General features: G+C 52.8%; 3 protein-coding genes across 15 annotated transcripts; all 3 read left to right on the plus strand.

Annotated features, from left to right (window-relative positions):
* The first annotated feature begins 13,118 nt into the window (after window positions 1-13,118).
* EDA (ectodysplasin A) lies at window positions 13,119-89,200 on the plus strand. Of its 5 annotated transcripts, none has more exons than XM_062006703.1 (8): window positions 13,119-13,433; window positions 57,374-57,479; window positions 74,541-74,570; window positions 78,107-78,286; window positions 79,851-79,885; window positions 80,296-80,347; window positions 83,593-83,723; window positions 85,554-89,200. In XM_062006703.1, exons 1-8 carry the CDS (start codon window positions 13,155-13,157, stop codon window positions 85,803-85,805), a joined length of 1,065 nt encoding a protein of 354 aa, XP_061862687.1. In that variant the 5' UTR covers window positions 13,119-13,154; the 3' UTR covers window positions 85,806-89,200. The 5 variants fall into 5 exon arrangements, with proteins under 5 accessions (XP_061862687.1, XP_061862688.1, XP_061862691.1 ...); XM_062006704.1 differs by having other exon boundaries at window positions 83,593-83,717; XM_062006707.1 differs by having other exon boundaries at window positions 83,593-83,681.
* Window positions 89,201-90,353: 1,153 nt separating this feature from the next.
* On the plus strand, window positions 90,354-94,294 carry LOC104555393 (transforming growth factor beta activator LRRC32). The gene is given in 6 exon segments (XM_062006996.1): window positions 90,354-90,590; window positions 90,935-90,983; window positions 90,986-91,032; window positions 91,034-91,122; window positions 91,124-91,253; window positions 92,203-94,294. Coding segments are annotated over 6 exon segments (2,508 nt in total). The 3' UTR covers window positions 94,159-94,294.
* Window positions 94,295-94,490: 196 nt separating this feature from the next.
* Window positions 94,491-109,205, plus strand: LOC104557296 (protein Wnt-11b-like). Of its 9 annotated transcripts, XR_009819645.1 has the most exons (11): window positions 96,872-96,910; window positions 98,953-99,045; window positions 101,124-101,370; window positions 103,235-103,426; window positions 104,899-105,203; window positions 105,330-105,565; window positions 106,321-106,598; window positions 107,122-107,414; window positions 108,073-108,231; window positions 108,428-108,860; window positions 109,028-109,205. XR_009819645.1 is itself a non-coding variant. In XM_062006620.1 (10 exons), exons 5-10 carry the CDS (start codon window positions 105,025-105,027, stop codon window positions 108,558-108,560), a joined length of 1,278 nt encoding a protein of 425 aa, XP_061862604.1. In that variant the 5' UTR covers window positions 94,491-94,575; window positions 98,956-99,045; window positions 101,124-101,370; window positions 103,235-103,426; window positions 104,899-105,024; the 3' UTR covers window positions 108,561-109,205. The 9 variants fall into 9 exon arrangements, 8 of the variants coding, with proteins under 8 accessions (XP_061862604.1, XP_061862603.1, XP_061862602.1 ...); XM_062006620.1 differs by lacking the exon at window positions 96,872-96,910 and adding an exon at window positions 94,491-94,575 and having other exon boundaries at window positions 98,956-99,045; window positions 108,428-109,205; XM_062006619.1 differs by having other exon boundaries at window positions 96,848-96,910; window positions 98,956-99,045; window positions 108,428-109,205.
* Window positions 109,206-110,963: the final 1,758 nt, after the last annotated feature.

Here is a 110,963-nt window from a genome sequence, read left to right on the forward strand (position 1 = left end):
ATAGGGGCAAAGACTGTCACCAAGAGATTCATCAGAGAATAATGACTAAACCAGGGTATCCAAATTTTGCCCGGCTGAAGCCCACACCCACATGTAATCTGGAATTAATTCATCTGGACAACAGATCTCGGCATGCAACAGACCGAGGACACTCCGCTCCAAATTGAATGCTGCATGCCAGGCTGCAAAAGGCCATGTCATAAAACTCTGGAGTTACACTTTGGCCATCCCTACCCCCGGCTGGAAAGTCACAGTTTGGAAAGAAGATGAGGAAAAGAGAGCAGGAAAAGGGAGTGAAGTTGGCTGGAGACTTCTGTGGAAGGCAGATGGGAGCAGCGGCGATGGGAGGGGGCTGGAGGGGGCTGAGGCATCAGCTCAGCGGAGGCACTGAGGCAGAGGGGAAGAAGCAGAGGGTGCAGGGGGGACATAGAGAGCACAGCCAGGGAGGGGGGTCTGGTGTGTCACTGCACAAGGGGCTCAGGGGGAACTGTGAGCTGGATGTACCAGGGCTCAGGCTGTTCCGTGACCTCGTGAGGATCGCATTCCCCTTGGCTCAAACCAAACTATCTCAACAAGAGACAGGTTTCCTCTGTGGCTTAGGGAAAGGATATATGCACATACTCTGTTTGCAGCCCTTTGCATCCCAGAGCTGCCCACCCCAAGCCGTGTGCCTTTGTGCTCCCACACACGGCTGTTCCCCGGCCGCAGGCGATGGCAGATGGGTTGGTGCCCCGTTTTCATTCCCATGCTGTTTTGCTCGGGGTACCCACTAGCTGGGGAGGAGATGGCATCACATCTCCTTTCAGAGGGAGCCATTCTGCTGGCACAACCTCCTGGTTGTCCTTTTGCCCACCAGACCCAGAGGCAGGAGGTTGGTGGCACTGGGACGGGCGGTTGGGAGGCTCACGGTGCTGCTCCCTGTTTGGGAAATGAGACAACATCATCCAGCCCATTTTTAAAATGAGACTGTGCTGCTCACTTGTCTCTTAAATTGCAGGAAGTCACCTACAGCCTGTCACAAGGTCTGCAGCAGCAGTAACTGAATTCCCACCAAATTGCTGAGGTGCCCTTCAGAGCTGTGAGGGGAACAAGGGGACGGTGATGCTCAGCAGGGCTGGGGGGATCCTTTCTTCTCAAATCCATTTGTCCCTGCTTTGTTCCAGCCTGTTGTCTGATTTTCAGAGGGAACCATGCTCTGGTGCTGCCCAAGCATAAAAATAAGGCAAAGTCAAGATGTTTTCCAGGACGAGGTGCTGAGGGCCATGGGCTAGTGGTGGGCTTGGCAGTGTGAGGGGAGAGCTGGGGCTCTGTGGTCTTAAAGATCTTTTGTAGCTCTAATGATTCTATGATTCATGAGCATGAGCTTCTACTGTAGAGGCATGATGGGCAGCTAACAGAACCAGGGGGAGTCTTCCTGTTTGCATAGGAGGGTCAGCCCCACAGACCATCAGAGCAGCCTACACCAGGGTCTGTCTCCAGAGCAGCTCCCAGGTGTCTCAGGTTAGCACATTCTCTGCTGAAGGCAATCAGATCCCATTAACCATCTCCCAGTGTCTCCAGGCCCTCCCACTCACTTTTAAGGTACTTTCAGCAGTGGTTCCTCAGGGGAGTGTCCTGAATTGCCCCAATCTGAGCAGCTCTAGGCCTCAGCTGCCCTCTAGAAACTACATATAAGAGTCCTGCAAAGGGCTGGAGCTCTGGAGTGGTCTCAGGACACAGGCAGCACCAGGAAATGTGGTTTGGATCTGTTTTACCTGGGGAGCACTGCAGGCAGGACATGTCTCAGCAAGCCGTGTGCTGTCCTTCGTTCCCTTCCCACTAACCTGCTGTGGTGTGTGGCACAGGGTAGGTGGTAGCTGTTTGCTGTGAAACCTTTCCAAAGGGATCTGCTGCTGGAGGTCAAAGGGTTGACTCCTTGGCCTGGGAGGGACGATGTGGGTGAAGGGTGGCAGATGTAGCCTGAGCTGCCTGCTGAGCCTGGAGGAGATGCCACCATGGTGTGGCTCGGATGGCCTTGGGGTGGGAGGGGAGATGTTTAGAGAGGCCTTAGGAGAGCAGGATGAGCTCCTGAAATATCCCCACATCAACATGTGATGAATGGGGCTTCTGAGACTGGTATCTCCTCATGTAACAGCTCTAGAGTGATGTTTCACTGCTGATTTATGTAGCTGCATTCCTGGCCCCAGCTGCTCCCCTGGTACTGCCCCACTGCGGCAGCGGCTGCTGGAGTGCCCTGTTGCATGCTCCAGAAGCTCTTTGTTCTTGGCAGCTCCTTTTGATGCCCCAGTGTCTTGTCATCTGAGAGACCACATCCCTCACCCACGCTCTCCTCCAGGCTTCTCGGGGTTTAACAGACCCTGAGCATCTCTCCCCTCAGCCGCTGCCTTTCCAGGAGGAGAGGTACCATGCGTGTGCCCCATCTCCCTGCCCCCAGGATGCATCTCCTGGGGCTTGGCCACTGTATAAAAAGACCTCAAGATTTATGGTTCAGGAGAAGGGAGCAGGAATGCCCGTGCCTGCCCAGCCTGGGGAGTGGTGATGCTGCTCCCAAGCTCTCAATGAGCATCACTCAAAGCCCAGGGAAGGCTCTCGGTGGCTAGGGGGTGCCCAAACTAGTGCAGCAGCCAAATATCCACCCAGGAACGTGCTGGTTCCCAGGGATTTCATTAGCAGGGACTTGATGTGAGTTAAGTGGACATAAACTTTCATGCCTATAGGCCTGTGGACATCAAAGCTGGAAGGCAGTGTGGAGTAAGAGAGAAATGTCTCAGCTGTAAATTTGCCTTGTGACTCCATAAAAACTGAAACGAGCAGCGTGAAAAAAACATCTGTGCTGGAAAGAGCATGAAGGTGCTGCACCCCTGAGAAAACAACACAAAGCACTGCAGGCCCAACTCAAACCCCACGCTGCAAATGCTTTGAGGAGCAAGATGGGACTCTGCAGACACTGAAATCACGGGTGGGGTCTGGATTTCCATCAGCCTTTCTGGGTGTGATCTCGGAGCTCCCTGTGTTTTCATGTTTACTGGTGTAGTTTAACAGATGACCTGCAAGATTCTGCATTCTGGGTGATCAAGAAAAGGGTCCCTTTCAAGCAACATGCACCTAGAAAACATGCAAACTGTACAGTTGTATTTCTGGACCATTTCAGAGCTCCTGAAGCTTCTCCCTGTTCCCTGGGCAGAGGAGGACTCGGGATGTGTGAAAATCAGGCAACTTGTTACCATGGAGCTCAAAAGGCTGAGAGCCTCGTTCTTTGAACATGGGAGGCAGAGTCCTGATGAGTGAGCCTGTGTCTGATTGTCCTTTCTACTCTAAGAGCACAGTTGCAGGCTGTGATTTCTACCTACCAGGACGTTTCTGGGCCTTTCTAGGTCTGTGTGTTCTGCCTGGATCAGAGTGTCTGGGCTTGCTGAGAAGTTCTTCCCTCAGTGTCGTGCTCAAACAGGTATTTTAGTAGGCTCCTGGGGAGTTAGTGTGATGCCACCTTGGGAAACAGACCAAAGTCTTGTAGTGGAGAGTTGAAGAAATTATTAATGATGATCATTTCCCCCACTTTCTGCCTGGAGCACTCCTTTGTTCTCCTCTTTTTGTCTCAAATCTGCGTTAAGTAAGAGCTCACAATTGACTCTTCATTAGCAGCCCTCTTGCCATGGCAGAGCAGCAGCTGCCTGGATGGGCTGCAGAAAGTGGGTTCATGTGGGTTGACACGTTGGATGCCTTGAGCCAGATGGGTTTTACTGTGTGAATTTCTCTCTTGCTCTATTTTTCCCGGTCTCTCCTTTGCCCACCTTAGGTCACGGCCTTGACGTTGCACAACGGTCCATGTTGTTCTGCTGGGTCTGTTGTGGAAGATCAAGGGCATACTGATGTGTTTCCTCCACTGAAACCATCTGTGTCTCTGTTAACTCAGCTTTAATTGAATTGAAGTAAAGCCTCTCGAAGGGGAGGGGCTGGCAAAGGCTGGTTTTTCTGCCCTCACGTGAAAGCAGCAGAAGTTCCTTTCCTTCATCTATAACTGCAGAGATGTGTGTTTCAAGGAGAGGGTCAGAAACAGAAGGTTTTGCTGGTGCCACGTGAGTCTTGGATGATGCAGGAGCTTACCCAAAACCTCTGTTAATTTAACACCATCAGGTGAAACTGGAGGTGCCAATATTCTGAAAACAAAACAAAACCCTGACCCAAACCAATTTACAGGCCTGGGAGTGAAGGGATCCTGGGGACTTCTCTTTGAGTGGTGGCAGAGGAGAGTAGGGGAGGTGAGGCTGTGTAGGCTGAGTCTGGGAAGGATTGGACACAATCCTCCTGTGGCTCTAGAGAGCAAACAGATGTGGAAGATGGGATGTGCTTAGTCATGAGTTGTTGTCAATCCAAGTGTATTACCCCAAAACAAGGCCATTCTGTCAATTCCCCTGCTCTTCTTGGGCCCCAAGGACTCTTCCCCCTTGCAGCCCCATTCCAGCCATGTCCTCTCAGATCAGTGTCCTGCTCCTGTCCCCCTCCACAGCCATCTCATCCCTGTTATGAAATCAGTTGTACACTGAGAGAACTCTCTCCTGGTGAGAGCAACTGAGAGTCTTCATCTGGTGAAGGTGAGAGTTCACAGCAGGAGATTCTGGAGGTGAATTTGGTGGTGTGTTAGGGAAGCACCTGCCTCATGGAATGTCCAGGGAACCTTGTGTGTTCATCTAGTGCCATACACGTGGATCCATCCCTTGCACTGCCCTTGGGCAGCGTGCAGGATCTGGTTTTTCTTTGGAGACAAGTGCAAGCAAAGGTTAGAGACCTGATAAACCCAAGGGATGTCAAATTAGATTGAGCTTCCATGTCTTGATCTGGAAACACCAAGACAAGTGCCCTGAACCAAGTAACAGGATTGCTGATAGGCAATGCCACACCAGAGAGAGGTCAGCTTTGTATTAGCTGTGGCACATCACTTACACCCTGCTTCCTTCCCTACCAGTCCTGTTAGTGACTTTCAGTACAAAACGAGTCCCATGGTTGTGAATAGGACTGTAGCCTCTGTTTCTCTTGTCATCTTTGCCAAGGCTTGCTCTAGTAAGCGCTCACACCTTTCCTCCAGTCTCTCAGCTTCTTCCCACCACCCTCCTCTCCATCTCTCAGCCTTCTTGCCTGTGACTTGAACTTTGCTGCAAAACTAATTGGGGTTGCCCCACACCTCTACTCAGGGACCATTCTGTCATTTCTACTGCAGCGTTTGTCCCTTGCAGCAATCAGGCAGCGCTCTGTCTTCCCCAGAGCTGCTTCTCCCATCACTCAGTGCCAAGCCCAGCTTTGCACCCAGCCCACAGCAAAGCCGCAGGTAAGCCTGGCACCAGCTGGGAGCAAAGCCTCGCTGTCAGAGGATCCCCTGACATGTTTGTGTTCACAAGCTTGTCAACATTTGGCATTTTTTCCTCTCTTGGAGAAAACTGCTACTGTTTCTAGCCCCGTTTTGAATCCTCTGAGCCTAGTTGTGAACAAGCTAGCATCGGTGCTAAAACGCCAGCTGCTGTGGAGACCCGTGCGGGGTGAGTCTGTCACGACGCTGGCGTTGGGGATGGCAGTGTCAGGCAAGCAAAGAGACAACCTCTCCGAGTGAAAAGCTTAGTTCATGTAAAAGCCTCTCTAATTTGTACCAAAGAGACTCTAGCACACCCTTGGGACTGGTAAAAATAATAATAGCTGAAGTGGTAGAAGCCTGTGAATTTGAAACAGAAGGTTAAGAGATTTCGAAGCATCACAGTCAGCGTTGAGTATCAGTGGATGTAATTTAGATAGACAAAGGAGATAGCAGAGATTTCAACACAGAACTGCCAAGTCTTACCTCTTCAGATCTCTCTGAAATAAAGCAGATGTCTTCATCCCAGTGATGCAGAGAAACCGGCCTTCACATCCAAAGGCACGTTACATCAAATCACAAATGAATTCCTCCTCTCAAAGATTACATGGCTTGCTCTTTTCCAATCAGGGTTTGCTTTTCACCCTGAGATGAAACACACATGTTTCTACTGGCTGGTTTAGCCTGGAAACACAGCATTCCCCAAAGATGGCAATCCAGAGCTCGTGCAGCCACGACTGCTGGACCTGTAATAAAAGATGAAGGTGAAGGGGGCTCATTAGAGCTGTATCTGTTTGCTGCTTGACATATGCCTTTGTAATAACCAGTTTAGCTTTTACTCTTCCATGACAAAGGGCTACTGCCCTTCTCCAGATCCTCTAGCCCGTGCTTGAGTGACGTGCTTTGTCGAGCCTTGATCTGGCATGTGCTCTGCAGAGGAAATTGCTGGTTTAAGGCTGTGGTGCTGTAGGATATTACATCTGAGCCCTGGGATCTCACCCCTTGCTTAAATCCACCACTGCTGGCACCCAGCTAAGAGCAAACACCCGGGGCTGCCTTCCCTGGTTATTGCTGTCATGTAACATTAACAGTCTTGAGGCTGCAAATCACTGACATCCCCAGTCACCTGGAAACTAAGCCCCTTATGTGGAGGTCCCGTAGCTGGCTCAGGGCCTTGGGTGTGTGCTTTCCAGTAACTGAACAATGAGCACAGAAAGCCATTTCCATCTGTCCTCCTTATGACTGCTCCTGCTTTGAGTGAAATCCCTCAGATTTACCCTTGTTAAAGCCAGGGCTTCAGTTCCTTACCCTGGACTCACTTGACCTACCTGAGATGCTTAAAAGTTCAAGTTTAGCCCAGAACTAGGTGGAAAGACTCTGGCTTCCAATAGCTACTGACCTCCTCTCCTTCTGGCACCTCTGTGCCTTCAGGAATGCTGGAGCAAGGGGTTGAGGGACTTTGGCTCCACCATCTCCCACCCTGCAGCTTTATTTTCTGGACAGAGGGAGGCTGTGTGCTGGCTGAGGGAGGCTGAGCTGGGACCCTCCAGCAAGGTTGTTAGGCCAGGACAGAGCAGCACAGCCAGGCTGAGAACAGCCTTGCACAGGCTGGGTGATGAGAGACGTGAGCACAGGGTAATGCATGAGCTCATCTGCTTCACAGAGGGTCATACCATTTAGCATTAACTCCACTAATACAGCACCAGATGTGATCTTACCCCTGCAGAGCAGGATGGAACCCCAGTTCCATGGCCATAATGTCTTGCCAGGCAGAGGGAAACCTGATGGGAGATGTCCTGGAAACCCCTTGGGTCTGTGGCGTGGGTGTGGGTTTCAGCCTCTTTGGGCATCTGGTTCTCTTGCTTTAGAGATCTAAATTCTGTGGTAATTTAATCAGGATTGCTTCTCCAAAGAGGTAATTTGTGCTGTGTGTTAACAGAGACAAATATAAAGTGACCAAAATCATTTGCAGATGGAGCAGGGCCACAGCCCCAGCTCCGGTATGGGTGAAGCATGCTGTGAGCCCCAGCTGCTGCTCTGATGGGATGCTGCCTTGGGAAAGGGGCTGCTTGGGGGAGGCTCCCACTCAGACGGAGGGAGAGAGCATGGCTCTGGCTTCTTTTCCTCTGAGGAGCAATGAATTCAGAGCTGTGCTACCTGTGGAACCAGGAGAGGAGAGGAGAGGAGAGGAGAGGAGAGGAGAGGAGAGGAGAGGAGAGGAGAGGAGAGGAGAGGAGAGGAGAGGAGAGGAGAGGAGAGGAGAGGAGAGGAGAGGAGAGGAGAGGAGAGGAGAGGAGAGGAGAGGAGAGGAGAGGAGAGGGGCACCTTGCTTGTGGTCCTCTCATGCAGCCAAGCATTACCTGGTGGGTGCAGCTCCCTCCTCCCTGTTCCCACAGGGCTGCCAGTGAGCAGCGTCACCAATCCAAGGGCCAAGGCAGGCTCTGGCTTTTCTGAAAGGGTGTTTTTTCTCAGCTCACACGTGTTCCCTGGGGCAGGGATCATAGATCCCCTTTGGCTGGCAGCAGCACGTCCCACTGGGGGCCGGTGAGTGGGAGCCCTCCTGCGCTGGCTGTGGGGAGCTGAGGGTCGAGGGGATGCAGCAGCAGGGTCTGGGATGTTGTATAATGTGGTGTGGAATATCATTGTTCCAGCCAGGATGAGTAAGAGCACAGCTGACGCTGGTCACTGACTGCACTTCCATGTGTCTGAGGGAGGGGGAGGCTGAGAGACGGCTGCACAGTTGAAAATAAAGACAATAAGCTTATAAAAGTTTAAGAACTGAATAGATTCCTGACATTTGTTTTTCATTATCACCAAATAACATATAAATAAACATACAACAGAACCAAGGGCAACATCCTAGTTACCCTTTCTAGAAGAAGCTGCATTTAGGTTTAACTTAGCCTTCCTTGGCCAAACCTCCTGCTCATGTGCTCTGCAGTGGGATGAAGCAGCAAAGCTGCTGAAGCAATTAGGCCTCTGTCCTCCCTTAAACAACAAAGCAAAGGCTTGTCCATTCAGCAAAGCTGTGTGTGCAGGTGCTGCTAGTCCTCAGCACTCAGTAGCAGAGGTGGAGAGCTCATGGAAATAAGCACAGCCAGAGCCAGGAGACCCATTTTTTTAGTCTCTCTGCAAAAAGGACACAAGCATCTGAGCTCTTTGAGTTGTTATTACTGCTTATTGCTGTTTATTGGTGCATCTCGAAGGAGAAATGTCTGTCAGTACCTAGTGGTTGGTGTTGCTTTTCCTCTTTTCATGTTTGATGATGTGAAATGGCCCCTTGGGTGATGCTGTGCACACTGAGCTCTGCAAATACTGCCTAGTGCTTAGGGAGGAAAAAGCAGTAATCCAGGCTTCAAATGCATAGGCTGACTGGGGGTCAGGGAGTGTTTCCTAGCCACCCTCTGTCCTGCAGGTCTTGTGGAAGCCTGCCACAGTGACTGACAGCCAAAGGGGGAGCAGGATGATCCTGGAGCAGGAGAGTTTGGGCAGAAGGATGAGAACCTCAGCAGGTGTCATTCTGAATGACAAGCAGAAGAATTCATAGAGTAAGGTGGGAGGGACAGATGAATGATCAGAGACAGCCAATGATGGCTTGAGAGGGAAACCCACAGAAGAGCCATAGGCAGAGCCAGGACAGAGGCTTCCCATGGCTGCAATTGCTTCATGCATGGTGCTCCTGTAAGATGAAGGTTTTGTTCAGTGGATAACCCCATGGAAGCAGTTGGGCACCAATAACTGCCTTTGCTGCCCAGACAGGGCTCTGAGGTACTGAAGAGGCAGTTTTGAGTGAACCAGTTACTGAAAAGGCAGTTTTGAGTGAAGCAGACTGTATGACCCATCTCAGCTCCCGCTGAGGAGAGGTAATGGTAAGGGCAGTGATGTACAGAGGCTTCACAAAAGTCAGGCTCTGTTGTCCTAAAGGCTTAGAAGCTACCTGAGGAGCTGTCAGTAAGCTGTGACTTCAGGTTGCAGCAGACTTCATTGTGCTCACATCTATCGTTGCTAACATCAGTGAGAGAGCAAAAGAGATGGCTTTGCTCAAAGGAGAGTCAAGAATTCCACAGCTTTCAGGTCACACCTTAAAATCCACTCTAATGCTGCTGCAAACACTACAGCCACTGCCAGAATGGGAATGGGAAATGGGCTGTAATCTCACAGGGTCCTTCTAAGAGATTGCCAGACCTGTTAAATATGCAGAGCAAGTGGCACTTGGACCTGCCATAAAGCGCCTTGTGTTATGCTGAGAGACTCCTCCCTGTGACAAAAGGAAGAGAGATCTTCTAACCTGTCAGGGCTGCATGACAGGCCATGCCCCTCATCCCTGCCTGGACAGCCAGTCTCTGCTGCACTCTGATGCTGGAGGAAAACACCAAGTTCAGGAACTGAGAGGCAAAAAATCCCCTGCCATTGGAGCCACTGGGTCGGTGTGCTGCTCTCCCCTTCAGCCCCTGCCCACCCCTAGCAGCTCTGTTGCACTACATGTGCCTGAGGGAACAATGCCTTTATGTTTTGAATGTCTGTGGTGGTCTTTTCCTAGATTTCTTTCCATTGTTCAAAGGCGGGGGGGGGGGAGAAAAAGCAGGGGCAGCTGGACCAAATAAAGCCTGGCAGATAGAAAGAGGCAAAACTTGGGTGAGGGGAACCTCTTCTTTGTGAAAGAAGTGATGCTGTGTTCTGAGTAAAACGAGCTGTTCTTTGTTTTGCTCTCGTGGCCCCCACCTTTGGTCAGCACATCCGTGCCCTGGGCTGTGGCTGCAGGCTCTGGCAGGGGGAGGCTGTGCTGTCCTCTGGCTCCAGCCTCTCAGAACCCTTTGGAGTGATGAGGCCAGGCTGCAGAACACAAAACTCAGAGGCTCTTCATTGATGTGACGGAGTTTATCAGGGATGGCATAGCAAAAGGGGATGGAAGTTGGAAAGAAAGGGTGTTGGTTGTGCTGGGCAGAGAAAGGAGCTGTGGGTCAGAAAGGAAACACCTGAAGGAGGGAAGGGGAGGGCTCCCACCACACACCATCTCCAACACCTGCAGCTGGTACCAGAGGAATTAGACCAATTGCTGCAGACCCAGTGCAGTGCCACATGGTCAAGGCGTGAGGCCCTCTCTGGTCTGGTTAATTACCTGATAGTTATATCATCAGGGGGGATTCTACTGAGACAAGAGGAAACAGCCTCAAGTTGTGCCCCAGGGGAGGTTGACATTGGAGCTGAGGCAGAGCTTTTTCCCTGAGAGGGGTGTCAGCCCCTGTGCCAGGCTGCCCAGGGAGCTGGGGGAGTGCTCAGCCCTGGAGGGATCCCAAAGCCCTGGGGCTGAGGTGCTGAGGGCCGTGGGGTAGTGCTGGGCTGGGCAGGGTGAGGGGAGGGCTGGGACTGCAGCAGCTTCAAGGGCTTTGCCAACCAAACTGATTCAGTGATAATTCCTAGGGCTGTGTTCAGGAGTCCTTGCAGCCTGTGGCATGTGGCATCACACAGACTGTTGCTCTCTATTTCATTATCAAGTAAAGCCACTGACTGGTAACTGTTCCAGCAGAGACATTTGCAGAGCTCCTGTTGATACTTTGCTTCCTTGGCTGGGAACTATTGCTGAGCTGCTCCCTGTGGTGTGAGTGCTCATGGATGGACTCTCCCTACCCCAGCCAGAGTTTCCTGTGAGCTCAGGGCCAGTGGGCCCTACAGCGCCCGAGCCGAGGGCACTGACCAGCAGCAGGAGTGTCCAAGCAGGGGGAAATGAAGGGAAAGCAGTTGTCTCTTTCAGCTGTATGTGTTCCTCCTTGCTCAGAACAACCTGGTTTTCCTCTCCCTGTTTGCTGACACATGTGTTGATGTGCCCCATCTCCGGGGCCACTCGCACTCTGTGCTCGAGCTGCCCCGTTGCCCAGAGCTTTGCTCCCTCCAGCTCCCTCCCCCTGTGCTCCCACTGTTCCTTTGCACGCCGTGTTTGGGACTGCTCTGATTTATACTTTCTGTGTGTGTTCCTTATTGTGTTGGAGATGACCAAGCTGATCTCATGCTATTCTTTCTACCTCGCTTCTGCAATGGGATGGTCTGCAGATGTGCCAGTGCTCTAACTGTCTTCCCCCAGCCCTTGTTTTCTGAGGGATACAGCCTAAGCAAACTCATGGTTTCTTCAAGCCTGCTTTCTTGAAGTTCACAGTCTTCCCTCTCAGCCCATGCTTTTTCCCGGTTAGCTTTTGTCCAAGCTGCTTTACACCTTCCACTTGCTTCAAGCAGTCAGAAACAACCTTTAAAAAGCTGGAGAAGTCAATAGTTGCCTCTAAACATTAAAAAACCTTCAGGGCACCGAGTGCTTGGCCACACTCACCTTCCAAGCAGTGCCTACAGAACTAAAGACTGCCTGCTGAGCCCTGAGCTTTGGATCATTTTGCCAGCTGCTCTCAAAAATCCTCCTCTGATTTCTCACCGCAGAGAATCCCCCACCCATGCAGCTGCCTGGCAATGAAACTCATTTTGAGAGCCTATTTGCCTGGCGTGACCATGCTCTCAGGTGTTCACTGTCCCAAGGGGTTTGCAGCAAACCGCCCATCCTACCAGACGAGCTCTCAGTTCCCACCTTGTCTCACCTGCTTCCAACACTGATGATCTACAGCCTCTGCTGAGCAACTGCCTGGCCTATTACTTTCAGCTTCAGCCTGTAACTCTGGTCTATTTGCTTAAAGAACAAAGATGATACTGGAAGACCTAGGGCCAGGCCAGAGGTATGGCCAACCAACTGAGCCCTTGCCACAGGTTGGCCGAGGAGGCCTGCAAGCAGGAGATGCAGCATATGGTGTGCCAGAGCCAGGGGCTATCCCTGAGGGCTTCATACTCCTCATGGAACTCACTGGATCATTTTGGTTGTTAAAGACCTTGAAGCTGCTGCAGTCCCAGCCCTCCCCTCACCCTGCCACAGCCACTACTAACCCACAGCACCTCAGCTCCACGGCTTTGGGATCCCTCCAGGGATCTCCCTCACATCCCTGGGCAGCCTGGGACAGGAGGCATCTGCCCTTGCACATGCATCTCATTCCCTGCAAGCTCTCAGCACCTGCAGGCACGAAACCTCATCTTCACACAGCAGTGTGTTACAAAATAAAGGCTATCCAGAGGAGCAGCGGTTGACATGTCGCTCCTCTGCTGCATTTGTGGATGTCCATCCCTCCTCTGCCACATCTGACGGATCTCGAGCACAAGTCTGATGAGGAGTGGCTCCGGGAATGGGGGTGTGCAGCCTGGAGGAGGCTGAGGGGAGACAGGAGCATTCCGCAACTCCCTGACAGGAGGCTGCAGTGAGGTGAGGATCGGTCTGAGCTCCCCAGAAATGGACGACAGGACAAGAAGAAACAGCTTCAAGTTGCCCCAGGGGAGGTTGAGGTTGGAGCTGAGGCAGAACTGTTTCCCGGAGAGGGGTGTCAGCCCCTGTGCCAGGCTGCCCAGGGAGCTGGGGGAGTGCCCAGCCCCTGGAGGGATCCCAAAGCCGTGGGGCTGAGGGCCGTGGGGTAGCGGTGTCTGTGGCAGGGTGAGCGGAGGGCTGGGGCTGCAGCAGCTCCAAAGGCTTTCCCAGCCGAAACGCTTCTCCGACCTGCGGACACGCTCCCTCCCCGCTCGCCGCAGCCGGCGCCGCGCCGCCCATGCCGGGGCCCGCCCGCAGCCGGGGCGGTGCTCCGCGGGCCCTGCGCCCGCCCCGGCCCGCCCGCGGCCCCGCCCGCTGCTGCTCGCTGGGGCGGCCCCGGCCGCGCAGCCCCGCGGCGGCACGGCGCGCCCCGGCCGAGCATGGAGCAGTAGCGGCTCGGCGCCTCGCCGCTCCGTACCGCCGGCCATGGGTGCGGAGCGCAGGGGGGAGGCGGCGGCGAGCCGCGGGGGCTGCGCCTGCGGCGGCGGGGGCAGCTGGCGGCTCTTCCTCGGCTTCTTCGCGCTGTCGCTGGCGCTGCACGTCCTGACGCTGGGCTGCTACCTGGAGCTGCGCTCCGAGCTCCGCCGCGACCGCGGCCCGCAGCCCGCTGCCCCGCCGCGCCGCGACGGGACGGCGGCAGCTCCCGGTTCCCCGGCCGCGGGTCGGCCGCAGCGGCCCAACGAGGGCGCGGAGCGGCGGCAGCAGGTGGGTGCCGGCCGGGAGGGGGGGGACGGGTGGTCGTGGCCGGGCGGGACCGCACTTGTCGTGGAGCCCCGGCCGCCCCCCACATCCTCCGTCCGCTGCCCGGGGGGACGGCGGCGGCTCCGTCCGTCGGGATGCGGTTTCGGGCGGTCCCGCTGCCGCGGGCGCTTTTAAGGAAACCCCCCCGCTGCTGTTTGTTTAGGGGAAAAAAAAGTGAGGGGAAAAAGAAATAAGAGCCCTAAAGCACTGGCGCGAGTTAAATTTGGAGCGAACTGGGCTTCCCTGCCCCGGCTGGCGAGGGCAGAGGGGCGGCCGATGCTGCGGGGGGCTCTGAGGGGCTGCGAGAGCCGCCCGCGCTCCACCTGCAGCCGCCTTCCTGCGGTGACTGTCCCGCCGTGTCGGCCCCGCTCGCCACGGCCGGCCCGGAGCCGTCCCGAACGCAGGGTCTGTGCCCGCGGCGGGGGCGGCTGGAGGCGGCCGTCTGCGGGGGGCTTCTTCCCGAGCCGCGCTGGGCGGCCCTGCACGGCTCAGCTTCCCACCCGCTCCTCCTGCCCACCTTGTAGGGTGGAAATCCTCTTCCCTAACACGCCCTGCTCCCCTCTCCTCGTGAGGTGGTTTTGGGTTCTCCCCGCCGTCGGGATGCATCAGCCTTTCCCAGCGATGGCCGTGCATCCATCCACCCCCCCCAGCAGCCTGAGCTGTGCGGGACAGGTTGGCTTCTGCCCCCCAGTTTTCCTCAGCGGCGTGCGCAGCCCCTGGGAGCGGTGGGGCTGGGGGGGCTCGCCTGTCTCCAGAGCCTCCGGGAGTGCAGGAGTGGAGCTGGGGCCTCTGCTCGCAAACTTAGCTCATTTTTTCCAGGCACGAAACCTCGCTGCGAGCAGGATAAGCTGGAGGAAAGAGTTTCCTCCCCTTCGAGCCTCGCGAGCGCATGGTTTGCTCCCCCAAGGTGCCGGCTGGCTCTGCCGGGAGGGGTCCTGGTTGGGGGTCCTGGGGATTAGGGGGAAGAAGGGACACAAAGCTCTGAGAGTCAGTGCCTTAGTGATTGTCTGTCGATGCGGGATGGGGCGGCAGGGAGGGGGGAAGGCAGGACAAAAATAGCTTTGATAAAGCTGCGAGTTTGGAAACTGTTCGTCCTGCTTGGCGGCCGCTGGGCTGCACCGGCCGGGCTGCTGCCGGGGAGGCTGCACTCCTGCCTTCCCGTGGCTGCGCGGATCCTGCAGCTTCCCGCAGCAAAACCTGAGCGAGCCCCGTGCTGTCTGCGCACTGCTTCGTGTTTGGGGCTTTTTTATCCCCTTCGGAACTCCAGCGGTGTCAACACAAAGTGAGTGGGAGCAGCTCGATGTCAGGGAGGAATTCTTAGGTCCTCTTGTAATAGCATGTGGCTGAAGTTCCTTTCGTGTTATCGTGCTGGATCTGTTTAGTCTTTAAGAGCTCTTCTTTCCAGCGAGTGTATAATGAAATACCAGGGTAAATAGCTGAGGCGTTCATAAATTACAGCCTCAGATACTCTGAGTCTGGATGTGTATGAGGATCCCAGCATGGCTCACTCTGGCTGACATACTCCAGAGAAGGTAATGCTAATTATTTATTTCTTTTGTGTTACATCTGGCCTGTAGAGCCCGAGATGAAAAACTCTTGTTGGACATCTTGAAGCAGTTGGTTGCGAGAGAGAAAGTTTCCCTGTAGTAAGGACACGAGAGGCTGAGCGTCACGGGCAGCGTGCAGCCTGGCTGCTGGCACCCAGAACGCTCTGTTTGGAAGCCGGTGCTGTGACAACGTGTAATTAATGGTATTTGTAGTGGTGCTGCTCTCCTGTTCCTCACTGACTTCCCTGCCTCGCCATTCGCTGAGCCTCTGAGCAGCTAAAAACAGCTGCATCGTAGGCCACTGTGAGTGTATCCCCTCTGTGACTGAAGCAACATTTACAGGCAGCCTCGTTTAAGAAGTGGATGCCAGCCCCCCCCAAAGTGAGGTCCTGTGCGTGTGCATCAGGAAGGCAGGAATTACCAAATAGTTCTTTCAAGAGATGTGCTCAATGGTATCTCTGTCCCATGGAGCAGCTGAGTCGGGGTGCCCGGGGGGGACCCAGCACTGTGCCGACAGCCCCCAGACAGCCTGTCCGCTGCGTTTAGCTCTGCAGAGTGTTTGCAGTGAAGAGGCCGAGTGTGTCTCGCTGTTGTACAGGCTGGTTTGAGAGCAAAACAAAAAAATATACTCCCTTCCTTGACCTTGTTTTGTTTGTTTTTTCTTTCTCTGTGTTTTTCCTCTTTCCTGACCTGAGGCGAGGGGGGAGGGGGGGGGAAGGCTGAGGGACGATGGTCAGCATCGAGATTTTGGCAGAAACCTCGCCTGGCCACGTGCCAGAGATGACCTCATGACAGGAGTGAGATTTGGCAGCTCGATAACACCCCGCTTCCCCATCTTACAGGGTATTCAAATATGTAACTCATTTAAGACACAAGGGCAATTTTTCACGGCAAAGGTTGAGGCATTGTAGTTCACATCTTTGTCCCAGAAGCCGCCGGGTGTTGCATCACCGGGTTGGCTTCGAGATGAAAAGTGCGTTGATGCTGATTTAGTTCATTGGCTCTTTGGTTGCTGTCCCTCTGAGATGTGATGGGGGACTGGAGGGGTGCTGGTACCTTCGTCCTCGACCAGTGGTGTCACATCTGAGTAATCCCATGGGATGGATGTGCCGGGAGTGTTTCTGTCCCTCTGTTCATTAGCATTCCTCAGGCACTCGTGAGGATCGGGTAGCAGGGTCCTTCTTACCCCTCCTAAAAACATTATGCCTAAACTAGGTCATGTTTTGTTGCCCCAAAAGCGTCCCTGTCAAACCTGAGCCTCGCAGAGCACCGTTCCTGGGCTTTTCTCTGAGCGAGTCGCTGTCACGCGGCCTTTCTGCAACAACTTGTTTTCCACAAAGGCCAGGCGCAGCGTGTGCCCTCGCGAGCATCCCGAGACAGCACAGAAGCTGCCAAAGTCTGCCTCTTGGAATGAGATCAAGTATCCATCAGACCTGTCAGATCAAACTGATGGTGGAGGCGCTTGCAGAGGGGGTTGGAGGGGGTGGGGGCTCTGTCTGCTTGTCGTGGCCGGGGGTGGCTGCCGAGTCATCCACAAAAATGTGCTGAGTGGGAATTGGGTTACAGCCTTCACCTTCCTCAACCCCACAGGGTTCCGTGCTCAGGTGTCTACCTCACACCTTTTTAACAAGGGACATGGCTGGCTTTGTTGGCGTTCTTACAAGGTCATTGCTTTCCTGCCAGCATGTTCAGTTTGGTTCAGCATGTTCATAACCCCTCCTAACTGCTCATTTACTCCTTTTTCTTCCCTTTCCCATCCCACTCCCTCCATCTCCTGAAGCAGCAGTTGAAGCCCTCCTGCTCCAACCCTACATGACCCTGGTAATTTGTATCTGCCTTCCACCAGCCTGCTTGCTCCTTTAATTATAGGAGTAGAGCTTTAGCAGCAGAATAGTGTTTTGCTTGTAGTCATGGATAAAGAAATACAGTGAGAGTGTGCAACTTGGTCTCTGCACACTGCTTTCTGTTGTGTTTGGTACCAATGAGTAGCTGGCTTTACTTGAGGGGGAGGCAGGAAAAGATTTAGAGGGTAATATACAGGTTTTTCTCTGTGTTCTGGTCAGGATGCTGTGGAAGGGTTAATCTTAGTGAATCCTTTGATTCAGGTGAATCAAATTGTTGGTTTCAGCTGCAGAAGGGTTGTGACATGTTGGCCTCTGTGTCTGGCCCTGGGAAGGGGCCGCTGGATGCAGAGGTCACAGGGACATCACAGTCTGTTTCATACTTGGTCTGTTGTCCACCTGCCCAGTGAAGGGTCACAAACCAAACTAGGGAATTGTGGCCAGGCACTTGCTGCCAGTTGTTCTCAGAATAACTGGATGGTTGGTCAGGACATCGGGGCAAGAGTTATCTAGTGTGAAAGCAGAAGAGTGCTGGTGCTCAGCCACGAGGGAACCTTGGTCTCTGTTTGCCTTGCTAATGTGAAGTGACAATTGTTTTGCCCTTTCTTCTCAGTTCCCGCTCCACAGCAAAAGACAGGATTCAGGTGTGATTTGCATGAGATGCTGTCAAAGGGTCTAAAAGGCAGGAAAGCTGCTGCAGAGGTTTCACGCTCCCCAAGCATAGCTCCAGCTCATCCGTGCGCGTTCATCCTGGGGCTGGTTCCTGCGTCCCGAGCCGGGAGGCTGTGCCGGCGTGTGATGGATCAGGGACGAGCTGAGACCCGACAGCCTGCTGAAAGCTTGGAGCAGAGTGTCTTGGAATTTCTCCTACAGCATTAACCTCCTCTGAAAGCAGCTTCCCTGTGGGGCACTAACCCTCCAGGTACCTGTTTGGAGTGTCTGCTTTGGGGTTTTGTGACTTCTGACCTCAGGTTATGGAAACCCCTGGCTCCAAGCAGACGTGGAGCAGGAGGAAGATGGTGTTTAGGGGGGCTGCGCTTCAGGGGGAGTTTTCTCTCAAATTGCATTTCTGGTGGTCTTGGTTGTAGCTGAAGGAGGCTCTTCCAGAGCAATAAAGGGAGACTGCAGTGTGCTATCTGGCTAATAACATGTTGGGGCTCTGATAACCATGATGCATGTCTCTCAGTGACATTCCTGAGGCTGCATGAGCTCTGTGGTCTGTGTACTGGCAAGAGGGGGCTGCAGCAGGCTTACCTGATATCCAGTAGAGAACATGTTTCTGCTACTATGCCTATGAATATTGTGTGCAAAACCTGGCATGAGTCCCTCAGCTCCTCCTGTTAAAAGGAAGATGGTCCAGAGCATCAGGAGAAGGTTGATGACTGCCGGGTGTGCTGCATTCCCTGGGAGATTCAGCATGGTGTGTGCTGTGCCCTGAGGGTTTGAGGTGCAGCCTGTGTTGGCTGTAGGTTTAACTCCCAGCACGTGGAGGAACCATCTCCTTTGGCTGTGTGGGGCTGCCCTCCCAGAGCTGAGCTGGCTCGTGTGTTTCCTTTAGTTTGATCTCCTGCTCATTCCAGGAAGGATAAGTACTGCGGCTGTGTGTGAGGGCTCAGGACTTCTTTATCAGTGTTTATCGAATTCCTTGATAGGGAAGGTGGTTGTGTTTGACCAACATGTGACCAAATTCACAGGGTTTTCCCACAGTTCTCAGGTGAGTCAACTGGCCAGTGCTCAAACCTGTGTTTTTAAGAATGCTCAGTGGCATCCCAAAGTTATCTTAACCTGAGAGTACACGGTGCTTTGTCAAAGTGATATTTTTCTAACCTTTTAACATTATTTTTCTTACCACACAATACTATAAATCTTCTCTGCTCTTCCATACACATGTAGCATCTTGTAATGCTAATTAAACTGCACACTATCCTAATTTTGCTCTCATACTAATCCAATATATTTTTCTTGACTGGAAGCCAAACCCTGAATGCTTCAGAGCATGTGAAGCTCTCATTCCAGGCTCATTATATGTTAATAACTTTATGTTTTAGTATCTTTCAACACTTTAAGAGGGTGTTATTTTTAGAGGTGTCTGGCTGCGAAAGGTAACCCATACCTGAGAGGCTGAGGGGCTTCTTGGGAATGTGAAGCACTAAGTAAGCTCTGTGCAAGGACTAAGTGGCGAGTGTGTCTCTGAAGACGTGTGATCTGTCAGAATTCATTGTGCAGAAGTGCAAAATTACAGTGAGATTTGGATGCAATTTGAAAATAGTTAAGTGCCTTTATGGGCCGGCTGCAGTTGTAAGTGCTCTCTCGTTAAACTCTGGGGGAAAGGCGCTGGTTTTGTGTGCTAATGGTGCTGATGCCAGTTGGGCCTGAGTGCTACTATAACAGAAATAATTACTCACAGATGGGTGGATATTAAAATGAGCTCTTTCCATAAGCCCAAATAAAATGCTGCTGTAAGTGCAAAGTACTAAATATTCAGGACTGTATTGATGAAATGCCAGGGCTCTAATGCATTCCAAATGGGAAGTGCCAGCATCCTTCTGCTAAAGCTGCACCTCGGCTGCAGATCGTCACACTGCTTCCTCCAGAATGGCTCTTGCAGCAGAGAAAGCAGAACAGCAACTTGCAATGATACATCATCCTGCAACCCATTTAACCCTGCTCTCTGACCCCTTTCTGTGCCTGGGGAGGGGAAGCACTGTGCCAAGCTGAACCCCTGCCTCCAGCACTGCTGCCTGGGTCAGATTCTTTTGGGGGACTTGAAGGGCTTTGAGAGAAGCGTGGCATGGCAGCAGCGGGCATTGCATTGCTGGCTTTGCTGCAGCGGGCACTGCAGGGTGTGATGCTGTGGCAGGCGTTGTGTGGCATGGCTTTGCAGCAATGGGCATTGCATGGTGTGATACTGTGGCAGGCGTTGCATGGCATGGGGTTGCGCTGTGTGGCTTTGCTGCAGCAGGAATTGCACAGTGTGTTACTGTGGCAGGCATTGCGTTGTATGGCTTTGCTGCAGTGGGCATTGCATGATGTAATGCTGTGACAGGCATTATCTTGCATGCCTTTACAGCAGTGGGCATTGCATGGCATGATGCTGTGGCATGAGGTTGCATGGAATGGCTTTGCAGCAGTGGGCATTGCATGGAGTGATGCTGCGGCAGGCGTTGCATGGCATGGCTTTGTGGCGGGCATTGCGTGGCTTTGCAGCAACAGATGATGCACAGCACTGTGTGGCTTTGCAGCGTCGTGGTGTGGCTTTGCCATGGTGGGCATTGCTTGGCATTGTGTGGCAAGGTGGTGTGTTGCAGGGAATTGCCCTCACTGTGTGTTGTGTGATGAGGTGATGCAGTGGTCAGCTGCAAGTGCTGGAGAGTGGAGGAGAGGCTGCAGGAAGGTTATCCCTCCTTGCCCCTCCTGTGGAGCTGCCTCTGGCTTGGCCCAGCCTGGGACTGAATTTAGGCCAGCACAGAGCTGCCAGGCAGTTACTGAAATAATGGCCAATGTGGCTTTGTGAGCTCAGGCCCTCCTGTCTCTGTGGCTTTTACCTCCTTTACAATAGAAACAATGCACCGGTAGCAGTCCATGGGTGACAAAGCCGGGTTAAATACCCAGTCCCCTTCGCCCAATCCCGCTGTGTGCAGCCTTTTTCTGGCTGCCTTTAATCCCTCTTTGCAATTCATTTTACTTCTGTGTTTTAAATCTCTCTTGAGGCACATAACAAGGTGGAAGGGGGAAGTTAGTGAGAAAGTTTAAGCCAGTACTTTGTGGTAAAAATTCACCTCGGAGAGTGTAACAGCTCAGTAATTGTAAGTGAAATATGGGCAGAGGAGTTGGGGAGCTGCTGTGTCAGTTTGTGGTCTGCACTGGCCAAGGCTGAGCCACATCCCTGGTAGCTCAGGCCCAATGCTCGGACCACTCTTGATGCTTTTGGCCCTGCTCTGGGATGTCCTGTGGCTTCTCTGGTTGCCCCACGATAGTTGAGCTGGGTGCTGCTGCTCCCTGGGTATAAACCTCATGACACTTAATCAACTTTTCTGTTGTCTTGTCCCTTCTCCACTTCTGATTTGAAAGGAGCACAGGGTCTGGGGAGCAGGAGGGGGTCTGGTGCTCCCCTACCAAGAGACCCACTGTCCCCCAGAACAAGACTTGCATAGCTCAAAGAAATACAATCCCTTCGCTTTGGGGTTTTCAGCTGTTTTACTCAATATTCTCCATCTCTGTTACAGTCAGCATTTCTCTACAGCTCTACACAGGTGGGGCTTTTTTTCCTGTGTGGAAAAAACCCCAATTAGTAAGCACTTTTTAACAGGAGAAAAGAGGAGACCAATGCTCTTGATGGTAGGTGAAAAAACAGGTGGGGAAACAGGTATTTAGGTTGTGTTGGCTGCAGACACTCATCTGCTCCAGCTCCCTCTGGGGCAGTGCTGCTGGGGAAGGGACTGCTCAGGGAAGATAAAAGAGCATCACACATCCAGTTACACAGCAAATCCCCAGAGAGCTTTAGTGGCAAGAACACATAAATGTACCTTGTCCAGTGGGAAAAAAACACCTTTGGCTTCTTGCTTTTATTTTCTCATCCATGAAGGGGCAGCAGCTCTTCTGGGTTTCCCAGGGAAGTGTGGGGCCAGGGCTAATGGCCTAAACAGGCTTCAGGTGATCCTTCCAACCTCCTGCACATGCTGGGCTCAGTGAAATGAACCCAGGAGAAATAACTTGGGCACAATTATTTCCTCCAACCCAGCAAAGAAGCTGCTGAGCTGCTGCTAACCTTAACCAGCGTGGGTTTGTGTTTTCCCATGGGGTAGGAAAATAGGACAAATTGTTTAAGGAGCTGATAGGTGGGACTGTCACTGACCTGCTGTGGCACTGACAGGATTCACCAGCTCAGGTTCCAACGTGGCAGTGTTATCTGTTTCACTGCTGCCATTCTCCCTGGCGCTGTGTCTGACCCACGGTCTCCAGCAGTTAGGAGAGGTGGCATTTCTGCCTGGAGAGCTTGAATTGTCAGCTTTCCCATCAAGCATACCCTGTGGGGGGGGAAAGCAGATCCAAAGAGGGATTGCTGGACCTGCAGCTGATGAGGTGAAAGCACTTGGTTTTTAACTGCAGCTGTTACTATCTTTTTAGTGATAATGAAGTAAATTAGTGGGTTGGCTGCGTTTGAGCTATGGATGGGCTTGTTGGTGCTTGCTGAGTTTCTGGTGTTAACTCTTGTAGGGGATCCTGTCTGAGGGACCCAGTGGGGTGAGGGGAAGCCCAGCCCACCATCTCCTGCCAGGAGCTGAGATACCTCTGTGTGCACTTGGAGTAAATTAAGAGGGACTTTGTCTTTTTCAGGTCAAAAGCAGACCTGTTCTGTGTGCTGGTAAATGTAACCTTTACAGGTATTGTCATTTTAAAGGATCGTTGCATCTTTCAGCAACACCTGTATTGCTGACTCCTAAGTTTTCTTCTATTTATTATGTCACTGAAGAGAATTGTTTTGATTTGGAATATAGCTCGTGCAGGGATTCCTGGACTGTGCAGAGCTTGGTGGCATTGGCAGAACAAGTCTATGAGGAGAGTGTGGCTGTTTTCCTGGCGATGCTGTGCTTTAATCCCAGCTCCTCCGGCCACATGCGGTGCTGCTGGTCCCTGTCACTGCCTGCAGAGCCATGCACAGCCCTGCCCAAAGCCCCCTTTGTTTTGCAGGCCCTGGAACTTAGTTTTGAAAGCCCAAACATGTGAGTAAAGTGTGTGTGAAAGGTTTGAAAGCCACAGCTGGGTTTTGCTTTCACTGATGTGGTGATAGCATTCAAACTTACTCCTCAGTAGCAGTGATGCTGAGGTCTTGTTCAAAGTAGAAGGGAATGTGTGCAGGAAAAGTCTTTTGGCTGAAGCCTTTAGCTCAGCACTAATCCTGCTCTGCTGCACTTGGCCTCTGTAGCTGTTGAGACACCGAGTCGATGAGAAATACCAAGCCTTTAGCTCGTGGGTGGATTTTCCTTAGGAGAGGGAGACTCTCTGTGCTCAGTACTGATAGAATCAGTTGGAAAATGATTGGTTGGAAAAGCCCTGGAGCTCCTGGAGTCCCAGCCCTCCCCTCACCCTGCCCAGCCCACCACTACCCCACGGCCCTCAGCTCCATGGCTTTGGGATCCCTCCAGGGCTGGGCACTCCCCCAGCTCCCTGGGCAGCCTGGCACAGGGGCTGGCACCCCTCTCAGGGAAACAGTTCTGCCTCAGCTCCAGCCTCAACCTCCCCTGGGGCAACTTGAGGCTGTTTCTTCTTGTTCTGTCGTTCATTATGGGAGAGAAGAGACCGATCCTCACCTCACTGCAGCCTCCTGTCAGGGAGTGCTCCTGTCTCCTCTCAGGCTCCTCTTCTCCAGGCTCAACACCCCCATTCCCTCAGCCCCTCCCCAGCACCCTTGTGCTCCAGCTCTGTGCCCGGCTCTGGCCACGCTGCAGCTCCTCAGTGTCCCTGTGGCAGCGACTGAAGGGCCCAGCACTGAACACAGTATTTAAGGTGCTGCCTTGGTGTGCACAGGCTGATGTTCATGTTGAGCTCAGCACCATCAGTGGATGTGGGAGAGGAAAGGCCTGTACCACCACGCCAGGAGCCAGGCTGGGCTTCATGGCTGCACCCTGCTCCCTTGGCATCCCCCCGAGCTGCAAATGTCCCAGCCAGTGTCAAAGTCACGTAGCGGGGAGCAGCAGCCGGTGCAGGGCTCTGAAGAGAAAAGCAGCACGGCCCTAATAAAAGTAGGATCTGACTTCAAACAAACGTGGGCTGCGCAGTTGTTAGCGCTGAGATGCGCGGCTGTGGCGCTTGGACAATTTACAGGCGCTGCACCGAGCGCTTTAGTCGGTTCCATATGTGCCGTCCCCGCTGTGGAACGGTCGGATGAGCTCTCGGAAGTTGAGGTCTTCAAGTGTTAAATCCAAAGCGTGGCTCCTGCAGGCTCAGCTCTGCTGATCCAGGCGTCTGGCGCACACTTCCAACAACAGCCTGGATTTGCCAAAGAAAATTACGCTGGATACAGCAAATAGCTGTCAGCTCTTTCCTCCCTTGTCTGCCAGGCCGCTGCTTTCCAGAAGAACCAGGCTGTTTGGCTATGATATGGATGTTGGGGCTTCTCAGTGCCTTAGTGATGCCTCCCCTCACCCAGCAAAGCCCTGGCCAGCAGCCCCCCACGCACGGGCTGATGCGTCCCTCTGCAAACCCATTGTGGAGGTGAGGGCTGAGGCTTATGTCAAGCTGAGAATAACTTGAGTTGTTCTGCTCTGGTACCCAAATATTGGACCAAAGTATTCAAGATGAGGTTTTGGATGAAATATTAACTGTCTCCTTCCCATTTAATGAAGAGTTGTGAGCTTCTGAGCCCAATTGCATTTGGGTGGTTGCAGCTGGGCTCAGAAGACCACCTCCAGAGACCTCCTGGGCTGATGTCTCTTCAACCTCCTGGAGCATGAGCCTCTCTGCTGTTGGTTCCTCCTGACTCAGAACCATTTATCCTTCCCATGTCTGAAGATGTTAGAAAAACCATTTTGTAAGTGGCAATTTGACAGTCGATGGGGATGGCTGGGGAAGTTAAACTTTGTGTCAGGTCACAGGGAAAATCCCACGTGGCTTCAAGCTACTTGTTTGGATCAGGTCCTCAAGCAGTTAAATATTCCTGCTGCTGGTGTACAAAAGCAGTGCCAGGTATCTTCCAGGGGATACAAGTTTGCTGTCTGAAATCTGGCAAAGAGCAAAATTTTTTATGTCAGGAACAGAAATCACAGCCCAAGGCTACGGCAGACAGGGAAGGGCTGACAGGGAAGGTCTCGCTGACATGTTTCCCCAGTGATTTTGTTATCATTAAGTATGCTTGCTCAGAAAGCCCAGACCCCCAGAACAATAGCAACAAAAGCCTGCTGCAGGTTTTGTCAGCAGATGCAGCTTCAGGATGAATTATTTTTGCTCTTTGTTAGTCTGCTTGGCATTTAGCAGTTAATTAGAGTGAAGCCAAGTTTAGTCAGGTAGCTCATACACCAAAGCTTTAAAAGCACTAGAATTGGGAGGGTTTGAATTCTGCTTTTTAACCCGAGCCCGTGAGGCCGTTTGAGGCAGGTGAAACAGCGGCTTAGAAACAACTGAAAGTAAATGTTTGCTTTGGACAGTAAAAGATTGAGTTTGGAAGGGGCAGGAGGGCAGAAGGGAACAGCTCATGCAGCCCATCCTGCTCACCAGGTGGTACTGAAATGGCACCCAAGAAGCCAGCTTTCCAGCCAGAAAGCCGGCTTTGCCCTGTGCTGGGGCTGGAATTGGTCTGAAACGTCGCTGGGAGGAGGTGGGCTGCCATGCCACACGTTGCTCTGCCACCCTGTCTGCCCTGGGCCCTTTGCTTGTTTGGAGAGTGAAGCAAAACTTTGTAAGAAATAGGAGCGCTCTGCCATGAAAAATCAATGCTCACAGCTTCAGCTGTAACTCGGCTTTGGTTCTGATCCAGCTGCTCCCCTCTGTTTCAGTATCATTTTGTATGATACAGAAAGGCACTGAAGTTGGTCCAAACAACATCGAGGATGCTCTGTTGACACTGGCACATACAATACAGAGTCATAAAAAGCTGTCTGGAAGCGTGGACTTAGAGGGTTATTGTACAAAGAAGGGCATAAGAAACATGACACTGGAATTGTGATTCCTGGCAGAAATGCTTTGCAATGGGGAAATTTCAGTGTAGTTAAGAGTTGCTTACATGCCTTTCTTCTAGCTGAAGGGCAAATGACACTGTTAGCATTAAATGCTAGTAGCTGACATCTTCACATGAAATATGCCTTACATCTCCAAGCTGGAGCCCTTACTGTCCCAGTAATTCTTCCTCCCTGGTCTTTCTTTTCGGTCCTGTTCCAAAGTGGACCCGAATTCAGTGTTCATGCTAGTAAGGAAGAACACAAAGTAATTGTGCCTGGGGGGAAAGGTCTGACAAAGAACAAGGGAATCCCTGGGGTGAGCTGGACAGGCCCGTGGTTCAGTTTGTGGGTTGGCCCGTGGGCTCTCGTGTGGGTACGTGTCAGGCTGATGGGTGCCTGCAGTGTAACATCAGTAACAAAACCCAGGGCGCTTGCTTCGGGGTTGTCTTTCTTCCTGGCTTCTAGTTTCCTTTAAGGGCCAGTATTCTGGGTTTGAATATCTTGGACTTTTGTGGGGAAGTTTTATGGTGGTTACCAGTGGTTTAAAGAGTGGAGAGACTGTGTTGTAAGCAATGCCCTCTCGGTTCTGCATCCCAGGCAGCTACTGTTGCTGTAGCTCTTGGATTGGTTGGTATAGCTGGGCTTTCACACCTTAAGACAAGTGATGTAGGAAGAAAGCTGTAGCCATGTAGATTGACTGGAGGCCACTGAAGATGTGTTTTACAGCTTGAGTTGCAGAAAGGATGAACACTCTTGCACAGTGCTCAGTTTTAGCTTTGCATGCAATAGATTGTGCTGCTTATTTCAGAGACAGTGAGTTGGTGGTTGGTTTTGGCTGAGTTTGGGCTCTTCATCTCCAACTGTCCTTCAACACAATCTGCCAGAGTGGTTGTCTCTGGGGAAAGGAAAAGTGTTCAGTCGGGTAGGAAGTGCTATTTGCCACTTCTGCAGGTGGTCAACAGAGTTGGGCTTTGTTGGTAAGGAAGCTTCAGAGCTACGTTGGACTTCACTGTGTCATCCAGCATCTTGCTGAAGAAAGTCAAGAAGCAAGGGTGGTGAGGGGACAGATGTGAGGTGTTCACCCTCTATGGTGGCCAGAGGGACAATTCTGAGAGGGCTACAGTAGCCCATGCTGCAAACTATGGTTTTAAGACCCCGTTGACTGGTGGCTCTTGCTTCTTTGAGTGACTCTCTGAGCAAAATAAGCATTTAGAAGAAAGGAAGATGAATTGGCTTCTTAATCTTAAAATCTTTTGGATATTGCCCACTTTTTCAAGCCTTACTTGCTTTTGTGCATACTCTTGTGTCTGTCCCCAGCGTGGTAGTCCAGGCCAGCCTGGATCTGCTTTGCAGCAAGGAACTCGTAGTTTGTAAGTTCTCGAGCTTTGGCATGCTTCAAAACTGCTTTTGTTCAGTTGGAGGCAATGGAGCATGTAATCTGGTGGATGTTTTTTTCCAGGCAGCTCTATACATTTTCAGTTGATGATATCAGTGAAGTATGTTGACAGCTCTGTGTACCATTTGGCGTTCGGGACTCGTGTCTGGGCCGTGCGGGCTGTGTCGCGCTGTTGATTCCCTGCACAAAATAGCTTTCAGGCCTGTAAAGCTGTCACTCAGTCCATAATGGCTACACCAAGTGTCTCCTGCTTTAGTTGTTGGATAAAAGCGAGTGCATGTGCAAATTGTCTGTCTGTGGCAGGATTTCCCTTTTGCTCTTCTCCTCCTGTTGCCTGCTTTCTCCGAGGCCCCGATGGAATGACTTTTGGTGGGAGTCTGCGTTTACAACAGTCAGCTTTTGGTTCACCTTCTGACTACATCCAGGAAAATCAGACTTTATCTATCAGTATGGCAAGGCTTTGTAGAAGTTTTTTCCTTTCTTTGACAGAAAATCCAAACCAATTCTGCAGAGGACCAAAGGACCTGTTCTTGAGGTGCAGCCTCAGGAGACGTGCTGGGTCTCACTGTGTCCATGTGCAGCTGAGGCTTGTCACCTTGTCTGTGTTGGTAAATAACTGCAAGGGGAATGAAACCTTTCCTTTGCAAATGTATTGAGGTGGGAGCTTGAGCAAATCAACTGTTCTGAAAAGTAGTCTGTTGGATCTTTTGGAGCAACAGCTGAGTCCTGTTTCTTCAAGGGTAAATTTGTGGGTGCCCTGGCATCCTTGGCATCACCCTAATGTTGGTGAGCATCTTCTCCTGATGACTTCCCAAAGGACACTTCCCATTGGCACCACTGTAAGGCATCATGACCAGGGTGGTATGTGCTCAGTATGGGCCTCATCCCGAGTGCTTGCTTGCAGGTGACCCGTTCCCCTCCAGCTTGACAGCCCATCATTGCTGGCATCATTACCTGCTTGAGGACCCACCAGCAGACCTGCAGGCAAAGTGGTAACCAAGAGGCATGGAGGGAAAAGCATAAGGCAAACGGGGAGAAGCACGACTGGTTTTGGGGTGCTTGGTGGTGTGGCTCAGGCTGGGGTTGGGGCGATGCACTGGAGGGACTGGCAGGATGGAGCTGAGACCAGCGAGTGTGGGGAGAACTGCAAAGAGAACAGGCCAGTTATGAAACAGTTCAGCTTTTGGTAAATGTGCCTCTTTCCACTCACAGCTTGGAGGTCTCTGGGATGTCGAGGAATGAGCGTTTCTAAGTTTGTGCCGTCTTTTGTTAGTTTGTGCATCTTGTTACCCAGATGGCTCAGCCTTTCCCAGAGGTATCTGAGGCTCTGCTTCTAGTGGTACCTGATGGCAAGGAATTCCCCAGGTTCAGCTTTTAAAATCAATACAATCCCAAGATGATTAACGATTATCAGGACGGGGTTTTGGTCTTGTGTGAAATGTTGGGTTTTCCTGTCACTCCCTGCTTTCATTTCAGGCTTTTTCAGAGTTGGTAACGACCTGGACCTGCCACAGAGGTTTGAGAGTGCCCATTGTCCTGTCTGGGAGGAGTTACTCTAACGGTGACTTTCTAGCTGATAAGATGACCATACATCTACTGTTATGACTGTTAATCCATAAAGGTCCTCAGTGAGGTGGACATGTAAAAGAGCTACTTGTCATTATGTTGATGAAGTGTTACAGCACCAAGCTTTTCATTCAAGTCATAACTGTGGACCTTGGAATAAAAGGAGTGGAGGGTGTTTACGGCTCCGTGTTCATCACCTCCGAGTGTTTCCCAGGGTTCCACATCCCCATGTCTGACCTCTGCCAGTGTGGTAAAGCAAGGAAAAATGCTGGGATCCAAGGAATCTAATGATTATGTATAGAATTACTTGCTTTTTTTTTTTTTTAAATAGCCATTTGTAACCCGTGGCTGGGGTCAGCCCAGGCGACGGGAGCAGGATGCTGAGGGTAAGGCAGCGAGGTAGGATTTACAGTAGGAGAATGCCCTCCAAAGAGCGTGTGTTTGTGCCCACAGCCATTAAGCTTAATCATCTTGCTGTCTGTATCGACTTACAAATGAAAGCTTGCAGTAATTTGGAGCAGCATTTGAATTGTGAGTGGTAGTGATGATGCTGAGCTTGTCTTTTAATGCCGAGTTTAGAGTCTTTGAGGTCTGGATTAAAACAAACTTCAATGAAACCACAAAAAAGGCATTGGAAGCATAACTGAACAGGTGGAACAAATTTGTTAAATCTGTTATTGGGAAAACAGCAACTTGCTTTTAAGAAATAAATCAATCTGCAGCTCAGTGTTTCATAATGAGGAGTGGGATAGGAAAATCTAAAAATATCTACAAATGGGAGCTAATGCTCTGAAGGAACAGATCCAAACTAGAATATAATCTTGCCCATTGTGGTGACAATAAGTATTTTAAAGTTCATTGAGATCCTTGCTGTGATGCAGATGGGACTTTAAGAGCCAGCATATTTCACTTGGCTGAGTCCAGTTTTTATTTGCATAATAGCTTATTATATGTATTGCCAGTAGCTCACAGAGCCTCTGGTCAGGATTGGGAAACCACGATGAGTTCATGCTCCTCTGCCTGGTGAGACAATATACTCAGTGAAGAGCTGGGAGGGAAGCGTCTCTAGCAAGTGGTTATGTGCTTGAAATGGCAGGAAAAAGACAGAGCTTTTAACCCTTCCTTTGGGATGGAAGGAGCTTTGTGTATCTCAACTTCTCTCACCGAGCGCTGTTTGAAGGGTCTTCATCCTTTAGGCATGTTTGCCCCCCCGTCCACCAACCTCTGGTGTGAGCTCTGGCAGCTTATTTTAGTGGAGTAAAGTTGCTTCTCAGGGTGGAAAATGTGTCTCTCAGCACCTGGACGGTCAGGAGACAGGTCTCACCCTTGCACTCTGCTGTTTTCCTCAATTCCCCCTTCCCTGTCTGGGCAGCACAGCCACCTCTGCTTCCGTCCTGCTTGGAAAGCCATTCCATAGCCTCATCCCTCTCAACGGGATCTCGCTGGTGTTACTCCAGAGCTTTCCTTGCTCGGCTGAGCCCCAGAGCTGTGTCACACGCGGCCAGGCGAGCCTTGGGCATCGCTGTCGGTTCCGTGATCTGTCGTGTCATTCGGAGCTCTTTGATATCTGCTGAGGGCTGCTCTGCGCAGGGGGGTTCTGGCGAGCGCCGTTTCGGAGGAGCTGCTCCGCAGTAACTGAATCCACATGGACAGCTGTTGCTCAGAGGGGAGTAGGTGAGTGCATCCATAAAGCTTCGTTTTTCTGCCGCAGGGAGCACGACACAGCCAGTGTAGCTGGTGCAGTCACCCTTCTGTGGAGCCCTCTGTGCTGGGAGCTTTGCTGAGGACACTTCGAATCGAGAGGAAAAATAACCCCAAACCCAGTCCAACTTGCAAATTCTGCTTGGTGAGGAGAACCAGGCAGTTCTGGAGTTCTAAATGAGCCAGACTGTTTTGACAGCGGGTATTGCTGTGATGATGTCTCAGGGGCAGAGACCCTCACACATACTGTGCACTGCCCAGGGGATGGGGCAGCATCCCAAGCAGCAGTGTGGCTCTCCCAGCACAACTTCTTGGTTTGGGTGTCGGAGAAGGTTTAGCCGAAGCTAGTTGTGGTACAACCAGGGCAGGTAGCAATGGCAGTGAAGGATCTGGGTGGCAAATGCTGGTGTCATCTTCTGCAGCAGGTGGAGATGTCTTTGGAGTGGTGGGGCCTGGGCCACCACTGCCTTCATGCTCACTGTACTCAACGATAGTGTTTGGCTGAGTGCACTGGATGAGGTTGCCCAGGGAGATGGTAGATATCCCATCCCTGGAAGCATGCAAGGTCTGGCTGAATGAGGCTCTAAAGTACTTGATACATTTCCGCTGATCTAGATGTCCCTGACATGGCAGAGGGGTTGGACTAGGGGACCTTTAAAGGTCTTTTCCAGCCCAAACCCCTCCGTGATTCCATGAAACTGGCCAAGGCTGCTGTTACCTCAGCAACACTTAAAGTACTTAAAAGGGTGGGTGTCACAAGGATGAGCTGACACTTTTTTCTGTAGTACCCAGTGACAGGACAAGGGGTAATGGATATAAGCTTGGAACACAAAAAGTTCTGTTTAAACACTGAGAAGAGTAAGAGTGAGGGAGCCCTGGCTGCCCAGGCTGCCCAGGGAGGGTGTGTAGGCTCCTTCTCAGGAGATTCCCAAACCTGCCTGGACACGTTCCTGTGCCCACTGAGCAAGGGGAACCTGCTTTAGCAGGGGGTTGGAAGGGTCCAACCCACCATTCTGTGAATCTACGATTTTGCTTTGGAAGAGGAGCCAAGGGCTGTGCCTGAGTCCAGGAGCACAGGGGATGCTCCTGCACGACTGGGATTCCCTGAGTGCATCTCAACATGGCTCCCTCCCTCAAACTTCATCCCAAACCTAAAGGACTATTTTTTTTCTCAGCTAGCTGGACTTTGGAGAGCTCATCAGCCTGATTATGAATGTGCTGAGCTCTGGAAGGATCTGTGGTTTTCAGAGACTCCTCCTGCTGCTTCAATGCCGAGCGGGGCTGTGCTGTCGGGGCTCGTGTGGCAATGGTGCTGCCTCCTCCCAGTGCGATGCGACTGGAAGCCTCCTGTTCCCGGGGCTTGCCAGCGCTTTCATGTGCTGCTCAGGCCATGAGCGAGCAGCTCGGCTCCAGCCACGAGGAGCCGTACAATGGTGATGGGCTGCGGCGGGGGGAGGCTGGGGACCCGCTGGCCAGGAGCCACTGTGGCTTTAGAGCCGGGGGGAGCGGCCGAAGGGCAGGGAGCTGGCACCCGTGGATGCTGGCGGAGCTGTGGGGGCTTTCAGGAGGGACTGTGGAGTCTCTCTCCGGCCACGCCAGCGGGGATTTTTTTCTCAAGGCCAAGGGGCTGGTGGAGGCTTTGTGTTCCCGCTTTGAAGCTCGGGTCTGAAAGTGTTGTAATGAGATTTTATGATGTATTCTGGCAAGGTCTTGTTATTTTGTGTGTGGATTTATTGTATAATGAATTGAGGGATTTTGAAATGTTTTGTGCAACCATTTTTTGGAAGGGACATTGTATTTTGTTTATGGGATGTGTGAGTTTTTATGAAACTTTATTTAGCTTTTAGCAAGAATAATCTTTATTCAACAAATAGTGCAAATAAATCTTTAATTGAACAAATATGTGCCAACTTTCAAACACAGCAACAAACAATGACATGAAACAAGGAGACTTTGGAACAATATACAACTTTAGACATAGTATGAGGGGAAAAAAAAAACCCCAAACCAACCCCAAAGCCCCTCACAGAGCAGAGCTTGGGCCGTAGAGCAGGGCAGCAGCTCGGCGCACGGATGGGTGCAACCCGCCAAGCTGGAGGGAGCAGAGGAAGGAGCGTGGTGCCCGTTGGCTTTCTGGGGGTGCCCAGCGTGTCGGGGGCCAGCGGATGCCCCTTGTGCCGGGGTCGGAGGGGGCCGGCCCTGCCCGACGTGACTGGGCCACGCCGGCGCCCGTAGCTGTGGGGCGATGTGGAAACACGGTCTCCAGCAAAGCCAGCTGTCTCCTGCCACTCCAGGAAACGTTTCATATACGTCCCTGTCCTTTCTCAGCTGCCTTCCTGGGGCAGCCCGTGCTCCTCTCTTGTGGGGGCATCCCCAGGGAGGGCTGTCAGGCCGCACCGCAGGACCGAGGCTGCTGGGGTGAGGCTTTGCATCTCCCAGCCCACCGGTCTTTTGGGGCTCCTTGCAGGCAGCCGAGTGCCTTCAGTCTCTGCGTTGCTGCATCTCAAGTTCACAAGTCCTTGGTAGCTGTAAACTTGTGCAGGCCGTTGCTTGACCTGGGAACTGAGGTCAGCATCCCATTACTCTGCTCCGTTTCATCCTTTGTCTCCTCTGCTGTCTGTCTGCCCCTGCTGCATGACCTGATCTAGGTGGGACCTGCTTGAGCTGAGGGCGTTGGACTAGATGACCTCTACAGGTCCTTTCCAACCTCTACCATTCTATGATTCTGTTCTATGATTCATTAAAGTTCATCTTTCACTGCTGTCTGAGCTTGCTGCACGGAGCAGAGCCCCGGGAAGGGCTAAGGAGCAGACAGTGGTGTGGGGGAAAGGGGCAGGCACATGCCCAGGTTCAACTGCTACAGCCTGGGTTGGAAGTAGAGCTTTCCATCCCCAGCATCATGAGAGGTGGTGAGAGCCTTTCCTGGGATGAGATGTTCATAGGTGGATCACAGACAATGACAAAAGGGTCTCTACCACACATGTGGGATTCCTTTCCTGTAACTGTGGCTCAAGGCCTTGTTCTTACGTGGTCTTACCGTCCTCTCTGGGCCCCTTTTCCTCTGTCTTGTGTCCCTACTTCTGAGATCTCTATTGCTTGTCTGCTTCCATCCATCTTTGAAACTACCATGACCTGAGTTTGGGACTGTTGACTTTTTTAATAAGTAAAAGGATGCCTAGATGTTGGAATGCTGCTGTCAGGGTCCTCTTTCAGCCCTGGGACGTGGCAGGGCCATCCCAGTCCTTGGACAAGTTTCCCAGAGCTCTGCTCCACTCAGCGTTTTGATGAGCTCTGCAGCTGCAGACCCATCGACTGCAAAACGGCGAGCTGCTCCAGCAGCCTTGGCTGGGGAGGGGAAGGGGTGCAGCCCTTTGTGCCTTTCTGAGCTCCAGGGTTCCCAAGCCTGAGCTGGGATAACCCAGTGCTGCTGGACCAGGGCTTGCATGTGGAAGTTTGTACCAGCTTGACTGGAAGTGAGAGCTAGTCTTGTATCCAGCCTGAAAGGGTGTTAAATCAGTGTAGGAAGACAACAGGCACTAGTTTATGATACCTATCAAAAGGCAGGCTCGTGGTATTTTGTGTGTGGTTTTCTGGAGTTTTCTTACACCACATCCTCCAGCTCTGCTGAATTTTACTTCTCCATGAACTCTCCTTTCACTTGTTTAAATATCTTTATCGGGAGTAAATATTTGCAGCTGCCTCTGACTTTCCCAGAGTTCTGCATCAGTTCTGGAGAAAGATTACAGTACAAAATTTCTCATCTGCAAGATAGACACTAGTTCAAATCTGCTACCTGCTAAGGGACTCTTGCTCCTCTTTTTGCCTTCAGGGCTGTCTCAGCATTTGTTTCACTTCACTGTATTTGAACGCTAGCCCTTGGGGAAGAAAGGCAGAGTCACTTTGCTGTTTTCTGTATTAATCTAATTCTACTGGGTTTCCTTCCTTGTTCCAACACCTTAGCTGGATTTTGCTTTTGTCTTTACATGCCAAAAATTATGGAAGGAGCTTGCTAATGATGATGCTCACATCCCTGTATGACTGCTGCTTTCTCTGGGGTTTGTGGCGTTCTTATATTGAATACAAAATAACTCAACTGTTTATGGCAGGAAGAGACCAAGCTGCTTTTAAGTGGCTTCCCTACACTTTCTAACCTCAGAAATACCAGGATTTTGAAGCCTGATATTGCTTATTTCTGTGGACAGTCTCTTGTAACAAATCCATTGTTATGGGGAGGAGCATTTTCAGCCCATCGTTGGCCTTTTCAGCCCCTAGAAATGTTAACAAAAGAGCTGTTCTTCTAATAGTGAGCAGTGGAGTTGGGTGTTAATGAAAACAAATTAATTCTGAATGGAGAATTCTGTCTTGTCTGTGTTGTGCCATTCTCTTTTTATAGTGTAAACCCACCAGATCTCTCTCTAGCTGCCCATACTTTTCCAAGAAGAATAACTGAGGCTTTCCTTTTCATGAGCTAGAGGCATTTCTGCCTCCCTGCACACCCTTGGCTGGAACTGGCCCAACCTTCTTCAGACCTTTTGTGTGGCCCCAAAGGACACAACACTGAGCACCTCACTTATAAACACGGCTTTTTCTTTGGTTTTGGCCTCATTCCCTTTTTCTCCCCCAGTCTCAGCTCCTTTCTCTTTCTTGCCCATTGTGGTTATTTTATGTACCTGGAGAATGTAGTCAAGGCTCTTCTATGTTTGTAGCTGAAAAGGACTTTGCTTTTTGTTTCAAGTCCTATTTTAGATGTAGATGGACTTCATCCTTGCAAGAGCTCTGTGGAGCGGGAGGAGAGTGTTTGGGTTGGGAACGGTGTCACCCTGGTTGATAAAGGGAAGGTCATCAAGTCCAACCACTAACCTCACCCTGCCAGGCCCATCACTAAACTAACCCATATCCCTCAGCACCTCATCTGTGATTCCTCTGAATATCTCCAGGGATGGTGTCTCCATCACCTCCCTGGACAGCACATTCCAATGTTTAACCTCCCTCTCAGTGAAAAAGTTCTTCCTAATGTCCAAATCCAAACCTCCCCAGGTGCAACTTGAGCCCTTTTCCTCCTGTCCTCTCTTTCATTACTGGAGAGCAGAGATGTTGGTGCAGAGGAGCCTCCTTGGCTAAAGGTTGAGATGTGTGGCTGAGCTGGTGGTTTCAAAGCAGAACTGGAGGCAGCCCAGTGTGCTGAGACACCGTGCCACCGCCTCCAGCCAGAGCTGTGCTGCTTCCCTAAAGCTCTCCTTAGCTGTTCTTACATTTAAAACAGATATAAAAGGCCAACAGTGGAGAAAAACACCTGCTTGCATGTTTTGTTTTGAAAGCCATATTAACTTATGAGATCAATGAGTTGATGTCATTTGTGCCATGCAGAAGGAATCAAGGAAAGCCATTGATGTGCCAGATGTGTGGCTGTAAAGTCTGCCTTCGTGGCTGCGTGAGCCGGGGTGTTTTGCCTGGGGTTTCTTGTCTTGAGTCAAGAAAGTAGGTAGGGAAATGGTGGCTGAAAAGACTCTGAGCAGTGGTCCCTTCTCTGTGGTAAATCCTCCTTTTAGCCAACATCTGAGCTGCAGCAGGAAGACAGAGATCAGGCAGCAGCGTTTGCTGGCGAAGCATCAGCAGTTCAGCAAAAGGTTCTCCCTTACTGTTGATTTCAGGATTGTTCTGTAAACACCTTTTTCCTTAGGCAGGCTATGGCTTGAATCCAAATAACAGCCAGTGATGGTGTTAGGGACAGACTTGATTCACAGTACTTTAACTACTTACCCTTCTCACTAAATGGGAAGTTGTAACTCCCCTTAGGAACAAACTACGAGCAGTGAGCTGTTTGTCGGTGCTGAGCCTGTGCTCCGAGCACACAGCCTTCATCCCTCCATCCCACAGAAAGTGAGATGGTGATCTTGGTGTCCAGCCTGCTGGGAGGCATCAGTAAGGAGCAGATCCACATCTTCCTCTCCTGAATGAGCCACTCCAAGCACCATGCAGAGGAGGGGGACATTCCCCTGGCTGAGGCTGTGTCACCTCTGGTCTCGCCAGTGAGGACCATGGGGCCGATTGCATCTGGTGTTGGGAGTGGTGTCCTCCTGAAAGGCAGGAGAGAAGGAACACCAGAATCTCAGTGCTGGTGCTTGGTCAGCTCTAGCCAGTTTGAAGATAGGTGAAGATTAAGGATGATGAGGTCCAGAGAACAGGACCAGTGTCCTGCTGACCGGCAAGGTATTTGTGTTCATATTACTGTCTTGTTTCTCACCTGTGAGAGCAGACATTGTCTTCCTGTTGCTCACTGTGCTGTATTTAAGCACATGCCTTGTCAGCTCTCCCCATGTCTCCATCTCAGTGCAGCTCCTCTGCAGGTTGAGGGCTCCTATCTGCATCTAGACACATGATGGCCCTGGGTAGGAGGACGTTCATGTGGGTGTCTGTGTGTCACAGTGCAGTGCTGCCAGCTGGTCTTCCCTGGGATAGACCAGGATCCCATGCAAGCCTTGACTGGCAGCAGCACTGCTGTATTTCATGTCAGCAAATCATAGCAGCCATCACCTGCTCCTTGTTGGAAGTGGTAAGTCTTCTCTGGCTTCATATCAACAGTATATCAGGCATGTAAGTGTGTTGGCAGGCAACCTTCATCTCTCTCAGGCTTTTTGGATCATGAGGGGAGGATCAACCAGATGTCCTCAAAATCCTGCATATCCTGTAGCTATCCTGCAGACAGCCTGGAGTCCAGCAAGGAAAACTGCTGCTTGGCTCCATGTCTGGATCTGCCAAATCTCTCCCAGCTCTTGTACAGACAGAATGGCTTCAGGTCCTGCTCCTGCCCTGTGCCTGGGTGCCTCAGGGCAGCATGGCTCAGAGGATGTTGAATATTCAAATAAATAAATTATTTATTTACACCAAGTTTTGCATTTAAATGGTCGTGGCTGAGAAGAAACAGTGAGTGGTGCTTCTTGGTACCTGTCTAAGGAGCTTAGTTGGGGCCCTGAGTCCCAACATTGAGAGGATTGGTTTCTGTGCCTTTGGTTTCAGACCATCCATTTGCTCCAGGATCTTCCTTTGGAAAGAACACATCGTTCTGCAATCGGCCTGTGGCTGCCACAGAGATTCTCATCCTGGTTTTAGGACGGAGATTTTGATCTTAACCTGTGAGTCAGAGCACGCACTTCAGCAGCATCTCAATGAGCTTATGGTTTGAAGCTATTTAGTATCAGTTTTAACAGGCCTTTTATGACACTGGGAGACTAATTTGCATTGCTTGTTGTAATTTACACCGTAAAATGTTTGAACAAAAGTACAGATAGAAATTAAATTTACGAGCCTTGAATTCAATGGCATTAAAATGAACCTTTGATTTGTTTTTCTCCTTTGGCAGGAAAATGATTAGCTCAAATTAAATTTATGGAAAGCTCTCAAATTGGAACAAATAATTTAATGAAAAAAAGGCATCCCAAACTGCCAGAGCAGCTCGAGGAAGAGCCCAGCTTTCACAGCTTTCACGTGCACAAAGGCCACCAAAGGGAAACTGAACTGTTTTGGATGCAAGAGGTGCCTGCCCTCAAAACCGAAAAGCAGGATTTGTGCAGGCAGGACAGTGACAGAGCTGTCAGTTGTGGTTTTACACACTCTTACCATCTCTTTTGGAGGTATAATGGGAGGGGGTGTATGGAGTGGGACAGTGCTGTTCTTCCCTGTTAAGGTCTGCCTGCAGTGGCAAGTGCAGCATCACGTTTCAGAGCAGGATCTTGCCAGCCACAGTCACTGGGTGCCAGCCCTGTGTCATGCCTTTCCTCTGAGCCTCAGGGTCCTGCATCTTCCTCCTGCCCTGCCTAAGGGTCAGGTATGGCCAGGCTGTTCTATCAGGACACAAAACAGGGTTTGCCAAATCAATTTTCAGCTGCAACTGATCCCTGGGCAAAGGGGATGGGTGCTGTGTCCCCTCTGCTCCCAGGGTGCTGGGGAAGGTGGTGTGGGGACCCCTGTGAACACATCTGCCATCAGGGAATCTCTTCTTGCTGCAGATGCACTCTGGAAAAGTCTTTTTTGCATTACAAGGGACTTGGATGCATTCACCCTCAAATGAAGTCATCAAACCCAGGCCCTTTCTGCTGTCACTTATGGAGCAAGCTTTGACCAAACAAAAATTACATTGCAAGAAAAGCAGCCTCTTGGTAAGGTTTGGATTCTCTTCTATTGTTTTGCATTTTGTTGTTTTATGGTTGTGATTTGCATAGTTGGAACTAATTTGTAGTGTCTGGGACCAAGGCTGAGTTGTCCGTGTGTTGGTTTGGAGCTGCTGCAGAGATTAATGGGTGAGTTACATGTTCCCTGGGGGCAGGGCTGATGTGACTGATGGCTCATGGACCTCTCAGGGACTGCTCTGGTCTGTCTGGCAGAAAGTTATGATAGTCAGAAGAACTAAAAACGGTATGATGTGGTGTGCCTTTGTCTCTCCTGGGGCTTTCTGCCATGCCAGGAGCCTGGTTTGGAGCCCCAGGGAAATGCTCTGCAGACCTGAAGGGTTTTGTTCCAAACCTCTTCACTGGGATGTTGCTGTAGAGGATGTTCAGCAACAGGTTGGGGTTTGGAGAAGCTACAAGTAGCTAAAAATGAAGTCTTGTCTCAAAGGTTTGTGGGATGAAAATTGAGGCATTGATGAGGTGGGCTGCAAGTTGCAGGTGTCTGCCTGCTCCTGGGCAGGCTGGTAGCCTTAAAATGACATCTCCTCCTGAAATCCCTCCTGCATTGGCTTGAAAACCACCAGCAAGGACCTGCCTGTGGAGAGGGCATGAAAATCTGAGAGGAACTGAACTAAAAGCAACTACAACTAAAAGCAACTTGTAAAGCAGCAAGCGTGCAGGGATCCCTCGAGGAGCAGGGATGGAAACTCTCGTGTCTTGGGCACAAACTAGATTTGTGTTTCCCTTGTTTTAAAGTTTCTGCTGCTCTTGCAGCAATTAGTTTTCCATGTTGGTCTGTTCTCTCTTCTTAAGTATTTTTGTTTCCAGACCAGCTCGTGTTGCTGCTCCATCCAGTGATGCTCACTCTTTGCAAAATAAACCTTTAGAAGTTCAAGTGCTGCTGCATTATCTGTGTTAATCTGGAGAGATTGTCAGCTGATACAAAATCTCTTTCAAACCCTGCCAGAGTATTTGGTAACCTTTCTTCTTAGTGGGTTTTTTTTTCCAGGCTCTTTGCTTATGTAGCCATTGTGTTTATGTGCTGTTCTTTCTCCAGATTATATTGTAAAGTCTCTTAGGCAACATATGACTTCAAGCTGGTGAAATGCATTTCGAGCCCATGTGCATATTTTCATTACAAGTGTTTGAAAGGATCCTTGACATTGCATCACTCCCTCTCTGAGAAGCCAGCGATAAGCCTGTGAACCTGCCGACGGGCTGGTGGTTAGTTGGAACTGTTTAAATGCAACACGTAGCTCCTTCTCACCCCCAAAATTGTGCTGGGGCCTGCAAGTTGAGGCTGTGACAGCAAGGGCACTGCAGCAGAGGAATGGACTCCTGGGCCCTACTGCAGATGCCAGTTTAACAGAGCTGTCCTGTGCTTACATTTGCATGAGCTGATTTGTTCTCTCTCCTAATACTAATTATTTTCATTTGTCTTTCTATGGTACTTAAAATATCTCCCAGCGTGTCCTTTTCATCTCTTCGTACCCCAGCCACTGCCCTTGAGAGAGGCATTGTCCCTCTACAAGAAGAAAGACAAAGATGACCCCGAGCTATATAAAAGCTCATGCTTTGTGTGTTGTTTAAGCTAGCAAGGATTTCTGTGATGGCTTTGTGGGGACAAGGCCAGCGCTTCAGAGAGCGGCTGACGGAGCTGCTGAGGCTCTGCTGTGCAGAAAATGAGAATGAATTTTGCACAAGTTGACTTGAGATAAGCTGGAAAGTAGGAGCATCTTGCTAACTGCAGCAGTGTCTGCTAACAGAGCACTTCTCTGTTGTAAGAGGGATTTGTCACACCCCAACTACCGCTTGTGAAGCAAGAACAAATCTTTCTCCCCTCTCCTTTTGTTTGGTTTTGCTCTGTAGTGTGATGGGCCACGGAGGGGTTTGCAGTTCTGAGGCTCTTCATTGGTTGTATGAAATTAGTGCAGACACAGTGTTCAGTGCATAGTTTGGTAATTGTGTTGTGGTGGTTTTTTTAAGAGTTGAAATCCGAGCAGTGTGGCAAGGGGACGAGTTGGCTGCACGCACCAGAGGCACGGCACCGGACCCGGCAATTGGTTTGTTTCTGATAGGTTTTATCAGAGCACGTTCTCTGTGTATTTACTGCCAGGCACTCAGGCTTTCTCCAGCATCATTATTTAGAAATGACAAGTTAGGAACAGCACTGTTAGAGTTTGGGGGAGCATTTGGGGTTTTGTTTTTAGGCTCAGGCAATGCAGACTGAGTTTTTGCCCAAGGCCTGTGCTGGGAGGCGTCTCTGCAGGGGCTGCAGGTGAGGTGACGTGACCAGGGAGCTCTTCTCCACAGCACTCATGTAGGACAGTGATCTTATGCTCCTGGCTTCCGGTGCTTTTGACTCAGGGTTTTGCTGGTGCACTTTTCTCTGGGTTAGAGGCCTCCTGGCCTGGTTGACACAAAAGGTATTGAGTACCCTGATTGTGTGGATGGAGAGACTCCAGTAGCATGTAATAATGAGTCTAAGAATGTGTTTGCCCATAAATAACTGCTCTTAAAAGATACATTCTGACACTGGCATCAGGAAGGGATGCTGGAACATGGATGGGCCTTTAACTGCAGCATGGCTGAGGCCCCATGAGGTACTCTGGACTCTGGAAGCTGACTTGGGGATGCTAGACTAGAAAAAGAGTGAAAGATTTGTGGCTCCCACCACTGCCTGCTCACACATTGCCCTGCCCAAAGCTTCTCAGCACTCTGCATGCAGTAAGGAGTGGGGACTGAGTGCTTTTTCACTTGAAGTTAAGCACTTTTGAGAGGGTCTGAATGAAAACTCCTGCATCTCCCAGCTCACCAGGCAGCACAAGAACAACAACCGTTTGTTGTGGTGCTTTAAACATGGTGCTCACTTCCCTTGGGTATTCTGCGTGTGTAAGGGCATTATCTTGATAAATACCCAGTACAAATAGTGCTCCTGGCTAGAGGGATGGTAGCAGCTAATCCACAGAAACATGCGCAGCCCAGCCTTTTGTTGCTTTCCATTCTGCACAGTTGTGCAGAGCAGGATGTGTCAACACTCGGGTGTCTGACGAGGAGCCGCTTACGGGGCGTGGGTGAGATGATAAAGCCGGACCGAGGGGTAGGTGTTGGGACATGCTGCTGGATATCGTGTCTGCACAGAAACAGCTGTTTTATAAATCCCTCCTTCTGGTGTTAATGGAAAACTGACAGCATCCCGGCAGAAGGCAACTTTGGGAGGTGTGGGGTTGTTTGCACGTTCAGTTGAAGTGTAGTTGCTTTTTTACCAGTTAGATGGCTTTTTGAGGGCTTTACACGTTGTGCTTCTGGGTTGCCGTGCATACTTCATCCCTTTCAGATCCTCTTTCTCCTTTTCTCTTTCTCCCTCAACTCTAAAAGTTGGAAGAGGCCTTGGGTTTCTTCTCCTTTTGAATACTGACCTTGCTGCATCGAGCTGTCTGACTCTCTGCTCTCCCTGCCGGGTGATATATGTGAGCATCTGGTAACGAGGGGGTGGCCATCAGTAGTTTTTCTGAGTTTCCATAACTCAGATCCTGTATGTACTTCAGGATCTCTTCCCAGCATTGATGTACTGGTGAAGGGTTCCCACTTTGGACCCAGCCCTGCTTGCAGAGCCGCAGTGTGTAGGGCTGTAGGGAGAGCCCCTGGCCAAAGCAGAATGGTACCTGTGCCCTTTTGGGGTTCTAGCATATTCTGGTGTTGCCAAGTGTGTCTGAATTAGTGTGATATATGCATCTGTTATCTGAGTTCACCCCTGATCCAAAGCAATATGTTCTCCTTCTGCCTCCCTGGCCATGCTGTGGGTGTTTTGGTGGGCTGCTGCATGTCGTCAGTGTTGGTTGTGACATTAGTATCAGCATGAGGATGTTTTTAGTGTTCCCTTTTCTCTGTGCTGGAGGGGTTGCTCTGAGAAGGGAAGTGGTGAGTGAAGACTCAAACCTCCATTTTTGCAGTTTCAAATGCCTGTGGCAGCTCTGGTCTCCCTGGGGAGCTGCACTGCAGAGACCTTCTCAGTGCTGGAGGCTTTCCCAGGGTCTTCCTGTGCTCACATCTTAAAAACGTGACCTCACCTGCTCTTTGGCAGGAATTAATGCAGAAGGCAGCATCTCCTTTTTCCCCTCCTCCTCTTCCTTGGCTGCCCCAAGGAAGCTGGCTTTCCCTCTTTGCGTTGCAGTCCTGCAGCCAGAGCTTTGCTGAGCAAACCTGCCTGATGCCTGTGTCCGGGCAGCCCACGGATATCAGCCAGTGTCAAGGAGCCTGTTCACCCTTCCCAGCACCTTGGGGCAGAGGCAGCTGCAGCTCTGTTTTTTCTCTTCTTGGCATCACAGCATCGTATTCTTCTCTTGGTGGTAGGGCTGCCATAGCTTCTCCACAGAGCTTCTCCACTGCCAGCCTGGAGACCAGAGCCGTGGTCAGCCTGGCTTTGGCACAGAGTGTTGGCAGACCAGCTTTGTATTTTTCCAGTTGCCTTCTTTTCCAGTTGCTCTGAGCATCGAAACATTTCCTTGCATGGTAAAGTCCCCCTGTCCACTCCTCGCTGGGTTTGTTCATTCACAGGGCACTTGTAGGTCACTCCTTCTGAAAGATGGGATTCAAATCAAACGTGGGCTGAGCTGGGCAATCAGTTGCTGATCCACAGAGTGTCAACAGAGTGATGAGCTGGGGTCATGGTAAGGAGCAGGGTTGTGCTTGAAAAGATGATCCCCAGACTAGCTAAATATTTACTTTGCCTGGTGCTGCTTCTGCATGTTTGGCAGATGGATTTCATGGATCCTGGGGAGAAAGCTGGCAACAAGGAACCAGGCAGTGCCCTGAGCCTCATCAATTATAGAGCAGTTTTCATGTATTGAACTAAGGAGTTCAGCTGGTGAGCTGTGGGTGAGGGTGGTGCTGGAGGAGCTGCAGTGATCCTCTCGAGGAGCAGGAATCCTGTGGGCTGCTGCCACCAAAATACCATCATCCACACGATGGTGTCATTCCAGAATAATCTGTTTATAAGGCTGTTTTATTGGTGGTTTCTATTCTTTGCTACTCTCTGCTTGTGGGAAGGTTCTTTTTTTTTTTAAGTAAGGACAATCAGATCCAGCACAAGAAGCTGCTTCTCCACACTGGCTGGGTTCACTCTGCTTTGCATTTCAGCCTTGTGCTTCTCTGGCTGGCCAATAAACCCCCAGCATGACCAGCTGAAAAGAAGGCCAGAACAGAGTCTGAATGTAACCCAGACCAAGCATCCCCAGCTCCTTTTGGTTGCATCAGATCTCTGTACCAATAAAAACACTCAAAATGTTTCTCACCTTGGGATCTTACCAAAATATTAAATCCTTGTCTCAGGATTTCCAGTGTCCTTCTCTCCGTGTGAAATCCTGTTTTCTTCTCGTCACAACATTACTGATTTCTTCTCCTGTGGATTTTATTTGTGGACTTCTTCAGGCTAAGCAGGCATTGCTCATAAATTGACAGTTGACTGTGCAGGGTGGTTTCTGGCTGTGGTGGATTCATCCCCGTGGGGTGTGAGGACATACCCCGTGTGTTGTCCTCCATCTGCTTTATCTGCTGTTGGGCTTATGACTGCCCTTTGTAGTTCCTGGCAGCATCTTGTTTCCCACTGGCACAGGAGGAGAAAGTCCCTTGGTGCTGAGGTGAGGGAGCCCTGGCCCAGGCTGCCCGGGGAGGGTGTGGAGGCTCCTTCTCAGGAGGTTTCCAAACCCACCTGGACACATTCCTGTACCCCCTGAGCGAGGGGAACCTGCTTTAGCAGGGGCTGGAGCAGCTCTGCAGGGCCCTTCCAACCCCCACCATGCTGGGAATCTGTGCAAATATAAGTATCATGACAGTATCATGACATCCCATGAGCTGCAGTGGGGTGGTTCCAGCTGGTCGCGGATGCCGGTGCTCCTCAGGAGTGGGTTTGTAGTCAGATCCTGCCCTTGTGTTGGACTTTGCAGATGACATGGGTGACTGCATCCTTGAGCAGTTCTCAGCAGATTCAGTGTGTACTATGGGAAAAGTAAAGGCTTCGTTATACTTAATTTGTCTCAAGACCTGAACAGTGGAATAATTAGTTTGGATATGGAATCGATGTGATGTCCCTGTTTGTTTGTCTGTCTGAGATGGTTTAGAAAGCCAGTTTCAGCTGTAGAAAAAAATTAACACCATAAACAAAACCAAACCAAACTGTCTGAAAAACCCAGTGAGGGTGAGATATTTGATACTTTTTCCTGGCAAAAGTTAAACAGTTTCCATCCTTCTTCAGTTTCAAGCCTTCAGAAGCTTTATGGGTCCTTCTTCAGCACATGTTGCTGCCTGTCCTGGGCTGCATTGGGCTGCACAGAGTTTGGAGTTTTGCTCAGGTTTTGTCTCCCTGTCCTGGGCAGGACATGACCTGGGGTGACATTTGGAGAAGTTGCAAAATTCTGTCTGTAAACAGTATTTCTTTGTTTTCAATCTCATACTGAGCTCCAAGCCACGTAGCTGCTCTTCACACCCAGCAATGTAGGGAAGTGCTCCCTGGCTGCAGGAGTGGGTTGTTTTTCTAATTTGCTGATGCTACAGCAGTGTGTCCTGGGAACAGCAAGTGTGCAGAGCGTGGGGGTGAGACCCCAGGACCTGTGTCACACCAAGGTGCACGTTGGAAATCGGTGGCTGTTGCCCACCCTCCAGTGCTGGGCTTGTTGCCTGTTTCCCAGTGCCATATCCAGTACCCAGCAGTTTGCTGGGTGAAAAGACCATACGATAAACCACATATGGGATAGAGATAAAATGAATGATGGTAAAAAAACACAGTGGCAAGATTAGATTTTTCTGGGGAAGAGTCAGTGGGGTCCAGTTCAGTGGAGCAGGTCAGGACTACCCTTTTGTACTTACATGTTGGATGCTGAACTCCAGGTGACTGGGAGTAAGCTGAGGTAAGTGGTATTTCCGAAAGATTTGAGAGCTGGCTTGCAAATCTCACAAGCCAGCTTGGTTGTCATTTTAGGCACTGATATGGAGAGGCTGCCCAGGGAGGGTGTGGAGGCTTCCTCTCTGGAGGTTTTCAAAACCTGCTTGGACGTGTTCCTGTGTGACCTGACCTAGGTGGGACCTGCCTTGGCAGGACGTTGGGCTGGATGAGCTCTAAAGGTCCCTTCCAACCCCCGTCATGCTGGGAAAGCCTTCAGAAAGCCACCTCATCTCTCAGTGCCTCAGTCTGCAGTGTCCATAGGATGGAGGAAGCAGCTACTGCAGTAGCACAAGCAGCATCCACCAGTTTAAAATCACACTGAAATCCCCTAACTCATCTTGACAAAACTCACAAGGCTACGCAAAAGCGGTTTGTTTCTGCTTCAGAAGGCAAGAACCTGTAAGCGAGGCGCGAGCGAGAGCTTCCCCAGCGCTGCTCTCACACGAGAGCTGACAAAGGGCCGGCTGCAGCAGCTGTGCAGCAGCTGGGCTGGCTCGCTGCGTGCACACATCTGGCTGGGCCGAGAGCGCACGGCCCCGCGCAGCGTGAGCCGCTCTGCCGACGGCTGCTGTGTGCAGGCAGCTCGCTGTCGCTGCTCTCGCCGGCTTGAAAGACGTGCTCTCTGGTTTCTCACATCAAAGTCTGGAGCAGAAGGGCTTGGCTTTGCACAAAACCAACACCTCTGCTTTCTTGTTGGGTGCTGCTGTGTCTCTTGCCTGCAGCCGGAGGGGGAATTGCAGAGTAATTCCTTTGCTCAGCTTCAAAACACACCCGGGAGTGCTGTGCCAGCTGCACCAGCTCCTCGATGGACGCTGCTCAGCCCGGGGGGTGCCTTGGTGCAGTTCCAGTTCATATGAGTGAGTGAACGGAGAAGATGTTTCTGATTATGAATCTGTCTTGTCCTTGCAGCAGCAAGTGGAGCTGGGTTATTTGGCAGCTCCAAAGCTCAGCCTAGGCTATGGCTGGGGGTGTGCACGTCGCTGGTGTTAGGAACCAACTGTGTGAGATAGCTTCTTACAGAGCACTCAGATTCCTGAATTCCTCCCAGCTCTTTTCCTGTAGTTTCCACTAATACAACGCATCCTGATGTTTCTCGTTCAGACCAGCCAGGCACTGTTAGCTCCTTGTCTGCTTCGTACTGTGTGTGGGTTGTGAAGTCCCTGAGACCCAGCAATATTGACTCTGTCCCTGCGGCACCTTGGCAGGGAGCACCAACGGTGCATCAGAGCCATCAGCTACTCAAGGGAGGATGCTCAGCAGCAAAAGGAACAAAACACTGTTTCCAGTCATATGGATGGTCACATACCTCTCCTGTTGGACCCTGAGATTTCCTGGCGTGCTGCCGGGGGGGAATGGTGAGATGGCAAGCCAGGAGGGGATGGGACAGCAGCGTCATTTCAGGCTTTGGCAAGGACATCTGCAGATAGCTTGCCCTCCCGGGTGCTATGTGCCTCGCAGTGCCTCGCTACCCCTTTGCTTTCCAGATCTGGGGCTCGAGGGGCCGGTGCCATGTGCCGGTGCCGTGTGCCAGCTTGGCTTGCCCGCTGCAGGGTTTGGCAGCGGCCGCGGGGAAGGCGGAACACCGGCACCACGGCACCGCGCCCCGGCTCTGCCTTGCGGTGACTTGTTTGCATCGCCGTGCCCTGAAACAGCACGAGCCTTTCCAGAGCATTTAATCCTGTTTGCGTGAGATCACGGTCCCTCCTGACATTAATTGCAGTGGATCTGATTAATTAAGCAACAAAGCAGAATTGATTCGAACGGATTAATTTTACAGACTGAAACTGGCAGCCGCCGTGTCCCGCCACAGCATCGTGTCTTGCTGCAGGCACAGGCATCAGCATCCAGCCTTCACCATCCAAGTAGGTGTCTTGATAAAAGCACTTCGAGCCCAAGGTTGGGGACGGAGTGATGAGTCCAGGCACACCGCGGTGCTGCTGCCCAGCCCTGCGTGAGGGGAGCTCTGCTTGCAGCCCAGGAGTGGGCAAGTCATTGGTTGCTGTGTTTCTGGCTCAAGTATGGAAACTGCTTTAAGTAACCATTTGGCGGCTTCTCGGTTGCCGTGGTGGGCTTTTTCTCCACCCATTAGATGCGTTGTGTGGTGGATGTTACATCTACAGTGTGCTTGTGTTTTGTCATGGCGATGCTGTGTGATTTGCACCACTTGTTTCCCCCCCTCCCCGTTTCCTCCCCTTCCGTTTTTCTCCTTCCAATAAAATGTCATAAAAATTAATCATAGCTGAAGGCCAAATTTAACATCCAGATTTAGAAAATAGGATTTTAAACCCCTTGTGCTGAAAGGAAGAATGCACCCTGACAGGAAGCCTTTGTTTGTTACGGAGCAGGGAGAAGTGTTTTGCCAACTTTATCTGTCTGATAGTTTATAGCAAAAAGATCTCAGGTCTGTGAAGGGTTTTTTTTGAGGATTTCCAGAAATAAAAGAGCAGGAGTGGATGTCTGACGGGGCAAAATGAAGCCCATCAGTTCCAACGGCTGATAAATGTTGTTCTGTGACTTTCTACTGTAGGGGATCGTCTCAGTGAATGAATCCAAACCCATTCTTTGCTGCAACTAGTCCCACCTCAAGCAATGGGTTTATGTAAAGCTTTGACAGATAAATGGACAAATAACCAGAGAGATGGAAAATGTCATAAATTGAGGTGCTGTGGCCATGTTCTCAGTGGAAGGCTCCAGAGCAGGGCCCGTTTGTGTGTCTCGCTGGTCGGTCACTTCCCGCAAGAGATGGCTCTGTCACCTGGCGTCTGCGTGCTTTGGAGGTGAGGTTCAAAGCAGACTGTTCATTCAGGAAGCTGTTGTTCTCAGCTGTCTCAGATGTTGCAGCTTCAATGCTCCTGAATCAGAAGAAACATCTGAGAGTGGTGCAAGCTGGAGGCGTTGGGAAGGAGAGAAGCACGCTGAGGGGAGAGCAGCCCAACGGCAGCTCCTGGGAATGGGCCCTCTGTCTAGTTATGGTTCGTATTACACTGGTTGTGGAAGCCAGATGAGATCAGTGTTTCTGTCATGGCTAACAGAACATGCCAGGTATTCATGAAAACGTTTTCAAGCACCGTGCAAGGAAACTTTCTCCTAAGGAGGAGCCTTGGGGGTGGCTGAAGGCGAATCTGGGCAAGCTGGAGAGAACCCAGCTCTTTATTTCAGAAGGCAGCAGAGGTGCTCTGAGTAAAGCTCCAGAGCCCTGAAGCTCTTTGCTGGAGCAATGCCTGATTCTGGGATCTTTTTTAGAGGTATTATGGCTTCGAGGAGGATTATGCTATTGACTTCATGCTGTCCTGGATGTACTGGAGAAGATCCAGGTCATGAGAAAGCATGAGCAAAAGCACAGATGGAGAGACAGGCAAAAGGAGGCAATGTGGCTACTGCTGAGTCGCTTCAGCTTAGAGGGTTTCCCCCCAAAGCAAGTGTGCACAGTGCCTTGCAGGAGTGCACAGGTACCTTGACAATATAAATGCTAAAATAAGAAGTGCTGTTGATATGCAGGAGAAGGAACTGTGACCTCCATATGGAAGGGGACGTAGCCCATCTGGCTGAGAATGGGACTGGAAAAGACTGTGGAGGCTAATTAAAACGTGAAAAACCGAGAATTCCCGCTAATAGCCAGCAGATCTCTGTCTGGTGCCGGTTCACAGCTAAATTTGATTTCCTTGGGAGACAAAAGGAACTGATTTAAGTTCCTTACCTTGCACTGACTTTGATACTTTTCAGTGTTTTAACCAGCATGTTCCCGGCAGAGCGCTGGGTTGCTGCAGGTCTGCTGTGCCTGGGCAGGAAACCTGCAGCTTGAATCTCTTACTCTTACTACCATTAAAAAATTTACTGCAGGTGTCTTCATATCCAGGGTTAAACTCTGCTCTAACCTTGTTCTACCTCACATCTGGGTTGTGCTTTTAGCTTTCCCTTGCAGTGCCAACAGGTGGAATGAATTGGGAAGCTCAGCCGTGGCTCTGGGCCGTGTGTGAGCTGCTGAGGTCAGCAGCATCTCCAGCCTCTGTGTGGGAGGCACCAGCTCACCTCCAGGCTTGGGGTTTAAAGACAGGCTTGTTTGGGGGAAATGGTGTGGCATTCGGTGGGTTGAGGTCGATCTGGCTCTTCTAGTGATGAAGTTGAAATGAGATTTTGAAGTATTTAATCAGTGTTCTGGTTTCCCTTCGTGCAGACAGGGTGTTTGTCCACAGCTTGGGGGCTGTGACTGGGGCAGTTTGTAGCATGCAAAAAGATGAGCACTGCCATAGATTTGGGACTACTGCTTAAAGCTCTGTAACGTGGGAAAAGTTTCTGGGGAGGGTTGGGCTCTGAAGGAAGCTGTGAGCTGCATTACACCCTCCAACAGCAGTTAATTCACTGTGTCTGTCGCTGTCTAATGCGGCTTCAGCTGATAACTGGCAATCACACTGAATGTTCTGTGCTGCAAAATACAGCAGCTTTCCTGGGTAGAGAAGTTAAAATACCCATAAAAACTTAGGAAAATATGTTCCCTCCTCTTTTATTGTTCTCTAATGATTTTCTGTTACCGCAGTGCCTCGAAAACCCAGGAGCGTGACTCACTGGCCTCTGCAAACAGGGATTGCGCAGTTCTCTTTGCAAAGGCTTTTCAACCCAAGGACAGAAATGCTTGGCACATCAAAAGCATCTCAAGCCCACTTCTTAACAGTGGTGTGGCGCGTTAAGGGCTGGAGATTTACTGGTCATAGCTCTGTAAAGCCACTGGTCCATGACATTATCTGGTCCAACTCCATCTATGAGATCAAGGTCATTTCTGGTTTCTAATGGTCAAACACTTGCTTGGCTCCTTGGTCATCACTCCTTGGGATGAGTGGCTGGAAAGATGTGTGGTGGAAAAGGATCTGGAGCTGTTGGTTGACAACAGCTGAACATGAGCCAACAACATGCCCAGGTGGGCAAGGCCAAAGGCATCCTGGCTTGTACCAGCACTGGTGTGGCAGCAGGAGCAGAGCAGGGATTGTCCCCTGTGCTGGACCCTGGGGAAGCTGCAGCTCCAGGGCTGTGTTCAGTGCTGGGCCCCTCACTCACTGCCACAGGGACACTGAGGGGCTGCAGCATGGCCAGAGCCGGGCACAGAGCTGGGGAAGGGGCTGGAGCACAAGGGTGCTGGGGAGGGGCTGAGGGAATGGGGGTGTTGAGCCTGGAGAAGAGGAGCCTGAGAGGAGACAGGAGCACTCTCTGACACTCACTGACAGGAGGCTGCAGTGAAGAAGAGTTCAGTGTCTTCTCCCAAATAACAAGTGGCAGGACAAGAGGAAGTAGGCTCAAGTTGTAGATTGGATCTGAGGCAGAACTGTTTCCCTGAGAGGGGTGTCAGCCCCTGTGCCAGGCTGCCCAGGGAGCTGGGGGAGTGCCCAGTGCTGGAGGGATCCCAAAGCCATGGAGCTGAGGGCCGTGGGGTAGTGGTGGGCTGGGCAGGGTGAGGGGAGGGCTGGGACTGCAGCAGCTTCAAGATTTTTTTCCAACAGAAGCAATTCTGTGATTCATGATGCAGCTTCTTGTGGAGGTGGAGGTAGCTCTGCAGCTACAGCTCCTGCATGGAGGCATCACTCAGTCCCTCCTTCCACCCAAACTTCCCACCTGGTCCTGGATAACTCCTTAGCATCACTCCTGCTTTTATTCTCTATGTTACGAAATTGCTTTGCTCGTGGCTTTGGGTTGAAGAAAGCTTTTCAAACTCACTGTTGGGTCTAAAAGCCTCAGTGAGAATCCCTGCATGCAGATCCCAGGGAGGGGGAGTTGTGGTGGGTTTCGTTTTCAGCTCAAAGCTGATGGTTTGTGCCCCTGAGACTTTGGGCTTCAGGGTGAATAGCTGGCGAGAGCGGGCATGTGGCTGGCATGGCAGGGGAGGAAGGACGAAGGCGAGCGATGAGAGAGATGAAGCAATAGGGATGGGAAGAGTTATTGGCAGCCTTGAAGGGAAGGACTGTACTTGAGCTTTCATGCAGAAAAAAGTGGCAGTGGAGGGGTTTGCAGAGGACAGTGTGTAACCTCCTCCAGACCCCTGGGGAGGATGCACACAGCTGAGCTGGGCTCAGCTCAGCTCAAACAACCAGGTCTGGGGAGTGTGATGAGTTACGAGAATTCCAGCTTGGAGAAAGGATGAAACCTCTGCTCTCTCCATCGCTGTCTGGCTCTGTCCTGGCTCGTGGTGCAGAGGTTCTGCATTCAGGGCTATGGCTTGTCCTGCAGACAAGACACCATGTAGAGATGTTTGCCATGTTGAAGTGGGAACTGTTTACTGTTTCACTGCTTACATTTTTATGAGGAAAAAGCAACAATGACAAAAACAAGACTTAAAATATGTTGAATGGGGTGGTGGTTGTGGGGTTGTTTTTTTTCAGTAAAGCAAAGCTGCTCCCCAAGCTTCTTTCTAGTCTCTTTGAAAATAAATAGTCTACTTATTTTGCACCACGTGTTACCAGAGGCAACTTTCTGATGGAGGACAATGGGGCTGATATTCAAGTAGCTGCTACTCTGAACCACAGCCTCCAATGGCCGAACTTCAGAGTGCCAGAAAAACAACAGTGTTGCTTGCAAAGAATGCCTCTGCAGAGCTCAGCCTTGTTATTAGTCCTCTCACACTAATGATCTCAAAATTGCAAGTGATGAGGGACTTCAGCTTTAACAATACCATGAAACAATAACGCTAGAGGATGATTTCGTGTCTTTTTCCTTCTTGTGCTTTAAGACATTGTGCTGTAGGAGAGTGTGGGTTTTATTGATTAGATCTAAAGCTGGCTGGTCCAGCTTTGCTGTGATTAATTGGAAGCCAACTTTGCAGTACAACATGCAGAGAATTCTTTGGGGGGGTTGTTAGTGATAAATATGCTCTCAAAGAATTTGCTAGAATGTGTTTTTCACCAAGAAGGGTTTGTGTACCTGAACACTCGTGTGCTTTTCCCAGCTCTGCTGTTAATTGGGGAGGATACACCAGCTCTTCCTACCAACTTGGCTTTGCTGAAGGAAAAAAACATGCCTCTTGTGTGTAATTGCATAGGTCAGGTTAAATTTTTTCACTTCCCTCATTTTCAAGCTGTTTGATCATTGGAAATACATTCCTTTGGTGTCCAGCAGATGGTCATCCCTGTAAAGTGTTAGAGGGGTGTGTGTTAAGGCCTTTGCAGAGAGGTGCAATTAAATATGCAAACCTTAACTGGTATTTCAGCATCCCAGCATTGTTTTTCTTACTGCATGGGGACTGTACATCCAGCCATCACTCTGTGGTGCATTTGGGTTTCACAGCCTGAAGAAAGCTGCTTGCTTTATGGTACCTTAATATAAACAATTCATATATATATACACACACCTCTCTATTCTTCTCTATAGTGTGGGATGACCCTCCTTACGGTCCTTCTGAGTGACTGCAAGCTGTGTTATTTTGGGGTTCCTCACTGTGCAGCTTTGTTCCCTGTTTCCAGAGCAGGTTCTGCATGTGGCTGCAGAGAAACTCAGCACTTTTGTGTGTGTGCCTTTGTTTTTCTTTATGTTGCTGAGAGAAACCGAGGTAGAACGGATCTGTGCTGGTGGGACAGGCCTGTACTATTGTCTCATAGGTTATTTTGAGGTATGGTTTCTCCTGGGATTTTCCCTCTCTTGGCTTTCTGACCTTTTTGCATCCTATAGTGATTTTCATTATTGAAAATATGGAGTCCTAATGGGATTACATGATGTTTCTAAAATTAAGGTAATTTGAAGGCTTTGGGTTGGGGGAGGACGGAAATAGTGATTGTTCCAGCCTTTCTGTGACTGAGGTGTATTTACACAGAGCAATTACATTGTCTTTTTGGGGAGTGGGTATGTGCTTGCTGGGCTTTTCAAAGACACTCTTGCTCTACAAGCTCAGAGGCTGATGAGAGAATTGATGCTCCATGACTTGGAGGATGAGGAGTTTCAGTGAAGTGATAGACCAGGAGGCCAGTTCCTTGTGACTCTCCCCAGAAGGGATCGATGTTGCACGTGGGATGCTCCAGCAAAGCCCTGCCCTGCTCCAGCTACCTCTGGGGTGCACTTAATAATCTTCTGGGCTGAGGCCACCCACACTCGTGGTCCTGTTTGCCAGCTCCAGCAGCTCCTCTCCCAGACCCAGCCAAGATCCAGGTCTTGCACCTCCAAACCACAAGCTGTGCTTAGGGGGGACAAGCGTGGGGCCCCCGAGCTTCGCGAGCAAGTGCCTGTTCAAGCTCCATATTTTCCTAAAAGGATGCAACTGATACTTGTGCAAATTGTTTGTGAGTGTCTTTAAACTGCTGAGGAGTGTCCAGCTGTGAGAATGGCCATGGTGGGTCGGTCAAGGTGCCTGCCCCAGCCCACTGCTTTGCTCCCCACACAGGGAGGGAGCCTGCAGAGCCATCCTTGCTGCTCAGACATGGGAAGTGTTGCTTGCAGTGACCTCCGTGTCCTAACACTGTGCTAGTGTCCAGCCAGCAGCATTTACTGAAGGTTATTTCTCCTTTTGCATCTGTCTGTGTGGCTGCATCATATTTTGCAAGATGGGTGGCAAACATCTGCTCGCTCTGCAAATCCTCCCCCGTGCTGCGGCCACACCAAATAACTGGGAGTAGATGAGTTTAAAGCACAACAACATGCACCCTTAGGTCCAGACCTAAAGCTGCAGAGTTCAAGAGCTACGAGTGAATAGATTCATCATTATCTCAGGGAGGGGTCAATGGAAAAAGCAGCACTTGCTCTTCTGACTCAGGTCAGCCCCTGACCTCCCACAGCTGCAGCCCCTGAACAACAGACCCCTTGAGTCAGCGGGGAGAACCTTCACTGTCATCAGCACGGGGAGCTCGCAGCTGAGTGGGATGTTTCTTGTGTAGCTTCATCCCAGCAGGCAGTTTGTCTGTCCTTTGCCCTGCCCCTGAGCTCCAGCGAGGGGAACCTCTTTGTGTGCTGGTCACCATGGGTTCAGTGGCATTACTTGCGTAACTAAAAGCACCATGGAAGTGGCTTCTAGGACAAAACTCCTCTTATCTTTATGCTCACACCAGCTGTGTCCATTACCAGGTTAAGCATGGAGGACTGGTGTGTTCCTTCCTCAGGACAGCTTGCTTTCACAGGGGCTGGTCTCAAAGTAGTGTGTGCTCGTAGCTGGTGAGGTCACAATTGCCGTCACAAGCTTACTGAATTGTTTTTTTCTAAGTAAAAGGCATGTGTCAGTCATCCACCCTCACTATCATTTCTCTTCCTGGCTTGGTCTTATTAAAAAAGACAAAGTGTAATGGGTAGGTCACCTTTAGACAATATTTAGTATTTTTCTGGTTGATGAGTGATAAGTGTGATAGCAGAATAAAAACTGTGTGAGAGCAGAGCTGGCACTGTTCAGGCTGGACAAGTGAAGGCTCTGGAGAGACCTTCTGGCAGCCTTTCAATATATAAAATGGCTTACAAGTAAAGATGGAGAGACAGACACGTTTTACCAAGGCCAGTGATGACAAGACGAGGGGCCAGAGGTTTAAACTGGAAGAGGGTAGGGTAAGGAAGAGGCACATAAGGATTTATGTGTGGTGGGATGCTGAAACAGTTTGCCCAGTGAAGTTGTGGCTGCCCCATCCCTGGAAGCAGCAAGGTGAGGGTTGGGACCACATTGAGGGCTCTTGCTGCAGCCATGGTGTGAGGAGGAGGAGGAGGAAGATCTGTCTGGGTGCAGTGGCTGAGTGATGTCCTTTGACAGCTTTAGTATGAGGGTGTGTTTTATTTGCTCATTTTTTAATCTGAGGTTTCATGTGGCTGTTAATGCTGACCAAAGCATGCTCAGAGCCCTGTTAGGCAAGTGTTGTGAACAGGAGGGTTATTTTCATTAGCTCTCCAGGAAAATGAAGATATTGTCTCAATCTCTTGTGTTTCCCCTTCTGAGACTAAACAGAGATGGTTTTATTCAGGTTTTGAGGAGTTTTCTGGTCTCTTAAGAAAAGTTGGTGGTTTCACTGTGAAAACAACAAAATGTGTGGCTCAAAATGAGAAATCAGAATGTTTCTTCCTTTCCTGATTCTTATGATGTGAAACTCCTCCAAATTATTCCAGGCCCACTGGTGCTTCTGTTCAAAGAGAGGTGGGAGGGTGGCACACCAGGATCCAGGTTCCAGCATCCTGGCAGGAAAAGAAATGGGTGTATGTATCCCTGTCTCTGTGTGGGTGCCCAGATGTGGAGGAGGAGGTGGCGTGGGTTGAGCTGAATGTTGTGGTGCAGCTCCTCGCTGTTGCATTACAATTGTCTTTGCAGCAGCAGGGGAAGGAAACCTGTTGGCTTTGTTTAGGGTCGTGTTATAAAACCTTCCCAAGGTGAAAAAAGTTGGGTTTTGCCTTCACTCTGGATCCAAGAAGTTGCACATCTCCATGGGTGGGTTCCCCTCTGCTGCCTTCTCAGTGCTCTTCTTTCATCGTGCTTTTGTGAGGCTCAAACAAGAGAGCCAAGGATTAACCACATTCAACAGCAGTGCTGCTGACTTCCTTGGAGTTTTAAGCTGTATTGTGATGCAATTTGTTCCTTCAGAGGGTTCTGCAACATTTCAACTCGATTTAAATAAATGGTTTTAAAAAACCCTTTGCTTTATGCTCATCCTTTACCTAAGGTGCTGGGTTAGAAGTGTGGCTGTGCTTGTGGGGAGGCTGCAGGGAGCTGGTCCCAGAGCATCCCGCAGCGTTTTGGGCTCCTTTCGGACACAACATCTTTGTAATGGCAGAATATCAGGAGCAGACAGAGTGAAATAGCAACAGCTGGGGAATTTGGGAAACCCCTTGGGTTTCTTTATTTGTCAAACCCCTTGGTTTCCCAAATCCCATTTGTAAGTCTGCACTGGGGCTCCTGGGACCAGAGCAAGAGGCACGTGTGAAATGCAGAGGCTGCTCGGTGAGGAGTGGGAATGGGGATGCTCTTGGGCTGGAGGAAGAGAGTGTGTGTGTGGGAAATAACTCGGGAATTAGGTGTCTGTACACTCTCACCTAATGGCTGAGAGTGGGGAGGTGAGAGCCCCAGGGCACATCAAGGGCAGGGAGACCTTTAATGATCATTGCTTTCAACAGGGGTTTTTATGGCCTGTAGCTTACGAGCCATTCTATCCAGGGAAGGGGTTTATTCTTCTCTGCTGTTTCAGAGATGCTTTTGCTGCCACAGGTTTTGTTCTCAGCACCATTGATGCTGCTTTCTTGAAGCCCCTTTGTTGCTATGTTAGGCTGTGTTTGGCCTCTGTGTGTATTTATGGCTTAAATGACAGTGACTGGGTTTCTTCACACACAGAACACCCCATCCTGGGCAGGGCAGCCAGTTAAACACACAACAAGGTGTTGAGCCCCTGATGGATCTTTTGTGAAATTCCTTGTTTTGGGAAGTGGAAATAGCTGGGGAAAAGGCTGCTGGTGCTGAGTCAGGGTACCCTGGGGTAGCCGGGAGGATGGGTGAAGTTTCTAAGCTGGGTTTCTGGGTATGGATGTTGATTTAACAACTGTCAAGGAGTTTTTAAGGCAGCAGCTATTTGTTCATGAATGAGGTTGCTGCATAAAATTTTTGCCTCCTGGCAAGAATCATGTTAGAGAGATGTACTTGCTCTAGGTTTAAAGTGTTAATTTATGTGGTACACAGAATTGGATTTAAAGGTCCCTGAAGACCTTTGAGTCTCAGTAGCTAATGAGGTTTGCTTGCAGAATAGAGCTTGAGAGAGGAAAAACTTACTGGCAGTGAGTAATGCTGGTGAAAGAGCTCCAGGATTGAGCAAGTTCTGCAGAGAATAATTAGACATGATCACAGCAGTATTTGGGGTGTTGGATTATTTCCAGCTATAGATCTCCCTGATGCCTCTTCCACCCCTGTCCCTGCCGCACCCCCATGCCCCAGGGGGATGTTCTTCCCTGCTGAAACCCTTCAAGTTGAGTTTTCCCAAGTTCCAAACTGCTCCTGAGGAGGGTGCAGCTCCTTGTGATGAGCTGAGCAGCCGTCCCACACCTAACCTTGGCTCTGCTCGGCTCAGCAGAGCTGTCCCTGACGGAAAGGTTTTGATGTTCAGGCTCTGGTCTCTCCACTCGGCTAAGCCGTCCTTGCCAAAGATGCTTAAACTTGTCCTCCTCCTCCTTCCAGCTGGCCTTGCTGAACTTCTTTCACCCCGAGGAAAAGCTGCACGTTGGAGAGGAAGGCAGACGCGTCCGCCGCAATAAAAGGAGCAAAGGCAGCGAAGGGCCAGACGGTGAGTCCCAGCTGCTTCCTCATGGAACGCTTCTCTCTGCTCACACTGACGTGTCTTTTTCAGCTTGTGGCACAGAATCCTGCAGGTGACAGTTAAAAAAATGGCACCTGTGGCTTCTAGTACCTCTATCTGGTCTTTGGTGCCTTGCAGATGAAGGTTTTCAGCAGTTCTGGTTTCTGCAACTCCAGACCTGGTGGTGTTGTGCAAATTAATGCTGCATAGTACTTGGCTTTTCAAATACTGAGGCTCTGTGCTGAATGAAGGCTATAATTTGTACTTATATACCAATATTTGCTCTTCGGTACACCTCTCTGCTTCAAATCCTCAAGTGGCTGTTTGTAACCTAAGAATCAGCTTGAGCATCTGCATGCCAGGATGGTAACTGGGTTCTAATGGGGTTTCACAGGGCAGCAGATGGTCTCAGGTGAGTTCAAAGCCCGTGTGAAGGGAAGTCAGTTGTACAGAGCTTGTATTAAGAGGGTGTAGAGTTACCAAAAAAGTCACTGTTATATATCTGTGATTTGATAAATGTAAACTGAGTATGTGTGATGCAAACCCCATGGCTGTTGGGCTTCCTCGGTGGCCCTGGCCTGGTGTGGCCATGCTGGCCATCCTCGTGGCTGCAGGGCTTTGCTGTCACCATTCCTTGGCAAGACCCTTGTCCTGCTCTACCACGCTCAGAAGCCAAACCCCTTCCCTTGGATTTGGTCTCTTTGTTCCAGACCTTCTGGTTGGCTTTGGACTTGGTGTCTGAGAGTGTGCTGGCCCTATGGGGCCAGTCCCCGTGATGCAGCTGTACATATGCTTTGTGGGAGTGCTGAATGTTACAACATGCTGCCATCTGATAGGGGGCTTTCCTAAAGTGTTTTCGTCTGGGAGATAGAGCCCATTCCAAGTGGCTGCAAAGGCTCTGAGCAGGCACAGGACACAACAGTGGGAGCAGCAAGGCTTGTTGAGATTATAAATACTATAAGAATTAAAACTAGCTTCAGTCCCTTCCCCCAGCCTGAGTCGTGCCTGGTTTCAGTATGAGGAGCATTATTTCAAATGCTGTGTTTTCATGATGGTCCAACGACAGAGACATGAAGGCTCCTGTGCTGGGCTCCTGGAAGAGATCCCACGCTTTCCTACTGCAGAGAGCACAGCTTCACTTTTATACATCCTGGATGCCAGGGAAAGAAATAATGGAGTAGGGGGCTGGGCATGGCTTGATGAAGCTTGATGATGCTTGATGTTTAACTGTGTGTTAAACCTCTTTAGTTTTCCTCTCCAGCTCCATGAGTTTCCCATCTCCCCAGAAGCCTTCGCAGTTTCACAGTGGAAGAACGTTTCCCTGTGGCTCTGGTCCAAGAGTGAGCTTTGTGAAACAACCCGGATTCCTCCTCCCTGAAACGCTGACAAGCATGATGCATTCGGTACAGACTCCCTGAGTGATTCCAGCCCAACGAGGTCCGGCATCCTCGGAGCTGCTGTCGCTCATATGGCTCAGGCAGCATCCGAGTCCTTTCACACCGACTCCTTTGCAAGCCTTGAGTGTGGGTAGCCAGCTTGCACTGCATGCGAGCCATGTAAGCGAGAGCTGCAGGCAGATGTTTGGAGCAATTCTCTCCATTAGGCTGCCTGGGAGCTGCCTTTTTACTGCCAGATGTGCAGTGAATCGAAGCGCTGCACGGTGAGAAATAGATGCTGAACGTCTACGTGGGCTAAGAAGGGCTGTTCTCATCATCCTTGCGCCTGGCTTGAAAACCTGTGCTGCTTTTATCACTTACAGTCCTTTCCCACGTTTCCCTGGGTGCAGCAGAGCTGAGTGACTCCAGAAACCCAGCACATTCCCACCCATTAGACCCGTCTTCTCGTTTGACCCCGTGGCGTGATGGAGATGGGGAAAATTGCCAGAGCCACAGGTCGTTTTGCTGGTGTTGTCAGCAAGGGGGAGGGTGTTGGCCAAGCAGTTCCTTTGTGTTTGGCCATCTCAGTTTTACTAGGTAGAGCAGCATTTAACAAGTGCTAAGCTGTCGGGGCAGGGATTGACCTTGTAACAACCATAAAATCAATAAATAAACAGAGTAGCTTTCTTGTGTAACTTGGGCTGTTTGTCTTAGACCTACATGAAGGAATCTCTCTGTTTAGCCAAGGGCAATGAGTCATTAAAAACCCCCAAATAAAACCGTAGCACGGGGCTGATAACGCCGTTGTCATCCTGGGTTTTGCTGAGGGAAAGTTGATCAAATCTTTGATCTCCAAAGAGCCTCCAGAAGATAAAAGTGGATGAACTATAAATTCCCAGAAGGAAGATGTGCTTTCCACTGGAGGCCTCGCTAATATTTGTCTGGAATTAATTTGATGAACTTTCAAGTCCTTTCACACATGGGAATGAGAGACCAAAGCGATCCGAGCGTGGAAGCCGTGGCTGGAGGGAGGCTGCTCCGTCCCCTTCCACGGCTGCTCGTCTTGGTACTAACAACAGGATGGCTTTTGATGATTGATAAGTGCCAAAGATAACACAGGTCCTCTCCTAAAAGTTTTGTCTTTTAGGAGAATGTGCTTTCAAGTCTTTGGCTGTGAAAAAGCAGGGTTTGAGACAGGTCAGAGCTGGTGCTGTGGGGCGTGGGGAGGATGACAGCCATGGCCCACGTCCAGAGCAGGGAGCCACAGGGATGAGACCTGGGAGGCCACGAGTAGAAGAGCTGGTTTTGTGCCTCTTTGCTGCTGGCTGAAAACCTCCTCAGAAACTGCGTGTGATACTGCAGAGCTGTCACTTCCAAACACGGCTCCAGTATTGCAAGGACTCCAGCTTCAGTCCTCCCACCCGCTTGTCATGTTTTATGGTTGGGTTTGCTTCATTTTGGTTGGTGTCCCTCCACACACAGTGCCCTGGAACCAATTAAAGCAGCCGAGGTCGTGTCCCGGGCCGAGGTGCCTCCCTCACTGCCCGGCGCCCTTACTCTGGCACGGGTCACCCTGCCACAGGCAGGCAGGGTTAACGGGGGGCCGACGCCTGTCCCAGGCCTGAGGAGCACAGCTCATCTTTCAAGCCAGCTTCCACACCAACACCAGCATTTGCACAGCTTTAGAAATCGCTGCTGTGTTTCCCTGTCTCCCAGAGACCAGGATTATTCCTGTCACAGCTCCGTTTTACGCTGTTCGCTCTGCTCCGTGTCACCGACTCCACCTGCCACTTGATTTGCTTTGCTTCACTCAAACATGACCCTCTCCAATGCCTCTCTTCTTTTGCTCTTTTTTTCCCCCCTCCTTCCTTTTTTGTCTTGGTGTGTTTATGCTGCTGTGGAACCGCTGTTGCTCCCAGATTAACAAATCATTCCGGAGCTGGTAATTAGCAACAGTTGTGCTAAAAGGAACCATCAAGAATGTTAAATTAGTCCACTTTTAAATAAACTGTGTATGAAATGTTAGATCTCTATTCCCAGAGCACCAGTAAAAATGCTGCTGGCTCTTTGCTAACAAAGCCAAAATATGGGAGTAGCATGGTTGTAACTACAGAGACAATTCCATGCTCTTGAGGTTATAAATAATGACAGAGCACTTACAAAGCAGATGTCAATAGAACTCTCTAAAAAACATTGTTTTAGAAAAAAACCCCAAAAAACTGGTTTCTTTTTCTCCTACTTTCATCTCTGTTCCCAGTTAGATCCCTGCCGTGCTGCTTTCCTGGTTTGTTTGGTTTTTGCTCTTTGGTTTGGGGTTGGGGTGGGTTTTTTTACCCCCTTCCTAGGTTTTTTCATACTGAGCTTGGTGAGAAACACGATTGTTACCCATTCTTTGATTTGGAGCATGGCAGCTGGGAAGAAGCTGAGCAGATGGCTGTCCTTAAGCTGACAACAGTTTGGTTCCTACTACTTTGGCAATCCTTACTGCCGAGGAAAGTCCTTGAAGGGAACTCAGGGCTTTCAGTGCTGCAAATGGCTTCTGTTGAAATGAAAACTGAGTGCCGGGCGAGAAGCGGCTCCTCGCAGTCCCTGCTTCTACCTGCAGCTTTGGAAGCGATGCACCAGCTACCTGTGTCTGGCATTTCACCCTGTTAGTTGTTCTCTTGGAGGTCTTAGGATGATGTGTTGCTGGTTTAGCAGGTGGCTGATGCCAGAGGCTGGCCGGGGGCGCCTGGCTGCTGCTGTGCCCCCGGCAGCCCCGTGTCCCACAGGTCTCTGCCATCCCCTTCCCCTGACCTGGCAGCTCTGATGACGCAATAGGCTTTTTCTTTCTTTTCTGTCTGGGGTTTTTTTCAGCTCTCCAGACCACAATAGCGACTTTTCCTGCCGACTTCCTCTCCCTCGCAAAGGGCAGGTTCGTCCCTCTGCCTCCAGAACAATCGGTGCCTTTGTGTCGGCCCCGTGCAATCCCCCAGAGCCCAGCCGTTCCCAGAAACGCAGATGCAGGACGGGCCATAGAGCCTTATTGTGCTCGGAAACCATGGTGATGAGCACGCAGTAAATACTGAGCATTTCCTGGACGCTGGAGCGCAGGAGATGGTCCCAAAAGAAAGGCTCACCGCAAAGCAGCCGCGCTCGCTGGGCTCCCCCTGAGCTGCTCTCTGATTTCCCCCAGAGCGGGAGATGGGGGGAATGAAGATGATGTTTGAGTCTTCGTGGGCAATCTCATTCCCCTTCCTGTGACGTTCCTGTTGGTGCTTGTTGTTACTGTCGTAGGATTAACACTGCAGCTCATTCACAGTCTTTGCCTGCGTGTTATACCTGTGCTCGGGATAGCAAGGCAGGTGTCTGTGTAAGGTCCTCTACCTCTGGCGCTTTTCAGACGTGAGGATCAGTGATAACTACATAGGGTAACTGATTGCAGACCACAGACTTGTGTCTGTGCTCATTCCTGACTAACGTTTCCACTGAGATGAGTCCAGAGAAGCTTTACAACTGGCTAAAAATCAGAATGGTGCCTAGGCCCTGGTTTCACACAGTCACCGAATCTCAAGGGTTGGAAAGGACCTCAAAAGCTCATCCAGTGCAACCCCCCTGCCAGAGTAAGATCACCTAGAGTAGGGCACACAGGAACTCGTCTAGGATTAATGCCCTGTCATTTCTGGAAGCAAGTGAAAGCAAAGGTGAAGATGATGGGGGGATCTCCTTGCTCCAGCTACAGCTTACAATGGGATACATATTTAGACAGCTGAAGCCTTTTCAGCACATCCTCAGTTCAATCTGCACTGGATTCATTTCTTTGATTCTGAAGTCACACTGGGGTCACATTCCCTGCAGTGGCCATTAGCAACCTGTGCAGAGGCCTGTTCTGAGAAACTCTAAGCAGTGGTTTGTCATCCAGCAGCACCATGTGGTAGGTACCCAAGCGAGACACACTTTGAGGGAAGCTCCACATAGCCCAAGAGGTTTGGGAAGGCAGAGGTGTAGCTTGAGCCATTCTGCTGTTCTCAGCTTGAAGGTTTTGGTGTCACCTTCTCCACCTAGAAAGTGGGTGATGGTGAAAGCCTGAGTGGCAATATTCATTCCCACAGTATGTGTTGGAGGTAGTGTTTTCTAGAGGATGTGCTGCATCAGCCAGCAAGGAGGAACCAGGGTCTGAAAACTGGTGGGAGTCCAGAATTCTTTGTTGAACTCTGGTCTGTTGCTGTTGGATGTTAACTATTAGAAGCAAATAACTTGCTAGGAGAGGTAGAAGCCTATTTGTGTGGTGATTGTGATGAGGAATTGTTCCAGGTCACAGGGTTCACCGTGTAATGGTCTCCATGTCCTGATCCATATGCAGCCTCCATTTGCCTCCTGTCTTCCTCACCAGCTCTTCCAGCTGTGATCTGGATTGTTCCAAAAGAAACCCTGCTTTGCTATTCTTAATATTTATAAAGCTGTGATTAGGTGCTGTTGATTTGTTCCATCCATAGAGCTGTTTTGGCGTGTGTTTGTCCTCCCCTGGCACCTCCCATCTGGTTGGGATAAGGTGGTGGGATGACCACCAGAAGGTTTTGAGACGACAAGGATGTTCAGAAGGAACTGAGAAGGAATTCTCTGGTCAGGATCCCACCTCGCTGCTGTTTCCAGATTCTTAATTCCACTGCTGGGTGGATTTCGGGGCTGTCCTGATGGATTCTCGGTGTGTAGCCCGTGGTGTGTGCTTCAGCAGGCTTTGCTGAAACTCGAAGTGAGCTTCTGAGCTTCTCTTGCAGCTGCATGTGAGGCAGGGCCCGACGCTGTTGGAAGCGAGAGGCGATTCCGTATGAATTCCGCTTCTGAAATCTGGGGCTGCTCACAGCGCCTGGGGTCAGATACTGAAGTTCAGGAATCTCAGATAGTTTCTTCTGTTACGAAACATGGCCAGGACTAATGAGAGGGAGAACAGATGTTCCACTGGGGCAGGAATGCGATTGCATCTGAGCTGTGTGTGCATCTGAACTGTGGATGCCATGCACCAAGCGCTGTAAGTGCTGAACTCGAGGAGTAGCTGCTGATTTCTTTCCCACAGTATGAGAGGCTCTATTGTCTGTCTTCCTGAAGTATTTGCAGCTGAGCTTTGATTTCTGTGAATAAACTGGCTCTCTGGCCGCATCCACGGAGTATTCTGCAGGCAGATACAAGTTTGCTGAGCACATGCTCCAAGCCCATCTGGTCACAGATCGGCTTTAGCACAAAAGCTGAGAGGCTGGTGCTGAGCTGGAGCACGTGTGCCTTTGGAATGGCTGGCTGTGGCAGCCCAGGCTCGGGGTCCTGCTGCAGTCACCACGGGGTATCTGCCTTCTGCAGATCCTGGGCTGAATAAGCTTATTTTGATGTCTGTGGGAGCCAGGGCAGGACTAAGTAGCCAAACCCAGAGCTGCTGCACTGGTGATGGGAGCTGTGAGGTTGTCTTCAGCTGTGGCCTGTGTGGTCACTCATTAAAAACCCACTTGGCTGCAGCAGAGCAGAGACAATAGCTGTAAGAACAGCACCATTGCACAAAGCTGAAGAACACCACCACCACCACCAAGAAACTCTTTGGGCAAAGAGCTGGGAATGGGCCACGGCAGTTGCATGTGTTCAGTAGGGCTGTGCTGGCCATGATGTGTAGCAACATTGTTGGATTCAGAGGTGATGCCATTAATAGGAACAGGGTTTGGTAAAGTCCTTTAACCTGTTGGGAGTGCTGTGAATGGATGAGCTGAGGAGGTGGCTGAGCCAGGCAGCACTTCACCTTGTCATGGGTGCTGCAGGGATTCGACTCGGGCTTCCCAAAGAGTGATGGGGTCTCCCTTGGGTTTCCTTCAGACCCTTTTTCAGATTCAAGCAAATGGAAATGCCTGTGTGTGAACGCAGACACATTTTTGGATGCAGATCCTGTGCTATTCCATGTAATTAAACCGTCAGCTTAAACTGTCAGTTCAACGCCACAGAGGGGTTTGATCCAATTAGGCAGAATTACGTCCACGGAGGGAGAAAAACACGTAAAGTTCTGCAGGAATGAGAGAGTTGAAGAGATTTCCTGCCACCTGCCCTCGATTCCTTGTGGATAGCTGCAGTGGGGAAGAGTGTGCTTAAAACATCCAGCAAAGCGTTTCAGAGAGCCTTTCGTACGCTCGGTTAAAACCTTGCTGCAGCACCACTTGGGAATCATTTCTGCAGGAATTCATGACATATGTTAGTTGTTTATCTTAGTGGGATATGACTTAAAATGTCAGAATGTTTTGTGTTAAGCAACAACCGAATAAAACAAACAAAATAAAAACCCAGCTGTAATAGTACGCTTTAAATTGCTGGGTTCAAATATGTGGTATTGATAAAGTAAGCAATAGGGTGCAGTGGTGTATAGAAAATGAGCCTCGTGAGTCTAGCCAGCAAGCCAAAAAAAAAGCCTTGAGATACTTGAATTAGAAATAGTAATGTTGTTTGTCATCTCTGCTGTAAAGATCCAGCATTTGGAATCCAACCTAAATGCCTGAAGGAAAACAAAAGGCACATCATATTCTTCTTCCATAGCCAGTGAGAGTGTGGAAAATGAAATATGATGGCCACAGGTTCTGGTGTGAACCCCAGGAACTTGGCTGGGACTGATTATGTGGGAGTGGAGTTAAGAAGGGTGGAGATTTATGTACGACTGGGTTTCTGTGTTTTGCAGAAGGCAGTGGGATATTATTTTGCCAGCAACAGTGGCTCTGCAGTTAATTGGGAGCAGCGTTTTGTCTTCCTTCATGAGCACGTTTGCGCTGTGGTGTGCTTGCACCTACTCAGTGGAGGGTGAATCTCTGTTTAAAGAGCCTTCATGATGTCAGCAGGCTGTCCTGGTACCTTGCCACCTATCTCAAAGTGGATCTCAGTGGGACTGAGGAGATGAACCAACCTGGTTGTTCGTTATGTCGGTGGAGTGATGGAAATGCCCGTTGCAGTAAGGATCCCTCTGCCTTACTCAAGAAAGTAGTGAGTAGGGGTTTTCAGCAGAGCTCTGGCTGTTGGAGAATCAGAGCTGAGGTCATGGAGGAACGTAGGGTGGAGGGACTCCAGGAGGTGAGTTCAGACAGCAGCCAATGACCTGTAAGTTGCACCATCCTTGTTAGGATGGAAAAGGCTGGTAAATGCATGAGGCCCATGACATTCATCCAGTTCCTTCCCCCTCTCCAGCTGGGGCAGGGGAGGGCTGCCAAACAAGCTTCCTTTACCTGGGCCAGTGAAACAGGTTGTTGACTGATGGTCTCTTAGATCTGTCTCTCTGGCCCGTGCTTTGTTTCTGATCATCCTGAGCTGCAGTAACCAAAGCCTTTTTGCCCCTTTAACATGGTTGAAGGTCAGTGTAAAGCACGTTGCAATCTACTGTTGCTGTTGGCCAGTACCTCTGCACTGTTGCCTTTAACTATCCTCCTGGTCCTTATCAGCTTCACCAAGTTATTCCCTGATGTGAAGAGTCCAGGTTTTCCCATGTCAATCCAGGCAGAAATCTCTCTGAATATCAGCAGGATGAAGAAAAAAAACCCTTTGGCAGCAACAAAAAAAAAACCCTGTTAAATGATGAGATCTGACATCGTCTGAAGCTGTCTGAGGAAGAGAGATTGTGGCTCTCTGGCATCTAGTGTCACTCCAGGGACTCAAAAGATGGGGCAGGGATGAGCTGTGACTTCTCTCCTTTTGTTTTCAGACCAATAAGCTTGAACTGGGGTCTGGTGTATGGGATCAGAGGAATAGGGAGGGAGCAGGCTACTGATCCATGGAGCTCCTGGAGCAGCATCAGATCATCTGGATGACACATGGATGTGGGCTTGTCCTTTGACAGATTGCTTGGAGGAGAAGAGCAATGAGGCAGCAGAAAGCCACTCTTATTCACCACAAGAGAAATGATTCTCAGCCTTTGGTGTCGATGCAGAAGCTCCTCTCAGACTCTCTGTCCAGGCAGCACAGTGTCTCAGAAGTGTCAGGGGAGAACTCAGTGTGGGATCTGGCCCCTGGAGACGTGTGGAAAGTCTGTAGAAGAGATGAAGAATAGTCACAAAAAGTGAACCTAGCCAAGGGAGTGCCTCAAAAGAGTACAAGATGAGCTGCAAACTCTTCTTGATCTCCCAGGCTGGAGGAGACTGGCTGTGAGCTTTAGGCAGTTCAGTTCAGCACAGGGGTGGGGTATCAGAAGTGTCAGCCACGAACTGGGACTTAGCAGCCTATAACTCCAGAATACGACAGGACTCTTGAGATTCAGGACTTGTGTTTGTACTGTGCACAGAGTTGGAGTGCAGTCAGGGGAGAGCAGCAGGCTGGGATGTCCTCCAGGTGTGAGTCTTGGTGTTACCTGGAAGGAAGGAGCCCTTAGGTGAAGGACAAGGAGGGGAGGCTGGGTTGTGGGATGGAGCATCTCAGTTTAAGGTGTAACCAGAAGAAAGATAGTAAAGGGTGACTGTGTTCACTTGAAGAGTTTGAAACAAATGGTACAAAAGCAGAGAGAGAGAAGCCACAATAGTGATTGAGTAAAAACTGAATGGCCCTGGGCTCAGCCTTACAAACTCATGCATAAAGCCCCACTGTTTCATCCTTCCCTTACTCTGTGCAACAAGCATCTTGTTCTGATAAGTGATATATTCACTGTATTCTGACTTACTGAAATTGGTACTGGCCACCTACCAGGGGACATCACATCCCAAGCTTGGATTCAGCCATCCAGCCTGTAATTGTGGGCAGCATCTTTCCTCCACACACAGCAGACGTCCCTTCCTCATCCCGTCCCCAGAACAACCCCTCTGGCAAAGCACACCAGAAGGTTTGAGTAGTGCATGATCTGTTTTACTTCTGGGATATTTTCATAGATCTGTAATTTACTCTATCTTCTAAATATTCTGGAGGAGTAACACCAAAGCTCCTCCTCAAGATCTGTTGCCTTTTTCTCTGGAGGTGGTGAAGAAGCACTTTCTTTCTCAGGGAAGGGGAAAAACTTCATCTTGATTCAGTATTTGTATCGCTGACTGATATTTCATTAGAGTCCAAGAAGCTTTCATCTGGATAGACCAAATTTCCTGAAAATGTTGAAAACATATTGGTTCCAAACCTTCCCCAAAACCACATGTTCTAGATTAAGCATGTGTTTGGGAGCTAACATCCTTCTTTCCCCAGCTCCACCATAGTCTGGCATTAATAACGCTGCACTTAAAAATGTTTGAGAAGCCTCACATATCTCATACCCATGTGAGTGAGGGAAATGTTGTTACACCAGTTCTGTAAATGAAACAACTCAGTTTTGGAGGTTTGGCTGGAGATTTTTGATCTTATTCATTGGGACAACCTGCATCTAAGAAGGCAGGAGAGATTTCAAGTGACAAAGAATCAAGTAAGGTGTGAGCTTTCCTTTTCACCCCCCTTCACCTTCAGTGTTGGTCAAATAGAGACAGAGGGATTGGCAGCAGGCTTAGTGGGTTGGACTTCTTCAATACTTGGTCACCATAGTGGTGTTAATGTCAGTGAAAGGTGGCAGGGCTGGTTAATTCCCAGGCAGAGATCAGCAACATTTTAATGTCTGCTTTGCCCCTCTTTTTCTAGGAAGCCCCAGGTGGCAGAGAAATTCCTTCCTGGAGAGAGGGAAACTTCTGCAGTTGTTGGTCAGAGCTTTCTCTGAGAGAAGGAAGCAGCCTGAGTTGTTGGGTTCGGTGGCTGGCAGGCAGGACTTGAGTCCCAGGCCCTGTTTGTCATGCTCAGCTCCTGTTTCTTCTCCATTAATAACTGTTTCCCAGCTTCTGTCCAGGAACTCAGTTTGAATCCTGTTAGCATTCCATTCTCCAGAAGTTACTGGTGGGTTTGGGCAGTACTCAGAGCTTTATCTAAGACTTAGCAAGTGATCTCTTTGTTAAACCAGATGGTCAGCAGGGTTTGGAAAAATACCTTACACAAGTTTGCGTAGCTGTTGAGAACAGGGCTCATTCAGCCTAATGTTCTTCTCCCAGCTACAGCCAGAAGCTCCCACTTCAAAGAAAAAGCTGCCTTTTTGTTTCCAGTGCTCAAAGACAGTGTAGTTTTGAAAATGTGCATATTAGATAAGTCACATAGAGCTCCCCACTTCTGTTTTCATCTTCAGAGTCAGAGGTTCATCTTGAAAGCAACTGTCTTCCTGATTCCAGATCACCTTGTGAGCGTTTGAGGAAGGAGCGCGAAGTGATGTGGCGTTGCTGGAAGATGCTGACATCTCATTAGTCATCCAGATTTTTGTCTCTGATTCTGTTTGCAACCTGGGATGAGGATAACTTCTCAGTACCTCCATCTTCTCATCTCTCAGGCAGAGAGGTGATGGTAGCATGGAGGTGGCTCAGTGGTATTAATTGGTCTTATGTAATCCCCAAACCAGAGTTGTGCTTAGGTAAGAGACTGGTGATACACCATAGTGACTTGGTGCTAGGAAAATAGAAAAGGGATGCCTTAATAATCATAGAGGCAGGCAGTGACTGCTGAAACTGGGTTGGCACAGCCTCTAGAAGACACAGTGGTTGCTCCAGTGTCCGTTTCCCAAACGGGTGGAACACCTTGGAGACAGCAGCAGCTGTCCTTGCTCTGAGTTCACTGTGGATGCTGCTTGAATACAGTAGTTGGCACTCATTGACTTTGTTCTCCTCCTGGCAGCTGAGAGCAGCCTTCCTAGGTACTCATCCTTTGTTTGACTGATTTCTATCATGTCCAGCCTTTTATAGGTGTTATATAAAACAGGCATAGTTACAAGGACGTGCTCCCATCAGTACACAACCAGTTTGAACTGTTCTGCAGGAATTTAAGCTATTTCTTGTTAATACAGACACAGCTAATAAGTGAACACAGGTTTGGTTTTTAATTTACCCTTTATATCAGCATATGTCCTGAAGAAGTTTTTGCTGTTTGTGCATTTGTAGTAAATCACAGCAGTGTGTAGCGTGCAGAAAGAAAAAGCGAGGGGGGGGGAGTGAACTCTATTAATCTTTATAAGAGAAAACATGTCATATGTAATATCCTTGCCTTGCATCACCATCTGGTTGTTTTTTCTGAAGCCCTTGGAAACGATCCAGCAGATGCTGGGGCTGCAGGAGCTGAGGGCTAGAACCTGCTCCCTGAAGCATGGTTGGATGTCTTCTGCTGCTTGCTGGGCCACAGCTGCAGTTTGACACAACAAAAACGCATGGATGGGAAATATTTTCTCCAGTTAAGACGAGAAGCTTGCATCTGAAGTGGCTCAGGGCTGAAACCCATGGCCTTAGTGCTTCTGCTAGAAGAGGAGACTTGGCACTGCTTGGAGCCTTCCCCTTGCAGGTGCCCAGCCAGATGGCTCTGTGCTTCCAGGGTGGCTCTTGGGTATCATATAGAGCAGTCTTTTCCTGCTTGTACCTTTCCCTCAAAGTTTACTACTCTTTCTGGTTTTCTATTCCTCTCTTTCCTGTTACCATTCCCTTTAGTTTTCCCAACAGACACGGAAAATAAGCTTTTGGAGGTGTCAGGGTCTCAGGTGCTGTTTGAAGCGAGAGCCTTCAAAAGCCTCGTGTGCAGCATCGCTGCTCTGACACCTCTGCTGGGGAAATCCCATCCTGTGATGAGGAACTCAGCTGGCAGATGAGGGAACTGGCCTGAGTTATTGCAGCAGGAGTCAGTAGGCTTTTCCTGCAGGAAATCCAGTGAAAGAGATTACAGGTATTAGATCAGGTAGCCAGCTTCAGCACTTCACGTCAGGCTGGCAGCCTGCTTCACAGCTGAGGAGCTGTGACTTTAGCAGTAACCTCACCACTTTCCAAAGGGATTGGTGAACTTTTGAGAGGCTTTAATCAGTGACCCCGTGGCACTGGAGACCCCCTCCAAACTTGTGCTGCTCGTGGAGCTCAGAAGAAGTCTTCTCATTCCCAGCTTTAAACGGTCTTGGGGAGCAATTTGCACATGTGAGGAAGTGCTGGAGCTGTCCTTCAAGCCCTAACAGGTCTTCTCCCTCCACACCCTTCCCAATGGTGCTGTCATCCCTTTCCTAGTCTTGATGTCTTCCTGTTAATGATGGGCTTGGTGGTGTTAGGTTAGTAGCTGGATCATCACCTTAAGGTCTTTTCCAACTGCAATGAATCTATGATGGCCAACCAGCTGTGCTTGGCCACTTCGTAACCTTCCATGGAGCCCTTCAGTAAAATTGTTCTCATTACAATTCACCTTTCTGTAAGTAGGTGATTAGGAGTGACTGCATTACTCCAGGATTTTCACCCCCACCTACTGAGTGGCATCAGCATTGCCCCACATCTGCTGGAGGCATTTCCCCTGATCCGTTTTAGGGCTGTATTTCTGCCTTTCCTGGCTGTGTGACAGCAGCTCAGCACGTGCAGATGTTGTCCTCTGCAGCTCCACCTGAGATCCACCATCCAGCAGAACAGTTTATTACTCCCCATGTATATATAATTTACAAGACTCTGCATTTTGTATGACTGAATCTCATTCCATGCTTATTATCCTTCAAAGCCATTCAGCCTGTCCTCTCTGATAGCCCAGCCCCCTTCTGTATTAACAATTCTTGTCAACTTTCCTTCCTCTGCCAAGCAAAGCTGAGCTGAAGGGTTGGATAGAGCTGGGGTTAGAGCAAAAGCATACATTTCATTTAAGTTGAAAGAGGAGAAATGGAGAAGGGGATGCACTTCCCTTAGGTGTGGGGTCTGGTTTGACCTCAAACAAGCAGGCAGCGTGGGGAAAGGAGGTGGGGGATAGGTGGGATTAGTAGGAAGAAATACAAAATACGAGCACATAGAGAGAAAAATAGCTGTTGGGAGTAGCTCTTGTGTTTCATACCAGCAGTCAAGACCACGAGCTTGATCTCTAGTACCTTCATTCCAGATGCTTAAAGGAATTCAGGAGAAACAGGTGATGCCAGAGAAAGAGCAGAAAAGCAGACTCAGGTTAATTTTATAAAGGAGGGGAAGGAGGTGCTGGGGAACAGCTGAGCTCTCAGCTCCCACCTGGACTGAAAGAAACCCTCAAATGCACTGGGCAAAGCCCTCGAATGCAGAGCCAAGAGCAGTAGCAGGCAGCAGGGATCGGTGCAGAGTTCTTCAAGTCAAAGTTCTTCAAGTGTCGTGGGCTCGGGAGCAGCAGCAGGTTCCCTGCCACTTGGGTGTTTAGAACATAATCTGCATCTTGGAGGGAAACAAAGAAAAGTGTCTTCTCATAGACCTTCCTTGGAATCAGGCCATCCAGTGGCCTCCATGGAACTGCACTGGATAAACGTGGGTAGCCTAGGAGGCTTTGGGATTGGGAAGCTCTCCCCAGGAGGACTGGGGTGGGGAGGTGGGATTATCAATGTAGTAGCTCTAGGAAAGGCTCTTGCCTGACTTGTAGGTATTTAACCTGCTCCATCCATTAACCAGTGGGTCATATACATTCAACCAGTGTGGCATTTAAGCAGCTTCGTGGCTTAAATACAGTGATGTGGCCTCAGAGAAGCGTGGCAGGAGGTTTCTCTTTCTCTTCTGCGCAGAAGTGTTGGGATGACATGTAACAGAGTTCTCAAGGCTTGTGCCTCAGCACGTTTCATACTGAAGGGAACACAGATCTGACATTTCAGTGGCACTCTGCTTCCCAAACTCAGACTTTGCTGCAGTTTGAAACTAATTTGAGAAGGAACACGATGAGTTTACAGTTCCAGGCAAAAATGAGGGAAATTCTGTCTTCTGGTGTATCGGATGAGCCTTATGGCTCCCTGCTACAATGAGATTACCCACCCCCTCCTATTGGGAGATGAACAGATGCAAACCCCAGAGACTCAGAAGCTCCCAGGGCTAATAATATTGTGTGTTTTTTTTTTCATGTCAGAAGTATTTGTGTGTTTGTCGAAAGCTTCACTTGCGCAGCCGAAACATCTCTGTCTGCCGTGCCTGGAACAGATGCGTGTGTTGTAATATAGACTGTGAACATTGACATCCCATGTGGTTCTCATTCCTCCCATTCATCTTTGAAGCTAATTGGTTCCATCCATTTCAAATGTGTTTGGCTCGCTGCAGCTATTTGTACTTTCACTCTGGTTGTGGCGCTGACGGTGTGATATATATAACATGAAATAAACTCTCGTGACTCCGAGGTCTGCAGAGACACATCCACAGCATCTCACTCCCTGCGTTGGGGTTGATTGGTTTTTCAAATGATGTCCCCCACACAACTTTTTTTCTCTCTCTGTCTTCAGTGAAAACTGTTCTGAACAAGCTGGTGCCTGAGCTGAGGGCTGGGGGAGATCAACAGGGATCGCGGCTCAGGCCATGTCGTGAGAGCTCAGGAGAGGCACAAAGAGGAGGCTGTCAGTGCTTAACGAACATCAGAGGGTCTGCAGTCCCTTCAGCTGGTGGTGGACCTGCTGGTTGGCTTTGCTGGTGCTGCCTAGCAAGACAGTGGCATTGTTAGAAGCCAATGTGTTGTGCTGTTGATGTGTTTCAATACTGTGAATGTAGGGATGCATTATAAATAACTGATGGCATCACTTCCCTGTGACCCAGCAGCAAAATGGAAGCCAATCAATATTGCTATTGAGAAGGCCCCAGCAAGGTTACTGGCTATTTCTCAGGGCCTTCTCTCATCTTTCCTCTAACATAGCCACAGGAACATGGCACCTCTGTCCCAGCTGGTGATTTGTGCCTCTGCAGGCAGGAAGCAACCTCATTAGCTCCCGTTCATCGTGAGCGTTAAAGGTGATTTCAGTCTTTGTGCTTAAACCCAGACTTTAGAGGAGTTTCACTGGTGAGCAGGGAGGGATTTTTTGAGGGCTGTTGCAGTTCACTCCCATCCACGGTGGATTTGTGAGGAAGCAAAGGAACATATTTCACCCTTCAGCTTCTGCTCAAGTGCCGCAGCATCTCAGCTTCACTGGAGATACCTTACTCTTGTCATGGGGGGCTTTTACACCTGCACTGTAAATATTCATATTCATTCTTTGCTTTTTGGGTCTTTTTTTTTGCATTTTATTGTTAAACAATGATGCTGGCAAGAATTGAGGTTACTTCTCTCAGCTGAGAGCTGAGTCATACCAGACTTTGTTCTAACCCGTCCTCATCAGGAAGTGTGTCAGCTTTAAGCTTGGAACTCAGGGACTCCAGACTACCAGAGAAAATTCATGTGTGGCTGCACAGAGCACAAATGCATCCCATGTCCACCTGAAAAATACTCTGCTGATTAGAGACAGGGATCTGTGTGGGTTTAAACGATTTCTGCTGAGTGTCAGGATTTCTGCTGCCTCAAGGCTGACGTGCCCTGCTGTGGCAGTGGCTTGGATGGATATGTGTGGCGAGTCCCTGGGCAGTGCTCATCAGCTGGAACTCACCTGGTGTCTGTGAGTAAAGCTCTGGCTTGGCTTGAAGAGCATCTGTCACCTGAGCTTTGCTGTTGGCCACAAGCAGATGGTTTAACTCACCTTTGCAGTAAGGGGGAGAGGTGCCCATCAGAACTCGCTCACTGGAGTTACACCAGCCATGGGCTGCTGGTGGGAGAGAGGAGAAAGGGGATCAAATTGTGGACCTTCACAGCAGTTGTTTGTGAAAAACAGAAGTCCCCTCACCTTTGCCTTACCAGTTTTATTAGCAGTCTTGTTCCAGCTCTGGCTCAGTGGATGCTGATAGCAGTGGGGATGAAATAATCTCTGAATTTCACTTATTCTCTCTTTTTTTCTCTCTCTTTGTAGGTCCAAGTTCAGTTAAAAACAAGAAAAAGGGTAAGTGTGAGTTTTAATTGCATCCTCCTCCCTGTGCCTGTGGTACCCAGCTGTGGAGTCTTTTGAGTCAACATGAAGGAGAAACCAAGGAGAGGTTCCCTGTCTGAGAAGGGCAGGGATTAACCTGGTGCATGGTCCCACACCACCAGCCACGAGCTGCTCACGAGCACCTGCATCATTGCAGCTGCACTTGTTAAACAAAGCCTTCTTTAAAAGCTGGGGGAAGTTAATTACATTGTACAGGAGTCATTCTGGACATGCTGTAGTGAAATAGTTGAGTGGAGTTGGGTCAGGTACCAGCTATGGGGAGCTGTTTGCCAGGCTGTCTCTGCTGAAACAGCTTTAGCTCTCATCCCTCTGCTGCCATGTGTCTTGCTGAAGGTTGAGGTCTCCTTCAGACCCACCAAAGTCATGGCACATATGCTTTGCATCTCAGTTCTGGCTATGTGTAACCTCCCAAGTGGTACTTTGTGCCTCCATTCTGTGTTGGTCGGCACATGGCTGTTTGACTCACGTTCCGCCAGCGATTTGCAGAGGGTGGCTGGGTGTGAGAAGGCTTGTCCATGAGTTGTGTCACTGGGCAGGCAGCCCTGTGTTTCCCTGGAGTGTCTGCTGCCATTTTTGGTTGTGTAGGACTCCTGGGGAGCACTTGTGGTCATACACTTATTACCAGGGACTTGAGGGGGTCAGGGGGGCTGAATTCCCTGCTTTCAGGGAAGTGCAGTCAGGTGACCTGTCTTTACTCCTTGTAAACATCAAAATGCTTCTGTGGAGGTTTGAAGAACTGCAGTGCATGCCCACAACAAGTTGCAGGTTAGGAGAGATGCAGAAGCTGTGTGCAACTCGGAGTCATGCAGCCTGGAGAGGCCCAGGAGCTGCCCATGGCCAGGGGCTCAGCATGCAGCACATGCTCATGGCCAAGCCCTCCCAGAAGTGCACAGGCAGGTGCAGTGCCAGCTCTCTGCTTCCCACCCACTGCACCTCATCTATATCTAGTTAACAGCAAAGTGAGGAGCTTGCTGTATCCCTCAGAGACTTCCCTGTGTGTGCCAGCACACAGCCAGAGCTCAGCCTGGAGCAGCAGGAGCAGTGTCTGTGCTGCCCCAGCAGCTCGGATGCAAACTCAACGTTTACTGAGAGGTTGAGACGGGGCAGAGTTAGAAACTTAGTTTATGTTTATCCTCAAAAGCAGCATAAACTGTGATTTTGTGAAAGTTGTCCTCACAAAACTCTGAAACCCTAATGCCATGCTAAACCTGCTGAGCTAATAACAAGCAATGACTGTGGCACTGACAGCAGTCCTGGAGTAGCAGGGGGATCTCACTGAGCTGTGTTACATACAGCTGTAGCACTACAACAGTTCCATTTTATGGTACTGTCACATTTATTGATTTTTTTTAAGAATTAGAGCTTATTGTTTGGCAAATGGTGACTGGGGAAAACTGTGTCTGTGCCTGGGCTGATTTGGAGCCTGCCCTCCAGCACATGGGTAGAGATGGAGACCTGGCACCCTGGGCCTTGGGTGCTGGAGACCCTCCCTGGGGAGCTGCATGTGCAAGGGCTGGAGTCTCCCCTCTTAGAAGATAAACCCTGAGCTTTATATTTACTGAAAATCTCTTTTTTTGCCTTGTGACTTTAAGAAGAGAGGTTCCATTAGTGCAGAAAAGCAGTTGGAATTACTTGAAGGAGCAGGAATGCACATGAGAGCAGTGTCCCTGTGCAGCATCCGAGTGGTGTGTAATTGGTTTGCTGCTGAACCAGCAGCTCATTGAGTAGCAGACCAGATTTCTGAGTCAGATGAGTTAAAGCAGCTGTGATGTGTATCCCTCTGGGGAAGGAAAGCAGGGGGTGACAGCAGCAGGATTCCTGCCTCACTGCAGATCATCCTTCATGCGGATGGCCTGGAGCAGAGGGGGTGTGAGCAGGAGTTCAGTGCTTTAGGGGAAGTGGGTAAGGGTGTTGGTTCGAGGTGGTAACTTCCAAAGCATGTTGTTATCCTGAGGAGGAGGAGGGTGACTGGTCTGGAGCAAGGCTGGCTTGGATCTGAAAAGGTTTGAAGGCACAGCCACTAACATGGACAGAAATATTGCTGTGACTTGTCCCCAGAAGCCTTTGCCTTGTTTTGGTAGGTTGTCAATATGACTTGAACCACCTCTGCTTGCCTTGGGCTGCACCTTCATGAAAAGCACCCTGAGGTGCTGAGGTGAAAGGTCTGGTCCTGTGCAAGAGCACACAGAAGCTAAACCACACAGTTGTCCCATGCTGGTGTCCTTGTGCCCTTGTTCATGGCTGGTGGCCTTGCTAGAGATTTCCACTTCTCTGCTAACTAGAGTAGATGGAGTTTTGTTCCATGGCAAAGGTGATGTCTAGTAGAGAAGCAAGTGAGTAAATGTACTCATTCCAATAGCCATTATTTCATATTCTAACTGCTGCTGTCATCTAAAACTGTGTAATTCTGTCCTATAGTGGGCTTTGTCTCTGCAGTTGAAGCACTTTGGGAAGCTAATGGAGCTCTTTGTCACAAAAGCTTCATCTTGTCAAATTACATCAGAAGGATAGGTTTTCTCTTGGGGATCTGGAACGTCAGGGGAGCACATTCCCTGCAGGTCAGGCTTCCCCTGCAGCCCTCACTCCAGCCCACTCTGTGTGTGCCTGGCAAGAGTCTTTCCCGACTGATGGCTGTGCTGTTTCTCTTCCTGGGGCCATGTGACGAGATGTGTTTGAGGATGGTGGCAATTCTTCTGTGCTTTCATCCTCCTGATGCTGTTAGTCCTGCCCTTACTCCTCCAGCCAAAGCCACAAATACACATTTCATCCCTGGTGCACTGGAGCACCCGGGTCCTTGGCACACGTGGAGCAGGGTCGCAGGGCAGGAGCGTGGCGAGATGGGGATGCTCCTGAGCCCTGCAGTGGGTGAGAGGAGCTGAAGTCGGCTCTGATCTGCCCTCTGGAGGCACCTCTCTCCCTCTGACAGGAGCCCAGGCCCCAGGGATGGCACGCCAATGCAGGCATGCTCGGATGGCAAGGGTTTTCCCTCAAAAATAAAAGGGAAAGCTGGGAAAGGGCAGAGTGGTTTATCTCGACTTCTGATGCTCCAGCTCTCAGGGTGCTGCCTTGCAGGTGCAGCTGGTCAGAGGGAGCATCCCCCCCTTGCCTGGCCCTTGGGCACGCTGCCTTCCCGGGCTGTGGGACCTCCCAGCCCCGTGCTGAGGGCAGGGTGGCCCAGGGAGGGCTGTGCCAGAGCTCTGGGAGCGCCTCCATCCCTTGGGAGGCCTCAGGGGGTGCACATGCCTCATTTAGATGAAATCACCAATGCTGGAGGGAGCCTGGAAGGCAGTGACCTGCTTCTGCCCTGTCCTGGGGTGCGGAGCCACGGGCCCCCCAGCCTGCCTGGATGCTCCTCCTTGTCCCTGCCCTTCAGCCAGCAGCGAGCCACCCCAGTCCTCTGCCTGCCCTGCTCCCAGGGCTCTCCTGCAGGTGAAAGTCCATCCCACGCTGTGTGCAGAGCAGCTAACGCCTGACTCTCTGTTTTTCAGGTAAGAAGGCTGGTCCTCCCGGGCCCAACGGTCCGCAGGGCCCACCAGGTCCTCCCGGGCCGCAGGGCCCCCCCGGCATCCCCGGCATCCCCGGCATCCCTGGCACAACCGTCATGGGCCCCCCCGGCCCCCCCGGCCCGCCCGGCCCCCAGGGACCCCCGGGACTGCAGGGCCCCTCAGGTAACTGGTTTGTCCCCATCTCTGCACCCCTGGGGTCACACAGGAGGTGCCAGGGCAGCAGCGTGGCTGTGCTGCACGAGGAAGAGGCTCCAGGTTTCCCTCTGAGGACAGCACACGGTGTGAATGTGACAGAGCAGCGTCTTGGTGTAGGGTTTGGCGCTTGCTGGGCTCATCTCTGCACCCACAGGGCCAGGAGAGGAGCAGCAGCAGCTCTGCAGCCCCAGCAGCAGCTCTGCAGCCCCAGCAGCAGTGGTGAGCTGGTGCCTGGTGGAAGAGGATGGAGAATCATCACAGAATCGTTTTGGTTGGCAAAGCCCTTGAAGCTGCTGCAGTCCCAGCCCTGCCCTCACCCTGCCCAGCCCACCACTGACCCCTCAGCACCTCAGCTGCACAGCTTTGGGATCCCTCCAGGGCTGGGCAGCCTGGCACAGGGGCTGACACCCCTCTCAGGGAAACAGTTCTGCCTCAGCTCCAATCTCAGCCTCCCCTGGGGCAACTTGAGGCTGTTTCCTCTTGTCCTCACACTCATTGCTTGAGAGAAGAGACCTGCAGAGCCTAAATGAGGTTTCAGAGCATCCCACTGAAGTCTGCTGGTGACGGATTTCTCTGTGTGCAAATGAGCTCTTCCCAGCAGTGTCTCAGGGTTTGGGGTGATTTCTCCTGAGCTGACACAAAGCTGAGCTGTGCATCAGGACTGGACAGGCTGAGGCTCAGCAGAGCTGCTGAGCCAGCCCAGGAGCCTCCTGAACCCAGGCAGCATCCATCCCAAGCCAGCCAGATCAAAAGATGGTTTTCTCCTGCAGTTCTCGGGTTTAATTTTCCTTTGTTTCTTTGTATCTGCAACATATTGTTTCTCGACAGAGTCATGAGCTGATTATTTTGTTAAAACCCCTGAATGTAATAGCTCTTTAAAATGCAGATTAGCAGCAAATCACACCCCTGTTGTTTGTTCTATCTGTGTGAAGTATTAAAAGCATGCATCTTCAGAGCCATCAGGACTGTTACCCTATAGCTCTCATGGCTCTCAGAGGAAAACGTGGCTGAATCCTCAGTTTATATCTCCAGAACTGCCAAAGCAGAGGCCAGGAGCAGCATGAGGTCCTTGGCACTCCAGAGTACTGCCCACAAGCATCTCCTCTGTAATAGAGATTTGGCTCTTGCAGAAAAGAGATTTCAGCGTGTAGCTTGGATGCAGTGAATGACCTGAGTTACTGCAGAGTGGAACTTGTCATCTCTGCAGCCCAGAGGCTTTATTGCCACTTACAGATCAGGAAGAGGGGTTGTGCAATTTGTCCTTCTGTTGGGAACTGGTTGAGTGACGTTGGGGAATGTTGGTGATGGTGGTTGGAAATGGGGGAAGGAAATAGGAAGAAGCAGGATGGATGTTTTTCATCTTTCTGTACTCTTTAACACTAAGCTGCACCCTGTGCTGCAGGTACTGTCCTCCTGTTACAAATGGGGGGTTAATGGTTAGTAGGGGGTAAGAGAAGTTTTATCTCTGGGAGTGTTTTTACTGCAGCTCTTTCCAGCTTCCTCTCCAACCGTGTGAAATTGCATTTTGCAGGTGCCACAGACAAGAGCGGCTCCAGAGACACCCAGGTGAGTTGATCTTCCCTCAAGGGAGAAACCCTGCCTTGGCTGGGCTGCTGGGGACACTGTGGGCTGTGTTCACTAATCTTGAGTTTGATGGTGTAGCTCTGAAAATAAAACCCTCCCCTTCCTGCCTGTGCAAAGTCAGAGCTACACAGAGCTGCTCGACCTGAGCTCACCCTTTTCATTGCTCAAAAGAGAGCCATGTTAGCCTGGCTCGGGCTTCTGGCTTCTTCTCCAGTCCTTAAGCATGTTGTTGCCAGCTGCTCTGATCTTTTTGTCCTTTATGCAAAGCATTCACAGTCTCAGGGAACTGTTGTGCCTCTGGGCTGGTCAGCAGGGCTGTGGAGGGGTGTGGAGTGACTGGAAAATGCCCCAGGGTCTCCCATTAATTTTGCATCCCTGTCATCTCATTTCAGCCAGCTGTGGTCCACCTTCAAGGCCAAGGCTCAGCAATCCAAGTGAAGAATGGTAAGGATCTCATGCTATTGACAGTTACTGAAAAGAGCCCATCCTGCACCCCTAGCTTTGTATCTGGGTCCCAGTCCCTGACTATCCCTGGTATGGGCTTACCTCAGACAGTCTGGTTCCCCTGCCCAGACCCCCTTAGAGGAGTCTCCTGTTGAGTCTCCATCCCTGTGTGCCCAGTGCTCCTGTTTATCTCCCAGATATCCTCTCTCCTGTGCATCCCAGTAATTCTGTCCCACTGACTCTTCCTTCTCCTTGACCTCCAGACACATGTTGTGCCTCCTCCAACCTGCTGCTGTATCACCAGTGTTCCTCAGCTCTCTTTTCCACTCTCTTTTAAGCCCTCAGCTTATCCTCAGCCCCGTTAGGCCGTGTCTTCCTCCAGTTTTCCCAGGAATTTATGGCAGGGGCAGGCCCAGCTGTGGTGTGAGGGCACAGAGGGACACAGCCACTGCCTCCTCCTGCATTACACTGTGCTCAAGCACGTGTGCAGCCTCTGCTGTCCCTGCTCCACCTCAACCCCACCAGCAGCCTTTAAGCTCAAGTCCTGCTGAGCCATTTCACATCCCCAGGCAGCTCTTTGCTCTCCTCCTTCCTCCCCAGATCCTCATCCAATTTCTGCTCAAGTTCCTGCTCTTGCCAGCAGCTGGGTCTCATTCATTAGCCTCTGCCTTCCTGCTCACAGGGTCTGGCTGTGCCAGACAGGAGCTGGCTCTGTCCCCTGCCCAGATCCCCACATGCAGCTCCCCAAGGGTTTAGTGCAGCAGGCACAGGGCTGCAGCACTCTTCTCTGCCAGCTTCTACCCCGTGCCTGGCATGAGGAGAGCAGCCCACTGCTTCTGTAGAAGGATAATCTCTCCCCCTCAGCAGAGGTGAGCCGTGGGAGCTGAGATGCCTCACGGTCAGGGCAGTGCAGTGACAGCAGGGTGGGGGAAGGCTCCCCAAAACAAAAAGGAAACGGGACGTTCACAACAACAACACGAGGGAAAAGATGCTGTTTTGCTTATGTTCTGACAGTAATTCTCCCTTTGTTAATGGAAGGCCTGGCTGTCTGCAGGGCCCACACTGCTCCCTAAGAGCGGGCCATGCCCTGTGAGGGAGGGACTGTGCTCCCCTGCTGCTCAGGAACAGTCTGAGGCCTTGCACAGGTAATGCTGTGCAGCTGAGCCTGGCTGGTGCAGCAGGGACAGGGAGCTGAGCAGCACACGAGGGCTGGGAGGAGAGGAGTTGTATTTAAGGCAAGGCACCCAGAAAATGGCCCTGTCCCAGCCTCAAGGCGAAGCACATCCTCTGGACCTGCTGCTTGGCAGCCCACTCATGGTATTCATAGGATCACAGAATGGTGGGGTTGGAAGGGACCTTTAGAGCTCATCCAGTCCAAACCCCTGCCAAAGCAGGTCCCACCTAGATCAGGTCACACAGGAACGTGTCCAGGTGGGTCTTGAAGACCCCCAAGGAAGGAGCCTCCACACCCTCCCTGGGCAGCCTGTGCCAGGGCTCCCTCACCTCTCAGTAAAAGAGTTTTTCCTTTTGTTTCAATGGAACTATTTGTGTTCCAGCTTCATCCCATCACCCCTTGTCCTGTTGCTAGATACCATCAAAAAAAGTGCTGCCCCAACCTCCTGACACCCAGTGAGTTGTTTGTAATTATTAATAAGATGCCCCCTCAGTCTCCTCCAGACTAAACAGCCCCAGTTCCTGCAGCCTTTCCTCGTATGAAAGATGCTCCAGTCCCCTGATCATCTTGGCAGCCCTGCTCTGGCCTCTCTCCAGCAGTTCTCTGGCCCTCTTGAGCTGAGGAGCCCAGAACTGGACACAGAGCTCCAGATGAGGCCTCAGCAGGGCAGAGCAGAGGGGCAGCAGAACCTCCCTATTCCATTGGCTCCAATGCCAGGGGACTGGGTGGGGGATCTATAAATCCCTGACTGTGTTGAGGGCCCCAGTGAGGGCTTGATGTGGTGTGACGTGTTGCAGTTCCACACTTGGCTGTTATTTGGCTCTTAGAAACCTGGGAAATGTAATGACAAAGTGTTTGTTAAAGTGATGCTGGTGACAAAGTCAAGAACGTTGAAGTTAAGGAATACCAGAATTAAAACTGATGGTGTGACCCAGAGTTGGTGTAGCTCCGTGCCCAGGTGTGTCCTGACAGATGGGGCAGCACCCTCAGCTGCACAGGACTTTATCCATAAGTGCTGTTGTCTCTTTTGCTGATGGGCTCCACCAGTTGGTTTTCTTCTAGGGATGATCCCAAGGCTGAAAGTGAGGGTGAAGGCTGCATTGTGCCACTTGTGCTGAGAACACTTTCCAGCCCAGGAGCACTGAGAGGGGAGCAGACAGACTGGCCACATAGTCCTGTAGCCCTAAGGACAGGAGTCCTGACCCTCCCTGTTGGGGTGGTCTTCAGCACACCCTTGAAGCCCCTCTTTGTTTAGTGTGGAAGCTGGGGGGAGAGGAATAAATGAGACAAAGCAGAGGAGGAGATTCAATGGTCTCGAGGCTGGGTGATGTCAGTTGAGGGTGTTTCTTGGAGAATTGGTCCTGCCTCTGCTGCAGAGCTTCTCCCATGACAGCAGGGAAGTTGCCAGGAGCAGAGCTTTTACAAGGGCCATGAACAGATGCTCTTCAGGAGGCGCCTGCAGAAGTGCTGTTACCACAGCTGGGATCTGTGGCTGAACGTACAGAAATGGTGTGAAAACAGTGTGAAATAATGAGCCTTGGCCTCTCAGGTGAATTGAGAAGACTTAGCAAATACCTCACAGGGCTGACACTGGTTGGCATGTGCCAGACTGTCTTTTTCCTGGCGTGGGGATGGTGCTGGGAACGTGTTTTCCCAGAAGCACAGAATGGTAGGTGTTGGAAGGGACCTCTAAAGGTCATCCAGCCCAACCCCCCTGCTAAAGCAGGTCTGCCTAGATCACATCACACAGGAAAAGCCTGTAAAACATCACTTTATTAAGCTCAGCTTAGTGTCAGGAGGAGGCAAACGAGTCTGTAGGCCACAGGCCAAAGAGTGGGGATGCACGAGACGGGTGTCCAGCGGTGGGTGATGGTGTCCTTTGAGCTGTGGAGAGGAGTCAGTGCAAACTGACCCAGCGTAGCCTTTAATTCTGGGCTTCTCTTACCGAGTTGCTTGACTTGTGAGGCCCAGCCCGAGGCGTTGTGTGCGCGTGTTGTCGTGTCGCTGTCTGTGTGCTCCCGCGCCCTCCATTCTGACGGGTACTGAGTGACTGCCGTTCTCTCATACTGAGATCTTTCAGGTGGAGTCCTCAATGACTGGTCTCGCATCACTATGAACCCCAAGGTGTTTAAGCTGCATGCCCGCAGTGGGGAGCTGGAGGTACTGGTGGACGGCACATACTTCATCTATAGTCAGGTAGAAGTGAGTACGGTCCTAGGCCTAAGTCCTATTCTTGTGTTCCGGTGGAAGCCGTGCATGAACCACGAGAGGGCTCCAGACAACTGCCAAATGCCGCCAACTTGTCTGTGTTTTAACCGCTTCGTGCTCTAGGAGGTGTGTGTGGAAGGAGAAAGACCTTTAGAGCTTCCAAGGTCACACGCTGCCGCCGTGACACCAGCTGCGAGACGTTAGTTACCGAAACGGCCAGCCCCGCGTGCCGCTTAGTGCCCTCCTCTTAATCCCACCTGTGGTCTGGGTGCTCACTGGGCTCCTTGCAGAGCAAGGGTGCCAGGCTCTGGGCTTTAAAAGAGGTGTAAGAGCAAAGCCCAGACAAGCCCTGAGCATGGGACTCTCAGCCCAGGTGGTTTGGCCAAATTCCAGCCCCAGGTAGCTCCACGTCGCCTCCACCTTTGTGGTGTAGCTTCAGACCCACAGCATGCACCAGCAGCAGGAGGGCTCAGCTGCTGCTTTAGTTGGTACCCACAAAGGATGCAGAGACAGACCTGCTGCTGTAGAACTGAAAGTAGCCAGTTGCTGCATTGGGATTTGTTCTGCAGCTGACTGAGACACCGTTTCCTTTCCCCATTCAGTTAGAGTGCAGGAGGTGGGCCATCATTTACCTCACCTGGCACATCTCTGAACAGATTTGCTGAGCTGTGTGGGGTGTGAGATACACAGCTCTCCCAGAGCATGCAGGGTGTGCAGGCACCATGGGCTGAACAACAGGCCAGGTTCTGGGACAGATTTTAGCAAGACAAGAGGGGTTTTGTGTCACAACCAGAATTAAGCAACTTGCACCTTGCCCCAGGCTTCTGACATTACCAACCTGCCTCCTGCTCATGACCTGACTGCACCGAGTCGGATGAAGGGGGCTGTGGATGTCACCTTAGGAGCTCTTCCAGGGAACTGGACAGGGAAAATAACTCCCCGTGGGCCAAATCATAACTGTTTCCCAAGTGCTTAATGCTAATTGCTGGCCACAGCGTTGTGCTCCTGAAGCCTTTGTCCTTTGCCAGGCCATCAAGGAAGAAGGAGACAGAGTCCTGTGTAGCTTCTGGGGTCGCAGGGTATAGACTAAGAGCAATTAGCAGATGCCTCTGAAAGGGCTGGTCTCCTATCAGGAGGAAGCAGCTGACTGCTTTTCAGGCAGGTCAGTTCTTCAGAAGGAGTGAGTGGGAGGTGATTAAGCAACGAGTAGTGGAGTCATGGGGAGTTAGCCACCAGACCTGAGAGTTACATCAGTATGAACACTGTAAGGCCATTTGTTTCCAAGATGAGGAGGTTGGGAAAGTGTCTTCCCTGTAATAGCCCTTTGAAAGCACCTCAAATCCAATTACAAAGAAGGCAACTCCCAGTACATCTTAGGGCAGTTTTGATGTCAACACTAAAGGAAGCTCATGGGACCAGAAAGCAGGACTGGCCAGGTAAGTGAAAGAGGACTTCAGTTACAACCTTTCTGTCTGTTTGTTGGATGAAAAGCTGTCTGTAGCAGATAGGGTCACCTGCACATTTTGGTAACGGGGCCTGTGCAGGTTTGTCACTTCTGCTGTAAGGAGCAGGGTCCAAAGCGAGGCTTTGTAGCTCAGCACTTGCATGCTTGCCCTGGGACCAAGGGGCTGCAGAGTTTCCTCATGTTTGGTTGCCTTGGGGTTCTTTCTGCCTCGACCAAGTCAACCTCCCGTGAGCGTAGGTGTCCCAGGGCCGAGGGAGGGATGGTCAGCAGAGGGAACGTATCTGTAGGCCCCGACAGGAACGTGGACTTGCTCCGTGGGCACTCTCTCTAACACCTTTCTTCCTCCTGCTTCACATCAGGTGTACTACATCAACTTCACAGACTTCGCCAGCTACGAGGTGGTGGTGGATGAAAAGCCCTTTCTGCAATGCACTCGGAGTATTGAGACTGGCAAGACCAACTTCAATACCTGCTACACAGCCGGGGTCTGCCTCCTCAAGGCCAGGCAGAAGATCGCCGTGAAGATGGTCCACGCTGACATCTCCATCAACATGAGCAAGCACACGACTTTCTTCGGGGCCATCCGCCTAGGAGATGCACCAGCATCCTAGATGAACTTGGCACGTGCCAGGATGCTGGCAGGACTGCACAGTGCTGCTGTTCATTAGCCTATCAGTATTTCAGGGGGTTCTGTAGTCCGGCCATAGAGGAAACTGATGCAGAGCTATTTATTCCTATATGTGAATGCAGGAAGCACAACCGTCCTCTGGGACTCGCGTGGAGACTTGGGGCAAAACACAGAAAGCTGGCTGAGGAAGCGTTGGTGAGGGCAGAAGGGCTGTTGTGTCTGCCTTGTCTCAGCATTTCAAGTGTTGCTGCACTGATACTCCGCTCTGTGATCTCCACACGAGGCTCCTCGAGAGTGGGGTCGGCTCTCTGCTTCTACGTTGCACTAGCAAGAGCGTCCCAGGCGGCAGCGGGAGGACACGTCCACCTCGTCCCAGCCGGGCTCTCCTGCTGCTGCACGCCGATGGGAGCGAGGAAGGGGCACGGGCAGGGGCTCTGGTTTGCTGCCTTCCCAGTGGGAACCGGAGCGGCCGCGGGGTGCGGAGGGGAGCGCGCGAGACGGGGTCAGCCCTGTGTTACCTTTGTCCTCAGGAGCGCGAGCGAGGAAGGCAAAGGGCCCCTCCTGAGAGCTTGGAAGCCACAGCAGCCAGTGCCAGAGGAAGGTGAAGGCTGAGCAGAGCAGGTTTGGCAGGTAGGAAACTGCCTCCACACCCCAGAGATCCCCGAGGCCCACAGACAGCGCCGGCTCCAGCGCCTCTGCTCCCTCCAGCTCCCGCCGTTCCCCAGAGGTGAATCCCTTCCCCCCGGGGCTGCCCTCGGGTGCTGCTGCTCTTGCAGCAAGCTGGGCCTTCTGGGGCTTGGCTTGGCTCGGGTTTTTGACTACCATGCTGCAGCCCAACACACGTCCTGCGGGCTGGCTGGGCGCATAGGGCAGCCACGGGTCCTCGTGAGAGCACTCTGAGGAAGTTTGTCATGTTTAAGAATAAAATATTCAAACAGGAGGGGGTTTATTTTTCTGTTTTAATAGCAACTGTCCTGCTTTCAGTCGTGGGCTCTGTCCTTCCTGCCCCTTGCCTTTTGGCACCCTACTACCTAAAGCGCTCACAGAAGCGGTGATGGAGTCTGTAGCAAGAAACAAAACCCCCACAACCCAACTTGCATTTCGGAGTCTGCTCCAGCATGAAGTCACCACTTTTTCTTCTCTCCAGGCCCTGCTGAGTCTAGTCATAACTCGATTTCTGGTGACTAACAGAAGAGCTGGGACACTATTGTTTCTTTTGGCTTCTTGAGCAACCCTGTTACCTCCCCTCAGCTGGGGAGACCTAAAGCTATAAGATGTGAGCAGAGGAAGAGGCTGGAGCGCTAATTGCTCCTTTGTGTCACGCCTTGGCTTGGGCTGGGCTGGGCTGGGCTGGGGGGGGTTCAGCTGGAGTTTCTCTCCAGAGTGTGGGGTTTGTCTTGTTTCAAGAGGGTTCCTGCAGTTTGAGCCCATGTAGGAAACGGGCCGAGAGCCGACCCGACGCCTCAGTGCCGGCCGCCAGCTCCCAGGAGAGGTGGCCTGGCACTGGTCACTCACAGGCTCGTGGCTCAGCACCACACTGGATGTGAGCACAGAAGGGTCCCCCCTGGCTGGAGCATTCTTGGCTTTGCCCCATCCGCAGCGAGTGATCTCACTTGCCAAGTATTGCAGGGACTGGGAGATGGCTCTTTCTCGGGGGCAGCCAGCCTTGGCTCCAGCCTGGCTATTCACAGGAGGCGTGCAGTTTGTAGAACAACTGCATGAACAATTGCCTGCTATTTCTTTGTCAATGTGTTCCCCTCCTCTTCCAGCCTTCACATGTTGGGCTCGTGGGAGCCTTCGGGGCACTTAGCTGGGCCTTGTGGCTTGTTTCCTTTAACATGGATTAAGAAGGACGTGTTCCTGTGACAAGAATGAATCAGGACAACTGTACAGTGAGAACATTAAACAAACAATTAGCAGGATTGCTTTCATATACAGCCTGAACAGCAAGACTTAGGGGCAAGGATAAATAACACAGTGCATGGAGTCTGCCCCACGGGCAGCATCTGCCCTTTGCTCCCAGCTGTGGCTGTGGCAGGAGGTGGCAGAGGGACAGTCCCTACTCTGGAAAAGGCCCCTCTCTGCCCAGCTGCCTCTGGCACGTACCTGGGCTGCAGGAGGAGAGCAGAAGGAAGCAGTTCCTAGTGGGAAAGGTGTTAAGGGGCTCTTTGGGATGCTCCGCGATGCACTGACACGTGAGGTCAATGTAGCTGAGGTGGAGACCTGGAGTCAGAGAGCAGAGAAGCCCTGACTGCTGGCAGCATTGGTGCCAGAGCCCTGTTCATCCCTGGGGTGAGAGGCTGGGTCACCAGTCCTGTAGCAGCCATGGAGAGTTTTATACTTGAAACCCTTTGGCCTCAAGTCCTCGTTGGTGAGGAGTTGCAGTGCAGGTTACCCAGGCTGTGGTGCAGCTGCTGCTGTGTGATGCTTCTGCAGATGTTGTCCCGCCGTCTTTGGTGCTTCTTGCCCTTAACTGGAGCCAAAAAGGCCTGGGAGCAGCTCAGGGGAGCACGGGGAGGAAGGTGCCTATGGGAGGCTTTGACAGACTCCAGCAGGAACAGGGCCTTGCCCCAGCCTTTCCCTCTGGTGCCTTTAAATTTGGCCGTATCTCAGTTCCTAGTGGGGTTGAGGGGAAGTGCTTCATTCACAGGCACAGTCTGTGTATCCCAGATGGAGGAATGAGAGCAGCCACCGCTGTTCCCCATGTGCCAGCCTTCCTCTGCAGTGCAACTTGGTGGCTCTGCCCTTCCCTTCATGCCCTGGCCCCGCTGCCCCCCTTCCTGCTGGGCAAGGCAGGAGGCAGCTCAGGGGCCTGTAACACTTCATCTGAAACCCTTCTCCCTCCCACACTCCTCTCTCTGGGGATGATTTCCAGGGAAGCCAGCTCAGCTGCTGTGTCCAGGGCTCCTTCTGAAGGAAGGATTCCCTTCGGGAAAGGCTTTAGGTCGTGGCTCCCTACTCAAACCTGCCTGGCCCCTGCCTCCCCCAGTGCCTTTCCCACTCAGGTGAGCTGTGGGTGTTGCCTCGTCAGTGCATCCTCTGCTCTTCCCAGTCAGAGGTGGAGTGTGAGGAGCCCTTCCCACTCTCCATGTGCCGGTAGGGAAGGGGCAGGGGCCCCCCATACAGCCCGACCCCCACTCCACCACTGCTGTTCCTCACTCCCAGGCTGGCAGGAAGCCTCTCAGACTCCCCAACACGAGCATGACAGGAGTTGTGGGAAGAGACACGACTGCCCCCCGTTACCTCTTAGAGCTGCACAGTGATGTACTGATGCTGGTTTGTGCTTCGACTGCTTTATTCAAGACCCTATCTGTATATAAAATATACATAATGTATATAAATTAGGATGTAAGTTTATGTAAATTGTCAATATTTTCTTAGCAAATAAAGCTTTTTCCTCATCTCAGTGTTCTGGGTGGGACATCCTTCCCCAGCCAAAGCAGGAGCTGCTGTGCAAAGTGCTGTGGCTGTGCCTGTGTGGTGGGACACAGCTGAAAGGTGAAGCTCCTGTCCTTGGGGGATGTGCAGGGGCTGCCAGGGGGAGAGGCACCAGACCCCTCACCCCCCTGAGGGCTGCTCAGCATTTGCCTTCTGACTCCCCACTGCTGACAGCAGTCAGGGGCGTGTGCAGGGAGCAGAGTTGCTGTCACTGCTTAACTAGGAAAGAGGTGGAGATGTGATGTGCTTAGATCCTGCCTCCTCACTGCCCATGGAATCACTGAAGCAGTTTGGTTGGAGAAGCCCTTGAAGCTGCTGCAATCCCAGCCCTGCCTTCACCCTGCCCAGCCCAGCACTACCCCATGGCCCTCAGCACCTCAGCTCCACAGCTTTGGGGTCCCTCCAGGGCTGGGCACTCCCCCAGCTCCCTGGGCAGCTCCCAGCGTCTGGCATCCCAGGGTATGGCTGTGGTGTGGGGCAAGTGGCTCTGTCCCTTCTTTGGCCAAGGCTCTATCCAACTGCTGCTTCCTCCCATCCTTTGGAGACCTCTCACCTGTTGGGGCACAGGGGCAGCTCTAACAGAGGGCTGTGGAGGCAGAAGTGCCAAAGGAGCGTGGCACGCTCAGTGCTGTCTGTGCTGTGTGGTTTGCTGTGCCAGGGAGGAGCCCGTGTGTGTGTGCAGAGCCGGGCACCCCTGCCGAGGGAGTTCACAGCCTCGGGATGCAAATGCCATGGGATTCTCTGCAGAAGTCCCTGATCCAAATCGGGGACTTCTCAGCTGATTTCATCGGGCCGTGCCCGCGGTGCAGACCCGTGCCCGGCGGCTGGGGATGCGGGGTCGGGCTTCCCCCGCCGGGGCCGGAGCTGCGGCACGACGCGGTCCCTGCAGCCCCCCTGCCTCCCTCCCTCCGTCCCTTCCACCTTCCCTCCGCACCTTCCGCTTTCGGGCGCGGCTGATGGCAGCCTGGGGGAGGCTGGAGGCCGAGGTTCACGCAGAGGTCGGTGTTTCCCTGGCCGGAGCCTGCAGCATCTCACAGACGTGGGGCTGGCGCGGGGCTGAGCCGCGTCCCGGCGGTGACACGGAGCGACTCAGATGGGCGAGGGGCACGGCGGGCAGAGGCTCGGCCCATCCGTCTCCCAGATGTGCGCACCCCCGGACCGCACCTGGAGCTGCCGGGGGGGAAAGTCCCCGTCTGCTCCCGCCCGGCGGCACGGCGTGACCCCCCCGGCCTCCGCCAGGCTGCAGGAGCAGGGGTTTGCCGGCTCCGCACATCCCGCTGGGAGCCGGGCGGGAAGCCCCGGGAAGCCGTTGTTTGCCCAGGCCGGGCAGGTGCCGTGGGAGAGCCCCCCGGGCCGGGCTGTGCCGGGGCAGGGAGGGGAATTTGCTGTGTGTCTGTGCGGTCACCTCACCTGCGGCGCCGGAGGTGCCGGGAGCCCCGCGGCGACCGCCGGAGCCACAGCCGGGAGCCCGGGCCCTGGCTCGGGATGGCCCAGCAGCCCCCGCCGGTGCCACGGGCAGCAGCTGCCCCGGGAGCTGGCGCGGGGCGGTGGAGGCTGGGGCACGGGCAGGTCCGTTCAGGGATACCCGTCCAAACCCTTCTCAGCGTTCCCAAGTGCCGCCTCCGCCTCGTGGCGTTAATTTGGGTACGGGTGACCACCTGAGTGCCGGCGCAGCTCTGTCTCCTCCCCGTCCTGCCCATTCTCTTTCCCTTCCACGTGGCTTTCTACAGTTTTTCCCCCTCTGCAATCTTATGCCTTTCTTTTCCCACTTCCCGTAGTTACAAACACCCACATGCGTTATCTCCTTCCCCCATCCCATCCTGAAGCCTATTTATACAGAGCCGGCTGGCTGCAGGGCGCGGGGCAGCCGCGGCACAACATGCTCCTGTTCAAACCCGCGCTGGCTGAAAGGGGCTGCCTGCTGCTCTGGCTGCTGCCCTTCGTCCTCAGAGCCCAGGCCAGCGGGGAGGGGAGGCCCCGGCCGTGCCAGCAGGTAAGGCTGCTGCCCAAGGCGGGCTGGCAGCGTCCCTCTGCACAGCACAGCTGCAGCTCCTCCCTACGCCTCACCTCCCTCCGGCCTCCTTCTCCCCAGCCTTCCCGGTTTAGATCTCCTCCCTGCCGTCCTGTTCCCAGGCAAGTCTCCTGCTAGCCTGGGCCACAGCACCCAGCTGCCCTGCAGGATCTCACAGGGGTTCAGCTGCCCTGTGTCCCTGCCCTGCAGGATCTCACAGGGGTTCAGCTGCCCTGTGTCCCTGCCCTGCAGGATCTCACAGGGGTTCAGCTGCCCTGTGTCCCTGCCCTGCAGGATCTCACAGGGGTTCAGCTGCCCCGCGTCCCTGCCCTGCAGGATCTCACAGGGGTTCAGCTGCCCCGTGTCCCTGCCCTGCAGGATCTCACAGGGGTTCAGCTGCCCCGCGTCCCTGCCCTGCAGGATCTCACAGGGGTTCAGCTGCCCCGTGTGCCTGCCCTGCAGGATCTCACAGGGGTTCAGCTGCCCCGTGTCCCTGCCCTGCAGGATGTCACAGGGGTTCAGCTGCCCCGCGTCCCTGCCCTGCAGGATGTCGCAGGGGTTCAGCTGCCCCATGTCCCTGCCCTGCAGGATGTCACAGGGGTTCAGCTGCCCCGCGTCCCTGCCCTGCAGGATGTCGCAGGGGTTCAGCTGCCCTGTGTCCCTGCCCTGCAGGATCTCACAGGGGTTCAGGTGGCACTACAGATGTTCCTGGGGCAGTCAGGAGCCTGGATGTGGAGCAGATGGTTTCTGTCCCCTCCATCACAGACTCCCAGCTCCACACTGGAGGAGGAAACCAGCTTGGAGGGAGAGAGGGAAGGTGGAGCCCAGCAGGACAGTGCTCTTCCTCTGCTCAGACAGGACAGGGATGCTCTGGCTGGAGCTGTGGGTGACAGACCCTCTCCTGCTGACAGCTTCTCCCCTCTCTCTGTAGAGCCCCACAAAGGTGTCTTGTGAAGGTGTTGGCCTGCGTGAGTTCCCGCAGGAGCTTGGCAGAGGAGTTAAGTACCTCCAACTCTCCAACAACTTCATCCAAAACCTGTCTGGCAGCGCAATGCCAGGCTTTGGGCAGCTTGAGTCCCTGGACCTGTGTTTTAACCAGCTGGAAGCCATGTCAGCCACCACCCTGGCTCAGCTGCCCCAGCTGCGCTCCCTCCTCCTGGGCTCCAACCTCCTGCACCGCAATTACCTCGCCAACGGGAGAGCCCTTCGCCTGCTGAGGAGTGTGGAGGTCCTGGACCTGTCAGCAAATAACCTGGAGAGCCACATGGCTGGCTGGTACATCAGCAACCTCACGAGGCTGAGGACGCTGGATCTGTCAGGGAACAGGATGACCAGCCTGCTGGCAGGGCTGTTCCGCAGCACGCCGTGGCTGCGCCGGCTCGACCTCAGCGACAACTACATCATGGAAATCGAGGAGGGAGTTTTCGAGGCTCTGGAAGAGCTGGAGGTGCTGAACTTGGCTTTGAACTCCCTCCACTGTGTCTCTGGCTTCAGCCTCACGCAGCTGCGAGTTCTCAACCTCAGCCACAACGCGCTGGAGCTCTTTGCCTCGCAGGAGGCAGCGCAGCCCTACCTGCTTCAGGTGCTCGACTTGAGCCATAACAGACTCCTCTCTTTCCCAGAGCTCCCCCAAGCCCATTTTCTCACACACTTAAACCTCTCCAACAACCTCATTGCTTCCCTGCTCCCAGGCTCCCAGCAGCCAGAGGACTTTGTGCTGCTCTACAAGGAGATGAGGGGATTTAACAGGACCTCGCACACAGCGGCTGCTCTGACGCATTTAGCCGACCTGGATCTCGGTGGTAACCAGCTGCAGCGGTTCCCGTTTACCTTCCTCCACAGCCTGGGCTCTCTGCACAGCCTCAGCCTGGCCAGGAACTGTCTCCAGGACGTGGCCGGGGAGCTGCTGGCCGGTGGCACGGAGCCCCCGCAGCCCATGGCCCTGTCCCTGCGCTCCCTGGACCTCAGCAGCAATGGCCTCCCCGTGCTGCCTCCCGCCTTCTTCCGCTCCCTGCCTCAGCTGGAGACCATTGACCTGGGCTCCAACAGCCTCCAGCCTTGCGACAGCCGGGGAGGGGATTCGGGGGGCCCCTCTGCCATGCCAGCCCCTGGAGGCACCTGCACCCCCTTCCACAACGTGCCTCACCTGAAGCACCTGAGCCTTTGTGACAACAACATCACCAGGCTGCTTCCCTACGCCTTCAACGGCACCCCGCTGCTGTCCCTCGACCTGGCGGGGAACAGGGGCTTGTTCCTGGCCGAGGGAGCCCTGGGGGGCTTGGAGCCGTCCCTGCAGAGACTCTCCCTGAGGGGCAACCAGATGGACGCCAGCGAGGCAGAGCTGCCCTGCCTGGGCAGGCTCAGGGCCTTGGACCTCTCGGGCAACCGCTTGAGCCTGCTGCCCGCGGGCGCTTCCTGCTCGCCGCTGGAGAGCCTGGATGTGAGCCACAACCTGCTGCCGGGGCTGGCGCAGGGCGCCGCGGCGGGCTGGGCCCGCAGCCTGAGGGCCGTGGCGCTGGCCGGGAACCCGTTTGGCTGCTGCTCACTGGGCTGGCTGGACACGCTGCGGGCCGCCGGCGTGGCCGTGCGGGACCTGGACCAAGCGCTCTGCAGCTTCCCCGCCGAGGCCGGCAACCTCTCAGCCCACGTAGGCACCGGCCCCCGGGGGCTGTGCCCACGGCCCAGGGGCACCGGCTCGCTGCCGCTGCTCGCGGCCCTGCTCGGCCTTCTCGTCCTCGGCTCCGGGGCCTGGTGCCTCCTGAGGAAAGGGCGCAAGTCCTTGGCGTGGGCGGGACTCTGGAGCAACAGGGTTGGGGTCGTGCCCTGTCGCCCCAGAAGAGAGGAGGCAGCTGAGGGGAGGGCGGCAGCCGGCAGCACCCGGGTGTAGCCCAGCCCTGGCAGGAGCTGGCAACCCCCATTGCTCAGAACTCTAATCATTATCAGTGACATTATTGTATCTCACACCCCATCCCCTCACCTGTGTCCTGGGGTTTGGCAACCTAATAAAGGGCGTGTGGCTGGTTGCTGAGCCCTGGCCTGAGCTGGTCTCTCCTCGACAAGCCCCGTGTTCCCTGCAAGAAATGACACACTCTGGGAGCAGTTGTGGGGGGAGGTTCTGCCCTGCTGTCACGCATTCCTGTCACCCAGGGCAAGAAACCAAAGCCTGGGCTGATTGGGATGCTCTGCCCCCTGAAACTCATCACACTCTGCCCGTGGAAACGGAATTGTCTCCATTGGTGCCACCTGAGTGTTTCTCAGCTTTCCCAGCAGTCGCTGGTTGCCTCTAAGTGGGTTCACAGCTCTGGTAAGTGCTTTCCCCAGCCCAGGGATGTGGCAGCAGCAGGGTTAAGAGCTCCTGTAAGTCCTTGCTCCTGTCCCCAGTAGCTTTCCCCAGCCCAGGGATGTGGCAGCAGCAGCGAATGGCGCCTGGTGGAAGCTGGGCTGGAGGGGTGGAAGCCAGCACTGGGGTGGGAAGGGGCTGCTGCAGCACCCTCTGGGCCTCTCTTGCCTTTTCCTGCCATGCTGTTATCAGAAGGAACTGGCTGGGTTTAAAATGGCTCCAGGCAGGGCTGTGGGTGCAGGAGGGAAATCTGCACTGTCCTCAGCCATGGAGATAGTGAGAAAGAGAGAGACTCCTGTGCTGTCCCTGGGCTGTGGACTCTGGGAGATGCCCTGAGTGCCCAGGCTCCCAACCAGCAATGGCAGTGGTGGTTTGCTCCCCATGCCAGGGGTAAGTGCTGAATCCCAATGGGAATCTGGTCCAGACAGAGCCAAGGTGTAATTCTGGGGGTCTGGGTCTGCAGAGGGGGAGAGGGGACAGCGGGATGGTGGCTGTGGGAGCGTGGTGGCTGCATGCAGTGGCCATCCTGGCTGGTCCAGGCATGATGTGACCACCTGCCAGAGCAGAGCTGCCCCCACCACTATGGCAGCCAAGTGCCCAGTGAGCACCTGGAGGGCTGGGGCCAGCTCTGGGGAAGGACAGGAATCAGCCTGGAATGAAACCTTTTACCACTCACATGTCTTTGGTTCCACTTGGAAAGTCCTCAGCTGGCTCAGGCCACCTCTGTCCTCTCACCTGTGGGTTTAGAGGCTGGGAGAAGTGCAGGGGGTGTGGGCTTGGGCTTGGAAAAGGGCTGGGAAGTCACTTAAAATCCCATTACTTCCCTTCTTTCCTCTTTTCTTTCAAGCTTATTGTGGCTTCCCTGTGAAGCAAAAGGGCCTTTTTGCTGTGAAACGGCTTCCCACAGTGCTGCAGGAGCTGCAGCTCCCTGGCACTTGATGGTCATTCAGCTCCCCAGGGACCCCACATGCCTTTGGCCCCGTGTCTCCATCCCCACCTCAGTTTCCCTTTGATCTGGTGCTTTGTACCTTGTCCCTGGGAATTGGGCACTGCCAGGTGCCACCACCCTGCAGGGACCTTTGGGGTGGGCACATGGCTTCTGTTGCTGGTGAAAGCGCAGCCTCCAGCTCCAGGATGGCTGTTTGCTGCATCTCCTGCCTCCACACACCCCCAAAGCTGTGCCAGCCTCCTTCCCCAGCCCAGCACTTGGTGACAGGACAGGGACACTTTTTGGGGCTGCCTGGCTGGAGCCCAAACTGCTGCTGTTGCTTTTGGTGGATGTTTCTGGTACATTTTTCTGTGGCCTCTGTTCCTCATTTAAACCCCCTGCAAGGCTGTACTTTCCATGCATGTCACTGTGACACAGCCTGCCCTTTGTGCTGCTGCCTCACCAGCTCCCACAGGATCACAGAACCCCACAGGGGTGGGGTGGGAAGGGCCCTGCAGAGCTGCTCCAGCCCAACCCCCTGCTAAAGCAGGTTCCCCTGGCTCAGGGGGCACAGGAACGTGTCCAGGTGAGGTTGGAAACCTCCTGAGCAGGAGATTCCACACCCTCCCTGGGCAGCCTGGGCCAGGGCTCCCTCACCCCAAAACCAAAGGACTTGCTCCTGGTGTTTAAGTGGAACTGTTTGTGTTCCAGCTTGTGCCCATCACCCCTTGTTCTGTAGCACCCAGTGCCAGGACAAAGTGTCAGCCCATTCTCCCTTTAGGTGGGTGCTGATATATATATATAAAGATATGTAAGTGCTGATAAGATCCCTCTCTCAGCCTTCTCTTCTCCAGTTGAACAGCCCCAGGTCTCTCAGCCTTTCCTCCTCACACACATGTTCCATTCCCTCAGCATCTTGGTGGTCCTGCCCTGGCCTCTCTCCAGCAGTTCCCTGTCTCTCTTGAGCTGGGGAGCCCAGAACTGGACCCAGGACTCCAGATGAGGCCCCATCAGGGCAGAGCAGAGGGGCAGCAGAACCTCCCTGGCCCTGCTGGGTGGTGTTTTTGCTGATGGAGTTGCAGTGTGTTCCCAGGCGAGGCTGAGCTCCTGCAGCACCATCCTGGCTCCTGAGCCTGGCTCTCAGGGCCCTTCACGCCCTCGCAGCCACCACGGCGTTTGCTCTGCGGCCTCGGGACGGGGCAGGAGCCCAGTGGCAGGGGCTGGTCCCCATGTGTCACCTCTGGGACACTGACCTGCGTGTCACTATCAGGGCTGTGCCACTGCTGCTTTCCATTATCACTGGCTGCCACAGCCTCTCCTGCGTGACTCAACAGAACTGCCCAAGCAGCTTTCTCCAGCCCAGGCACTGAGGTCAGGCGTGTTGTTCATGACACTTTCTTCTTCTCTGGTGGGTCTCTGGCCAGACTGGGGGCTGACACCGACCCTCTGGCACACTGACCTGAGCCAGAGGAGGTTCTGCCAGGGAGGCAGACGGGGAATGCAGCTCCCTCTGCCACACCATGCCATGCTGCTTCTTCAGCATCACAGCCAGAGCTGTCCCAGGCTGCTGCAGGGTGTCACAGATGCCACACATTCTGCAGCTGTATCCCCCTGTGGCCAGGGAGCTGCAGAGCTCTGCTGTGTGCTGCTGCAGTGGGCTGTGGCCATGGCAGCACATGAAACATCATCAGGTGCTCTGGCTCCTCACAGCTTGGACCCACAGGCAGGTACAGATCCATGGTGCCAGTCCAGGCTTTGGAGCACTGGAAGGTCACAGGGACAGGTGAGGCTGGGAGGAAGCCTTGTGTGTAAGTGGCTCTGGAGGAGATCAGCTGGCAGGAGCAAGTCACTGTGAGGCTGCAGCTCAGGGTTGTGTTCAGTGCTGGGCCCCTCACTCACTGTCAGAGGGACACTGAGGGGCTGCAGCGTGGCCAGAGCTGGGCTCAGAGCTGGGGAAGGGGCTGGAGCACAAGGGTGCTGGGGAGGGGCTGAGGGAATGGGGATGTTGAGCCTGGAGAAGAGGAGCCTGAGACCTTTTTCCCTGAGAGGTGTCAGCCCCTGTGCCAGGCTGCCCAGGGAACTGGGGAGTGCCCAGCCCTGGAGGGATCCCAAAGCCATGGAGCTGAGGTGCTGAGGGGTCAGTGCTGGGCTGGGCAGGGTGAGGGGAGGGCTGGGACTGTAGCAGCTTCAAGGGCTTTCCCAACTGAAACATTTTGATGATTCCAAGACCTTGCAGGTCCCTGTCTGCCCTGGCTGCTTCTCAGTATCCTGCAGTGAGGTCACTGACTCCCCCAGTGCCACAGAAAGAGGAAGGAGAAGGGTTTTGCTGAAGGAAAGCAGCTTCTGCAGCGGGAGGCTCAGCTGCCCCCAGGTGACCCTCAGCAGCACCTCTGGCCTCTGGATGGGACAGGATGCTCCCAGGTGCCCAGCTGCAGCAGGGACCTCATCCACAAGCTGTGGGAGGTGGCTGTGGAGCAGGAGCTGGCTGTGGAGCAGGAGCTGCTCCTTGCCCAGACGTCAGGGCCATGTGACGGTGCCACCGCGTCACGGCTGCCACCGTCACAGCCAGAGGGATGTGACTCCTCACGTGGTCAGTGGGAGCTGAGCTGTGGGATGGGGCAGTGCTGAGGGCACTGGGGGCACTTTGATGGCAGGGGAACCTCTGACAGGTCCTTGTGTGAAGCCACCAGCTGTTCCAGGCTGGGATGGTCTGTGGAGAGGAGGCTCCGAGGGCTTCACCAGTCACAAACCCTTCGTGGGGAAATGCTTTGGCCCCTGCCCAAGTCCCACTGGTGGAGGATCCCACTGGCTTGGGCCATCAGGACAGCTATTACTAATCTAATTAATCCAGGGCAATGATACTAATTAATAAATGTTAGTAAATGATGTGACATATGCCAGTGCCCCTCGCTGCTCCCCTCTGGTCTGTCCCTCTGCCCAGCACCTCTGCTGTGCTCTCCCCACAGGCAGCCTGGGGAAGGGAATCCCCCTGCCCTCTCCCTTCCCCAAGACAGCCTGATGTGCAAGGGGAAGAGGTATTTTTAACACTTACCCTATGGTTGTTTCAAGGATTGAGCCAAGAAGAGGAATTGACATCAAAGGAAGGATTGCTTTGGCTTTATAAGGAAACCCTCTCTATTCTTCCTTCCCACCACTGCCAATGCAAAACCTTCCTGTGAAGAGGGGCTGGTAAAAACCTTCTGTTCTAGGAGGCAGCAGGAGACTGGTGTCAGAAGTCACCTGACACTGTTCCCTGTGCTGGCACTGGTTTCTAGTGCCCTGGCACCCCAAGGGAAGGGGAGGGGTGGCAGGAAGCCCCTCTGCCCCGGTGCTGGGCACGGCTCCCAGCACCCCTGAAGACGTGAGGTGCCTCTACCCACACATCCTCACTTGTCCTCTCTCCTTCCCTCCAGCAGCTTTTCCTGGCCATTGCTCTGGGAACCCAGGTGCTCTCTCCCTCCCAGCTGCCATCCAGCCCAAGGATGTACCTACCTCCAGGTCCCAGGGTAAGGCACCATTCTCCCCTGGAGGAGTCTGCCCAAAAGCAACAGGGTTAACAGGGGAAATGTCCTGCTGCAAGGTGAGGTTTGCCAGCACCAACACAGCAGGTGAGGGCTGGTTCTGCAGGGTCCCAGGAGGAGATGGTGGCCCAGCAAGCAAAACCACTGGCCAGAAGGTGGCAATATCCCATCTCCTTTCCGGGCCCGACACGGTGCAGAGGCAGTCAGCCTCTTATGCCAGGATGGCTCTGGTTTGGTTTGCAAGCTCTAACCCCACTCAGACCCCACTTTGGACTGACAGCTCAGGACAGTGATCCACATTCCACCCAGGTGGTTGGGCATCCTCAGCATCCATGTCCTGCTGCTCAGCCTGCACTGGCCAGAGTGTGTGCCACAGCAGCAGGAGGAGGGGGGTTCATAGAACCCCAGAGTGGTGCAGATTGGAACCATTCACCCAGCCCCAGCCCCTGCTAGATCAGGTTCCCCTGGCTCAGGGGGCACAGGTGGGGTTGGAAACCTTTCCACACCCTCCCTGGGCAGCCTGGGCCAGGACTCCCTCACCTCAGCATCAAAGGGCTTTCACCTCCTGTGCCAGTGGAACTGTTTGTGTTCCAGCTTCAGTCCATCACCCTTGTCCTGGCACTGGGTGCTACAGAAAAAAAAGTGTCCTGACACCCACCCTTTAGGGACTGATCAGCACTGCTGAGATTCCCCCTGAGCTCAGGCTTCTCTTCCCCAGGCTGAACAGCCCCAGGTCCTGCAGCCTTTCCTCATGAGCAAGATGTTCCAGGCTGGGGTTTGACTGGGAGGTGCAGAGTCCAGCCTCAGGGAGAACTGACCCAGGCCCCAGGATGTGCTGGGGCCACCCAGCTGGGAAGCAGCTTCTCCTGGAAAGCCACCCCAGACCTTCCTCCCCCTCCTCCAGCACAGAGGTGGGTTTGTACTTTGCCCACCCTTGTGTCTTGCTCAGGGGAGATGAGGGGGGTGCTGACCTTCCAGACCCCTGTGTCTGAATCCCTCTGCAGGCTCTAGTTGTGCTGATGGTCACTTTTTCTTGAGCTGCCTGAGGCAGGTGGTAAAATAACAGTAGAGATCACACCAAAAGGCTCAGTATCTCCTGCAGGGCCCAAGGTCACCCTGAGACCTCCCCATCCCTCAGCAGAGATGTGGCACTGGGACACTCTGGAGCAGCAGCCAGCAAAGCAGCTGCTTCAGGATGCAGAGGAGTCCATGGCAGATCAACTGTCAGTGGGAGGGACTGGGACCCCCCAGGGCCCCTGCATGTCTCTGGCTGGAGCCTGAAGGAGGTGTCTGCTCAGACATGGCCAGCACACAGAGTGATGCTCTTTGCCTGGCAACTCCTGCCTTGCACAGAACTGGTGAGCCACGGCCCTCACCCTCTGCCCACTGAGCACATGATGCCCAAAAAAGCACCCAGACACCTCTCAGCACTGACAAAAGCAGCTTTTCCTGGTCAGAAATTTCCTAATCCCTCCAGAAGCTGACAAGATTCCCCCCCAGCACAAATGCCAGGGGCCCAGGGCATTTCCCTGCTCCCCAGGCCTGAAAAGGGAACTTGCAGCCAACGTGATTTCATAGCACCAGGATCCTTGGGGTGAGAGCAAAAGGAGCTCCTCCTGGGCTGGTGTGAGGGAGAGGTGTGGGCACTGCACCTGAGTTGGGGCCAGGGGGACAGAAGCTCTGCAAGAGCCATGACTGGGGAGGGGAGATGCTGAAGGCATCTCGGGGGCTTCCAGAGCACAGGCAGGACTGAGCCCACTCGGGAAAGGTGGAAGCCCAACTCTGTGGCTGTGGTGAGACTGATCTCTCACTTTGGTCTCTCACCACAGCTGATGAATGACTTCATGGCCAAGGGCTCCAGGCTCTGGAGAGTCCCACAGCACCCAGCTGGTGGTTGTACAGCCCCAGGAGCCCCAGGGTGCTCTCACCCTGTCCCACATGGCACCAGCCTGGCCCCAGCAATGGCTGCTGCTTCATGGGGCTTTTCTGTCTCCCCCCTCAGGGCCCTGTGACAAGCCAAACCCATCATCCCAGGGACTTACAGGGACTATCTCTCATTGCAGAGCCCTCAGTAGAAGGTGGAGCAGGTGATGGGGATCATCTGCCACATGCCCCCAGCAATGGGAATCAGGAAGAGTTTGATGTTACCCAGCACAGCAGTGCCAGGCCTCAGGTACCACTGGAGCAAACCAAACAGCAGCTTTCAGGAACAGCAGGGATGCTGGAGGAGGCTTTGGGCTGACAAGGGAGTGCCTGAGATGGGCTGTAGATCTGGGAATGGAGACAATTACCTTCTGTCCTACAGCACTGGTGAGTTCTGGCCCTTGGAGCCACTGAGGCTGTGGCAGAGCTCAGGACTGGTGTGGGCAGGGCGTCTTCCCAGCAGTTCCCACAGGATACAGGAGCTGGGGAGTGGTGAGACCCTTCCCTGGCAGCTCTGTCTCACTCTCCCTATGGTGTGATGCAGCCTCAACCCCTCACACACACTCGTGTCTCAAACCAGTCTGTGGGTTTCATCACACAATTTAATCCTCCAAGAGGCTTCTAATGGCCATCACCAAATGTGGAGATGGTCAGGGTGCTTGGGTTGTGTCTGGGACCCAAAGGAAGGCCAGAGCTCACAGGGCTCCCCGGGATGGATGCCCTGTGGGCGCATGAAGTCTGCCCAGCTGCCTGTGCTTGACCTCCCTGCAGGCTGGGGCCCACAAACTGCTCTAGCTAATGTCTGACTGGCCCTTACATCTTCCTCTGTGGGGCAATGTCTGGGGCTGGAGAGGGCAGCACAGGCCTTTAATTAAGCGCCTTGTGACCCTGCTTGGGATTTGGGAGTGACTCTGCTGCTCTCTTGGCAGGAGCCTTCCTCATGGGCCATTGCTCTGGGACAATGCACCTTGGCCTTTTCATCCCAAGGGAGTAGCTTGGGAAGGTCAAGGATCTGAGCCACTTGTCCCAGTTTTAGTGCACGTGGCAGCAAGTCAAAGGGAGGTCACGGAGGGGATGCTGGCCAGTTCTGTCCTGGAAAGGGAAAGCACCTTCCAGTGAGAAGGGAAGTAGCACAGAGACGGAGAAAGTGAAAGCCCAAAGCAGAGGTCTTCAACTTGTGACTGTTTCCAACAGAAGCTGGTGTCAGCTGGGCTGTCTCCCAAATGTCACACACCTGCAGGAACACATCAGCCTGCCTGGTTCCTGGAGGCTGCCACAGCAGCATTGCACTTCTGGTTTATTCTGCTTCTGGAAGAGTTCAGAAGGTTCAGAAACAATACATGTGCAAGCCCTGGAAATGTCACACAGCACCAGCCCCTCTGCATTTTCCCCCACTGCATCTTTTCTGTCCCATGGGCTCTCTGTGAGATAGCCAGTGGATCTGAAGCTCATTTTCTTGGCCTGGAGAGGCAAACTGTTGTGGAAACTGGTTATGGTTAAGGAGTCTAGAATTAGCCATATACATCAAAGCCCAGTGACAGAGTCAAAGCCAAGTCCTTTAGCTGTCCCTCCTGCTCCTGTGTGCTTTGGGAGACTGAGGGCAGCAGAAGGCCCTGTGCCAAGCATGGGCTGGGGTCTGCAGCAGTGGTGAGCTAAAGGCAGCCCCAGGCTGAGTCAGAGCCGGCTCTGGCCATGTTTTCTCATGGGCACATTCAGGTTTAGGGCTGTTTCTCATGTTTGCATGGGCAAGGCTGCAGAGTGGAGAGAAATGTTCTCCCAGACTGCCTGCTGAGAGAGCCCTTCCACATGTCCCCTCTGCTCCCCCTCTTTGTCTGCAGTTACGAAACCCACCAGCAGCTATTGATGCCCTGAGCAGGGGTCAGTAAGAGAGTTTGTCTGGAAGAAAAGGGTCTGGGGCTGAAGCTGGTGTCTAGGGGCAGGATTTCCTCACATTCAATGAGCTCCAGGCCTGGCACATCCTTTGGCTGAGTGCTCTCCAGCCTGGTGAGACCAGTGTCCACACCCTTGATTGACACATCTACATCTGGAGCCCTGGTTATTGTGGGATTCTGACTGGCCCAAGGGACTCTGGAGACAGAGGAGGCAGCTGAGACTTTCACTCTTTCTGGGTCAGAGAAAATGTTTTTTTAAAGCTTCTTGCAAAGAAACTAGGGGGGGAAAGCCAGAAATGCCCAGCAGCCTGTGCCAGCCCTTTTGGTCCTTTGCTAACGTTCTCCTTTTATGACTCCAGTTACAGGCCTGAGCCCCTAAACACTCAGCAAAGACACGTGGGTTTAACTTTGCAATCCCACAGCTCTCCCAAAGATGCCAGGGGCAGAGGCTACCATGGGCAGAGACCAACACAGCCCCAGTGCCCATCATGTGTGGCATCTCTGCACCTGCGGGGCTGCGACGGGGATGCGGCAGCAGGGAGCTGAGTGGGGTATGTGCTGAACCCTCTATCCTCAGCTCCCCATGGTGTGACACACGGGATCCCGTGTCCCCAGCTCCCCATGGTGTGACACACCAGACCCCCTGTCCCCAGCTCCCCATGGTGTGACACACGGGACCCCGTGTCTCCAGCTCCCCATGGTGTGACACACCAGACCCCGTGTCCCCAGCTCCCCATGGCGTGACACACGGGACCCCGTGTCCCCAGCTCCCCATGGTGTGACACACCAGACCCCGTGTCCCCAGCTCCCCATGGCGTGACACACGGGACCCCGTGTCCCCAGCTCCCCATGGTGTGACACACGGGACCCCGTGTCCCCAGCTCCCCATGGTGTGACACACGGGATCCCGTGTCCTCAGCTCCCCATGGTGTGACACACAGGACCCCGTGTCCCCAGCTCCCCATGGTGTGACACACGGGACCCCGTGTCCCCAGCTCCCCATGGTGTGACACACGGGACCCCGTGTCCCCAGCTCCCCATGGTGTGACACACGGGATCCCGTGTCCTCAGCTCCCCATGGCGTGACACACCAGACCCCGTGTCCCCAGCTCCCCATGGTGTGACACACAGGATCCCCTGTCCCCAGCTCCCCATGGTGTGACACACGGGATCCCCTGTCCCCAGCTCCCCATGGTGTGACACCGGACCCCGTGTCCCCAGCTCCCCATGGTGTGACACACGGGACCCCGTGTCCCCAGCTCCCCATGGTGTGACACACAGGATCCCCTGTCCTCAGCTCCCCATGGTGTGACACACGGGATCCCGTGTCCCCAGCTCCCCATGGTGTGACACACGGGATCCCCTGTCCTCAGCTCCCCATGGTGTGACACACGGGACCCCGTGTCCCCAGCTCCCCATGGTGTGACACACGGGACCCCGTGTCCCCAGCTCCCCATGGTGTGACACACAGGATCCCCTGTCCCCAGCTCCCCATGGTGTGACACACGGGATCCCCTGTCCCCAGCTCCCCATGGTGTGACACACGGGATCCCCTGTCCCCAGCTCCCTCCCCATGGTGTGACACACGGGACCCCGTGTCCCCAGCTCCCCATGGTGTGACACACGGGACCCCGTGTCCCCAGCTCCCCATGGTGTGACACACGGGATCCCGTGTCCCCAGCTCCCCATGGTGTGACACACGGGACCCCGTGTCCCCAGCTCCCCATGGTGTGACACACCAGACCCCGTGTCCCCAGCTCCCCATGGTGTGACACACTGGACCCCGTGTCCCCAGCTCCCCATGGTGTGACACACGGGACCCCGTGTCCCCAGCTCCCCATGGTGTGACACACCAGACCCCGTGTCCCCAGCTCCCCATGGTGTGACACACGGGACCCCGTGTCCCCAGCTCCCCATGGTGTGACACACGGGACCCCGTGTCCCCAGCTCCCCATGGTGTGACACACGGGACCCCGTGTCCCCAGCTCCCCATGGTGTGACACACGGGACCCCGTGTCCCCAGCTCCCCGTACCCCGCAGCACTGGCTCGTCTCTCAGTCGCTGCCCCGGTGCCGTGTCGGGGCCGGCCGCTGCCCGTAGCAGCTGTACCCCCCTCTCCGCCCCCCTCCCCGGCTCTAACCCGCTGTGAATGGCACCGAAAGCGCCTTTGTTCCCCTCGCCGCGGGGGAGGGTCGCGCTGCCCGCGGCTATAAGAGGCGCGGCGGTGCCGAGCGGCCCCGCTCCCATCGCCGTCCGTGCCATGGGCCGTGCCCCCGCCGCCGCCGTGTTCCTGTGCCAGCTGGGGCTCGCCGCGGCTCTCCAGTGGCTGTGAGTAGCGGTCCCTGCGGGCAGAGGGGACGTACCCCCTCCTCGCTGCCCGCGCTGGGGCTCTCCCCGCCGTGCCCGGGGGGTGCCGGTGGTCTCGCCCCGCTGACAGCCGCCCTGTGCCCGCAGCGGGCTGGCGGAGAGCGGCGGCGGGGTGCGCTGGAACGAGAGCCAGCACTGCCGGCTGCTCGCCGCGCTGCTGCCCGACCAGCTCCAGGTGTGCCGCAGGAACCTGGAGGTCATGCACAGCATCGTCCGGGCCGCCCGCCTGACCAAGAGCGTCTGCCAGAAGACCTTTGCAGACATGAGGTGGAACTGCTCCTCCATCCAACGTGCCCCCAGCTTTGGCCCTGACCTGCTGAAAGGTAAAGGATGCTTCGGCCGCGGAGTCTGTGCTCGTCCCTGTGCCCCGGCCAGCTCCCCAGGCTGTGTTGCAGCCCTGCTCTTCACCTGAGGGGTGGCCGTTTCCATAGAATCACTGAATCATTTCTCTTGGCAAAGCCCTTGAAGCTGCTGCAGTCCCAGCCCTGCCCTCACCCTGCCCTGCCCAGCACTGACCCACGGCCCTCAGCACCTCAGCTCCACGGCTTTGGGATCCCTCCAGGGCTGGGCACTCCCCCAGCTCCCCGGGCAGCCTGGCACAGGGGCTGACACCCCTCTCAGGGAAACAGTTCTGCCTCAGCTCCAACCTCAACCTCTCCTGGGGCAACTTGAGCCCCTTTCCTCTTGTCCTCTCATTGCCGTGGAGAAGAAGCCGACCCCCACCTCCTCACAACCTCCTGCCAGGGAGTTTTGCCTCAGATCTATGTTTTGGAGGAAACTTGCCGCTGTTGCACTGGTGTTAATCCCTTGCAACTTAAATTTGCAGGAGATGACAGACAGTAACTTGCACTTCAAACAAAAACGGCTGCCAGAAGCTCCAAAACACAGGGGGCAGAGGTGGGGACACGGGCTGTGTATTGACGGTGCAATCTAAGGGCTGGCACAGGTGAAAAGAGAAAGGCTGGGCCCTGCTTTTATCCTGTTGCAAGACGAAAACTCCCTCGTTTGCACTGTGCGACCTTGGCGAGGAGGGCTCGGCTGGGCAGGGAGGAAGCCCATCTCCCCCTCTTCTTCCCAGGAACCCGGGAGGCTGCGTTTGTCCACGCCTTGGCAGCAGCGGCCGTGCCACACGCCATCGCCCGCGCCTGCGCCTCGGGAGAGCTGCCGCTCTGCTCCTGCGGCGCCGGCCCTGGTGAGCCCCCCGGCCCCGGCTCCCGCTGGGGCGGCTGCGGGGACAACCTGCGCTACGGCCTCCAGCTCGGCGCCGCTTTTGCTGACAGCGCCTTAAAATCCAGCAAGGCGGGGACGCAGGCGCTCCAGGCGATGAACCTGCACAACAATGCCGCGGGCCGGCAGGTGGGTAACGGGGGCTTACCGGCCTGCTGCAGCCCGGCGCGCCTCGGCAGCGGGCATGGGGCACGGATGGCAGAGGTGCCTAAGGTAGACTCCAGACACGCTGTTGGGATACTTCTCCTTCCAGTCAGGCGGGAGGCAATGAAAGGTGTTTGCAGACACATCTCCTGCTGCTACCCGCCCCCCCAAACATCCCCAAACCCTTTCCACAACTAGCACAAGGCGTTTGCCTCTTCACACCAGTACTCCCAGTACTTCCTTCTGCCCCTCTCCTGGGAGTGGAGGCTCCTCCTGCCCCATGGCCGGGTGAGGAGGTGGCCGTCCCACACTCGTGGTGGTGAGGGAAGCACCAGCCCCGCTGCGAGCTCCAGCGGCACTTGCCCAGGGTGAGGCTCTGATCAGGGGAATGAAGCGGGGCTGAGTCCTTGATTGCCTCAGTAAGCAGCTGAGCTCTTTCATCTCTTGACATTCTCCATGGTAGCAGGAGAAAGCAGAAGCACTTCACCTGCCTTCTTGTCCTCTGCAGGTGCTGAGTGACTCCCTGGCTACCAAGTGTAAATGCCACGGGGTGTCAGGCTCCTGTTCAGTGAAGACCTGTTGGAAGGGACTGCCAGGCCTGGAGGAAATTGCCTCTGACCTTAAGTCCAAATACCTGGCAGCTGTCAAGGTGACCCACAGGCTCGTAGGGCTCAGGAAGCAGCTGATCCCCAAAGAAATGGACACTGGGACAGTGAGAGAGACTGATCTGGTTTATCTCATCAACTCTCCCGACTACTGCGCACCAAATGCCCAGCTGGGCTCCCTGGGCACTCAGGACAGGTAAGAAACTGCTGCAAAGATGCTCTCACTCAGCCTCTGGTTTTGTCAGTGTCCCCCTGGGTTTGAGAGCTTGCTCTGAGTAGCTGGTGTGGATGGGTAGTTCCCCACCTAGATGGGGACAGCACAGAGACCGCTGCAAAAGGTTTGCTCTTCAAGTCCCAAAGGAGGCAGGAAGGCAGATGTCCCTCTCACAGAGCTGTGCAGGTGTACAGGCAAGGGAGAGCCTTCCCTGAGAGCCCACCAGCAGAGGCAGAATCCACCCAGTAAGGAGACAGAAAGGGAGGTGGCACCTCTTCGTAAAAGCTTTTGGGTGCTGCCTGCCCTGGGTGGTAACTGGGATGGTTCAGCAGCCGTGTCTCCTTCCTGGGGCCATGGTGGGGGTGTGGGAATCCCTGTCTGAGGCAGAGCTGCCCCGGGGCTGTGACCTGCAGTCCCTGTTAGATTTAGCAGTAGCAGAAGCTCCTGTTCCTGGCCATCTGCCCTTCCTTCACCATGGGAAGCTCCTGCCCGCAGTGTGGTGTAGAGGGAGGGTGCCCAGCCTCAGCCAGAGCTGCTCTCACGGCACCTCTGTGCCTCCTGGCCCTGGGGGGAGGCCAGGGCAGGGAGCTGTGCTGGGGCAGGCAGGCTCAGTCCCTCGGCTCGTGCCTCCTCCTGCCAGGCACTGCAACAAAAGCTCGGTGGGCAGCGACAGTTGCGACCTGCTGTGCTGCGGCCGCGGCTACAACAGCTACACGGAGGAGGTGCTGGAGAGGTGCCAGTGCAGGTACCGCTGGTGCTGCTACGTGGCCTGCAAGAGGTGTTGGCACAAGGTGGACAGGTATGTCTGTAAATGAGGGCAGAGGGCTCCGGGCTGCCGGTGTCCCCCGCATCAGAGCTGGACACACAGCGGCCCTGGCACGGGCTGCTCGGGGCAGCTCTGCCGGAAGCCTGGACTCGGTTCCCGTGGAAGACCTCAGGCTGAGAGCTCCCAGGAAGCTCAAGGCTGGAGCCCGGCCTCTGCTCCACCTCTGCAGAGCAGGACAAAGAGCTGCCCTCCTGCAGCTGACCAGCAGCCCTGCCTCCAGCTGGGCACGAGCCATTGATCACTGGGCAGGCACAGGGACCCCAGGCTGCCATTGTCTCCTGGCAGGAGGCTCCCGACAGTAGCCTGAAAGCAGAGAATGATGGATGGGAAGGGAGGTACAGTGTTGTCAATTGGGAGAAGTCTGCAGGGGAAGAAACCTGCCTGGGGTGAGGGGGTCACGGCCAGCTCCTTGGGGACAGGCTGCTGTGGGCTCACCCAGCACCCCGAGTGTTCCTCCTCAGAGGCAAACAGCAGCCCGGGGCCCTTTGCAGCATCTGAAATGAAGACTGAGCTTGGACATGTGGTTATGGCTCCAGGAGACAGAACTCATCAATCCTCCCCAGGACCTGCACAGAGATCCCTGCTGCTTTCACTGGTGGCTGGTGAGAGCAGGCAGAGCTGGACAGGAGCAGGGCAGAGTGGCAAGTGGCACCCAGCAGCCTTGGATCAGCAAGGCAGTGCTGGGGCTTCTGCTTCTGGGCTTCTGCTTCTGTGTTGCAGGTGGAAGCTCACTCAGCACCTGGCTTGTGTTTTCTGTCCCTTCTTTCAGACCAGCAAGGTTTTCAGCCCATTCCTTCCAGTCCCTCAATTCCAGGTGTGCTGGCACTGGCAGGGAGACAGGGCACGACTCCAGGGCCCTTGGGAAACCCAAATGGCCCCTGGGTCTCTGTACTCAGTGTGAGGGGCAGGCTGGTGTGTGGCTTGTAAATAAATGTACCTCTCTGTGACACCTTTCCTGGTCAGGCTCCTTCCTCCACCTTCTCAGAGAAAGCAGGGCTGTAAGGAGAGCAGGAAGCCCCTGTCCTACCCTTACACAGCAGGGAACAAGCTCTGTTTTAACTCTTTCTACTGCTTGTTGGCTCAGGTTCATCTTTAATCACAGATATCTGTCAGCGTCAGGTTCCTGCACACGTGGCAAGCCCATTTCAAAGTTGCTGTTCCCCATTTCCTCAGGTCTCTGAGGTATCCAGCTCCCTGGGATGCCGTGCTGGTGGCTGGGGTCGTTTTCTGATCCTTGTGCACATGGGCTGCACTAGCCCAGCATAGCTGTGTGAGCAGAAAAGGGTGAGGAGCCAGGGCTGGGGGCAAGAGATGCAGAAGACATAAAGTCATGCAGCCTTTGGGTCCCATCAGGACCCCGAGGCTGCTGCAGCTCTGTGGGCACCTCGTTTCCTTTGTGCTTTGCAGTGCCTGGGCTGGGCCCCCGCCCCAGCTGCACCATTACTCATTGCCACATCCATTCAGTCATCTCTAACGGCCTCTGCTGGGGCACTGAGTCAATTCATGAGCACTCTCGGAATCAGTTCATCGGCTTTCATTGTAAACTGTCCCCTCCACTTAATGTACTCCAGGTTTCTGTACCAACAGTGAATTAAGGGCTGAGAGTCAGAGGCTGGAGACGGCATGGGAGCTGGAAGTGGGAAGGCTGAGGGGTGAAACCCGGGCTCACAGGCTGAACCAAGTGAGTTAACGACCATTATCAGTTGTTAATGTGCCACTGTCTCGGTCTGGCTGCAGACATCCAGCCTTCCCAGAGCCCCAGCAGAGCCCCAGCTGCAAGGCTCCCCTCAGCTAACAGAAAGCCCCCAAAGCTATCTTTTCGTTCTTTTAAAATGCAATTAGGGATTGGTCACCGGCATTCCTCAGAACGGGGAGGGGGGGCCTTCGGCTGCACAATAGCTGCAGTTTCCCCGTGCAGAGCCAGGCTTGAGCAGAGAGGTGATGCAGGGACTTAATTAAGAAGGGTTGCTTCAATGCCTTCCCTCCAGCCACCTCCCGGCGCATCCCAGATGAAGGTGAAACCGAGAGGGGCTGTGAACTCCACAGGGCATTGCAAAACGAGCCGGTGAGAAAAAAACCAAAGGCAACCCAAAAACAACAGGGGAAGGATCTTGAGGAGTGAGAGATTCATCCAGGAGGGTGGGAAATGTGATTTGCATTTGGTAACTACAAACACAGCCGGCCTGGGGTAGAGGAGAGGAGCCACAATGGCTGGGAATGCCCCGGGGACACACCCTGAGCCCTCCTAGAGAGGACCCATTGGAATTTCTGCCTGGGAAAAGGCAGGGTCAAGTGCTGAATATGCAGAGCTCTCCCCTCCTCTTCACCCTTTGCATCTTGACCGAAAGCCCGACGGGGAAGAGCTGGGAAAGGGCTTTTGGGGGAGGTGTCAACCAGCAGCGAGGAGCTCGTTTGTGTGGAGGGGAAAGCGCTGTAATTAGCTGAGGGGTGCCAAGGGTCAGGCTGGCAGGAAGGGCGATGGTGGGGAGGTGGCAGTTAAGTGACAAGGCTCTGTGGGGAAGGGGTCACACCTGAGTTAACTGAATCTGGGGGATGTGCTGAGCTGGAGGAGTTTCCCATGGGCCCAGAGCCAGAGAGAGGGAGTTGGCATCAGCTGGTGAGTCCCAAGGGAACGAACCCACCTTGGTCAGAAAAGGCAGCAGGAAGGTGTCAGAGGGAGATGGATTCCCTTCACCCCACCTGGG

This window comes from Colius striatus, chromosome 13 (genome assembly GCF_028858725.1).
Source record: "Colius striatus isolate bColStr4 chromosome 13, bColStr4.1.hap1, whole genome shotgun sequence".
In the NCBI taxonomy this organism is placed as follows: Eukaryota; Metazoa; Chordata; class Aves; order Coliiformes; family Coliidae; genus Colius; species Colius striatus.

Bases quoted from the DNA above. Each gene is read 5' to 3' on its own strand.
- LOC104557296 (XM_062006620.1), top strand. From the start codon at position 105,025: ATGGCACCGAAAGCGCCTTTGTTCCCCTCGCCGCGGGGGAGGGTCGCG. The intron at 105,204-105,329 runs GTGAGTAGCGGT...CTGTGCCCGCAG, and splicing joins GCCGCGGCTCTCCAGTGGCT to CGGGCTGGCGGAGAGCGGCG. The intron at 107,415-108,072 runs GTAAGAAACTGC...TCCTCCTGCCAG, and splicing joins TCCCTGGGCACTCAGGACAG to GCACTGCAACAAAAGCTCGG.
- EDA (XM_062006703.1), top strand. From the start codon at position 13,155: ATGGGTGCGGAGCGCAGGGGGGAGGCGGCGGCGAGCCGCGGGGGCTGC. The intron at 13,434-57,373 runs GTGGGTGCCGGC...TCCTCCTTCCAG, and splicing joins GCGCGGAGCGGCGGCAGCAG to CTGGCCTTGCTGAACTTCTT. The intron at 74,571-78,106 runs GTAAGTGTGAGT...TCTGTTTTTCAG, and splicing joins AGTTAAAAACAAGAAAAAGG to GTAAGAAGGCTGGTCCTCCC.